Raw genomic sequence first — 144,179 nt, forward strand, 5'->3', positions numbered from 1 at the left:
AGATCTTTACCTTTGAGGTCCTACTTTTCAACTTACTTAACTCCCTATACTCTGCTTTTAGGACCTCATCCCTTTTTGTTACCTTGGTCATTTATACCAATGTGTACTATGACCACTGACTATTCACCCTCCCTCTCCAGAATATCCTGTATTCACTCTGGGTTATCCTTGGCCCTAGCAGCAGGGAGGCTGATGCGACCATCAATTCACTCAGAGACACGAGTTGAAGTAAACTGTGGCTTTAATCGGCTGACAACTGAGGTTGCCTGCGACTGTACTGAACTGAGGGCGGACTCGCAGGACCGCAGCCCTTATACTTCCTGATGGGGGCGGAGCCCTGTACATGCTCCTCATCTCCCCCTGTGGGCAGAGCCACGCAACGGCTCACAGATGGAGCCCACAGGGACATAGTAATGTACAGTGTGAATTATAGTGGTTACACATTCACCACATTCACCCCCTGTTAAAAAAATCAAGTCCGGCGGGGGTGACGGGTCTGCAAGTTCAGTCGGTCCAGCCCCGAATCGTGCGTTGCGACCGACGAAGCACTGGTGTTGCAGCCGTTTCGGATGGCTGTGGAAGGATGTTCGGTGCGAGTCCAAGGGTGGACTCCGGGAGTGGTTCTTCCTGCGGACCTGTGTGTCGGGTGGAAGGGAGCGCTGGAAGCAAATAGGTGCAGGGCGCAGGGCATGGGTGGGGTGTAGTGTGGGAGGTACATCGGCTTTAGTGGTAGTGGATCCAGCGGGTGCCAGGTCCCGGAGGGAAACGGTGTCCTGTCGGCAATCGGGGTGTTCGGCACGACAAACGTGTAGTGGGGGTTCGAGTGCAGGAGCTGGACGCTCTCTACCAGGGGGTCTGTCTTATGTGTCCGGACGTGCTTCCGAAGGAGGACAGGGCCCGGTGTCCTCAACCAGGATGGAAGCGAGGCCCCTGTGGTAGTTCCCCTAGGGAAGACAAATAAGCGATCATGAGGAGTCTGGTTTGTGGCCGTACAAAGGAGGGACCTAATAGCATCGAGCACATCGGGGAGGAACTCCTGCCAGTGGGAGATCGGGAGATTCCTGGACCGTAGGATCAGTAGGACTGTTGAGAAAGTAGATGTTACGGTTGTTCGAAGGGAGTGGCCCTTTGAAATCAATACTCAGGCGTTCAAAGGGCCGGGATGCCTTTACCAGGTGGGCCTTGTCTGGTCTATAGAAGTGCGGTTTACACTCCGCGCAGATCGGGCAATTCCTGGTGACGGCTTTAAACTCCTCGGTGGAGAAGGGCAGGTTGCGGACCTTGATGTAGTGGGCGAGCCGGGTGACCCCCGGATGGCAGAGGTCATTGTGGATAGCCGGTCGTCTTGCGCGCTGGCGCATGTGCCGTGGGAAAGGGCATCTGGGGGCTCATTGAGCTTCCCAGGACGATATACTATATCGTAATTATAGGTGGAGAGTTCAATCCTCCACCGCATGATTTTGTCATTCTTGATTTTGCCCCGCTGCGAGTTGTCAAACATTTTTTTAAAAAAATAATTTTTATTCAGATTTTCCAACAACAAATTTTATCCCAACAAAGAAAAAAGAAAAAACAGAAACCCCTCCCCCAATACAAAGCAATAAATGAACGACAAGAGAAAGTAATAAACATAGAATCGGAAGAACCCCCATAACTGACCCATAGTCCCCTCCCCCACCCCAACCCCCCCCCCCCCCCCCACCCCCCACCCCACCCCTCCCCCCCTCCCCCCCAGCCATGTAACTGGTCCAGGATTCCGGGTTCGGTGGCCTCGCATCCCTCCATTGTAGATGTATCCTGCGCCGGGCTACTAGGGACGCAAAGGCCAGGATACCGGCCTCTTTCGCCTCCTACACTCCTGGCTCCGATGCCACCCCAAAAATAGCGAGCCCCCAGCCCGGTTCCACCCGGAACCAACCACTCTGGACAAGGTCCCCGCCACCGCCTTCCAGAAACCCTCCAGCGCCGGACAAGCCCAAAACATGTGGGTGTGATTCGCTCGGCTTCCCGAACACCTCCCACACCTGTCCTCACCCACAAAGAACCGGCTCAGCCTGGTCCCAGTCATATGCGCCCTATGCAGCACCTTTAGCTGAATTAAACTAAGCTGTGCGCAAGAGGAGGAGGAATTCACTTTCCCCAGGGCGTCCGCCCACGTTACCTCGTCAATCGCCTCCCCCAGCTCCTCCTCCCACTTCGCTTTCAGCTCCTCCACCGAGGCCTCCTCCCCCTCCTGCATCACCTGATAAATTGCAGAGATCCTACCCTCGCCTACCCACGTTCCCGAGAGCACCCTATCCTGAACCCCCCTTGGCGGCAATAGCGGAAACTCCGCCACCTGCCGCCTAACAAACGCCCTAATCTGCATATACCTGAAGGTATTCCCTGGGGGGAGGCTCCACTTCCACTTCCACTTCCCCTCCAACTCCTCTAGGGTCGCAAACATCCTGTCGAGGAAGAGGTCCTGTATCCGCCTGATACCTGCCCTATGCCAGCTCAAAAACCCTCCATCTATCCTCCCTGGTACAAACCGGTGATTTTCCCGTATCGGGGACCAAATTGAGGCCTTCACTTCCCCTCTATGACGCCTCCACTGCCCCCAGATTTTGAGGGTAGCTACCATTACTGGACTCATAGAGTACCTTGCTGGGGGGAGTGGCAGCAGGACCGTCACCAGTGCCTCCAAACTCGTGCCCACACAGAACGCTGCCTCCATCCTCTTCCATGCGGCTCCCTCCCCCTCCATCACCCACCTACAAATCATTGCCACATTTGCGGCCCAATAATACCCACACAGGTTGGGCAACACCAGTCCACCCACCTCCCTGCCTTGCTCCAAGAATATCCTCCTCACTCTCGGGGCCTTCCACACCTACACAAACCCCAAAATGCTCCTATTAACCCTTCTAAAGAAAGCCTTCGGAAGCATGATGGGTAAACACTGGAAGAGAAACAAAAACCTCGGGAGCACCGTCGTTTTAACCCACTGGACCCTGCCCACTAGGGAGAGTGGCAACACATCCCACCTCCTAAACTCCTCCTCCATCTGCTCCACCAGCCTCGTAAAGTTTAACTTATGCAGGGCCCCCCAGCTCCTGGCTATCTGGACTCCCAAATATATGAAGCTCCTCTCTGCCCTCTTCAATGGAAGCTCCCCTATCTCTTTCTCCTGGTCCCCCATATGCACCACAAACAATTCACGCTTCCCCACGTTGAGCTTATAGCCAGAGAAGTCCCCCCAGGATCCACATCACCTCTGGCATCCCCCCCGCCGGATCCGCAATGTACAGCAGTAAATCGTCCGCGTACAACGACAGCCGGTCCTCCTCCTCCCCCCCCCCCCACCTGCACAATCCCCCTCCAGTTCCTCGATTCCTTCAGTGCCATGGCCAGGGGTTTAATCGCTAACGCGAAGAGCAGGGGAGACAAGGGACACCCCTGCCTTGTCCCCCGGGACAGCCGAAAGTCCTCCGACCTCCTCCCATTTGTCACCACGCTCGCCACCGGAGCACTATACAACAGCCTCACCCAACTAATGAATCCCTCACCAAACCCAAATCTTCTCAACACTTCCCACAGGTAACTCCACTCCACCCTATCAAAAGCTTTCTCCGCATCCATCGATGCCAATATTTGCGCCTCCCCATCCACCGCCGACGTCATTATGACATTAAGAAGCCGCCACACGTTGACATTGAGCTGCCTCCCCTTCACAAAACCCGTTTGGTCCTCGTGAATGACCTGCGGGACCACATCCTCCACCCCCTGACCAGTATTTTGGCCAGCAGCTTCGCTTCCACATTGAGGAGCGAGATCGGCCTGTAAGACCCACACTGAAGGGGGTCCTTATAACGCTTCAAGATAAGAGAAATTAGTGCTCTGGACATCGTCGGGGCAAAGCCCCCCCCTCCCTTGCCTCGTTCAGGGTCCTCGCTAACAGCGGGCCTAGCGGGTCTGAGAACTTCTTGTAAAACTCCACTGGGAACCCGTCAGGCCCTGGTGCCTTCCCTGACTGCATACTCCCCAACACCACGCTCAGCTCCTCCAACTCAATTGGGGCCCCCAGGCCCTCCACCCGCTCCTCCCCCACTCTCAGGAACTCCAACTTATCCAAAACGTGGTCCAATCCACCCTCCTCCCCAGGGGGCACGGACCGGTACAGCTCCTCATAAAAGGACCTGAACACCCCATTGATGCCCCTTGCACTCCGCACCAGATTCCCTCCTACATCTCTAACTCCCCCTATCTCTCTCGCTGCCTCCCGCTTCCGGAGCTGGTGGGCCAGCATAGATTTTATAGAATTTACAGTGCAGAAGGAGGCCATTCGGCCCATCGAGTCTGCACCGGCTCTTGGAAAGAGCACCCTATGCAAGCCCATACCTCCACCCTATCTCCATTACCCAGTAACCCCACCCAACACTAAGGATAATTTGGACCCTGAGGGCAATTTAGCCTGGCGAATTCACCTAACCTGCACATCTTTGGACTGTGGGAGGAAACTGGAGCACCCGGAGGAAACCCACGCACACACGGGGAGGATGTGCAGACTCCACAGAAGCCCCACATCTAACCTCCACAGCGGGCGTTGATCCTTCCCCTCCCCCAGCTCCAGATCCACCGAATGCGGAGCATGGTCTGATATGGCTATCGCCGAGTACTCCGCCCCACCACCCTCGGAATAAGCGCCCTGCTGATGACAAAAAAGTCGATCCAGGATTTCATCCTCGTTCTCCGAGGCCTTCTGCCGTAACACGCGGATCTCTGCGCCCTGAGCTGTCTGAGTCGCCATGAGCTTGTCCATTGAGGCCTTAAGCGGTTCCAGGAGCTCAGCTTTCAGCTCTCTGAAGCAACGCTGAAGCAGTCCCTGCTGCTCCTGCGCCCACTGCTGCCACACTGCCAGTTCCCTGCCCACCGCCATCTTGTTTTTCCTGCCTCACACCTTTCTCTGCTCCAAAGCCGATTTTTTGACCGCTCCGCTCCTGGTCCAGTCCATCCACCGGCAGATGATCGCAGCAGATGTGTCCTCCCACCGGGAAAAGTCCATCCAGCATCGCAACGGGCCCTTAAAAGAGCCCAAAAGACCGAAAAAAGCGGGAGCCACCGAACGTGCAGCTTAGTTCCGTATCGCCGCAACCGGAAGTCCGAGTTGTCAAACATAAAGGCAACCGATCTCTGGTCGGTGATTGAGGTAAACCTCCTACCAGCGAGGTAGTGCCTCCAGTGCCGTACAGCTTCCACAATGGCTTGGGCTTCCTTTTCCTTGGGCCTGCCTGGTTCAGAGTGGCAGTGAGAGCGACTTCTGAGGCGTCGCTCTCCACCTAGAATGGGACGGACTCATCTACCGCCCGCATGACGGCTTTGGCGATGAACGCCTTAATGCAGTGGAAGGCCTGGCGAGCCTCGTCTGACAGTGGGAAGAGTGGGGCCTTAAATAGTGGGCGGGCTTTGTCCACATACTGGGGGACCCACTGGGCATAGTATGAAAAAGTTCCGAGGCACCTCTTGAGGGCCTTGGGACAGTGAGGGAGAGGGAGTTGTAAGAGGGGGCGCATACGGTCAGGGTCGGGTCCTAGGACCCAGTTTTCCATGATGTAGCTGAGGATGGCTCGTCTGGTAGTGCGGAAAACCCATTTCTCCTTATTATAGGTGAGATTGAGTTTTTGGGCGGTTTGGAGAAATCGGTGAAGGTTGGCGTCGTGGTCCTGCTGGTCATGGCTGCAGATGGTGGCGTTATCCAAGTACGGAAAAGTGGCCCGCAGCCCGTACTGGTCCACCATTCGGTCCATTGCTCGTTGGAACACCGAAACCCCGTTCGTGACGCCAAAGGGAACCCGGAGGAAATGGAAAAGGCGGCTGTCTGCCTCGAACGCCGTGTACTGGCGGTCCTCCGGGCGGATTGGGAGCTGGTGGTATGCAGACCTCAGATTCACCGTGGAGAAAATGCGGTACTGGGCGATCTGATTTACCATGTCTGCAATCCGGGGGAGGGGGTACTCATCAAGGTGCGTGAACCGGTTAATGGTCTGGCTGTAATCAACCACCATCCGGAGCTTTTCCCCGGTTTTGACGACCACCACCTGAGCTCTCCAGGGGCTATTACTGGGCTCTATGACTCCTTCACGCAAAAGACAGCGGACTTCAGATCTGATAAACACCCTGTCCAGCAGGCTATACCTCCTGCTGCGAGTGGCCACTGGTTTGCAGTTGGCGGTGAGATTAGTGAAGAGTAGAGGGGGGTCGATATTCAGAGTTGCTAGCCTACATATAGTGAGTGGGGGAAGGGGTTCGCCAAAGCTGAGTGTTAGGCTCCTGAGGTTGCACTGGAAATCCAGTCCTAGGAGGAGGGGGGCACAGAGGTCTGGGAGCACATACAATTGGAAATTGGTGTAGTCGGCGCCCTGTATTGTTAGCGTTGCAGTAGTATTCCCATGTATTTGAACTGAGTGCGACCCCGAGGCGAGGGAGATTGTTTGCTGTGTCGGGAATATCGGGAGCGAGCAGCGCCTTACCAGAGCTGGGTGAACGAAGCTCTCAGTGCTCCGGGAGTCGAACAGGCACGGAGTCTCGTATCCGTTGATCTGGACGGACATCATGGAGCTCTTGAGGTGCTTTGGCCGCGACTGATCCAAAGTGACTGCACTGAGCTGCGGGTAGTCGGTGGCGTGGTCGGCGATGCTGGAGCGGCCCCATGATGACTGTCCGCGGAGGTCGTAATCTTCGAGCGGCGTAGCGGGTGATGGCCAAGATGGCGGCCCCCATTGATCGCACGTGGCGAGCAAGATGGTGCCCAAGATGGCGGCCCCCATGAATCGCACATGGCCGGCCACGTGGGGGAGGATTGCCAAGATGGCGGCCCCCGTGAGTCACACATGTTGTGCGGAGGCAGAGTCGGCAGACACGCTGCCACATTGCGGGGTCTGCAGGCCTGGGCGTCGGAGGAGCGAGTGTTCGGGTTAGGGTTCGAGTTTTTAGCTTTGGCCAGGCATACCTTAGCAAAGTGCCCTTTTCGCCCGCAGCTGCTGCAGGTCGCGTTGCGGGCCGGGCATTGCTGCCGGGGGTGTTGGGACAGTCTTTGGTCGGGGGTCCACGATGGGGTCGCGTGATCGGCCGGGAACGCAGTTAGGCTTTGGAAAGCGACCTCTAATGAGGTCGCTTGTTTTACCGTGTCCTCCAGGTCCTGGGCCCCTTTCTCGAGAAGACGCTGCCGCACATAATTGGATCGGACCTCTGCAACATACACGTCTCGGATGGCAAGTTCCATGTGCTGGGAGGCTGTCACGGCCTGGAAGTTACAGTCGCGTGCTAGGGCTTTAAGGTTGCGCAGATAGTCTTCTAGCGACTCCCCAGGGCGCTGGCGGCGAGTTGTAAAGATGTGTCGCGCGTACAGGCGGTCGAGTATCGCGAGGGCCTCAGTATAAGAGTCAGTTTCATCAAGTTGAGTAGAAATACGATTGCTCACCCGTGCGTGGAGAAGACTTAGTTTCTGTTCTTCAGTAACAAAGGAGGTAGTTGATGCAGCCAGGTAGGCCTTGAAGCACCGAAGCCAATGCAAAAAAGTTTCCTTTGCCTCTGCGGCCTGTGGATCGAGTTCCAGTCGGTCAGGTTTGAGAGCTAATTCCATAGTAGTTTTAAAGTCGATTAATTGATGCGACCATCAATTCACTCAGAGACACGAGTTAAAGTAAACTGTGGCTTTAATCGGCTTACAACTGAGCCTGCCTGCGACTGTACTGAACTGAGGGCGGACTCGCAGGACCGCAGCACTTATACTTACGGATGGGGGTGGAGCCAAGGGCGGAGCCCTGTACAGGCTCCTCATCTCCCCCTGTGGGCAGAGCCGCCACACGGCTCACAGATGGATCCCACAGGGACACAGTAATGTACAGTGTGAATTATAGTGGTTACACATTCACCACAGAGGCAACATATCATCCTGGACTCTCACTTGCAGCCACAGAATCCTCTATCTATTCCCCTTACGACTGAGCAGGTGTGAGGAGGTGGAGGTGTGCGATGAGGGGGAACGGGGGAAGGAGAGGGGCTTGAGGAGAGGGGTTTGAGGAGGAGAGGGATTTGAGGAAGAGATGAGGAGGTGAGATGTGAGGAGAGTGAGGAGGGGAGGTGTGAGATGAGGTGGAGGAGGGGAGGTGTGAGAGGAGGTGGGGAAGTGGGTGAGGAGGGGAAGAGGGTGTAAGGAGGGGATGAAGGTGTGTGGAGGGGAGGGGGTGTGAATAGGAGATGCAGTGTGACGATGCAAGGGGGCAATGATGGGGAGGAGGGTGGATAATGAGGGGGTGTGAGGGGAGGAGAGGTGTGATGTGGAGAGGAAGGTGTGAGGGTGGATGAGGAGGGGGTGAGGGTGGATGCGGAGGGGGTGAGGGTGGATGCGGAGGGGGGTGAGGGGTGGATGAGGAGGGGTTGTGAGGGGAGGAGGGGTGGATGGGGAGGAGGGGGGCTGAGCGAAGGAGGGGGAGGAGAGGGAATGAGGGAGTGTGAGGGTAGATGGGGAGGAGGGTATGAGGGAGTAAGGGTGGGAGGGGAGGACTGAGGGTGGGAGGAGAGGAGCGATGTCAGTGTTCAGGAGGAGGTGTGGAGCGCACGGGGGACGCGCACCACTGCGCACGGGGACGCGCACCAACCGCCGCGCCTGCTCAGTGGGGGCGTGGTCACGGCGCGCGCTCCCCCTGGTTATATCCAGCCAATCGGCGCGGCCCTTCTTCCTTTAGCGCCATCAGAGGGAGAGCAGCCGGAGCGGAGCCCGCGGTAAGGAACCGAGGGGGAAAGCGGGGAGGGATAGCCCGCCGGAGACGCCAACCAGGCGGAGCTAGACCCCGGAGGAGAGGAGGCCGGGCTGAGGGGAAAATCCTCGTGTTCCAGCGGGCCTGGGGTAGCCGGGAGGGAGGGTCTCTGCCCGGGGTCAGCGGCCTTGTTCCCCGCCGCAGCCTCCAGCCGGGGCCTCGAGTTACCGCTTGTGTCGCATTTTCACCCACTCCCCCCTACCCGGCCATTGTTGTGCTGCAGCCGCCTGGAGGGTTCGGCCCGCGGAGCCGGGGCTTTGTCAGTCTGCAGCCCCGGGCCCAGGCTCGGCCTCTCCGGCTGCACGTGGCGGTGGCTCTGGGCATTGGGGTTAGATGGAGGGAGCGGTCGGAGAGGGCAAGAGAGTGAAAGGGAGGGGTGGGTGTTTGGTGGGAGAGAAGCAGAGGTGATGGGAAGATGATGGAGGGTGACTGGGAGTGGAGGGGGTCAAAATGTTGGAGGTGACTGGGGGAGGGTGGTGGCAAGATGGTGGAGGGGGGCAAGATGATGGAGGGTGTCTGGGAGTGGAGGGGAGCAAGATGATGGAGGGTGTCTGGGAGTGGAGGGGAGCAAGATGATGGAGGGTGTCTGGGAGTGGAGGGGGGCAAGATGATGGAGGGTGTCTGGGAGTGGAGGGGGGCAAGATGATGGAGGGTGACTGGGAGTGGAGGGGAGCAAGATGATGGAGGGTGACTGGGAGTGGAGGGGAGCAAGATGATGGAGGGTGACTGGGAAGGGGATAAGATGATGGAGGGAGGGCAGCACTGTGGCACAGTGGTTAGTACTGCTGCCTCACAGCGCTGAGGTCCCAGGTTCGATCAAAGCTCTGGGTCACAGTCCGTGTGGAGTTTTGCACATTCTCCCTGTGTTTGTGTGGGTTTCGCCCCCATAACCCAAACGATGTGCCGGTAAGGTGGATTGGCTATGCTAATTGGAAAATATTAATTGGGCACACTTTAAAAAAAAAATTTAAAAGCTGATGGAGGGTGACTAGGTGGGGGGCAAGATGATGGATGGTGACTAGGAGAGGCAAGATGGGGGAGGGGGGAAGATGATGGAGGGCAACTGGAAGGGGGCAAGATGATGGAGGGTGATAGTGTGGGGAGAAGATGAGTAGAGGATGGGTGTTGCACGGGAAAGGGGTATTGGGCAAAGGGGTGGGGGTGGGAAAGAAGGGGTTGGTTTGGCAGCTTTGCAGAATGGTGGAAAGGCTTGATTATTTGAAATGTTTCCCTGTAGTAGTATTCCAGCTGATAGGGGAGAGCAAACTTATTATAAATGATTCATGATTTCTACGATGAGTGGGTTGGAGTGTAGTGTAGTTGATTCTATCTTGCAATGAATGCAGTTGTATATTTGTTTTCCACACGCCCTGCTGTGGCAAACTCTGTAAATAGTTTGATTAGAATCTTGTCATTTGCAATAAAGCAATATAAACCTGCCTAATTATAATGGCCAACAGCTAATTCTTGTCTAGTTGGGTGGAGAGCTACTGATATTAAGTATGAAATTCTCAAGCTTGAAGATTAATACGCAATGCTTTATTTCTTTGCAGGTGTGTGTACTTTTATACTCTTAAGTTGGAAGTATATCTGATTGATCATCTAGTAATAAGATCACCCTGGGCACTTGGGTTTCTTAACCAGACTGGAATGATTTCTAAAACATTTCTAGAAACAAGTAGTTGCCAGTCAACTTAGCCATGGATCAGTTTGGTCTTCTGGAAATTACCATGTGAAAATGAATAAAAAGCTGAGCCTTGTACATGTCCTACCAACTCTAGCGTATTCCAGATTTGAGTATGCAAACAAACTGAAGCTATTGCTGTGTTGATTTGGCTGCCAGTCGGTTCCTTCGGTTTAGTTCAGTTGGCTGAACACATGGTTCATGATGCAGAGTGAGGCCAACAGAGTGGGTTCAATTCCTATGAATTAAGCTTGCCCCCTGCCTGAGGTTTGCTGATCTTCAGGTTAAATCCCCACCAGTCAGCACTCTCCCTTCTCCTATTGTAATCTGGGACTATTGGGACTTTACTTACTCGCCATATAACTTAATCAATGGCACAGCTGCATTTTTGGTGGCTGAAGTTTGCATGTGTTGTGAAGAGTAGAAAATTTTGGTCTCTTCGTCAACATATCTTGAGCTCAACAGCTGTCAGCAACAAGCTAAGCAGTGGTTCATTGCATTAATGATTTGGAGTTGTGCTGTGTGCAAAATGGATTCATTTTGGAATAATTATTTGGAGCTGAGTTTCTAGGTCAATGCAAGTCTACCGTGATCTAATAATTGCTGTGGATGAGCATCTATTGTGAGAGTCGACTGTTCAGGTGGATGAGCAGCCGAAGATGCCTGTAAAGAATCAGGCTACCTTAGGATAGCGAGTGCGCAAGTTATTAGGTATAGGAAGACTTAAGATGGGATCCAAAAATTGCCTTTTCAGGCATCAAGCCTGTAATGAGCTTTGTGAATGTTTTGTTTTGGATGATAGAGTCCAAATGCTGACTGGGATTGGAGATGAGCAGGGGGCGGGGCTCCATGCTTCAGTGAGCATCACAAGTCCATTGAGCTGTGCTTCCATGGGGACTAAAATTGATATCCATGATTGAAAGATCTTCAGTGATATGGAACTGCCTGGGAGCCTGCACAACTAGGTTTCTTGGCTAAAATAAAAGCAAAGTACTGCGAACGCTGGAAATCTGTTTTGAAGAAGAGTCATATAGGCTCAATGTTAACTCTGTTTCTCTCCACAGATGCTGCCAGACTGCTGAGTTTATCCAGCATTTTCACTTTTTGTTTCAAGCTTCTTGGCTAAAAGGTTCATTTTCCTACCCTGCCTGAATTGCTGCCTTGTCATGTCCATTGATGTGTTTTCTGTTGTCAGGGAAATTATTTTTGCTGAGTTGCCGAGAGTATGATGGTGTGTCTGTGCATAATTGATAACCTGATTTTGGTATGGCTGGTCCACATTTTAATCGTAAACAGATTTTCATTAATTACTTTTGTGACTATTATATTCCTTAATTCATGTATGATTAGAGATATAACTTAGTTTTAGAGAGATAATATTTTACATTTAACAATCCAAAAGCAAATTACACAAGCTCAAGTCATGTAGCAAAGGTGACTTGAGAAAAACTATTCACTCAAGGCATTGAAGGCTATGCGGAGAGCATGGTATGGTGTTGTGATAGATGTCAGCCATGATATTGAACGTTGGAACAGGCTTGAGAGGCCCATATATTATTTTTGATGTTTCGCTGCATGGTTAAGATTTGGGATGCTCGAAATGGTGGAAGAAGGTTCCCTTGAGGCTTTCAAGGGGGATTTGGGTTATCTGAAAGGAAGAATGTTTAGAGCTATGGGGAATGAGACTAGGTATATTGGTTCTACAGAAAACTGCCGTTGATGCAGTAGGCTGAACGGCCTCTTGTGCTGTAACCAATCGGATTCTGGATCTCCCAATCGATGGTGATGTTACTTTCATTTGTTTGGAACATTTCAAAGCATGTCATGGTGACGGGTTATAGGAATTAAAAAGTTCTTTTGTTTAATTTATCTGTGTGTATTTGCTCATAGAAGCAAGCAGTCAGCAGTTTAGTTCAGGAACAGATGTAGACAACTGCATCTAACTGAGTCAACGAAACAAATGTTAGTCAGGCCAGCACCTTGAACAGGGAGCACGAAAATTATGGGGAGCTTGTGCTCAGTTTGAAGGTCATGAGGGGAAAAGAGGCTGGAAAGATTTGCCCAGCTTGGATCTAGAGGAAGAAGTCTACATCTGTCCTTAATTGAAAGGTAATTGGCCTTAGTGCAGTTACTGTGAGCTGTGAATGCATGAAACTAAAGTTTGGGTTGAGAAGTCCACTGATCTCAGGTCGATTTGTCTTGCTGGAAGCTCATGGAAGGATCTCCATGAAATTTCATAGAATAGATGGATCACAGAGGATACTTCTGGAGGGCTGTGAAACACCTTGTCCTGGGAAAATATAGGAACTCTTGGCAGGGGGTGATCTTGTGGCCTGGTTCTTTTAGTTACTTCCTGGATATTTAGATTTTTCTTTAAGTGTTAACGGCCCTGAATAGGATCATATCTTTCTGAATTATAGACGGCTTCAGTATATCTCATTTGATGTAACCTTTTAGTGATTTCTTTCCTCCTATTCTTTGACTTTTTTGTAAGCTTGAAGAAAGCAGGTTAAGCATTTTTTTTCTTTCCCTTACTTGCTATTCTAGAAAAGGTGAAATATTTGTCATCAATCTAAGGAATATTTTCTGTTGACTGATTTGAATGGCACTTTTTTTTGCTCGCATCCTTATTGCTGAAATAATTCTGCGTGTTTCACGATAAATGCTTTTTCATGTGTATGTAACTTTTCTCTGTTCTGTTCTCTAGTGAGATTGGGGTGTGGGGAGAAAATTGGTCATTCCTTTTTTTGCTCATTAACGCAGCTGTGCTGGAATATATATATATTTATATGTGTGTATATATTTTTATATGTGTATATATATTTATATGTGTGTTTTGTTTGAGAGTACCAATCAAATCTAATGGTGCTTTCCCAATGGAGAAGTAATTGACTCAACAAATGGACTGACTTAGAACCTGTGATACTACTTCTGCAAAGAGTATTGGTGTGTATTGTATCGGTTATTTTTTATGTTTGAAAAGTATGAAGGAGATGGCAGCGTATTGGTAATATTACTATACCAACAATCCAGAGGCCCAGGCTAATGCTGTGGGGACAAATTGTAACCCTACTAAGCAGCTGTGGAATTTGAATTCAATTGATAGATCTGGACTATATTTTTAAAAAGCTAGTGTCGGAAATGGTGACAGATATCATAGATGTAAAAATCCATCAGGTCCACTAATGTTCTTTAGGGAAGGAAATCTGCCACCCTTCCCTGGTGAGCCATTTGCAATGTGGCTCAGTTCGTGAACTTAAATGTGTTGATGTCACTGTTGCTTACATTCTGTTAGCTGAGTGGTCCATGTTGGTGTCCAATACTTGAGTCTGAATATTATGAAGTGAAATCTACTTTGGTAATCCATCACAAGACACTAGTTCCAGTTTGCCAACTTTGGACAGATGAATGTTATTTCTCCCAATTCCAGTCAGCGCTTTGCGAAGGGCAGAAAATTGGCGAGAGAAGAAAAGGCTTGAGGAAATCTTGCAGTACAGTTCTGGTTTGTTCAAACCTGTTTGAATTTGAAGAGTATTAGAACATAGAACAGCACAGTACAGGCTATCACAGTACAGTATATCACCTTCAAATCACCTTAAAGTATGCACCCTCGTGACAGCCATTCCCACCCTGGGGTAAAGTCTCTGACTATCCACTCTATTCATGCCTCTCATCACCTTGTACACCTCTATCCAGTCACCTCCCTTCTTCGCTCCAGTGAGAAAAGCCCTAGCTCCATCAACCTTTCTTCATAAGACATGCCCTCCAGTCCTGGTAAATCTCCTCTGCAACCTCTCCAAAGCATCCACATCCTTCCTATAATGAGCACAGTATCGAAGTATGTGAAGCATAGTATGTAAACTGCAGTGTTTATTTTTTTCTTGGTCCCAGTATATGCTGAAGAGTATTTCTCAAATAAGAGATTAGAAAATGTACAAAGTGACCTGCGTGTCCTTGTCAGTAAGTCGCTGAAAGCTAACATGCAAGTGCAGCAGGTATTTAGGAAGGCTATGTTGACCTTAACACAAGAAGATCCTAGTATTGCCGTTCTAGGGAGTGCAGCAAAGGTTCAAACTTGTTCCTGATGGAACTATCCTGTGAAGAGCGGTTGGGCAAACTAGCCTGTATCCTCTTAAGAGTTTCGAAGAATGAGAGATTATCTAATTGAAAATACTTAAGAGTAGATGGGGTGTAGATGCAGGTAAAATGTTTCATCTGGTTGGGGAGCCTAGAACCAGGGGACACTTTCAAATCTAGGACTGAGATGAAAATTTATTTTTACCAAGGGTTGTGAATTTTTGGAATTCTCTAACAAAAGGACTGTGGAACCGCCTGTCATTGAGGATGTTTGAAACGGATTGGTATTTAGATATCTGTCAGTGACGCAATAGAATATGGGGTAAGATGGGGAAAAGGGCACTAAAGTGGATGATCAGCATGATTTTGAATGGTGGTGCAGGATCAATGGGCTGAATTGTTTACTCCTGTGTTCTGGTGCCTTATTCTGATCCCTGCCCAATGAGGAACTAAAAATAAAGGCTGCGTTTGCTGCTAGCACATGTGCACTGTTCCGCTTTGTTCCATGCCGCATTGTGAGTGACTGAGATCAGAACTCAACTCATTGACCGACCCTCCGTATAATACTCCGCCTCTCCATTTGGTTTCTCGGGTTTTTTTGGACTTTGGAACCAGAAAGGACTATTTTGTTCAGAACAAAATGCAATAACCATTTTTGCCCAGGTAATTTCCTTTAGCTTTGTTTGCAGTGAGTACATAATGTGCATTGAGGTTGGAGACTTTAAACTCCTTGTAAAATGTAATGGAGCAGATTTGATGCTGCTTCTGGAGTTGCTGAAACACTTGGACGCAGGCACAAAGATTGAAAATGGGATGGGACATTGGCGGGTGCCCTTACGGGTATGTCATCCTCATATTTTTCTCTCTGCTCTGTACTTCGATCAGTCAATATGCCCAAGTTATGAACACAAAATCTACATCAATTTAAAAAAAAAAAATTGAACGAGAATATATGGATCATGTTCACCACATGGTTCACACATAAGTCATATGTAGCATAACGACTGCAGCTGTTCCAGTAGGCAGCTCCCCACCACCTTCTTAAGGGCAATTCCAGATGGACAATGAATGCTGGCCTGGCCAACGATACCCAGATCCCATAAATGATTTAAAATCTGAGTGGCAATTTCAATTTGTGCGTTATTTTCCATTATCAACAAGATTTGGGTCTTCTGCGGACAAGTGCACGTGTGTGGATGGGTGTCAGTGGCCATCTTGCATTGGCAGGAGATGGTGGAAAATATATTGTAATTGGGTGTGTTTTATCACACTTCATTTCTTTTATAAAGACCTATCTAGTACTTGAACTCTTGGGGCACAATGCCATAAAGATCTTTTCATCCAAGTCAAAATATTGCAGGTGTTCTGATTTAAAACAATGCTGGAAATGCTCAGCAGAGAAGGCATCATGTGTGGAAAGAAACAGATTTGTGAAATGCTAACTGCATTTAGTATTTAGTATAACTCCCTTTTAGTATTCTAGTTATATCCTGTAAACTTAATTACCTGGCAGGAAGCAATGATTGACACACCTTGGGCTGCAAAAAAATCAATTTGCACCAAACCAGAGGATTAATTAGAGCTGGTACAGGCGCAATAGATCATGGCCAACCCGGCATGCCAAAATGAATGTATAGGCCAATACACAAAGTACACGTCCAATTTGTTTCAGCTAATAAATGCATGTCTTGGGCTATACTCATATTAGGAGCCACCTATGGGATCAAGGAAATGACAAAGGCCACAATATCAAGAAGATGCATAGGAGTTTAAAACATACATTCAGTGACATAAACAGAAATGGGCCAGTCTGCAAAAAATATGGAGTTAGTTTCAAGCTAAAAATCATTACGTTTGTTAACTCATCAAATAACCTCAGTGAAAAACTGGTGTGGGAATGGAAGGAAGAGGAATATGCATCAAGATTATGCTCAAGACCAAATGCACCATGAAACCAAGACCAGCAAGTAGCCTGATTGAGCAGCATGCATTGGAATGGGTCCTCAAATCAGTGTTTACATTAGAAATGCAATTTCCGGCAATTCATCAACAAAACAGCAAAAGCACAGTGCTTGGGTCACACCAGCAACATGGATGAAATGCCCCAGAATTTGTCCACTGCAACAGCTGATGGAATTTTAATGGTGTGAGGTTATTCAATTTGGAAGCAAAAACAGGAAGACCGATTGCTACCTGAATGGTTGTAAATTGGGAGAGGGGAGTGCAGGGGGACCTGGTGTGTCCTTATGCACCATTCGCTGAAGGTAAGCATGCAGGTGCAGCAGGCGATAAAGAAGGCGAATGGTTTGTTGGCCTTCATTGCGAGAGGTTTCGAGTATAGAAGCAGGGATGTGTTGCTGCTATTAGACAGGGCCTTGGTGAGGCCACACATGGAGTACTTTGTGCAGTTTTGGTGGTCTCTGAGGATGGATGTTCTTGCTCTCGAGGGACTGCAACCAAGGTTTACCAGACTGATTCCAGGGATGGCGGGACTGTCATACGAGGAGAGATTGAATAGGTTGGGATTGTTCTTGCTGGAGTACAGAAGAATGAGGAGGATCTCCTAGAGACTCAACAAAATTCTAACAAGACTAGACAGGGTAGATGCAGGGAATATGTTGCCAATGATGGGTGTGTCCAGAACCAGGGGGTCACAGCCTGAGGATTCAGGGTAGACCATCTCGGACAAAGATAAGGAGACATTTCTTCACACAAAGAGTGGTGAGCCTGTGGAATTTATTGCCACAGGAAGTAGTTGATGCTAAAACTTTGAATATATGCAAGAGGCGGCTGGATATAGCACTTGGGGAGAATGGGATCAAAGACTATGGGGAGAAAGCAGGATGAGGCTATTGAGTTGGACGATCAGCCATGATCGTGATGAATGGGCAGCACGGTAGCACAAGTGGATAGCACTGTGGCTTCATAGCGCCAGGGTCCCAGGCTCGATTTTCTGCTGGGGGGTCACAGTCTGTGCGGAGTCTGCATATTCTCCCGTGTCTGCGTGGACTTCCTCAGGGTTGTCCGGTTTCCTCCCACAGTCCAAAGACATGCAGGTTAGGTGGATTGGCCCTTAGTGACCAAAAAGGTTAGGAAGGGTTATTGGGTTACGGGAATAGGGTGGAAGTGGGGGCTTAAGAGGGTCGGGGCAGACTCGATGGGCCGAATGGCCTCTTTCTGCACTGTATGTTCCTATGTATGAATGGCTGAGCAGGCTCGAAGGGCCAAAAGGCTTCTTGCTCCTATCTTCTATGTAAGTGGTGGTGGAGGAGAGGGAATGTCACCAGTACATTGGAAGAACCTGAACTGTCGCTTTTTGCACTAGATTTCTTTGCCCACCCTTTGAGAGGACAACCAGTTACTTAGTTTAACATCATATCTGAAAGACAGCATCTCCAATGTATATGATATAATAGACCAGGAATCGTCCAAACTCCGTTAAGTAATCTTTGCAAAATTGTCTAGATTTGTTTTTTGGAGAAATTTTGGAACCCAGATTTCTGAATGCGACAATCAATTTGCTATTTTGAAGAATTGGAAGTTGAAGACCAGTGATATATAGGGAGGAGGAAGAACAACATTTGTATCAAGAGATTGACTTGAAGAAAAGTTGAGATTACAGGAGGATGAAGTTTAGAGGTGATGGGACGACCTGATCAGAAGCTTTTGTTATCTTCTGGAGGAATGACGTGCGAGAATTTTAATTGGAGTATTCAAGATTGTGCATCCAACAGTTAAGTCGGGAGCTGAGGATTTGGAGGTTGCTTCAGCAGTGAGAAGATGACCGGACTTTCGTTTGATGTCAAGAATGAATAGTGAGCTGTTGGCTTACAAAACCTATTGCATTGGTAGAAATTTTATTGCTCTGTTGAACAGCATGGGGGAAGAGAGATTTAGTAGTTAAAATTAGATTCAAGTCCTATTTTCAGAAGTACATAATGGGGGTTCTGCCTGGCATGTAACATGCCGTGGACCTGTGCAAATGGTGAATCATCAGTGTTCAAAGGGAAAATTCCAGAGCCAAGTAACCTAGGTGACCAGATCACTAGTGAACTGGCTATTCAAATAACCTACTGATGAGCTTGGTTTAGGCAGGCAGAACGTCTAGGTGGTGTGTAATTTAAAAGTAGCTTTTAGGGAAGTTGTCATTGCAAGGATTTGAGGTTGTAGTTGATGCAGAACAAAGGCTAATCAGTCCCAAGTTATTGCAGAGTGATGCATGCGAACTGCCAATTTCTGAGACACATGTCTTGGAAGTTTCCTGGAGGAATGTCATTTAGGATTTGAGGTTGTATTGGAATACATCAGAATTTCTGTTCCGTGGTGAGGAAATATTTTGTTTAACACAGAACATAGTGCACAAGGAGGCCATTCAGCCTATCGAGTCTGCACCGACCCACTTTAGCCCTCACTTCCACCCTATCCCTGTAACTCAATAACCCCACTTAACCTTTTTTGGACACTTAAGGGCAATTTAGTATGCCCAGTCCACCTAACCTGCACGTCTTTGGACTGTGGGAGGAAACCGGAGAACCCGGAGGAAACCCACGCAGACACGGGGAGACTGTGCAGATGCCGCACAGTCACCCAGCAGGAAATCGAACCCGAGACCCTGGAGCTGTGAAGCCACAGTGCTATCCACTTGTGCTAACATGCTGCCCTAAAGCATATTGAAAGCTATGTCCTAGTGAGCTAATCACTTCAGACTGATGTAATCACAAGTGTATTAGATCGAAAATTAGGGTTGCAATACTGTTGGATTTACTTCAGGGAATGAAATCTTGCATGCAAGCTGGAGTAACAAGTTGTGCACATTGATGTAAATATGCAAGTAGTAGTTAGAAAAGACATAAAAAATTCTCAGGTCATCTTAGTTAGTTGACCTTCTAATACCAAACCAGGTGGGATCAGCTTGCTGAGTTTATTGTTATCAGAGGATCCCAGTAGTAAAGGGAGAAATATTGTAAGTTGGGAGTTACAACTACAGAAGAACTAGTTTTTACTTGTGGCAAAGGGTGATTCATGTATGATATCAGGAAACCTCATGATTTAAGCTCGACTACTAATAAAACAGCAGTACTGCCCAATTTACTGAGGCAAATCATTCTTGGAAGGCAGAGTTGATAATTAACTACTCTTGATAAGTAGTTCAATCTTTTTCATCAAGCTTAGAAGTGAGAGAATTAAGTTAATATTTAGGGTCATGGACAAAGTGGCTGTAATTAATTGTGGATATTAAAACATGTATACTCCCATCTAATGAGTTTAAAAGTGAAAGGAAATTTGAAAGAGAGGGAACTTATTTGCTTATGGGGTGTGAATGTCACTTGCACAGTCAGTTGAAGATGGTGGGGGTTGTCATGTGAAAGTACCTTAAGAACTGGGTGTTGATCAAATAGATGTAGTGGATGTACCTTTAAGAAATGGGTGTTTATCAAATATCTGCAATGATGTCAGAGTGTGGGTGGCACTGGGCTGGCTGTCTTTCACTTTTTTGTTTTTGAGCAGGCGGCTACAGTGTTTAATTTCGTTTTCAGAGCTGGATAGCTGCAGGCAAAGCAAGCAGCTGTATAAAGATCTCTGCAATCTAAAGACTCTCCAGATCATTTGAGGATTTATAAGTAATACCTGTTTCTGTAGAGAATTTAAACCTGCTGTCTTTCTGTAAAAAGGGTATTTTGGTCTTATAGATGTTGTTAGGAAAGTTATGAAGGGTTACTTTTAGAATATTGTATCTGTGGGGATTATTGGTGTTGATCGTTGTTAAGATGTTTACTGTGAGTTTATAAAGTGTTAACTGGATTTATAAATAAACATGGTTTTGCTTTAAAAGTACTTTAGATCTCTGTTGCATCACATCTGTAAAGTAGGCCCTTGTGCTCCCCATAACCACAATCTATTAAAAATCGTGGGTCAGGTGAACTCCATGATAGACTTTGGTGTTCTCTAAACCCTAGCCCATAAAAGGGTGAACTGTTGGTCATGGTTTAAAAGTTGCTGCTGAAAGAACCTTGGTGAGATCCTGCAGTACACCTTATGGATGGTACACATGCTTGTCATACTTTGTCAGTGGTGGCGGGAGTGAAATTTTGTGGAGGGTGTGCCAATCAAACTAGTTGCATTGTCCTGGATGGTGTAAAACTTGTGTTGTTGGAGCTGCTCTCAAATTGGTAACTGGAGAATATTCCTTCAGGCTCATGACTTGTGCATTGTAGATGGGGAATCGGGAGGTGAGTTATTTGCTGCAGGAATCCAAGTCACCGTATTTATTTATATGGCTCTTTCAGGCCAGTTTATAGTCAATGGTAGTCCCCTGGATGTTGATGGTGGAGGATTTGACAGTCACTCTTCTCTTCACTCTGGAATTCAGCTGTTTAGTTCATATGAGTCCAGGAACTTTGTGATCCTGCAGAACCCACACCGAGCATCAGTGAGCAGGTTATTACTATGCAAGTGCTGCTTGCGCTGTTGATGACCCCTTCTATCTCTTGACTGATAATCTAGAATAGACTGATCGGGTGGTAATTGGCTGGGTTGGATTTGTCCAGTTTCTGGTGTACAGGACATACCTGAGCAATTTTCCACATTGCCAGATAAATGCCAGTACTACAGCGGGCCTGGAACAACTTGGCCTGGGGTGTGGCAGATTGTGGAGCACATGTCTTCAGTACCATTACTAGGATATTGTCAGGGCCCATATCCTTTCCAGTGCCTTCAACTGTTTCTTCAATTTGAATGAATCAAATTGGCTGAAGACTGACATTTGTGATGCTAGGACCTACAGAGGAGGCCACGATGGATCACCCACTTGGCACTTCTGGCTGAAGATTATGCCTCCGCCTTTTCTTTTGCACTGATCTGCCGGGCTTCTCCATCATTAAGGGCTTCCTTTAGTTCCTTTGGAAAATTAGCCTGATCCTATCCAGCTCCTCCTGGGTCCAGCTTAAAACTAAAACTCCAGTTCCTTCTAACCTAGAGTAGTCGTGGTTGCTAAGCTACAGGCTATTCGTTCTTTAAAGCCTTTTTTCCCCATTGGAAATGCTCATTACCATACATGCGTCCAAACCAAGTGATTGGTTACAGTGCGAAACAAGGGGCCAAACAAGGCGAATACATGAGCAGGAGCAGCATAGGGCGTTGTGAATCGTATTCTTACAGGGAACAGATCTGTCTGAGGGGGGAGTCATTGAGGAGCCTTGTAGCTGTGAGGAAGAAGTTATTCCCATGTCTGGATCTGCGGGTCTTCAGGCTTTTGTACCATCTGCTTGATGGAAGGGTCTGGAAGAAGGCAATGCCTGGGTGGGAGGGGTCTCTGATCATGCAGTCTGCCTTCCTGAGGCAGCGGGAGGTGTTTACAGAATCAATGTGGGGGTGGCAAGCTTGTGCGATGCATTGGGCTGAGTTCACCACACTCTGCAGTTTCTTGCGATCTTGGACCGAGCAGTTGCCATACCAGGCTGCAATGCAGCCGGATAGGATGCTCTCTATCACACATCTGTAGAAGTTTGTGAGAAGTCAATGCAGACATGCCAAATTTCTTTTGCTTCCGTAGGAAGTAGAGACGTTGTTGGGCTTTCTTGACTGTTGCATCAATGTGAGTGGACCAGGACAGTCTGTTGCTGAAGGAACTTAAAGCTATCGACCATCTCCACTTCGGAGCCATTGATGCAGACAGGAGTGTGTCGTGCCCATGCTTCCTGAATTAACCTTTCAAAAGCTCAAAATTAAACTTAAAGCTATGCCTTTTTTGAAAACCCACAAATACAAATATAGATTACTTAAAACTACTGTTGTTTATTTCCAGACAATGGGGTGACTAGGGTATTTGCAGTTGATGTTCCCATGTGCCTTTTTTCCTATTCTTCTATGTAGTACAAATTGTAGGTTCAGCTGTTGAAGTTGTTGCAGTATCTTGTAGATGGTGCATACTGCTGCTGTGCTTGGAATGTGGTGCAAATAAGTGAACTGCTTTGCCCTGGATGGCTTGTAATCTTTGATCCTCTACTGTCATTGGAGCCACATTCATCCAGGCCTGTAGAGGGTATTCTACTGTACTCCTGACTTGTGTGTTCTGAATGGTGTACAGGTTTTAAGGAGTTAGCATACGAGTGACTTGCCACCAAATTCCTAGCCTCCCACCCCAGTTAACTGATCTCCCATGGTATTTGGTTGAAGTTCAGTGATGGTAAGTAATTCCATTCCATGTCCGAGGAGGTAGTTTGCTTTTCTTCTGTAGAAGGATCTGAAACATCTGTTTCTCTCCACCGATGCTGTTAGACCTGCTGAGTTTATCCAGTGTTTTCTGCTTTTATTTCAGATTTCTGGCATCTACAGTATTTTGCTTTTATTAGGTTCTGTTTTGGAGGATGGTCAGTTTGTGTGGAATGAATGTCTCTTGGGTTTGCACTGCAGTGCTGCTTTGGGCTGCATTTGAGTGCTCATTTGAGTGGAATATGGTGAGGGAATTTCAAATTGAGGGTTAATTTTTTATCTAAAGTCTAGTCTTTAATTTGGCTAGAAATCCCTTCTACAAAATGATTGGGGCTGAGTTTATAGCAGATTTTGGAAATTTTCGGATTTTGGAATATACTGCGCATGTGCAGGTCTGCGCATCACCCGGGATTCAGGTGCGATTTGGCACTCGACACGTGTGGGGGGGTGCAGATTTCAGATAAGGGTTGCTCAACTTGGCTCTCTGGGGTGGTATTAAAACATAGGTTATACAGGCTCTGCTTACAGCTGCAACAATTAGTCACTTTTATAATGTAGAAAATGCAGCAGCCAGTTTGTGCTCAGAACTCTCTCGAACAATAACGTGATGGTGGCCAAATCTCTCTTTTTCAACCATAGCAAAATACTGTGTATGCTGGAAATCTGGAATGAAAACGCTCACGCTGGGAAATAAAACTCAGTCTGGCATCATCTTGCAGAGAGAGAAACAGTTAATGTTTCGAGTCCAGTTCTTCCAAAGAACGTATTTCTGATAATACAGTACTGCATTGGAGTGTCATCTTGGAGTGGGATATGAACCTGGAGCCTTGTGGTTCAGAGGTGACAGTGCTACCAACTCTGGTATGGCTGATACATTAAAATGAGTAGACTGTGCCAAGCAGGTGGTTGCAGATGGTGTAAAATCCCTCCCCTTTATTGAAGAACTTTGAATTTGTTGCTGATGCTAATTGCCTCTTTTACCCATCCTGCTCCACATCCACTTTCATTTGCCTCAATTTGTAATGTCTGCATGTGAAGGTAAAGGCAGAGATATAGAAATGAATGTTTTGACACATTCGTCTTGATTATCATCAGTCACTTTTTCACCTACCATTTGTATTCAGCCATTTGGAAAGTTGCAGAAGTATTGGCTCTTTCAGTCCTTTCGACCTGGTGTCGTTTCTGGTTTCTGGTGCTAAGGGCATGTTCCAAAAGAATGTAATAATAGTGCCCTCCAGTTGTGAAAAACATTACTGCATCCGTTGTGATGTTAGCTAATGTTTTCTTGCTTGCCCATGCGCTACTACCTCAGTGCCCTGCTTCCTTGGAGCATTTTAATAGTTTTGTTTTGTACAACAACCTTAATTGGGATATATCTGACTTCATGCTGCAACTGCATAAAACTGAAATAATATCCTATTGTGCAGCATCATTTCCATTAAGAGGCATTTAATGGGTGTTGAATATTCTGGTTTGTAATGCACTGTTGAAACTGTTTTAGTGCTGTAATTTAATTTCCTGTTTAACATAAAGGAAGATATATCAGAAAGCACAATTCTATTTTTTAAAACTACATTAAAACTTTTTTTTTGTCTCCCCAGAAATATATCCTTGGGGGGAAAAAAATGGCAGACCTTAACAAGTAAGTGCCTGACAGCAGAATGCACTTGTGAATGGTAATTTGTTATCTATAATGTTTTGTGGTATTGACCATAGTTAATGTATGTACAAGAAGCACAAGTTTGAAATCCCACAAAAGAAACAAATAAGATTGTTATGCTTGGGTTCAATGGTTTATGCAATTTCCAAGTGTCAAAACTGTCTGACAGCCGCAGGTATAACTTTAAAGTTTTTTTTTAAAACTATAAAATTTGAAATCTGCTTTGGTGGACTGAATGATGTGGATACTTAACCAAAGCTCCTAATTGGAAAATTTTGTTCTCCTTTGAGTAAGATGAGGTTGAGGATTTAACATAGAGCTGTTAGAAGATTGACAGTTCTGGAAAATGTAGGCAGAACGTGAGCTGTTCACAATCACTGCTGAAATAAGGACTAAGGGATACTGATTTGGGTTTTTGGCAAGAAATGCATGGGAAGGTCAGGAAGATTGAGAATTACCTGGAACTCTGCCCTTGGTGGTGGTAATGGAGACAATTAATGATTTTTGAAGGGAAATTAACTTACAGGGCCGCAAGGACAGAGTGGGGAATGGGGCTGACTGGATTGCTTGACTGAGAGCTGAGAGTCTGCATGGACTCAATGGACAGAACAATCTCCTGTGTAAAAGTTGATTGTTATTTACAGAACAGAAGGAGGCCATTCGGCCCATTGTGTCTGCACCGGCTCACAAAAAAGTAACCTAGCTTGTCCCATTCTCCCTCCCTATCTCTGTAGCCTTCTTGAGTTCATCACTTTCAAATAAATATCCCACTATCGTTTGAAACCTCCAATGGAATCCACCTCCACCACTCTCCCAGGCAACATTCAAAACCCCAACAACTGAGTAGGAAGTTTCTCCTCATATCACTCCCAGCTCTCTTGCTGACCATCTTGAAATCGTGACCCCATGTCACTGACATACCAACTAGAACATAGAACAGTACAGCACAGAACAGGCCCTTCAGCCCTCGATGTTGTGCTGAGCAATGATCACCCTACTCAAATCCACGTATCCACCCTATACCCGTAACGCTACGGGCAATTTAGCATGGCCAATCCACCTAACCCGCACATCTTTGGACTGTGGGAGGAAACCAGAGCACCCGGAGGAAACCCACGCACACACGGGGAGGACATGCAGACTCCACACAGACAGTGACCCAGCCGGGAATTGAACCTGGGACCCTGGAGCTGTGAAGCATTTATGCTAACCACAATGCTACCGTGCTGCCCTAGTAGAAACTAGTAGAAACAGAATTTCCTCCTTCACCCTGTCAAAATTGTTCAGAATTTTGCACACCTCAATAAGGTCACCTCTTAATCTTCTCTGTTCCAAGTAATACAAGTTCAATCCTCCAATCTTTCCTTGTATCTAAAATGCCTAATTCCTGGTATAATTTCTAGTAAATCTCCTCTGCACACTCTCCAGGGCTTTAATATCCTTCCTTAAATAAGGTGCCCAGAACTGAGCACACTACTCCAAAATGTGGTCTGACCAATGGTTTGTAAAGGTGTAGCATCACTTTCTTTTATACTCAATGTCTCTATTTATAAATCCAAGGATGCTATGAGCCTTCTTTTTTTTAAAATAATTTTTATTGAAATTTTTTTTACATGAAAATATTTACCCCAACTAACTATAGAATATTACAAAACATTCCCTCTTAACAAATATCCCCCCCCGCCCGAACTCGCGCGCGCGTTGTCCCTCCCCCCTCCCCAAAAACAAACAAAGCAACAATCAACATCAAACATGAACTGCGAACAGATTTGCCCGCATTACAACCGTAAATAACCCACCACACCCGTTGTTGCCACCACCCCCCCCCCCCCCCGGGTTGCTGCTGCTGCGACCTCTGTACCCTATCTCTGAGCCAAAAAGTCGAGGAAAGGCTGCCACCGCCTGAAGAACCCTTGTGCCGACCCTCTCGGGGCGAATTTGACCCTTTCCAACTGAATAAAGCTTGCCATGTCATTAATCCAAGTTTCCACGCTTGGAGGCCTCGCGTCCTTCCACTGTATTAGTATCCTTCTTTGCGCAACTAGGGACGCAAAGGCCAGTACTCCGGCCTCTCTCGCCTCCTGTACCCCCGGCTCCACCCCAACCCCAAAGATCGCTAGTCCCCATCCTGGTTTGACCCTGGATCCCACCACCCTCGACACCGTCCTTGCCACCCCCTTCCAGAACTCCTCCAGTGCCGGACATGCCCAAAACATATGGACATGGTTCGCTGGACTTCCCGAACACCTGACACATCTGTCCTCACCCCCAAAGAACCGACTCATCCTTGTCCCCGTCATATGGGCTCTATGTAGCACCTTAAATTGAATGAGGCTAAGCCTCGCACACGAGGAGAAAGAATTAACCCTCTCCAGGGCATCAGCCCATGTCCCATCCTCTATCTGCTCTCCCAGCTCCCCCTCCCACTTGGCTTTCAGCTCCTCTACTGATGCCTCCTCCGCCTCCTGCATTACTTTGTATATGTCCGATATCCTCCCCCCTCCGACCCAGACCCCCGAGAGCACCCTATCGCTCGCCCCCCTATTGGGGAGCAAGGGAAACCCTTCCACCTGGCGTCTAGCAAATGCCTTCACCTGCAAATGTCTAAACATGTTTCCCGGGGGGAGCCCGAATTTCTCCTCCAGCTCTCTCAGGCTCGCAAACCTCCCATCTACAAACAGATCCTTCAGCTGCCTGATGCCCACCCTGTGCCAGCTCTGGAATCCCCCATCCATGTTCCCCGGGATGAATCTATGGTTCCCTCTTAACGGTGCCTCCATCAGACCTCTCACTTCCCCCCTGTGTCGCCTCCACTGCCCCCAGATCTTGAGGGTGGCCGCCACCACCGGGCCCGTGGTGTACCTCGTGGGAGGGAGCGGCCATGGCGCCGTTACTAGGGCCCCCAGGCCTATGTTGCCACAGGACGCCCTCTCCATTCGTTTCCAAGCTGCCCCCTCCCCTTCCATCATCCACTTGCGCACCATCGATACATTAGCCGCCCAGTAATACACCAAAAGATTGGGTAATGCCAGCCCTCCACTATCCCTACTCCGCTCCAAGAAGACCCTCCTCACCCTTGGGGTGCCGTGCGCCCACACGTAGCTCATGATGCTGCTCGTCACCTTTTTGAAGAAGGCCCTAGGGAGGAAGATGGGCAAGCACTGAAATAAAAACAAAAACCTCGGGAGGACCGTCATTTTAACGGACTGCACTCTGCCCGCCAGCGACAGCGGCACCATGTCCCACCTTTTAAATTCTTCCTCCATCTGTTCCACCAGCCTGGAGAAGTTCAACTTGTGGAGAGTCCCCCAGTTCCTTGCCACCTGCACCCCTAAATATCTAAAACTCTTTCCTGCTCTCTTCAACGGGAGTCTCCCGATTCCCTCTTCCTGGTCCCCTGGGTGTATCACAAATACCTCACTCTTGCCCAAGTTTAGCTTGTACCCCGAAAAGTCCCCGAATTCTGCTAGCAGTTCCATCACCTCCGGCATTCCCCCTTCTGGGTCTGCCACGTATAGCAGCAGGTCGTCCGCGTATAGCGATACCCGGTGCTCCTCCCCGCCCCTTGTCAGCCCTCTCCACCCCCCTGAGCCCCTCAGTGCCATCGCCAACGGTTCAATTGCCAGTGCGAAGAGCAGGGGGGACAAGGGGCACCCCTGTCTGGTCCCCCGGTGGAGCCCAAAATACTCCGATCTCCTACCATTCGTCACTACACTTGCCGTCGGGGCCGAATAGAGCAGCTTCACCCATTTAATAAATCCCTCCCCAAATCCAAACCGTTCCGGCGTCTCCCACAGGTACTTCCACTCCACCCTATCAAATGCTTTCTCCGCGTCCAATGCCACCACTATCTCCGCCTCCCCCTCCACTGCCGGCATCATGATGACGTTTAGCAGTCTCCGCACGTTCGTATTAAGCTGCCGCCCTTTCACAAAACCCGTCTGGTCCTCGTGTATCACCCCTGGCACACAATCCTCTATCCTGGTAGCCAGGATCTTTGCCAGCAGCTTGGCGTCCACATTCAGGAGCGAGATAGGCCTATACGACCCACACTGCACGGGGTCCTTGTCCCGCTTCAAGATCAGAGAGATCAGTGCCTGCGACATTGTCGAGGGCAGAGCCCCCCCCTCCCATGCCTCGTTGAAGGCTCGTACCAGCACGGGGCCCACCAAATCCGCATATTTTTTGTAAAATTCCACCGGGAACCCGTCTGGCCCCGGCGCCTTCCCCGACTGCATATGCCCAATCCCTTTGACTAGCTCCTCTAACCCTATCGGCGCCCCCAGCCCCTCTACCAGCTCCTCTTGGACCTTGGGGAACCTCAATTTGTTCAAAAAGCCCTCCATCCCCCCTCCCCTCGTCGGCGGCTCTGACCGATACAGCTCCTTATAGAAGTCTCTGAAAACCCCATTTACTTCTGGCCCCTTCTGCACTGCATTCCCACCCCTCTCCCTCACTCCCCCAATTTCTCTAGCCGCATCCCGCTTGCGGAGCTGATGCGCCAACATCCTACTCGCCTTCTCCCCATACTCATAAATCGCGCCCTTCGCCCTTCTCCACTGTGACTCCGCCTTTCTGGTGGTCAACAGGTCAAACTTAGCCTGCAAACTGCGCCGTTCCCCCAACAGCCCCTCCTCTGGTGCCTCCGCATATTTCCTATTCACGTCCAGGAGCTCCCCCACCAGCCTCTCCCTCTCCTGTCTCTCCCTCCTTTCCCTATGTGCCCGTATGGAGATCAGCTCCCCCCGAATCACCGCCTTCAGGGCCTCCCATACCATCCCCACCTGCACCTCCCCCGTGTCATTAATGTCCAGATACCTTTCAATGCTCTTCCGGACCCTCTTACACACCTCCTCATCCGCCAGCAACCCCACATCCAGGCGCCACAGCGGACGCTGGTCTCTCGCCTCCCCCATTTCCAAATCTACCCAGTGTGGCGCGTGGTCTGAGACCGCTATGGCCGAGTACTCCACTTCCCGTACTTTCGGGATCAGTCCCCTGCTCAATACAAAAAAGTCAATTCTAGAATAGACTCTGTGGACATGGGAGAAAAAGGAATACTCCCTCGCCCTCGGCCTCCCAAACCTCCAGGGGTCCACCCCTCCCATCTGCTCCATAAACCCCATTAACACTTCTGCCGCTGCCGGCCTCCTACTCGTCCTTGAACTCGATCTGTCCAGCACAGGGTCCATCACTGTGTTGAAGTCCCCCCCCATGATCAGGCCCCCTGCCTCCAGGTCCGGAATGAGGCCCAGTAGGCACCTCATGAAGCCAGCGTCGTCCCAATTCGGGGCATACACATTAACCATCACCACTTTCTCCCCCTGTAGCCTACCCTTCACCATGACATATCTACCCTCTTTATCCGCCACCACCTCCGCCGCCACGAACGACACCCTCTTCCCTACCAGGATCGCCACCACCCGGTTCTTTGCGTCCAATCCTGAGTGGAACACCTGTCCCACCCACCCCCTTCTCAGGCGGACCTGGTCCGCCACCTTCAAATGGGTCTCTTGTAGCATTGCTACATCCGCCTTCAGTCCCTTCAAATGCGAGATTACTCTCGTTCTCTTGACCGGCCCATTCAGCCCCCTCACATTCCAAGTGATCAGCCGGGTCGAAGGGCAGCCCGCCCCTTTCCCCTGCCGACTAGCCATATCCTGTCACCTGCTCGCCCCGAGTCAGCCCTCCCTTTCTGACCCGCTCCCCATGGCGATGGCGCCCCCCCCCCCCCCCCCCCCCCCCCCCCACCCCTCCGGTCCTCAACTTCTCCTCCCTGGCCTTTTCAGCAGCAACCCGGTAGCCCCCCCCCCCACCACCACCACCCAGGCTAGGACCCTTCCTAGCCGCGATGCACCCTCCATAGTACTTCCGTAAGTCAGCTGGTTTACGCTGACCCGGCTGCCCCTGCCACACTCCGACTCCTCCCGGCATGGGGGACATCCCCCCCCCCCTTACCACCTCTCCTTGACCCCGCTCCAGCGCGGGAAAGGGAGCCATTGCTGACCACGCCCCTTTCTCCCACCCCCCTCCCTCCTCTGCCCCGTGCGCGGGAAACCAGAGGAAAGCCCGCGCTTTCGCCCTGCCCCTCCCCGCCCCTCCATCTTCAGTTCCACCCCCGTCCCCGATCTCACACTGATAAATACAAAACAACCAAAAACCCCACAAGAAACACATACCCCCCCCCCCCCCAACATAACATTATAAATAACAGAAAAAAGAAAGAAAAAACTGGTAGAGAGAAAAAAAAGGGTCCAAAAATACGGCCAAGTGAAAATCCAACCAAAAGAAAGCCACGTGTCCAGCTTAAAGTACCAGAGCGGCAACGACCGCCAAGTATCCCCTGGTTCTAGTTCGAGTCCAGCTTTTCTTCCTGGACAAAGGCCCACGCCTCCTCCGGGGACTCGAAATAGTGGTGCTGGTCCTTATAGGTCACCCACAAGCCGCTGGCTGCAGCATCCCGAATCTGATTCTCTTGGCATGCAGCACCGCCTTCGTCCGGTTGAACCGGGCCCGCCGCTTTGCCACCTCCGCACTCCAGTCCTGAAAGATCCTCACCGTCGAGTTCTCCCATTTGCTGCTCCTCTCTCTCTTGGCCCACCTCAGCACCCTCTCCCGGTCACTGAATCGCTGGAACCGAACCAGCACCGCCCTCGGGGGTTCGTTTGCTCTTGGCTTCCTGGCCATTACTCTGTAGGCCTCCTCCAGTTCCAGGGGCGAAGGGACGGCCCCTGCCCCCATCAGTGAGCCCAGCATTTCTGCCACATACCTCGGGAGGTCCGACCCCTCCAGCCCTTCTGCCAGGCCCAGGATCCTCAGGTTTTTCCGCCTCATGCGGGTATCCATCTCCTCCAGTCGGTTTTGCCATCTCAGGTGGAGTGCCTCGTGCACCTCCACCTTTCCCACGAGGACCGTGGCCTCCTCCTCCCTCACAGCCATCTCCTGCTTCAGGGTTCTCCTCTGGGAACCTTCCCCCACCGGGAATCGCCGTTCCAGCGCCGTTAGGGGCCCTCCAATCGGCCCGAAAACACCTTCCTCGCAGGAGCAGCCAAACGTGCAACTTAGCTGGTCATAGCCGCAACCGGAAGTCCGCTTGAGCCTTCTTAACAACTGTTTCAACTTGCCTGGCCACCTTCAGAGAATTATGCACTTGAACCCCGAAGTCCCTCTGCTCCTGTACTCCCCTCAAAGTTATACCATTGAGCCTATGCTGTCACCACATTTCTTCTGCCAAAATGCATTACTTCATTTTATTGCACTGAAGTTCATCTGCCAGGTTTCTGCCCATTTGGCCAACTTATCAATGTCCCTCTGAAGTCGCTCAGCATCATCCTCACAATTCACTATTCTCCCTAATTTTGTATAATCTGCAAATTTAAAGATTTTGCCCTCAACACCCACTTCTAAATCATTTGTATAAATCAGAAAAAGCAAGGATCCTGAGCCCTGGGGAACACCACTTTCAACTCATCTTCAGTCTGTGAAATGCCCATCTATACCTATCCTCTGTTTCCTATCTCTTAGGCAAAGTCTAGTCCATGCTGCCAAGGACCCATCAATCCCAAATATTTTTAATTTGCTACCCAACCTGCCATGTGCCACTGTATCCAATGCTTTCTGAAAGTCCAAATATACAACATCCATGGCACTACCTTCGTCAAAGAACTCAATTAAAATGATCAGACATGACCTGCCCTTGACAAAGCTATGTTGACTGTCTAGTATTAACTTATTTTTCTCGAAGTGTATATATATTTATCTCGCCCCATATTATGGCCTCTAGCAGTTTCCCCACGATTGATGTCAAGCTGACATGTCTGTAGTTTCCTGGATTATCCTTTTTCCCTTTCTTAAACAACAGTGTCACATTTGCGATCTTTTAGTCTCCCAGTGGTGTCCTTTTTGTAATTCTCATGTAATTTTCCTGAATTCCAAACAATTCCTTGCATTTTTTTATCTGATGGTCTAATTTTCATTTAAACTGAAAGCTGCAAAATGTCCCTTGCCCAGTTTGTATTCTGATTCGAAAACGTTTGGGTTAGATCTAAATTTCTGCCTTGAGCTGTTGCTGCAAGTTGAATTTTGTTTCAGATAGTTCCCTGGCCCTTTAAATCCATGCACCGAGAGAGAATTCTAGAATGAATGAATGCCTTCTGCTCAAGGCTGTTTACCAATGGAACTGGGTACTTTCTATCTCACTAATTGAGTTTCAAAGAACACCGTCTTTAAAGCTGCTGCTGCTGTTGAACTTTAATATTTTTATTCAAGGCATTTTCAAATTATTTACAAAATACAACACATGTAACCATCATCCATAAACCAGAGTTACAGTACAGAACCTCTCCCATGTCCCAACCCAATCTACTTTTCAATTATTAAAACCAGACATGCAAAAGAAAAAAAACACCCCATCTGACGTTTACCATCAGCCTCCCTCTCTAAATGAACCCCATTGATTCCCAATGGCAAATTTAATTCTCCAAATTAAGGAATTCTGCCAAGTCACTCACCCACCCCAGAGGCTTTGGGTTCCCCCGCCCCGCCACCCTAACCTGATTTGCCTCCGTGCTATCAGGGAGGCAAAGGCCAACAGGTCAGCTTCATTCGCCACCTGCGCTCCTCGATCCTCTGACACTCCAAATATCACCACTGCCAGAATCTCCGTCACAGTCCCCAAAAGGACTTCCGGAGCTCCAACTTGAGGCAGTCCCAGAACATATGAATGTGATTGGCCGGTCCCTTTGAGCATCGTCCGCATCCATCCTCTACCCCGGGGTTAAACAGTGCCACTGTCATGTGTGTTCTGTACATCACTGTAAACTGAATACGGATTAGCCTAATAATACAGCCCTGCCGGGATAAACCTATGTTTGCCACAGATTAGCAGCCACAAGTCATACCCTCCATCTTGAAACGTTGCCTGCACTGATTCCACGCTCTGAGCGATGAAATCACTACCTGGTTCTTACCTAGTCGGTGAGAACAGAAGAGGTGCCAGCAATGGTGCCCTCAAGCTTGACCTTATTCACGAGGTCTTCTCCATTTATCACCACACTGACTTCTCCTCCACTGCCCACTTCCTGACCGTTTCAATATTCGCTGGTGAATAATAATTCAGCAAACTCGGCAGTACCAAACAACTCCTCTCTACCTGTCCCTCTCCAAATGCCCCCATCTAATCCGGGGTATCTTACCCACCCATATAAACTCAGAAATCATCCTCTTCATCCTTCCAAAGAAAGACCTGGTCACAAAAAATGGGAGATACTGAAAAATAAACTTTGGCAACATCGTCATCACATCACATCCACAGAAGGGGCTCTTCATCCCATCAAGTCTGCGCCGATCAAAAACAACCAACTATTCTAATCCCATTTTCCAGCACTTGACATGTAGCCATGTATGCCTTGGAATCGCAACTGCAAATCTAAATACTTAAATGATATGAGGGTCTCTGCCTCCACCATTCTTTCAGGCAGCAAGTTTCACACCCACCACCCTCTGGATAAAAAGGTTTGCCCTCCCATCCCCTCTATACCGCCTGCTCCTTCCTTAAATCTATGCTCCTTCATCATTGATCCCTCCACCAAAGGGAAATGTCGTCTCTGTCTGGAGCATCCCACCTCTTAAAATCCTCAGTCACCCCCTTCACCAAGTTTGCAAAATTCAACTTATGTAATTGGGCCCAAATATGCCCTCATACCCAAATATAGAAAATTTGACTTGACCAGGCGAAACAACAACTTCACCAAGCCTCTCCCCTGCACCCAAGCATTGACTGGGAACATCTCACTCTTTCCTACATTGAGCTTATCATAGAATACCTCCAGTGCAGACGGAGTCATTCGGTCCATCGAGTCTGCGCTGGCCCTTGCTCCAATAGAGCACCCTACCAAGGCCCAATTCCCCCACACCTATCTCTGTAACCCCACCTAACTTTTGAGCAATATTAGCATGGTCAATTTGTCTAATCTGCACGTCCTTGGACTGAGAAGGGAAACCGGAGCACCCGGAGGAAACTCTAGACATGAGGAGAATGTACAAACTTCACATAGACCCAAGGTCAGAATAGAACCACAGTGATAACCATCGTGCCGCTCATATATCCTGAGAATGAACCAAACTCTCAATATCCCCATGACCATAAGACATAGGAGCGGAAGTAAGGCCATTCGGCCCATCGAGTCCACTCCACCATTCAATCATGGTTGATTTCAACTCCATTTACCCGCTCTCTCCCCATAGCCCTTAATTCCTCGAGAAATCAAGAATTTATCAATTTCTGTCTTAAAGACACTCAACGTCCCGGCCTCCACCGCCCTCTGTGGCAATGAATTCCACAGACCTACCACTCTCTGGCTGAAGAAATTTCTCCTCATCTCTGTTCTAAAGTGACTCCCTTTTATTCTAAGGCTGTGCCCCCGCGTACTTGTCTCCCCTGCTAATGGAAACAACTTCCCTACGTCCATCCTATCCAAGCCATTCATTATCTTGTAAGTTTCTATTAGATCTCCCCTCAACCTCCTAAACTCCAATGAATATAATCCCACGATCCTCAGACGTTCATCGTATGTTAGGCCTACCATTCCTGGGATCATCCGTGTGAATCTCCGCTGGACCCGCTCCAGTGCCAGTATGTCCTTCCTGAGGTGTGGGGCCCAAAATTGCTCACAGTATTCTAAATGGGGCCTAACTAGTGCTTTATAAAGCCTCAGAAGTACATCCCTGCTTTTATATTCCAAGCCTCTTGAGATAAATGACAACATTACATTTGCTTTCTTAATTACAGACTCAACCTGCAAGTTTACCTTTAGAGAATCCTGGACTAGGACTCCCAAGTCCCTTTGCACTTTAGCATTATGAATTTTGTCAACGTTTAGAAAATAGTCCATGCCTCTATTCTTTTTTCCAAAGTGCAAGACCTCGCACTTGCCCACGTTGAATTTCATCAGCCACTTCTTGGACCATTCTCCTAAACTGTCTAAATCTTTCTGCAGCCTCCCCACCTCCTCAATACTACCTGCCCCTCCACCTATCTTTGTATCATCGGCAAACTTGGCCAGAATGCCCCCAGTCCCATCATCTAGATCGTTAATATATAAAGAGAACAGCTGTGGCCCCAACACTGAACCCTGCGGGACACCACTTGTCACCGGTTGCCATTCCGAAAAAGAACCTTTTATCCCAACTTTCTGTCTGACAGCCAATCGTCAATCCATGTTAGTACCTTGCCTCGAATACCATGGGCCCTTATTTTACTCGGCAGTCTCCCGTGAGGCACCTTGTCAAAGGCCTTTTGGAAGTCAAGATAGATAACATCCATTGGCTCTCCTTGGTCTAACCTATTTGTTATCTCTTCAAAGAACTCTAACAGGTTTGTCAGGCACGACCTCCCCTTACTAAATCCATGCTGACTTGTCCTAATCCGACCCTGCACTTCCAAGAATTTAGAAATCTCATCCTTAACGATGGATTCTAGAATTTTGCCAACAACCGAGGTTAGGCTAATTGGCCTATAATTTTCCATCTTTTTTCTTGTTCCCTTCTTGAAGAGGGGGGTTACAACAGCGATTTTCCAATCCTCTGGGACTTTCCCTGATTCCAGTGACTTTTGAAAGATCATAACTAACGCCTCCACTATTTCTTCAGCTATCTCCTTTAGAACTCTAGGATGTAGCCCATCTGGGCCCGGAGATTTATCAATTTTCAGACCTTTTAGTTTCTCTAGCACCTTCTCCTTTGTGATGGCAACCATATTCAACTCTGCCCCCTGACTTTCCTGAATTGTTGGGATATTACTCATGTCTTCTACTGTGAAGACTGACGCAAAGTACTTATTAAGTTCCTCAGCTATTTCCTTGTCTCCCATCACTAGATTACCAGCGTCATTTTGGAGCGGCCCAATGTCTACTTTTGCCTCCCGTTTGTTTTTAATGTATTTAAAGAAACTTTTACTATCATTCCTAATGTTACTGGCTAGCCTACCTTCATATTTGATCCTCTCCTTCCTTATTTCTCTCTTTGTTATCCTCTGTTTGATTTTGTAGCCTTCCCAATCTTCTGACTTCCCACTACTCTTTGCCACATTATAGGCTCTCTCTTTTGCCTTGATGCATTCCCTGACTTCCTTTGTCAGCCATGGCTGCCTAATCCTCCCTCTGATAACCTTTCTTTTCTTTGGGATGAACCTCTGCACTGTGTCCTCAATTACCCCCAGAAACTCCTGCCATTGCTGTTCTACTGTCTTTCCCACTAGGCTCTGCTTCCAGTCGATTTTCATCAGTTCCTCCCTCATGCGCCTGTAATTACCTTTATTTAACTGTAAAACCTTTACATCTGATTCTACCTTCTTGCAAATTGCAGACTGAATTCTACCATATTATGATCACTGCTTCCTAAGTGTTCCCTTACTTTAAGATCTTTTATCAATTCTGGCTCATTACATAACACTAAGTCCAGAATAGCCTGTTCCCTCGTGGGCTCCATCACAAGCTGTTCCAAAAAGCCATCCTGTAAACATTCAATGAATTCCCTTTCTTTGGATCCACTGGCAACATTATTTACCCAGTCCACCTGCATATTGAAGTCCCCCATGATCACTGTGACCTTGCCTTTCTGACATGCCCTTTCTATTTCGAGGTGCATTTTGTGCCCCTGGTCCTGACCACTGTCAGGAGGCCTGTACATAACTCCCATTATGGTTTTTTTGCCTTTGTGGTTCCTCAACTCTACCCACACAGACTCCACATCGTCTGACCCTATGTTGTTTAGTGCTATTGATTTAATTTCATTTCTAATTAACAAGGCAACCCCGCCCCCTCTACCCACCTCTCTGTCTTTTCGATAGGTTGTAAATCCCTGGATGTTTAACTGCCAGTCCTGAACCCCCTGCAACCATGTCTCTGTGATGCCTACCACATCATACCTGCCAGTCACAATCTGGGCCACAAGCTCATCTACCTTGTTCCGTACACTGCGGGCATTTAAATATAGCACCTTTAATTCCCTATTGACTGTCCCTTTTTGTTTTCTTAGTGTGGTGGACCTTGGTTTACTGAGCCTTTCCATACACTGTGTCATATTTTGTGAGATGGGGACTATCGTAACCTCTCCTGAGCTCTGTCTTTTTATGATTTTTTGTAATCCTAAGCAGCTACGCTTCCCACTGATTCCTTCACCTCTTGGTTCCCTGACTTTCCCTTCCCCCCCAACCCTACTCGTACTCTTCACCGGATCCATGATGTACAACAACTGATTGTCTCTCCTCTCTCTCTCTCTCTCTCTTCTCCTTCCCCCACCCCCCCCCCCACCCCAATCTTCCACCACTCCCTGAAGCCCTAAGTGCCATTGCTAAAGGCTCAATTGCCATGCAAAAAAACAGCAGAGCCAGGGGACATCTATTTTGTTCCCCGATGCAGACGGAAATACCCCAAATTAGTATTCATGCGAACACTCAACCTAATCCAAACCACCCCAGCACCTCAAACAAATACTCCTCCTCAACCCGGTTAGATGTATTCTCTGTGTCCATGAACACTATCACTTCTGTTTACTTTTGAAATAAATATTTTTATTAAAGCAAATAGTAATAATCCTAAAACAGATAAAGAGAGTGAACATTAACATAGTGCAGGAAGAGAATATACAATAGCAGTTAACTAGACGTTACCCCACGCGCCTCAGTCTTCCCACACCCTCCCAACGGAGCACTCGCCCTCCCCCTATGGATCGCTGCTGCCCTCTCATGCTTTGGCTACTTTCCCCTGTTTCTTGGCTACCTGGCTATTCTTCTGCTTGTTTGTTGGCCGCAAACAGGTCCCGGAACAATTGGGTGAATGGCTCCCACGTTCTGTGGAAGCCGTCGTCTGACCCTCGGATGGCGAGTTTGATTTTCTGCATTTGAAGAGATTCAGAGAGGTTGGACAGCCAGTCTGCAGCTTTGGGTGGTGCTGCTGACCTCCAGCCAAACAGGATTCTACAGCGGGCGATCAGGGAGGCAAGGGCGTCCGCCCTCCTCCCCAGGAATAGATCTGGCTGGTCTGAAACCCTGAAGACCCCCACTTTTGGGCATGGCTCCACCCTCACCACTTTGGACATTGCCTCGAAGAAGGCTGCCCAGTACCGTGCAAGTCTGGGGCAAGACCAGAACATGTGGGCGTGGTTGGCCGGGCCTCCTTGGCACCGTTCACATCTGTCCTCCATCTACAGGAAGAACTTACTCACACGGGTTCTTGTTAAGTGGGCTCTATGTACCACTTTGAGTTGCGCCAGGCTGAGCCTTGCGCATGTGGAGGTGGAGTTGACCCTATGCAGTGCTTCGCTCCCTATTTCGATCCCCAGATCCTCCCAGTTCATTCTTGTTGCGTCCAGTGCGGTGTCGGCCCTTTCTACCAGTCAGTCATACATGTCGCTGCAGTTTCCTTTATCTAGTATGCTTGTGTCCAGTAACTCTTCCAGTAGTGTCTGTTGTGGTGGTTGTGGGTATGTCCTTGTCTCCTTTCGTAGGAAGTTTTTTAGTTGCAGGTACCTTAGCTCGTTCCCCCTGGCTAGCTGGAATTTCTCTGTCAGTTCGCCCAGTGTTGTGATCCTGCCGTCCGTGTATAGGACGCTGACTGTCGGTGTCCCCCCGTCCTGCCTCCACCTTTTGAAGGTGGCGTCAGTCAGCGCTGGCATGAACCTATGGTTGTTGCAGATGGGAGCTTTACACGATATTTTGGTCAGGCCAAATTGCTGCTGTAGTTGGTTCCAGGACTGGAGGGTGGCTATTACCACCGGGCTGCAGGAATGTTTTTTGGGTGGGGATGGGGTGATTAGTTTGTCTAGTCACTCTAGTGCTTTGAAAAAGGCCTTGGGGATGTAGATCGGGATGGATCTGAATAGGAAGAGGTACCTGGGCAGCATGTTCATTTTGATCATCTGGACACTCTCCGCGAGTGGGAGTGTGTTCCATCTTTGCAGGTCCTTTTTTACTTCTTGTGTCAGACAGGTGAGGTTCCATTTGTGGATCCCTTTCCAGTCATGGGTTATTTGGATCCCCAGGGAGCGGAATTTGTGTCGGGCTTGTTTAAACGGCAGTCCCGTTAGTGCTGCCCCACCTACTTGTGGGTGTACCGGGACGATCTCGCTTTTGCTCATGTTGAGTTTGTAGCCCGAGAAGGCGTCAAACTCTTTCAGGAGCGTGATGATTCCGTCCATGCTGCTTTGTGGGTCCGAAATATAGAGGAGCAGGTCATCTGCATAGAGTGAGACTTTGCAGCCCCTTTGGATCCCCCGCCAGCTTTTTGTTGCTAGTGGCTCAATCGCTAGAGCGAACAGCAGCGGGGACAGTGGGCATCCTTGCCTGGTGCCCCTGTGCAGCTGGAAGTATCGGGAGTTGGTGTTTTGTCCGTATATTCAACAGTTATATCGAACAGGGCAGCACGGTGGCTCAGTGGGTTAGCCCTGCTGCCTCACAGCGACGAGGTCCCAGGTTCGATCTCGGCTCTGGGTCACTGTCTGTGTGGAATTTGCACATTCTCCCAGTGTTTGCGTGGGTTTCGTCGCCACAACCCAAAGATGTGCAAGGTAGGTGGATTGAACACACTAAATTGCCCCTTAATTGGAAAAAAATGAATTGGGTACACTAAATTTATTTTTAAAAACTTGTATCGAACGATGTGATTCACTCCTGGATCCTTATCCTTCTTTGAAAGAGGTGAAAGAGGGAGCTCCGCCTTTCCAGCTGGTACGTAAAACATCTCCTAAAAGAGATCCCCAATTATGTAACGTTTATTTTTTTTTAAATTCAGCTGGGAACCCATCCAGACCCGGGGCTATCCCAGATTGCATTTATCCCCACACCCTATCGCTTTCCGAGGCCCAGTGGGGCACCCAACCCCCAAATCTTCCCCTTGTACAGCCACACCCCCTAAAAAAAACTGCAACTGCCCCACCGTCTTTCCTGTAGACATCTGAAGCTTTTACCCCTCTTTCAATAAGCCCTCGGGTGGGGCTGCCGGACACCTCCAAATTGCCGAATGGCCTCTACAATCTCTGCCCCTCCAACCATTCCACCTTCTCCCAATGCGTCCAAATCGAAATAAACTCTCCCCTAATTACTGCCTTCAGTGCCTCCCACGGCACGGAAATAGAGACCTCCTGACTTCTATTGAGCTTTACATAAGTACATATGGCCACCCCTATCTTCTCAAATCTCCTTATTGGGCAACAACCCTACATCCTGCCTCCACTGTGGCTGCTGGGACACCTCCTCTCCACACACAGGTTCACATGAAGCAGCGCATGATTCAACACCATGTACTCTGTCCCAACCACCCCTGCCAACAATCTCTTGTCCATGAGACAAAAATCGATCGAGGAATATACCTGATGTACATGGAAAAAGAACAAAAATTCCGTTGCCCTCGGCATGCCATCTCCAACACCATCAAGGTTTTGGGGCACGACCCAACCAAGTTTACGATCAAGAAGAGTCTTAAAATCCCCTCCCATAATCAAATTCCTTCACATTCGGCTGACCAAACCACCACGTGCGTGTTCAGGTCTGGAACCTTCACCAGCGCCCGTTTCATAAAATCTATGTCATCCCAGTTGGGGACAGAATGTTCATCAACACCATGGGCATAACTTCCAACCTCCCACTCACCATCAATGACCTACTCCCTGGAACCCCAATATACTGATAGCCTGAAAGGCAACCTTCTTACTAATCAGTACCACAACCCTTCATATCTTTTTACAAAAATATATTTTATTCCGAACACAGTCAAGTACAAACAGCAAATAACACCTCAAAATAAACATGTCACCCACGGTTTGTCAAATTCCCCCCCCCAAAAAACTGGTGACTAATAAATCTGCACTGTGCATAAAACCCATCTTCTGACCAGGTAGAGGCTTCAGGCATGCATGCTTTAATAATTGTAGCTGTAGGGCAGCACGGTAGCATTGTGGATAGCACAATCGCTTCACAGCTCCAGGGTCCCAGGTTTGATTCCGGCTTGGGTCACCGTCTGTGCGGAGTCTGCACATCCTCGTCGTTTGTGCGTGGGTTTCCTCCGGGTGCTCTGGTTTCCTCCCACAGTCCAAAGATGTGCAAGTTAGGTTGATTGGACATGATAAATTGCCCTTGGGGTTCAGGATTGCCCTTGGTGTTGGGTGGGGTTGCTGGGTTGTGGGGATGGGGTGGAGGTGTTGGCCTTGGGTGGGGTGCTCTTTCCGGGAGCCGGAACTCGATGGGCCGGGTGGCCTCCTTCTGCACTGTAAATTCTATGAATAATTCTTGTAAAGTTTGTGCTGCCCAACACTTTCCCATTCCGTTTTCATTCCAGCTTTAGATGGCTATGTCATCTCTCCAGTTGTTGAACCTTTATCTGCAAGTAAAATTATGCCATGTTGCTTCAAGGAAATCGGCATGGGGAGACATTCTGCGAAGCTTTTTTGATAGCTGTATGTTATTGAAAACTGGGAAATTTGGTTGAAAGATTTCCTGTGGAGTTTGAGTGAAGACCCAGCTCTATCTAATTGAAACATTTATCTCGGTCCAAGTGAGACAAATCGATTGGTTCTATTGGGTGGTAAATGAAAGGGATCTTTGGGGCTCTATTTGTGCCACAGGAGCTGGAGGGAAGATTTGATAGAGGTGTACAAGGTTATGACATATTTGTATTGGGTAGAATAAACAAAAAGCTGTTCAATAGCTGATTGTTCCCTCGGCTTTGAGGAAGAGATGTGTGGGAAATCTGGAATCTATGTATAGAGCTTCCTGCGTTGCTATGAATCTGACTCCATATACTTGTTGTTGTGCCAGCTGATCCTAGGATTAAGAAAGTGGTATTATTTTTAGCATGTTGAAATAAAAATGACATTGTTTATATTTAAATGTTTTTGTAGGTGTTTTGGGAAATATTTAGAATTAAAATATATCGCAAATCAAAATGTGCAATTTTGGGCATACGAATATACTTAATGTTTGAAACTTCTTACAGCAAAGAGCAGACTGAATGTGATCTGAAAGATGACATGGAGGATGTCGAGGATATTGAGGAGGATGAAGCATCTGAAGATGCAGATAACAAAGGTAAGCTCTGTGTAAATAGTGGAAGTGAAAGGACAGAAAATCTAAGGTTTGGGGAAGATCAGATGGAAAACACTTTCACAAATCGAAACCTATTTAATTGTGGGAAGATTTATAAATAAACTTCAAAGAAACTACTTTACTGTGAAAAGTTGTGGGAAAATTGTTTGAGTTTCGACTCACTGCTGCTACCACGGTAAGTGGTTGAGATATAGTATAGATGCATTTTTGGGAAAGCTAGATAAGTACATGAGGGGAGAAAAGGTGCAAGTTCCACTGATAAGGTAATAAGAGATTTCTGTAGAACATTAACCTGTCTTAGACCTATTGGGTCAAATGATGTTTCTGTACTCTGCATGCTCTATATCTAAATTGCAACAGGGAAGCTGCACTTAAAAAATGTAGTTGAAAGAACCCTGCGAAGAAGGCGCATGGAGATGAGTTTATATCACTGACTAATCACTCTCATTGTGATGATGGAAGGTTCTCCACCTCAAATGTTAATTAGTCTCCCCGCACTCCTTAGTTTCCTTAGTTCCGTACTTTCTGGGCTTCTATTGATGCATTATTGATGTCTGGTGTCCTGGTCAGGTAAGGAATGGTAGAATGGCTCTTCCCTGTCCACTACTCTGACCATCAAGTGTTTTTGAAAGAATGTGGACAGATGAGGTTTATCGAAAGAGACAAAGGAAGAGAGGAATGTATTAATATGGAAAATGATGGACCATGATTGGAATGGGCTGAGAGCACACATCTAAATCTGATAAGGTTGCCGTTATAATAATAAAAGACTAAATGCTAGGCTCTGAATTCGATTGCATGCAACATTCAAAACAACAGATGAACTGATGGTGCAGATAGAAATTAATAAGTACGACCTAATAGCTATTGCAGAGACATGACTACAGGATGGCATAGATTGGAGCCTGAATATTGAAGGGCATATGACTTTTATGAAGGATAGGAAATTAGGAAAAGGTGGGGGGGTAGTTCCGAGCACAATAAAGAGGGATGATGCGAGTTCAGGAAACCGGGATATAGAAGTTGTTTGGATGAGGAATGATGAATGCAAGAAGTCAATTGTGGGAGTGGTGCAGAGGTCCCAGAACAGTAATCACATGGTAGGGCTGTGCATCAAAGAAGAAATACTGGGAGCTTGTCAGAAAGGTACTGTGATTGTCATGGGAGATTTTAATCTAAATAAGGTAGTGTAGATGACAAATTCTTAGAATGCTTTTGGGATGATTCCTTGAGTCATGTTCTGAGGCCAACCAGGGAGCAGGCCACACTAAACCGTGATCTGTGCAATGCAATAGGCTTAATTGATGACCACCTAGTGAAGATGCCCCATGGTAGCAGTGACCATAATGACTGAATTTGACATTCCATTTGAGGGAAGAGGAGTGGTGTAAGACGAGTGTTTTCATCTTGAATAAGGACAATTATGAGAACATGAAAGCAGAGCTAGCCAAAGTGAACTAGCAATTTGGTTTACGGGATAGGTCAGTAGAGATGCAGTGGCAGCCATTTGAGCGGATATTCCAGAAGGGATACATTCCAACAGGACCCTCCATCTGTGGTTAACCAAAAAAGTGAAAGATAGTATCAAATGTAAAGAAAAAGCATACAATTTGTGCAAAGGTGGGTGACAGGACAGAAGATTCGAAAGAATATGAAGAACAGTAAATAACTTAAATGATTAATAAGGAGGGAGAAATTAGAGTAGAAGGGAAAGCTGGCTAGACATATAAAGACACTAAGAGTTTCTACAGATATAAAAGTTCACAAAGTGAGCTTTAGCTCTGTAGAAAGTGAGTCTGGGAATTAAAGGTGAATAGATGAATAGGTATTTAGGTGGCGGCTTGGCTGGGGAACTTGTACAATTTTCTCTGGTTGGAGAAGATTAAGTTTTAGTTTTGGAGGTCAGTGGAGGGGAGATGCGGTGGGGGTTGTTAATAATTTAATAATTGCTTATTGTCACAAGTAGGCTTCAATGAAGTTACTGTGAAAAGCAACTAGTCATCACATTCTGACGCCTGTTCGGGGAGGCCGGTACAGGAATTGAACCTGTGCTGCTGGCCCTGTTCGACATTTCAAGTCAGCTGTTTAGCCCACTGTGCTACACCAGGCCCTGGTAATAATACTGTTTGAGGAATTGTTCACCGGGGAGAGGATTAAAGGAGGGAAACTGTACAGACTGAGATTGTATGGAGTGTGTATTTTGTATGGAGTGTGTATTTTGTATGGAGTGTGTATTTTGTATGGAGTGTGTATTTTGTATGGAGTGTGTATTTTGTATGGAGTGTGTATTTTGTATGGAGTGTGTATTTTGTATGGAGTGTGTATTTTGTATGGAGTGTGTATTTTGTATGGAGTGTGTATTTTGTATGGAGTGTATTTTGTATGTTGCTGTTTTTACACATGTTTGGAATAATGTACATTTATTTTAAAAAAGCACTGAACGCTAGAAGTACAAGGGCAGCAGATACATTGGAACGCCACTACTGCAGGTTCCCCATCTTGACTTCGAAATACATCTCTCTTCCTTCACTGTTGTTGGGTCAAAAATCTTGGCACTCCCTCCCCAACAGCACTGTGGCTGTACCTATATCACCGATACTGCAATAATTCAAGAAGGCAGCTCAGCACCACCTTTTTTAAATAAATTTAGATTACCCAATTATTTTTTCTATTAAGGGGCAATTTAGCGTGGCCAATCCACCTACTCTGCACATTTTTGGGATGTGGGGGCGAAACCCACGCAGACACTGGGAGAATGTGCAAACTCCACACGGACAGTGATCCAGAGCCGGGATCGAACCTGGGACCTCAGCGCCGTGAGGCGGTTGTGCTAACCACTAGGCCACCGTGCTGCCCGAGCTCAGCACCACCTTGAGGGCACTCCAGGATGGGTAATAAATGCTGGCCCTGCCAGCGAGGTCCATATCCTGTAAAAGAATAAAGTTACCATTTCCATATATTTTTGAAAAACCCCTCCAAACTCCCAACTCTCAGTCGAAATTTTCACACTAGTAAGTTACATCGAGGGAAGGTAGGTTAGATTTCTCTACGTTTCCAAAAGTGAGTCAAATACCATTATTGTAGATTTGCGCATTGCTGAAAGAAGACATTTTGTCGAAGCTTTTCATTTTACACTCGGCAGGGCAATCACAAGAATCAATGTTGGGGAAACAAATTTATATTGTTTGAGAAGAGGATGCTGATTGGTTCGCAAGTGAACCCTGGAAAACGCATTGCCATGGCTAATGACAATAGAGGATGGTTACTGACAGTTAACTGTCGGCATTGTTTGACATTCAAACCAGGCAGCTTAATCAAGGCATTGTCCTGTGGAATTAACCAGTGAATGGCTATCACTTATTTTGTTCAGCAGAAACTGGTACATTTTCTTTGACTGCAAACCAACCATGGTCCTGTGTATTGATGTATGTAGCTTCTGCTACACTCAAATCTGTCACATTTGGTCATGCTCTGTGATTTTTCTGATTCTGCGTCGAGATGATTTTAAAATCTTGAATGATCTTGGTGGCTGTTTGGTTTCTGTTGAAGATGCTGCCTGCAGTGTTTGGTCAGACAGAGCACACTTGCAGAATGGCTGGAGCACAAGTGGGACTGAGTTATCTCCCCTTTGTTACCCACACATAATCGTTTCTTCTTCTGTTTGACTCTGGATGCCCCCAACCCCACAAAATTCACAAACTGGACACTTATTAAATATAGTCGCAGCATGCTGGGGAACTGTCATTCCAAGTCCCTAGTAAAACTGATTGGATTTCATATCTATTGAAGTCCCCATCTTAGCTGGAGTCCATTGTCCAAAATGATAGTCTAATGGTATGGACCATACCCTGAATAACAGATCACGCCTCAATGTCTGAGGGTGGTTCAGGGATCAACCATTTGCTTTACACTTATTCAAGTTGATTGTTTCTTCTGGTCAGTAGCTACCTTGAGACAAGCTGGCTCCTTGGCTTTGTGATTTGCAGTCATGCAAATGTTTGGGCATCTTAAGAGCTGGTATTTGAGTCCATTGAACATAATGGACTGAAATACCAGGATAAAACGCATCTTGATATAAAACATGGTTTCATAACTGTCCACTACCGTACTCTCTCGCTTCTTACCATTCTACTTCTAGAATGATTCAGTTCCATTTCTACATTTACCCTTCCTCTAAAGGCTCTATTTTCACATTAGGATTTCCTCCCTCTTTGCTTGAGCTGAAGTTCCAACTCTGGCGAGTTCAGCTTTTGGGGAGAACTGAACTAGTCGGTCATTTGGCCCTTCAAGCCTGCCTTGTCATTCTTTAAGATCGTGACAGACCTACTTCAACTCGTCCTCCTCTCACTAATTCCATATCCCTTAATTCCTGTAGTGCCCAAAGACCTGTCTATCTCTGTCATGAATATACTTTTTAAAATAAATTTAGATTATCCAATTTTTTCTAATTGAGGGACAATTTAGCATGGCTAATCCACCTACCCTGCACACTTTTGGGTTCTGGGGTGAAACCCACGTAAACATGGGGAGAATGAAGGCAGATTTTAATACAGTAAATAAGGTAAAGCCATTTGTAGTGGCAAAAAAGGCCTCTTCTCTGGGGACACATTTAAGGTAATTGGCAAAAGGAGAAGAGAGATTCGATCTTTTTTCATGTAGCAAATTCTGACCTGGAATTAGACTGTCTGAAAAAGGTGGAATCAGATTCGGTGGTAACTTTCAAAATGGAATTGCTGATATACTTTTAAGGGGAAACGTTTGCTGGGCTACAGAGAGAAAGAGAATGGGATCAGGGTGGGGCATTGGGACTTTAATCTTTTGAAGGGTCAACACAGGCACAATGGGCTGAATGGCCTCCTGTGCAGTGCAGTATGATTCTATTTTAACTTTGTCTTCTATTCTGATGTGGAGGGAGATGTGTAGATTTACAACCTACCGTGTTCCTTTACAACTGCTGGCATGTGTTTTTAACTGAACTTTCACTGAGAATTTGTAGTTTTTTTTTTTCCTATTTTGACTAAGTTTGCAATTCATTAGGTTTAAACTTAGAACTTTAAGAATCAAAAACATTGTTTAATTGTCATTATTAGCCATAAACTGATTTTTTTTGGTGATCATTTTCACCCCCTCCCGATACAGCTCGGCAGCTTACAGTTCAGATGATGCAGAATCCACGGATTTTGGCAGCACTACAGGAGCGGCTTGATGGACTTGTAGGAAACCCATCTGGTTATATAGAAAGGTAAGTAATATTAACATTGCACCTCGTTGTCATGGATCTATTGTTCCACATTGCTAAATGTTCATTCTGATTCTTATTAGTTGTGCCAGATGCATTATTTCAAAGTTGACACAGCAGAGAATAAAGTTTGGGGCTAGAATACTCTCTCAAAATGGTCCTCAAGAATTCAGTTAACAACTGGTGAAAACTTACTTGTAAGGGGTAACTGAACTTGGATGCCAGTCAAGCCTGAAATTTGTGACCTGCTGCACTGGGATTTGAATAGAATAAAGAACTGTTGAACAGTTTCTGTGATTGTTTTCACAATTGGCTTATCATGATTTAAACGTTCTAAATACAGGTGGTAGCAATGCGTTGCTCCGGTTTTTGCTGTACATCCAAACAATCAAGCTGGCTACCGTTGCCATTTATCCAGACCCCAGTATTGCTCATCTGGACTTTTTGGACTTTACTTAATCTTGGCACCTTGTACCAGTTCTTTTAGGACCAGATAGAGTCTACTGACTGGGAATGAAGTGCTCCTTGAGGGTGCAAATTTGTTGGTGGTACACACAAAGTGAAGGGATTAGTGAAGAATTAGTTAATACTGCAATCTTGATTTTTCTGTATGTGCTCATGACAAACTTCCTTAACCATGCAATGCTAGTGCTGAAATGGGTGGCTCTACCAAGTTGCATGGAGCTTGGTATCCAGCAGATGCTCAATTGTGGTACATTGTTTAATACCCAGTTCTTTAAGAGGCAAAGGATACACGTGGATTTGTAATCACTTTTTTTTTTGTTTGCTTAAATTGCTGGCATGAGGAGTCTTAATATTTTAATGCTGAAAGTTACTTGGTGCTCCTCTTCACCATGTCCCTATGAATTACATATAGCTATTGGGGCTTAAAGATTCAAGAGATATGGGAGGCGAAGGGTGTGATCGAGTATCATGTCACTATACCTGTGCTCTTATTATAATTTGATTTTAGTTACAACATCGGAAACTATTTGACCCATATGTGCCTGTAGTTTTTCCTCCTGTCACCATTGCTTCTTGTCCGTTAACCTTAAATATGTGCCCTCTGGTTCTTGGACGGTTTCTACCTATATCCTCAAGAAAGATGTCACATGATTTTGATACCTCTATCAAAACTCTTTCCCACCTTCGCCTTTCCAAGAAGATCAGCCCCAGTTCTTCCAATATCTCCACGTAACTGGTTCTCATAATGAGGAAGCTCATTCTTGTGTGAATCCTCCTGCACCCCCCTCTCGTGTCTCCATATCTTTCCTTGGTACCCAGAACTGAACACTACCCCAGTTTGAGGCCGACGAAACATTGCCACTTTTGGATGAACCCTGACAGTTACCCTCTCGAGACGAACTTGATTTTCTCCAAACAGAGAAAGCTAGCCATGTCTGATAGCCAGGTCTCCGACTTCGGGGGCTTTAAACCCCTCCATGCTCATAGTATCCCTCTGCGGGCTACCAGGGAAGCAAAGGCCAGAACGTCTGCTTCTTTCTCCTCCTGGATTCCCGAGTCTTCCGACACCCCAAAAATCGCCACCTCTGGACTCAGTGCCACCCTTGTATTTAACACCGTGGACATGACATCCGCAAACCCCTGCCAAAATCCCTTGAGCTTTGGACATGTCCAAAACATGTGGACATGGTTCGCCTGTCCTCCCACACATTTTGCTTGCCTGTCCTCCACCCCAAAGAATCTGCTCATCCAGGCCACTGTCATGTGAGCCCGGTGAACAACCTTAAATTGTATCCGGCTGAGCCTGGCACATGTTGCGGACATGGTGACTTTACTCAACGCGTCTGCCCATAGACCATCCTCTATCTAGCCTCCCAGCTCCTCCCCGCACTTGCGCTTCAGCTTCTCGGTCCGCGTCTTCTCCGACCCCACAAGTTTATAAATGTCTGAGATGCTCCCTTCTCCTACCCATCCTCTGGAAACTGCCTTGTCCTGAATCCCCCTTAGCGGTAGGAGCAGGAAAGTTGACACCTGTTTACGAAGAAAGTCCCGCACCTGCAGATACCTGAATTTGTTTCCCCTCGTCAACCCAAACTTTTCCTCCAATGCCCTCATACTTGGACAGCTCCCCTCTATGAACATATCCCCCATCCTCTCAATCCCCGTTCTCCGCCATAACCAGAACCCCCTGTCCATACTCCCTGGGGCAAACCGGTGATTATCACAGATTGGGGCCCAGACCGATGCTCCGACATGCCTCCTTCATTGGCCCCAAACTCTCGGGGCCGCCACCACCACTGGACTGGTGGAGTACCGTGCCGGTGGGAACAGCAGAGGCGCAGTTACCAACGCCCCCCGACTGGTGCCCTTAATGAAGCCGCCTCCATATGCACCCATGCTGACCCCTCCCCCACCATCCACTTCCTGATCATGGCTATATTAGCTGCCCAGTAATAGTTGCTAAAATTTTGCAGCGCCAGTCCGCCCTCTCCCCCACTCTGCTCAAGCATTAATGTGGTTGACTCCAAGTGTCCTCTGGGATTGGTAATAAATACTAGCTCTGCCAGCGGTGCCTCATTCCATGAACAAATTAAAAAAAAAAAAAGCCTGCTTCACCTATTAATACAATCATGACTGATATAATTGCTTTTCCTCTGGATTGTCCTGTCTTTCCAATTGCAAAAGTAGATCTTTTATGATGCAGTGATTACTGCTCCCTAAATGTTCTCCTACTGACACTACTTCATTCCTGGAAACCAGGTCTAGAAACGCCGCCTTCCTCGGACTGAAAACATACTGCTTAGAAAATTCTCCTGAGCATACATTAGGAATCCTGCCCCCACCACCTTTTTATACAACTACTATCTGTCTGTGTATTTCCCCATTTGTTGCATTTCTGTAATTTCCTTCCAAATATGTTCCTCTGCATCTTTCCCACTAATGGACGGCTTCTAGACTGCACCAAGTAGTATAATAGTACCTCCATTGTTCCTTGGTTCTACTGAAATACATTCTGCTTTTGGCCCCTCTGGGACACGTACTCCATCATTGCGTGCCCCCACCCCCTCCCCCATCTTTAATTTCTACCCTTCATTCATACCCTTGAAGCAAATAGTTTATAGTTCCTACTTGCTATCCTATCCAAGAGAACATGGACATCAAATAAAGCAGTAAAGTTGGCTCAACTATTGGGCCCTTGATGGTTGTTCTTTAAAATATTTATGAATGAAAAATGGCAGTTTGGAGCAGGTAGCAAAGGCTAGGCTGCTGGATCTTGAAAGAGTGCCATGCTTGAAGTTATTCTGTTGGCGCAAGAACAGAAGAATTTCCAGCTTGAGGTTTGGGTTTTACTATGGTGGAGAGCATCATCTGATTGTTGCATCGTGTGAAAGCTTTATGCTCTGAGATTTGGTAAGCTTGTTGGCTGTAGCGAAGGTCCCCAAACATAGTTGAAACAGCAGTGCAATGAAATGGTTTATTGTAAATAAAACTGTTAATTATAGTTATTTTTCACATTGGTAGATGACAGACAGTGGTGTTCCCAAGGTGCCGATTTCAGGACCACTGTTGTGTTTAATAAGACTGTGATGTTGGAATAAGTAAAATTTCAAAATTTGTCAAATATACCAAGCTTGGGGATATGGCAGACAACGAGGATAATATCAGTTGACTGCAAATAGTATTTAACAACGGGTGAAGTATCTTGGCGTTTGTAAATAGAGGCATTGACTACAAAGGAGCAGAGGTTATGTTGAACTTTTATAAACCTCTGGTAAGGCCCCAACTAACTATTACGTTGGAAGAAAGTTGGGGTCTTTTACTGGAGACAGGAGATTTACCAGAATGGTTCCAGAGATGGGCGAGTTTAGCTGACAGGTTAGGTTGGACAAACTGGGCTTTCCTTTGAACTAAGGAAATTAAGAGAATATCTGAAGACAGGCTGAAGAAATTTTTTGTTCTCATTAGCTGATGGTACAACTGAACACAAGGTTTTGGGCAAATGATATGCGGATGTGTGGAAAAACTACTTTAGTGAGTGGTAATGACCTGCAATTCCATCAGTTAGAGGGTTAATAAAAATTAGTGATTTCAAAAGGAAATTGAATGGGCACTTGGAAATGCAGTGGGGGCAATGGACTGACTGGATTGATCCGTGGAGAGCCAGAATGGACTCTGAGCCAAATGTCTGCTGTTTGGACTCCATCATGCTCCTGTTCTGTACTTATGGGTAGCAGCGCACCATTGCTGAAGTTCTGTTGTCCTGCTTTTTAAACTCCAGTTGCCCTGAGAACCCTAATTGTATTCCACCCTGCACCTTTTTTATTCATTCGTTGGATGTGGGCATCACTGGCTAGCCCAGCATTTATTACCCATCTGTAATTGCCCTTGAGAAGGTGTCCTGAACAGCTGCCATCCATGTGGTGTAAGTATAACAACCATGCTGTTACGGAGAAAGTTCCAGGATTTTGACACTGTAACAGTGAAGGAGCAGCGATATATTTCCAAGTCTGGATGGTGTGTGGCTTGGAGGGAATTTCCAGGTGGTGGTGTTCATGTGCATCCTCTGCCCTTGTTCTTATGGATGGTAGTGGTCATAGGTTTGGAAGGTGCTGTCTGAGGAGCCTTGGTGAGTTCCTGCAGTGTATCTTTAGGTGCTACACACTGCTGTCACTGTTTGTCAGTGGTGGAGGAGGGAGTAAATGTTTGTGGATTGGGTGCCAGTCAAGCCGACTGCTTGATTCTGGATGGTGTCAAGCTTTTTGTGTTGTCTGAGCTGAACTCATCCAGACAAGTGAAGAATATTCCATCCACACTCTTGATCTGCCTTATAAATGGTGGACAGGTTTTGGGGAGTCGAGAGGCAAGTTATTTGCTGCAGAATTCCTAGCCTCTGAACTGCTCTTGTTGCCCTGTATTTATGTGACTAGTCCAGTTCAGTTTCTGGTCAATGGTAACCCGCCCAGGATGCTTTGTCCTTGTTCTCATCTCATGTGCTTGATTGTGTTGCAGGCTGAAATAAAGAATGATGATTCTGGCCATGGTGATTGGAAATGCAAAATTGTATCTCATTTGGAGATTTAAGAGAATACAACTCTGGCTTGTGCTTGTTAAAACTACTAGGGAAGACCAGATTAGTTACATTTGTGTTAAGTGGATGTTGACTGCATAGTAGGAGCACGTTAATTTGGAATTTGTTCTGATTTTCAGCTTGCCTAAAATTGTGAAGAAGCGTGTGAATGCTTTGAAGAATCTCCAAGTGAAATGTGCTCATATAGAAGCTAAGTTTTATGCAGAAGTTCATGAACTGCAACGAAAGTACGCTGCTCTCTATCAGCCCCTTTTTGACAAGGTGAGATTTCATTCTGCGTCTTTCCCAATGGAATTTTGCACAGGCCACCAGGAATAGTCACCAATTCCCAGTTCCTCTTGCATCCAGTATTTGCCACAATAGCAACTAATCCAAAATAATAATCGAAGATGCCCAACTATGGAAGCATAAGGAAACAGTTTTGGCTTAATTCATGCAGATTCCATTACTGAGTCCTCATAATTCCACAGACCAATTGATTTTTGCTGTTCAGCTGTTTCAGAGGATACAACAACTTGTGGCTTTTTAAACTAGTAGGTATCATGCTCATTGCATCAAAGAATGCTCTTAATTTCCTTTGGCACTTTTGAAAGCTATTTTTGGCATTTCCAATGAAATTCTCTCAGGATGTTCCTACCTGTATTTGGTAACATTTTATATCCTGAAAATTCAAAGGTTTTTAAAAGCAATGCTTTAATCTTTAGTTTTAAGAAAAGCTCGCAAGTTATTGTTTAGCTTAATCCCTATTAGTAGCTGCTAATTAACAACCAAATTCTTTGCAGTTATTTGGGTATGAAGTGGTAGTTGAGCATAAAATAATCAACCCAAAGTGGGCCCACCTGAATTGTATCAATTGATTTTCTCCTCATTGTCAATCCACACAATACTTTGAAATTAAAATTCAAATCAACAATCCTCTCTGGGATTTTGAGATTATCCTTGACCACACCCAAACTAACATTATCAAATACAACGAAGTAGACTCTTGGAGTTTTTTTTTATAGCTATATAGGATTTGTAATGATTCTGACATGACACTGGTGTATCATTTATGCTACAGCAACAGTTAGCAATAATTTCAGTTTTAAATACCTTGATTGTTTTGCAGAACTGCTCAGAAAACCAAATGCACCATGTTTGGAGTGTGTAAGGTTAATTATTATTTTTTTTAAAAATAATTTTTATAGAAAAATTTTGAATTTATACAACAATAACGCACCATAGTAAAATACCAAAAATAACAATAATATTAACAATCATAAACATTCGCCCCACCTCCATGAACAACACAGCATTTTAACAACAACGCAAATTAACACAATATAAAGTTACAGAATAGACACAACAACCCCTCTCCCCGGTTGCTACTGCTATTGACCAAGTTACCTATCTTTGAACCAGGAAGTCCAGAAAAGGCTGCCATCGTTTATAGAACGCCTTGTATTGATCCTCTCAGGGCAAATTTGACCCTTTTCAATTTTATAAATCCCGCCATGTCACTGATCCAGGTCTCCACACTTGGGGGCCTTGCATCCTTCCACTGTAGCAGAATCCTTCGTCGGGCTACTAGGGACGCAAAGGCCAGGACACCGGCCTCTTTCGCCTCCTGCACTCCCGGCTCTACCGCAACTCTAAAAATCGCGAGTCCCCACCCTGGTTTGACCCTGGATCCAACCACCCTCGACACCGTCCCCGCCACCCCCTTCCAGAATTCTTCCAGTGCTGGGCATGCCCAGAACATATGGGCGTGGTTCGCTGGACTCCCCGAACATCTGGTGCACCTGTCCTCACCCCCAAAGAACCTACTCATCCTAGTCCCGGACATGTGGGCCCGGTGCAGCACCTTAAATTGGATGAGACTAAGCCTCGCACATGAGGAGGAAGAGTTGACTCTCTCCAAGGCATCTGCCCAAGTCCTGTCCTCTATCTGCTCCTAAGTTCCTCCTCCAATTTAGCCTTCAGCTCCTCCACTGACGACTCCTCCACCTCCTGCATTACCTTATTGATGTCAGACACCTTCCCCTCTCCGACCCACACCCCCGAAAGCACTCTGTCCATCGTCCCCCGTGACGGCAGCAGAGGGAATCCCTCTACCTGTCGCCTAGCAAACGCCTTTACCTGCAAGTATCGGAACATGTTCCCTTGGGGAAGGTCAAATTTATCTTCCAGTTCCCCCAGGCCCGCAAACCTCCCGCCAATAAACAGGTCCCTCAATTTGCTGATGCCCGCCCTTTGCCACCCCCTAAATCCCCCATCCTTGTTCCCCGGGATGAACCGATGGTTGCCACCCAGTGGAGCCTCCATCGAGCCCCCTGTTTCCCACCGATGCCGTCTCCACTGTCCCCAGATTCTTAGGATTGCCGCCACCACCGGACTCGTGGTAAGCCTCTTAGGGGAGAGCGGCAACGGTGCCGTTACCATGGCACCCAGGCTTGTACCTCTACATGACGCCATCTCCATTCTTTTCCACGCCGCCCCTCCCCCCTCCATCACCCATTTACGCACCATTGACACATTGGCTGCCCAATAGTACCTCAGAAGGTTGGGCAACGCCAGCCCGCCTCTATCCCTCCCTCGCTCCAGGAACTCCCTCTTCACTCTCGGAGTCCCATGTACCCACACAAAGCTCAAAATACCGCTAGTCACTCTCCTAAAGAAGGCCCTGGGGATAAAGATGGGCAGGCACTGAAAGAGGAACAAGAACCTCGGAAGCACCGTCATTTTGACGGACTGTACCCTCCCCGCCAACGATAATGGCAGCATGTCCCACCTCTTGAACTCCTCTATCTGATCTACAAGTCTGGTGAAATTATGCTTGTGAAGAGTCCCCCAGTCCCTGGCCACCTGCACCCCCAGGTACCTAAAGCTCTCCCCTGCCCGCCTAAGCGGGAGCCTACCAATTCCTGCCTCTTGGTCTCCAGGGTGCACCACAAACACCTCGCTCTTGCCTAAATTTAATTTATAACCTGAAAAGGCAACTCCATCACTCCCGGCATCCCTCCCACCGGGTCCGCCACATACAGTAACAGGTCATCGGCATACAACAACACCCTATGTTCCTCTCCACCTCTAAATCCCTCAACGCCATCGCCAGCGGCTCGATTGCCAGTGCAAACAACAAGGGGGACGGGGCAACCCTGCCTAGTCCCTCGGTAAAGCCGGAAGTACTCCGACCTCCTCCTATTCGTGGCCACGCACGCCATTGGGGCCTCATATAGCAGCCTTACCCATCTAATGAACCCTTCACCAAATCCAAACCTCCCCAACACCTCCCATAGGTACCCCCACTCCACTCTATCAAAGGCCTTCTCCGCATCCAGTGCCACCACTATCTCTGCCTCCCCCTCAATCGCCGGCATCATGATGACATTCAACAATCTCTGCACATTCGTGTTCAGCTGCCTTCCCTTCACGAAACCTGTCTGGTCCTCGTGCACAACCCCTGGCACACAGTCCTCTATCCTGGTGACCAGGATTTTTGCCAGGACCTTAGCATCTACGTTGAGAGATATGGGCCTATATGAACCACACTGCTGGAGGTCCTTGTCCCTCTTTAAAATTAATGAGATCAGCGCCCGCGACATTGTCGGGAGCAAAGTCCCCCCTTCCCACGCTTCATTGAGTGTCCGCACCAGCAAGGGGCCCACTAGGTCCACAAACTTTTTATAAAATTCCACCGGGAACCCATCCGGCCCCGGTGCCTTCCCTGACTGCATCTGCCCGATCCCCTTAACTAGCTCCTCCAGCTCAATCGGCGTACCCAACCCCTCCACCTTCTCCTCCTGCACCTTCGGGAAAGAAAGCCCGTCAAGAAACCTCTCCATTCCCGTCCTCTTCCCCCGTTGGCTCCGACCGGTACAGTTCCCCGTAAAAGTCCTTGAAGACCTCATTCACCTCTATCCCCTTCCACACCACATTCCCACTCTTGTCTCTCCCTCCAGCAATATTCTTAGCCGCATCCCGCTTGCGGAGCTGATGAGCCAGCATCCTACTCGCCTTTTCACCATGTTCGTACACTGCCCCTTGTGCCTTCCTCCACTGTGCCTCCGCCTTTCTAGTGGTCAGAAAATCAAATTCAGCCTGCAGGCTGCGCCTCTCCCCCAACAGTCCCTCCTCTGGTGCCTCTGCATACCTCCTGTCCACCTCCAGCATCTTTCCCACCAGTCTATCTCTCTCACTCCTCTCGCTCCTCTCCCTCTGTGCCCGGATGGATATCAGCTCCCCACGAATCACTGCCTTCAGGGCTTCCCAGACCATCCCCACCTGAACCTCCCCCGTATCAATCACCTCGAGGTACCCCTCAATACTTGCCCGGACCCTCCTTCACACCACCTCCTCCGCCAACAACCCCACATCCAACCGCCACAACGGACGTTGGTCCCGCACCTCCCCATCTCCAACTCTATCCAATGCGGAGCGTGGTCGGAGATTGCAATGGCCGAATACTCGGCCTCCTCCACTCTCGGAATCAGTCCCCTACTCACCACGAAGAAATCTATCCGAGAGTAGACCCTATGTACGTGGGCGAAGAAAGAGTACTCGCGTGCCCGTGGCCTCACAAACCTCCATGGATCCACCCCACCCATCTGATCCATAAACCCTCTCAGTACCTTGGCCGCCGCCAGCCTCCTACCAGTCCTAGAGCTGGACCGATCCAGTGAAAAATCCAACACCATATTAAAGTCTCTCTCTCTCTCTCTCTCTCTCTCTCTCTCTCTCTCTCTCTCTCTCTCTCTCTCTCTCTCTCTCTCTCTCTCTCTCTCTCTCTCTCTCTCTCTCTTCCCCCCCCCCCCCCCCCCCCCCCCCCCCCCCCCCCCAAATGATCAGACCTCCTGCCTCCAGATCCGGGATCCGTCCCAACATACGCCTCATAAAACCCGCATCGTCCCAATTTGGGGCATACACACTAGCCAGTACCACCGTCTCTCCTTGTAGCCTGCCCCTAACCATAACATACCTACCCCCCTTATCCGCCACCACCTCCGATGCCTCAAACAACACATTTTTCCCCACCAGAATCGCCACTCCCCAGTTCTTCGCATCCAACCCAGAGTGGAAAACCTGCCCCACCCATCCCTTTCTCAGGCGGACCTGGTCCGCCACCTTGAGGTGGGTCTCCTGAAGCATTGCCACATCTGCCTTTAGCCCCTTCAGGTGAACCAGTACCCTCGACCGCTTCACCGGCCCATTCAACCCTCTCGCATTCCAGGTGACCAACCGGATCAGAGGGCGTCCCGCCCCCCTCCCCCATTGCCTAGCCATAGCCCGTCGACTGCCCGCCCCAGGCCAGCACCCCCTGCCCAACCCAGTTCCCACAGCGACAACACCTCTCCTCTGTCCGCCCACCAGCTCCTTCCTGACCCTACCAGCAGCAACCCGGTATCCCCCCCCCCCCTTTCCCTTCCCCAGGCTAGGAACCCTCCCAGCCGCGAACCGTCCTCCATTGTACTTCCGTGGGTCAGTTAACTTCTGCTGACCCCGGAAACTCCCGCCAATAACCCGACCCCTCCCAAAGTGGGATCATCCTCCAATCTATCCCTCCTCCAGACACCGCTCCTGCGCGGGGAAGAACCAGTTAGGGCCCCGCCTCCCCCGTCACCGTCTCCGCCCCCCCAGCTCCACAGCGTGGGAAACCAGAGGAAAGCCCACACCTTCGCACTGCTCCACCACACCCTTCTGACGCAGCTCTCCCAAATAACAGCCCCACTCCATACCCCCAACCCGACATAGAATACAACAAACCCCCCCGACCCTCCCCGCAAGATACACAACTCAACCAATGCCCCACAGCAGAAAAAAAACATAGCAGAACAACACCCCCATAAATAACCATATAAAAATTGCTAAATTACAAAAAAAAAATGAACATAGCAACAGCAGAATCCAGCGCTAAGATATTTCAACCGACCCCACAACCCCAAACCCCTAGTTCAAGTCCAGTTTCTCCGTCCGCACGAAGGCCCACGCCTCTTCCGGGAATCGAAATAATAATGCCGGTCCGAATAAGTTACCCACAGGCGACATTCCGAACTTTATCTTTTGCCTGTAAAGCACCTCCTTCGTCCGATTAAATCCGGACCGCCGCTTAACCACCTCCGCATTCCAACCCTGGTAGATCCGTACTACCCCATTCTCCCACTTGCTGCTCTTCACCTTCTTGGCCCAGCGCAGCACACACTCCCGATCACTGAACCGGTGGAACCTCACCAGCACCGCACGCGGGGGTTCATTGTCCTTAGGCCTCCTGGCCAGTACTCTGTGTGCTCCCTCCAGCTCCAAGGGCAGATGGAAAGACCCGGCCCCCACTAGCGAGTTCAGCATTGTAGCCACGTAGGTTGTCAGGTCCGACCCCTCCAGCCCCTCCGCTAGGCCCAAGATCCGCAGTTTTTTCCGCCTCATGCGGTGATCAAGCTCCTCTAAGCGTTCCTGCCACTTCTTGTGGAGTGCCTCGTGCCCCTACACCTTACTCACGAGGATCCCGGCCTCCTCCTCTCGTTCAGTGGCCTGCGTCTGCAACTCCTTGATGGCAGCACCCTGGGTGGTCTGAATCTCTGACAGCCTTCTGTTTGTTTCCTGCAGAGAGCTCAGTACCTCAGCCTTGAAGCCTGTGAAGCAGCAGAGGAGAGCAGCTAGTTGCTCCTGGGCCCACTGTTTCCACTCCTCTGGAGCTCTGCCGGTGGCCATCTTGGATGCTTCCCCCGTTTTTTCTGGGGAGCTGCTGCTGCTTTTTCACCCTTTCCACTCCAAGTTCGAGTCATGGACTGCGGGGAAAGTCGTTCAGCACACCTTCCCCCACCGGGAGACGTCGAAAAATTTCCGTTTTGGGCTCTAAAAAGAGCCGCAAAGTCCTTTTAAAATGGGAGCTCCCAAATGTGTGGCTTCCTACTTCATCACAGCCACCGGAAGTCTGTAAGGTTAATTATGACTGAAAGGCCCCCCATCCCTAATTCTTTTACGTTTAGCTATGTCTCCTGCAGCACCTTTTTGGGGTGCTACCTGAATAGTGAAGCCAGTTGATCATGGAGCAGAGATGGTGAAGTTCCACTTGACATTGTAGCAGTAGGTGAATTGAAGTCAATTAGATGGTACATTTTTATTGGACATTACTTTCTGCACAAAACTGCTTCACAAAAAATGTTATTTTACAGAATCTACACTTGTGACAACAATTGCGCTAGTCATGCTTGAATGTGATGAACCTTTCTTAAACCGTTTGAGGCTCCTTGAGAGTTAATATACTTCATTTTGTTTCCTCTTCCTACTTGGTCTTGCATAGAAGCTTGAAGTAATGGGCATATATTTGTAACTTATTCGGGGAAAAACAAATAGTTTTTTAAAAAACTTGCAGTTTTGTATTACAATGAATAGATAAGTTTTAAAAACCTCAATTGTCAAGATTTGTCAATGCTTTCAAGGGCTTAGAAACCAGTAGTTGGATAATCTTTCGGGTGGAGAGAAGTCAACTGGTAATTGGGTTTGAAAGAATTTTTATGTGGGCCAAGACGAGAACTTTTGAACTTTATTTAAATGCACTCTTTTCATGCTTTTAAGACTTGAATAGGGAAACTCTCCAGATTGGTGGTACAGCATGAATAATTAATGTCATGCAGGTAGCTCAGTGGGGTTTATTGTAGCCTCTTGTTAACTCATTAAATGATTTGAAAATAATTTGCAAGGTATTGTCTTAATGTTTCAGCATATTTTCCTTGGAGAAGTGATGTGGGTTATGGGGTTTCCAATAAATAATACCTATCTGTCTTTCCTTCAGAGAAGTGATATTATCAATGCTATCTTTGAGCCAACAGAGGATGAATGCAAATGGCAAGGAGATGATGAGGAGGAATTATCAGTAAGTATCCTAGAGTCTAGATGCTGAGAGCTTTTTTGCAGATGGCAAGATCAGTTATTGGAATGTAATCCGGACTGTGCTGCTCATAACTGCCTGTAGTGTAAGCTAACTGTTGTAAAATTTGCCACAATATTAATTAAATGCATTTGATATCTGTGATGTTCTTTGAATTAATGTAGGTAGTTATTGTGAGTAACATCACTTCTCAGATTTGCTTCATGGCCTCAATCAGTCAGGATTCATGCGATAACTGTGATATCAAAATTTTTCTTAATTTTCCTAATAAAATCTTAGTGTCACAAGTAGGCTTGCAGTAACACTACAATGATGTTGCTGTGAAAATCCCCTGGTCGCCACTATGGTGCCTGTTGGGGTACTCTGAGGGAGAATTCAGAATGTCCAATTCCTCTAACAAGCACGTCGTGTGGGACTTGTGGGAGGAAACGCGGGCACCTCAAGGAAACCCACACAGACATGGGGGCAACTTGCAAATTCTGCATAGTGACCCAGTATATGGGCAAATGTAAAATGGTCCACTTTGGCAGGAAGAATAAAAAAGATACTTTATCTAAATGGTGAGAGATGACAGAGCTTTGAATTTCAGAAATATCTGAATGTCCTCATCAGTGATTCTCAGAGTGCAGGTACAGCAAGTAATGTGGAAAGTGAATAGACTATCGTTTGGTGAGGAGAATTGATACAAGAACGGGGAGATAATGCTTCAGTTAAGACCACATCTGGAATACTGTGTACAGTATTGGTCTCCTTATTTAAGAAAATATGTAAATGTGTTAGCGGTTGCGCGAAGGTTTATTAGACCAGAAATGGGTGATTGTCTGGGGAAAGATCGAACCGGTTAGATGGTTCAGAAGAGTAAAAGGCAACTTGATTTCAACCTTTAAGATCCTGAGTAGTCTTGATGGGATGGATGTGGAAAGGAGGTTTTCTCTCTTGTGGGAGAATCTAGAACTTGGGGTCACTGTTTAAAAATAACAGACCACTCATTTAAGACAATAACGAGGAAAGGTTTTTGAGAGTCATGAGTCTTAGCATGCTTCCTCAAAAGGTGCAAGCCAAGTCTTCGTTTTTACGGCTGAGCTAGGTAGATCTTGATTTACTAAGGTTATCGGGGTAGGTGGGAATGTGGTGTTTAGGTTATGATCGTGTTGAAATGATTGAGCACTCCCGAGAGTTTGAGTGGCCTACTCTTAATGCACATGTTCATAAAACATCGAGGGCCGAAGGGCCTGTTCTGTGCTGTACTGTTCTATTTATTAATGCCCTTTAAGAAAGGAAAGCTGCCATCCTTCATGTGTTGCCCTCTGAAATGGCCTACCAAGCCACTCATTTGTACAAACCTCTACACTTGCAGTGGTTCAAGCACAATGTTTTCAAGGTCAATTAGGGATAGGCAATAAATGTTAGCATATCTAAATGATTTTGTCACCCCCACCCCCTCCAGACATAGTGCTCAGGGCTATATTGGGTTGATCATTGGATGACTACCCAAATGGCTTTATCGATCAGATTTGAAACAAGCCATGAGTATGCTGTTTAAAAATTGGTGAACTTTGCTTCAGACCAAAAATTGGATTCATTTTGCAATCCTTGTAATTTTGTTTCACCTCTCTCGTTTCTCTCTCTCTTCTCTCTCCTCCCCCCCCCCCCCCCCCCCCAATCCTCCTCTCCTTCCCCCTCCCCCACACACAACAATCACAGGATGAAGTGAAAGAAAAGGTTAAAGTGGAGGAAGAGAAAAAAGATGAAGAAAAGGAGGAGCCAAAGGGAATTCCAGAGTTTTGGTTGACGGTCTTCAAAAATGTTGATTTGCTCAGTGACATGATACAGGTGGACTTGTGTTCCATAAATATAAATGTCTGTCTGTATATTGGAAAACTCTACTGAGGTCCTTGGGCCCATCTTAACCAAACTTGGTACCATGGACCAAGGGGCAAGTTGTAAGGGTTGTAGTGGAGTTGACATCTAACAGTCCCCACAAAGGGGGCTTTGGCAACCACACGGGGATCCAATGGTCCTACTACCTAAACTGTCCCCACTGACACTAACTCGAGTTGGACACGTTTTTATTTAAGATGGAGTTTGTCAGATTTTTGTTAGGCAAAGGAGTCTTGTTTATAGTGGAGCTGAGACCATAACCCCATTGAATAGTGGAGCAGGCTCAAAAGGCAAAATGGCTGACTTATTTGTTAAAACATTTTCTGAAGAAGACGCTTTGAATCAAAATGCTAATTCTCAACCCCTCCCTTGGATGCTGCCAGATTGGAGTTTTTCGAGCATTTTCTGTTTTTATTTTGTATCTTAGTTTTATCTTGAATTTAGCCTGTTGCTAGAATTGGGTGAAACCTTAAGTGTGCAAGGGTAGCTCAATTTCCCCAATTACCTGTGAGTAGGTGGTGGTGAGTGTCTGCCTTAAGCTGCTGCAGGTACAGTGCGGTTAGGGAATTCCAGGATTTTGACCCAGTGATGGTGAAGGAACGGTGATATATTTCCAAGTCAGGATGGTGAGTGACTTGGGAAGAGACTTTCAGGCGGGTCTGAGCCCTTATTCATCTAGATGATAGGCTGCCCTTGTCCTTCTAGATGGTAGTGCTCTTGGATTTGCCGATATAGTTTAGTGATTGACTATTATAAATTAGATGCTACACCGATGAACCTTACAAATCCTGTTTTTTTTTAACAGGAGCATGATGAGCCTATCTTAAAGCATTTAAAAGACTTGAAGGTGAAATTTTCAGACCCCGGACAGCCAATGGTAAGAATTACTTCATATATTGCAATCCAGTTTTCAATGCTTTTTGATTTGTGGTAGTGGAAGAAGGGATCTAAATGCAGATGTTCTGTCGTTCCTTCATATTATGTGATAAAGAATAGAGATACAGTCGCAAGTAAAATAATTGCAAGGTAGGGGCCTCACGGTAGCATGGTGGTTAGCATCAATGCTTCACAGCTCCAGGGTCCCAGGTTTGATTCCTGGCTGGGTCACTGTCTGTGTGGAGTCTGCACGTCCTCCCCTTGTGTGCGTGGGTTTCCTCCGGGTGCTCCGGTTTCCTCCCACAGTCCAAAGATGTGCGGGTTAGGTGGATTGGCCATGCTAAATTGCCCGTAGTGTAAGGTTAATGGGGGAATTGTTGGGTTACGGGTATACGGGTTACGTGGGTTTAAGTAGGGTGATCATTGCTCGGCACAACATCAAGGGCCGAAGGGCCTGTTCTGTGCTGTACTGTTCTATGTTCTATGTATGAGAGCTGCTCGGACATAACTCATTGAAATGAGAAAGGGTCTTAATTTATCCACCTGAAGGAGCTGAGCCATATGGATCCGGAAACTCCTAGGTTTAATCGCGACCAGGGTAGCAGTATAACGGTTCTTCATCCCGACTAAAAATGCACATATTACATGTCTAGTAAGAAAAACCGCGGCAATATAAATGTTGTTCACATTGTTTCTGCCCTGCTTGGTGCATTAATGTTGGGTGCTGATTATTTATTGGTTTTCGGGATGCCTACCTAGAATCTGCCCGTGAAAACTGAATTTCCATCTTGAGGATGGATTTTACATCACTGCTTAATAAAATTCTTAGTTTATAACCATCGCATCCCAATCCTGGAGGGAATGAACCATTCCTTTGACAGTGAGGCTTAGTGGCTCAGAGCTTATTCATTGATGGCGCGTAGAACGAAAGATCATTGTTTTTTGAACAAAACCTGTAACTCTTCCTAGAAAGCTGTGCACACGAGGTGACTGTGAACCTTCCATGTGCACTTTTGTATTCAAGATGCATAGCTGCAGGGAATTCATCAGATGACAGTGGCACATGAGCCATTGTATTGTGGAGCATTGGATAGACTGTATAATTGTCATTGGGACGAGGATAATTTTCAGATTAAACTTTATCCCGCATTGGACACTTTGCATAGAACATTATATATTGCAGAACATTGGTCCCCCTGAATTCAAGTGTCTAATTAATAGAATCCTATAGTAATCAAGCAGAGGTCAAAAGCACAAATGGGATTATTATTTAAATGATAAAATATTAAAGCATGCTGCTGTGCAGAGAGACCGGGGTGTGCTAGTGCATAAGTCTCACAAAGTTGGTTTACAGGTGATTAAGAAGACAAATGGAATTTTGTCCTTCATTGCTAGAGGGATGGAGTTTTAAGACGAGGGAGGTTATGCTGCAATTGTATAAGGTGTTAGTGAGGCCACACCTGGAATATTGTGTTCAGTTTTGGTCTCCTTACATGAGAAAGGACGTACTGGCACTGGAGGATGTGCATAGGAGATTCACTAGGTTAATCCCAGAGCTGAAGGGGTTGGATTACGAGGAGAGGAAGGGAATAGATAGGATAGATGCGGGCAGGTTGTTTCTACTGGCGGATGAAAGCAGAACTAGGGGGCATAGCCTCAAAATAAGGGGAAGTAGATTTAGGACTGAGTTTAGAAGGAACTTCTTCACCAAAGGGTTGTGAATCTATGGAATCCTTGCCTAGTGAAGCAGTAGAGGCTCCTTCATTGAATGTTTTAAAGATAAAGATAGTTTTTTGAAGAATAAAGGGATTAAGGGTTATGGTGTTCGGGCCGGAAAGTGGAGCTGAGTCCACAAAAGATCAGCCATGATCTCATTGAATGGCGGAGCGGGCTCGAGGGGTCAGATGGCCTACTCCTGCTCCTAGTTCTTGTGTAAGTTGAAACAGTCGGGCAGACGGTGGTGTAGTGGTAATGTTGCTGGACTAGTAATCCAGAGGGCCAAACTAATGTTCTGGAGACCAAGAACAATACCGCACAGGAACAGGCCCTCCAGTCATGATGCCAACCATTGCCAAAACCCTCAGCACTTCCTTGTGCCGTATCCCTCTGACCCATCCTATCCATGTTTGTCAAGGTGCCTTTTGAATGCCGTAAAGTGTAAATATGGGATCAAATCCCACCATGGCAGGTGGTGGAATTTAAATTAAATTAATAAATCTGGGATGTAAAGCTACTCTCAGTAATGGTGACCATGAAACTATCATTTTTTTGGTCTTAAAGACCCAAAGGTTCACTGATGTCCTTTTAGGGGAAGGAATCAGCCATCCTCGCCTGATCTTGCCTACATGTGACTCAATATCCACAATGGCATAGCAAGTCAATCAATGGCAATTAACGATGAGCAACAAATGCTGCCTTCGTCAATGATGCCAACATCCCATGAAAGAATATAGTAGACATATGGCCTGTTGAGCCAGCTCTGCATTCAATACGATCCTGGCTCACCTTGGGCTTTCCTGCACTACTGCCTGTTTCCCATATCTCTTGATTCCCTGAGTCCCCAAAATGTCTGTCCCAGCCTTGAATATATTCAACGATGAAGCATCCGTAACCCTCTGGCAAAAAATTCACAAGTAAACTAATTTTTCTGCATCTTGGTCCTAAATCATTGTCCCCATATCTTGAATATTTGTTTCTGCTGATTGAGGAATCTATTTCTCGGCGTTTACCCTCTCAAGCCTCATCAGAATCTTGTATGTTTCATTCAAGTCATGCAGCCCATCACATCTACTGAAAAGCAGTCCAGTTAATGCCTTGCTCAGATCCATGTCTCTGCATTTATTATTCAGTTTCTTTATGAAGGCTGCTGTTGAAACTGTACCTCTCCCAGGCAGTGCATTCCAAACTACAGCTTCTAGTTTGGGGAACAAAAACATTTCTCTTGCATTATCTTATTATTTTACCAATCACTTTAAATCTATGCCTCCTTATTATCAACCCATCAACCATTAGAAATTAATATTTTTGCTCTATCCAAACCATTCATAATTTTTTTTTTCAATTTAGAGGACCCAATTATTATTTTTTTTCCAATTTAAGGGGCAATTTAGCATGGCCAATCCACCTAACCTGCACATATTTGGGTTGTGGGGGTGAAACCCACGCAGACACGAGGAGAATGTGCAAACTCCACACGGACAGTGACCCAGGGCTGGGATTTGAACCCGGGTCCTCAGTGCCGTAGGCAGCAGTGGTAACCACTATGCCACATGCCACACTCATTCGTGAGTTTAAACGTTTCTATCAAATCTCTTTTATAACCATCTCAAATCTAAGGAAAACAATCCCATCGTCTGTCTTATGCATGGCACAGTAATCCTTCATTATTGGACAGTTCGAATCCTTGCCTAGTGAATTGTTCTGCTTCCAGTAGTTTTATCACCCTTTGTAGTCAAATATTTGTTGCACCTATCAGGTTTACATGAAAATAACTGAGACAACAGTCGAAGAAAACAAATTATAACCCTTTTTTTGGGAAGGCCAATGCATCTATCTTGCTGAAAATCCCAGATTTATTTCACAGCTGAAATAACAGCTGATGTGCGAATGCTTCTGTACCATGGCTGGTTCTCGTTCATTGCAGTTTATTTCAGTGGATTAGCACCGATGATTCCAAAAACTTGAGCACTGTTTGGTAAATTATTATTAGTGGTAATTGTTTCCACCTATCAGTTATGAGTCCAGTTTCTTCATTCAGTATCGATGCAGAACAGCTTGATGGTATCCCAGCACGTCAGTTTTAAGTAATTGTACCTATTATATTAACACCTACACATGAAACAATTTTAATCACTTTTTAAAGCTCGGAACAATAAATATTGCACTTCCAAGTTATGTTGGGGAATGTTTGCTTGGGGAATTCTTAAGCTGCTTGTCAAATGTGACTGCTATAACACTGCAAGCTATTTATGGCAGTGTAGCTAATGAATCCCATAGCGATGCAAAATGGTAAGCAATCCATTTTTCAATTTGACTCCGCTTGAGGGTGAGCTCATAGCTGTGTACAACATAAAATGCTTCAATTTAAAAAAAAAAAACGAATTTCTCCCTAATAGTAAGTATATTGATGTTCTTTGTCTTGTTTGTGTATATTTTACCTAGAGTTTTACCTTGGAGTTTAAGTTTGAGCCAAATGAGTATTTCACCAATGACGCAGTGACAAAAACATACAAGATGAGGTCGCAGCCTGATGAGTCAGACCCTTTCTCATTTGATGGGCCAGAAATTATGGGATGCACAGGGTAAGAAAGCTTCTTCAATTTAACAGAAGAAATTGAAGATGATTTTTTAAAAAAATGTTGCTTTTGAATTTAAAACATTCCGAATGGCTGCAGTGAAAGGTGCACTGGGTTGTCAAACTTGTGTCCCTACTTCTGGGTGAATGCAATGACTTTAGTTATACTGAATTTGTGTTGGAACAGTTAGTGGAAATTTCATTTTTATTTTGTTTGAAGCAAGCTCCACTTTTTTGTAGCACAGACTCCATCTATTTTCAGCTATCTACTTGGACAGGAATGATATAGTTCAGTGCCAGCGTGAGTTTGAATGTATAACTCGGGCTTGTCCAACACACGGTCTGCAATTTGGTCCGCAAAGTCCCTTTGTGGCCTGTAGAGTGATCGTTGAAAATGCTGGTAAGATGGGTCAGTGAGATTGAAGATTTCTGCAGGGACTGCTCCTCCATTGGTGGTCTATTTCATTCCTGTGTTTGATGCTGATAAGCTTGAATGTCGTTTCACAAAATGTGAAGAAAATTTGAAATGGCCCCCCGCTAAACGATTGGACAAGTCTGGGATAACTGTTGGGAGCTTCACCTACAGTTCATCGATTTGCTAGATCGCTAAAGAGCAATAAGGGCATAGAGCAAATGTTGTTGCAGTCTCTCATAATACAGCAAAATCTGGACAATGCTCAGGCTTGCACTGATAAGTTGTAACCAGTACAAGTGCTAGGCAATGACATTAGCGAGAGAATCTAACCATTCCCGTATCATTCCATGGTGTTTTCATCACTGTTTTCCTTGCCATCAATACCCTGGGGATCACCATTGGCCAGAAACTTAACTGAACCAGCTGTATAAATGCTATGGAAACATATGCAGGTCAAAGGTTGGGAATTCTACAGTAAGTATTTCACCACCCGAGAGCCCAAAGCCTGTCTACCATTTACAAGGGCCAAGTCAGCAGTATGATGGTATACTCCCCACTTACCTGAATGAATGCAGACCCAATAATACTTGAGCTCAGCTCAATCACGGATACCCCATCCACCACCTGAAATATTCACTGCGTCCACCAACAGCACACAATGGCAGCAGTATGTACCATCTACAAGATGCACTGCATTAACTAGCCAAGGCACCTTCCAAACCAGTGAACTTTACCGCCCCAAAAGACAATGACCATAGGCACATGGAACACACCTGCAAATTCTCTTCCAAGCCCCTCAATCCTGACTTGAATCATCATTTCTGTACTGTCACTGGGTTAAAATCCTGGAACCTTCCAACTGAGCTGTGTTCTGACACCATATGGACTACAGCAGTTCAAGACAGCTCACCATCACCTTGAGGGCAATCAGCGATGGCAATGAATGCTAGTCTAGACAGCAATGCCCACATCCCAAAAATGAACAAGAAATTTGGATGGATACAGTACTTATCTATTCCAAATGGATGAAGAGACCAAAAGTGTGGTGTTAAATTTGCTGATTACACAAAGATAGGTAAAATGTGAATAGGACATGGAGGCTACAATAGGATTCTGGATAGGTTGAGGGTGTGGATAAAGGTCTGGTAAATGGAATATCATGTGGGAAGGTGTGAAATTGTCCATTTATGCAGGAGAAGTAAAATTTAATCTTAAACTCTATAATCTCCACTTCGATAATGTACTGAGTTTCTACTTGTCTAGTGCGTGAACTGCAAATTACAAGTATGCACTACAGCAATTGGGAAAGCTAGTAGAATGTTTATTGTGAGGGCATTTGAATACAAAAGTAGGTTGGTTATGCTCCAGTTATTCAGGACATTGGTGAAACTACATCTGAAGTAGTGTGCAGTATTGTGGTCTCCTTATTCAAGGAAGCATGCAAGTGCATTGGGAAGCAGTTCAGAAGATTTGCCAGACTGTTGTCTTGTGAGGAAAGGTTGGACAGGTTAGGTTTGTATCCGCTCAAAGTGTGAAACATCCAAGATCCTAAGGGGTGAATGGAAGAGGGTGTTTCCTCTTGTGGGAGAATCTAGTACTAGTGGTTACTGTTTTTAAAAATAAGACGTTGCCCATTTAGGTCAGAGATGAGAAATCTTTGCGGGTTTTGAAATATTTACAAGAGATCATCCCCAAAAGAAAATACCGGGAGGATGTTTCTACTTGTGGGAGAGGCTAGAACCTGGGGAAACACTGAAGTATGAAGTCTACTGTTTTTTCTGAGGGTTGTTGATGTGTGATGTTCTCTTCCCTAGAAAGAGGCTGGATCATTGAATTTATTTAAGGCAGAATTGGGGCATCTTTTTGATAAACAAGTTAATGAAAGGTTATGGGGGAAAACAGGAAGCAGAGTTGAGACTGAAACTGGATCAAGCATGATCTCATTGAAAGATGGAGCTAGCTTGAAGGGCTGAAATAGTCTACTCCTCCTCCTAAGTCCTATGTTTAAGTTAAAGGCTTTTGTGCAAGTTAAAGGCTGGGAACTGAATATTCAAAGGTATCTGACATTTTGGAAGGACAGGAAACTAGGAAAGGGTGGTGAGGTAGCATTATTAAGGATGACTATACAATAGTGAGATGAATTCTAAAGATCAATATGCAGGGTGAATTTGGATAGAACCAGCAACTGTTTCGTCGCTTGTGGGAGCAATTTCTAGGCCCCCTAACGGTAACTATATTGTAGGATGGGTTATATAGAAAGAAATAATAGTGGCTTGTGAGAATGGTACTGCAATAATCATGGGTGATTTTAATCTACATCTTGATTGGTCAAATGGGGTAGCCTGGAAGGTGAGTTCAAAGGTGTTTTTGTGACAATTTTTGTAGAACCAACCAGAGAGCACACTGTTCTAAACCTGATCATGTACAATGAGACCAGATCATTTAATGACGTAGTAAAGGAACCCCAAGATAGTAACAGTGGTCATAACACGATTGAACGTGTCTAAGATTTGAACTTAAAGAAAGGCAATTACAAAGGTATTAAAACGGAGCTTGCCAAAGAGTTTTAGAAAGATATTTCTTAACACAATAAAAATACTTCCAGTGAGATTGCAGAAGGATGCATCAATTGTTCATAACTTAAGGAAGTTAAAGATAGCATCAAATTGAAAGAAAAAGTACAAAATTCCACAGATAGATGGCAGATCAGAAGTTTGGACAGCATAGTTTATTTTTTTAAAATCCGAACAGTGACAAAATTAATAAGGAGGGAGAAATTGGAGTGTGAAGTATGAGTAATCTCGTTAGAAATATAAAAATAGATGGCAAGAATTTCTGCAAATGTTTAAAGGGAAAACTCTAAAGTGAACATGGGTCCTCTAGTGAGTCTAGGCAATTAATAACGGTAAATGTGGAAGTGTTGAAAAAATATTTTCTGTCTTCACTGTAGAAAACGCGCACAACCGCCTGGTTATATTCGACCAAAATATGCACCTTAGTTGAGGAAATGGAAAGGAGGGGATGGAAACTAATTCTAAGTTGCCTTGACTTTTGACAAAAGAGATTTTAAAACCTAAATGCTTGGAAAACTAAAATCTAAATTTAAAAACTGCAGTAATCTAGTAAGAACATTTAAATGAACACAGCCTTGCGCTGCTCTCTTGTTCCTGTCATGGTGGCTGCACCTCAGGAATGCCCACCTCGGACCAATCATAAACTTAACTCGCCTTGAACTACTTCCATTGGAACCCCTGTTGTGGTTGTGAGCCAGATCAGAAGCTCCTGGGTGCTGGAGATGGACCAAGGACTGGATGTTTTCCTGAATGTGGCCTGCGAGCCATAATTTTTCCAGCCCTGCTGTATGGTAATATTGAATGAATTCTTTAATGGAAGTAACTTAGTGATGCAAGAGATGTTAACTTTAGTAGTTTTTGAGTTGCATCGCGCCACTGGTGTAAAATAGATCCTTTAAATGAGGTGAGTGACAAGTTGATCTTTGAACTACTAGCAAGGAATGCAAAATGTTTGCCATGGAACAGAAGTGGTGGTAAACTGAACTGCATAATGTTGATAGCAATATTGGAGAACTGTTTATTTCCAACAACAGTACATCTGTAATGTTAGGTTGAAAAGCTCAACTAGTCACAGAATATATATTTTTTTAAATCTGCAAATTCCAATGCAGGTGCCAGATCGACTGGAAGAAGGGGAAAAACATCACAATGAAAACCATTAAAAAGAAGCAGAAGCATAAGGGTCGGGGTACTGTTAGAACAGTCACGAAGACTGTACCAAATGACTCTTTCTTCAATTTTTTTTGTCCTCCTGAAGGTGAGTGCGAACAGAGTTAATGATTTGAATAACTTGGAATACTTTGTAAATTTTCTAATTTACTTACTTTTCCTCTTGCAGTTCCAGAGAATGGAGAGCTGGTAAGTCAACTCTTCAACTAACATGTTTGCAATCTCTTCAGTATGTTGTAATTTTAAAAAGTAATGTTTTTTTTTAATAAACAATTTTATTGAGGTAGTTTTTGGCTTTATAAACCGTTACAGACGTCATCAGAAAGGAAGCAAAAAAGGCAAAAATGTGCAAACATCCACGTTCTTTCAATACTTCCACCGTAACATATTGCACAAGCCCGCTCCCCTCCCACCGGTACTACCCGCCATATTTTCCCTCCTACTCTACTCTAACCCCCCCCCCCCCCCCCCCCTCCCCCCCTGCTGACGCTCACTCTCCCGCAAAGAAGTCAATAAATGGGTGCCACCTCCGGGTGAACCCCTGCACAGAACCCCTCAAGGCGAACTTGATTTTTTCCATCCCCAGGAAACTCGACATGTCCGCCAGCCACCACTCCGTCTTCGGGGGCTTTGAGTCCCTCCACGCCAATAATATTCGTCGCCGGGCTATCAGGGAAGCAAAGGCCAGCACATCGGCCTCTTTCTCCCCCTGGACGCCCGGGTCTTCCGAAACCCCAAAAATTGCCACCCCTGGGCTCATCACCACCCTTGTTTTTAGCACCTGGGACATGACCCCCGCAAATCCCTCCCAGTACCCCCTCAGCTCAGGGCATGCCCAAAACATGTGAACATGGTTCGCTGGTCCTCCCGCGCACCTAGCGCATTTGTCCTCTATCCCGAAAAATTTGCTCATCCGAGCCACCGTCATATGGGCCCGGTGAACGACCTTAAATTGGATCAGCCCGAGCCTAGCACATGTCGCGGTCGAGTTTACCCTACTCAGGGCCTCTGCCCACAGCCCATCCTCCATTTCCCCGCCTAGCTCCTCCTCCCATTTAAGTTTCAGTTCCTCTGTCTGGGACCCTTCCTCCCTCATGAGCACCTTATAAATACCCGAGACTCTACCCTCCCCTTCATCCCTCCCAGAGACTATTCTGTCTAGGATCCCCATTGGCGGGAGGCGCGAGAAAGATCGGACCTGTCTACGAACAAAGTACCGCAACTGTAGGTATCTAAAATCATTTCCCCTTACCACCCCAAATTTCTCCTCCAAGCTCCTCAAACTCGCGAAGCTCCCTTCCAGGAACATATCATAGAACATAGAACATAGAACATAGAACAGTACAGCACAGAACAGGCCCTTCGGCCCTCGATGTTGTGCCGAACAATGATCACCCCACTTAAACCCACGTAACCCGTATACCCGTAACCCAACAATCCCCCCATTAACCTTACACTACGGGCAATTTAGCATGGCCAATCCACCTAACCCGCACATCTTTGGACTGTGGGAGGAAACCGGAGCACCCGGAGGAAACCCACGCGCACACGGGGAGGACGTGCAGACTCCACACAGACAGTGACCCAGCCGGGAATCGAACCTGGGACCCTGGAGCTGTGAAGCATTGATGCTAACCACCATGCTACCGTGAGGCCCCTACCTTGCAATTATTTTACTTGCGACTGTATCTCTATTCTTTATCACCCACCCTTCCCGCCCCTGCTCGCTGCCATACTCTGAACCCCCCATCCATACTGCCGGGGGCAAACCGATGGTTGTCGCAGATTGGCGCCCAGACAGACGCCCCCATCTCCCCCACATGCCTCCTCCACTGGCCCCATATCCGCAGGGTCGCCACCACTACCGGGCTGGTGGTGTACTTGGCCGGCGGCAGCGGTAGAGGAGCCGTGACCAGGGCTTCCAAACTGGAGCCCCTGCACGAAGCCGCCTCCACCCGCTCCCAAATAGACCCCGTACCCACCATCCACTTCCTTATCATAGCGATGTTGGCCGCCCAGTAATAGTTGACCAGACTCGGCAAAGCCAGCCCTCCCTCGCTGCGGTTCCTCTCCAACATCGCCTTCTTTACCCGCGGAGACTTTCCCGCCCAGACAAAGCTCATGATCAGCCCGTTAACTCTTTTGAAGAAGGACTGTGGGATAAAGATCGGGAGGCACTGAAAAATAAACAAAAATCGAGGGAGGATTGTCATCTTTACAGTCTGCACCCTCCCTGCCAGCGACAGCGGGAGTGCATCCCATCTCCGAAACTCTCCCTTCATTTGCTCCACCACCCTGTCCAAATTTAACTTATGCAGCCTGCCCCAGTCTCGTGCCACCTGGATTCCCAAATACCGGAAATTTTCCTCAACCAGCCTAAACGGTAGCCCTCTCAATCTGTTCTCCTGGCCCCTTGCCTGGACCACAAACATTTCACTCTTGACCGTATTTAATTTGTATCCTGAGAACTGGCCGAACTCCCTCAGCATTCCCAGTATAGTTCCCATCCCGGCCACTGGGTCCGACACGTACAGGAGCAGGTCGTCTGCATAAAGAGAAACCCTGTGTTCAACCCCGCCCCTCACCATCCCCTTCCAACCCTCTGCGGCTCTCAGCGCCATCGCCAGCGGCTCTATGGCCAGCGCAAACAGCAGCGGGGAGAGCGGGCAGCCCTGCCTGGTCCCTCGGTACAACCTAAAGTACTCCGACACTTCTCTGTTAGTCCTGACGCTGGCCCTCGGGGCCTGATATAATAATTTGATCCAATCCACCAATCCCTCCCCGAACCCAAACCGTCCGAGCACCTCCCATAGATAGTCCCACTCTACCCGGTCAAAGGCCTTCTCGGCGTCCATTGCCACCACTACCTCCACCTCTCTACCCGCCGGGGGCATCATTATCACGTTGAGCAATCTCCTCAGATTGGCCGCCAGCTGCCGACCTTTAACAAACCCAGTTTGATCCTCCCCAATCACCTCCGGTACACAGTCCTCCATTCTCCCCGCCAGTACCTTTGCCAGGAGCTTGGCGTCTACATTAATCAGGGAGATTGGCCTGTAGGACCCGCACACCTCCGGGTCTTTACCCCGCTTCAATATCAGAGATATGGTGGCTTGTGACATTGTCGGCGGCAGGGTCCCTCTGTCCCTTGCCTCATTGAAAACCCTCGCCAAGACCGGGCCCACCAGCTCAGAGAACTTCCTATAAAACTCTACTGGGTATCCATCCGGCCCCGGGGACTTCCCCGACTGCATGGCCTTTAGGCCCCCCAATACCTCCTCTACTCTAATCGGGGCGCCCAGCTCTTCCACTTGCCCCCCCCCCAACTGTTGGGAATGTTAACCCGTCCAGAAACCTTTTCATCCCCTCCGGTTCTTCCGGCGGCTCCGAAGTATACAGCTTACGATAGAAGTCCCGGAATACCCTATTCAATTCTGCCGGATCCTCCACTTTGCGCCCCCCCTCGTCCCTCACTCTACCTATTTCCCTGGCCGCCTCCCTCCTCCTGAGTTGCTGCGCTAACAGTCTGCTAGCCTTTTCCCCATACTCGTACACCACTCCCCTCGCCTTCCTAAGCTGTTCCACGGCCCTGCTCGTGGATAGTGCCCCCAGTTCCGCCTGTAGCCTCCGCCTTTCCCTGAGTAAAACCTCCCCCGGGGACTCCGCGTGCTCTTCATCTATCCGGCCCATTTCCCTGACCAATCTATCCATCTCTGCCCGGTCTGCCTTGGCTTTGTGGGCCCCAATTGAAATCAGCTCCCCCCGAACTACTGCCTTTAGCGCCTCCCACACGGTCGCCGCTGAGACCTCCCCAGTGTCATTCACCTGCAGGTAATTTTTTATACATTTCCGAAGCCTCTCGCAGATCCCCTCCTCCGACAGCAGTCCCACATCTAGCCTCCATTGCGGGCGTTGATAACTCGCTCCCCCGAACTGCAGGTCCACCCAATGCGGGGCATGGTCTGAAATGGTAATTGCTGAGTATTCCGTGTTCTTTACCTCCCCCATACAGTCCCTGCTTATTACAAAGAAATCTATCCTGGAATATACTTTATGGACGTGCGAGTAAAACGAGTAGCCCCTTCCTGTTGGCTGTCCCTCTCTCCAGGGGTCCACTGCCCCCATTTGCCCCATAAACCCTTTCAGCTCCCTTGCCATTGCTGAGAGTCTACCCGTTCTGGGACCCGACCGATCCAAAGTCGGGTCAAGGACCATGTTAAAGTCCCCTCCCATTATTAGCTTGCGAGAATCCAAGTCCGGGATCTTCCCCAGCACTCTTTTAATAAAGTCCACGTCATCCCAGTTCGGGGCATATATATTCACCAGCACCACCCTTCTCCCCTCCAGTCTGCCCCGTACCATCAGGTATCTGCCCCCCCTGTCTGCAGATATGCCCTCTGCCTCAAATTGCACGCGCTTGTTGATCATGATTGCCACCCCTCTGGACTTCGAGTCCAAGTCCGAGTGGAAGACCTGGCTAATCCAGCCCTTCCTTAGCCTGGTCTGGTCTGACACTTTCAGATGTGTCTCCTGCAACATAATTACGTCCGCCCTCAGGGCCCGCAAGTGCGCGAACACCCGCGCCCTCTTAACCGGCCCATTCAGTCCCTTGACGTTCCAGGTGATCAGCCTGGTCGGGGGGCACATCCCACCCCCCCCACCCCGCCGGTCAGCCATAGCCTTTCTCGGGCCGGCCCCTGACCCGTGCGTCGCGCCATTCCTGGCCCGCCCTTTGGCTGCCTCCACCCTCGACCTCCTTTCCAGTGCCTATTTCAAGTCCCTCTCCCGTCAGCAGAACAACCCCCCCCTCCCCTAACCCCATCCCCCGATACCCCCACCCCCGCCATCTACTGGCTGTTACTTCCCCCCCCCCATCTGACTTCCTTGACTAGCCAATCTGCTAGCCCGGTGACTCAACACTCCGGCGCCTTCCTGTCCCATTCCCCTTGTTCCCCCGTCCTCCTCCCCCCCCCCCCCACTGGGGCAAGCCGGCTCCAGTGTCCTCCACGAGCCGCACAAAAAGCCCAAACAGGAAAAAAAAAAAAAACCATAAAAAGGGAAAAAACCACAGAAAAAAGAGAAAAAGCACATAAATGTCCATGAACAAAGGAAAGAGTCTCAAATGTTCCGCCTGGCCCCTTTGGCCCAGCAAACCGTTGAGCAGCGGTCCAGGCACATTCGGCGCTCCTTCCCACAAAAATCCTCGGGCCCTAACTCGCGTCCTTGGGGCCTCCTTTCGGGACCAGCCCCAGGCCCCTCACAAAATCCATCGCTTCTTCGGGCTCGAAGAAGCAGCGGTGCCGACCCTGGTGCGCGACCCACAGCCGGGCTGGGAACAGCAGACCAAACCTCACGTGCCTCCTGAACAGCACCTCCCTGACATTCTTAAAGGCTGCTCGCCGCCGAGCCACCTCCTGGCTCAGATCCCGACAAATGCGGAGAACACTGCCGTTCCACGTTCCACGAGTCCCGGCGCCCTCCGCCCACCGCAGCACCCGCTCCCCGTCCACGAACCTGTGGAACCTAATCACCATCGGGCGGGGGGGTCCGCCCGGCCGCCCCCGCCTTGCCTGCACTCTGTGTGCCCCCTCCAGCTCCAACGGTCGTGGAAAGGCTTCGGCTCCCATCAGCCGCCCCAGCAGGCCCGCTACAAACGCTGCAGCATCAGCTCCCTCCGCCCCCTCCGGGAGGCCGACCACCCCCAGATTGTTCCTGCGGATTCCACTCTCCAGCTCCTCCACTCCGTCCAGCAGTCCTCCCCGCCGCTCCCCCAGGCCGCCCACCCCTACCGCTGCAACCGTTTGCGCATCCGCCTGCTCCTCCACCGCCTCTCCCAGCTCCTTAACTTTAACATCCTTGGGCGTCCATCCTCTGGTTCAGTTGATCCACCGCTTTCTGGACCGGGTCCAAGCTGTCCCGCCCCAGCGCCTCAAAACCGGACCCCACCACCCGGAGCATGTTATCCAGCGCCAACTGGACTGCCGAGTCCGGGGTCCGCGTGTCCGCCATCTTAGGTCCCAGGTAATTTTCTTCAGGTCCTTGTCTCTGTCCCTTTTTCTCCTTCTTCTTCTGCCCTCTGGAATCCCGCTGTTCCATATGCCGCAGCCCGCTCCCCAGCGCCCTCGCTGCCGCTTTCCTTTGCCCAGCACCTTAAATTTTTACCCCCTCCTGGGCATCTGAAGTGGGTCCAAGCTGTCCCTCCTCAGCAACCCCAAACCTTTTTTTCCCCCTGTCCCGGAGGAAGGAAGGTCCGTGGGTCCGCCATCCCACCCTTCAGGTCAGCTTCCTCCTTGCCTCCGTCTCTCTCTCTTTCTTCCTCACCTGCTGGCCTCCCACACCTCCATTTTCTGCAGCCCGCTCTCCTCTTCTGTTCCCGGCAGCCTTTCTGCCGCCTCCGCGGTCCCGCCATCGCGGGGAAACAGCCGTTCAGTCCAGCCGGAGTGAGAGCCCACCGAATGTGCGGCTCACTCGGACATCGCCGCCACCGGAAGTCGTCAAAAAGTAATGTTTTTAACTGTAACATATAATGCTTCCTTATAATGCAGGTTTCTCAATTGCTATGGTTACATTGTTACATGGAGTAAACCTATTACTGGTTAACTATTTGGGGATAACATTTTAGAATGACCCCTTTGTCAGAGGATGGGGTTAGTGGAGAAGAGGCAGATGCTTGCCTGATCTAGTTTAAAGCTCTTAAAGGAACAGCATCTTCAGGTGAATAACAAAGAAAATTACAGCACAGGAACAGGCCCTTCGGCCCTCCCAACCTGCGCCGATCCAGATCCTTTATCTAAACTGTTACCTATTTTCCAAGGTCTACTTTTCTCTGTTCCCCACCCGTTCATATATCTGTCCAGATGCATCTTAAATGATACTATCGTGCCCGCCTCTACCACCTCCGCTGGCAAAGCATTCCAGGCACCCACCACCCTCTGCGTAAAAAACTTTCCACGCACATCTCCCTTAAACTTTTCCCCTCTCACCTTGAAATCGTGACCCCTTGTAATTGACACCCCCACTCTTGGAAAAAGCTTGTTGCTATCCACCCTGTCCATACCTCTCATAATTTTGTAGACCTCAATCAGGTCTCCCCGCAACCTCCGTCTTTCCAATGAAAACAATCCTAATCTACTCAACCTTTCTTCATAGCTAGCACCCTCCATACCAGGCAACATCCTGGTGAACCTCTAAAGCATCCACATCCTTCTGGTAATGTGACGACCAGAACTGCACGCAGTATTCCAAATGTGGCCGAACCAAAGTCCGATACAACTGTAACATGACCTGCCGACTCTTGTACTCAATACCCCGTCCGATGAAGGCAAGCATGCTGTATGCCTTCTTGACCAGTCTAAAATTAAAATGAAAATCGCTTATTGTCACAAGTAGGCTTCAAATGAAGTTACTGTGAAAAGTCCCTAGTCGCCACATTCCAGCGCCTGTTTGGGGAAGCTGGTACGGGAATTGAACCTGTGCTGCTGACCTTGTTCTGCTTTACAAGCCAGCTAATTAGCCCACTGTGCTAAACCTGCCCCTAGGCTCTATCGACCTGCGTTGCCACCTTCAGGGTACAATGGACCTGAACTCCCAGATCTCTCTGTACATCAATTTTCCCCAAGACTCATCCATTGACCATAAAGTCTGCTCTTGAGTTAGATCTTCCAAAATGCATCACCTCGCATTTGCCTGGATTGAACTCCATCTGCCATTTCTCTGCCCAACTCTCCAATCTATCTATATTTTGCTGTATTCTCTGACAGTCTGCCTCACTATCTGCAACTCCACCAATCTTAGTATTATCTGCAAACTTGCTCATCAGACCACTTATACCATCGTCCAGATCATTTATGTATATCACAAACAACGGTGGTCCGAGCACTGATCCCTGTGGAACACCACTAGTCACCTTTCTCCATTTTGAGACACTCCCTTCCACTACTATTCTCTGTCTCCTGTTGCCCAGCCAGTTCTTTATCCATCTAGCTAGTACACCCTGAACCCCATACGACTTCACTTTTTCCATCAACCTGCCATGGGAAACTTTATCAAATGCTTTACTGAAGTCCATGTATACGACATCTACAGCCCTTCCCTCATCAATTAACTTTGTCACTTCCTCAAAGAATTCTATTAGGTTTGTAAGACATGACCTTCCCTGCACAAAACCATGCTGCCTATCACTGATAAGCCTTTTCTTCCAAATGTGAATAGATCCTATCACACAGTATCTTCTCCAACAGTTTGCCTACCACTGACGTCAAGCTCACGGGTCTATAATTCCCTGGATTATCCCTGCTACCCTTCTTAAAGAAAGGGACAACATTAGCAATTCTCCAGTCCTCCGGGACCTCACCTGTGCTCAAGGATGCTGCAAAGATATCTGTTAAGGCCCCAGCTATTTCGTCCCTCGCTTCCCTCAGTAACCTGGGATAGATCCCATCCGGTCCTGGGGACTTGTCCACCTTAATGCCTTTTAGAATACCCAAAACCTCCCCCTTCCTTATGCTGACATGACCTAGAGTATTTAAACATCCATCCCTAGCCTCAACATCCTTCATCCATAACATACAGCAATTAACAGTGGAACAAAGATGTTAACATTTTGTTGCATTAAAACAAAATTTATTGAAACCTTGGATCGGGGTTGCCTTTAGATTTAAGTCATTTCTAGAACTTGAGGTTTTGTGTTTCTACTGTTGTAGGATGAAGATTCTGAGGCAATACTCGCTACTGACTTTGAAATTGGCCATTTCTTGCATGAACGCATAATTCCACGAGCAGTGTTATACTTCACAGGAGAAGCTGTTGAAGACGATGATGATGACGTAAGTCCTGGGTGTTTAAATAGAAGCAATTAAGGTGCTGTGTGCTGCTATTTTGGTGCAGCCTAAATTTTGATAACTGCATTCTTGGCAGCCCAGGAATAACTCGGCATTAGAAGGAAAAATGTGAAGCATGAGTGCAGTCCATCTATTATGGAAATGGTTACGTTATATCAACTAAGCGATTAGCCATAGGTGTGGTGGTTACTGTGACTACCTTAAACCGATGTCAATTCTAGTAGTGTTAGCGCACACAATACAGGTGCAATACCCCATCCATATATTTACTTAAATGTGTACCACTATTTGAAAAGCAAAGTGGTAAGGCAGTGAGGGGAGGGGGAAAAAAAAAGAGCTTGCCTATGGACCAAAAGATCCAAGTAAACTTGCCGATGCAGTGTAAATTAGTATTATTCACGGTCCCAACAATGGGTATGTCACTCATTATTAATAAAGACATGGTCTGCAATGGTTCAAGAAGACATCTTGCCACCATCCATTCAAGGGTAATTAGGAATGAGCAATAAATTCTGGCCCAGCCAGCGCTGCTCACATCCCATTATGATTTTTTAAAAAACTACATTTTGTTCATGATTAGTGTGGCCAGTAGATAACATGCTGTGGAAAATGATTATAGCATTCAGTCAATTAACTTTAACAAAAGTGGAGCTTGTACTAATTTGTGGTAATTCAAAAATGCTGCTTCAGTTGAATATAAATATATTTGTAATATTAGTATATTATCTATTTAACACCGTGGGAGGGAACATATATCAAACATGTTACCAAAGCATAACCGGAAGGAGTGGAAACATTGGAATGGCTTGCAATCTTCTTCACCCTGGGATAAAACAGATGGGCCGTAGAATTGGAAAATGGCAAATGTTGCACCTTTCAAAAAAGGGCATCTGGACATTCTAGTAACTACAGACCGGCCAATTCAGCATGAGCCGTGAGTAAGGTTTTAGAAAAGATAATCGCAGGGTGGCGCAGTGGTTAGTACTGCTACCTCATGGCACCGAGGACTCTATTTCGATCCTGGCCCCAGGTCATTGTCCGTGTGAAGTTTGGACATTCTCTCCATATCTGCATGGATCTCACCCCCACAACCCAAAGATGTGCAGTGTAGGTGGATTGGTCATGCTAAATTGCCCCTTAATTGGAAAAAAATTTTATTTAAAAAAAAAAAGTTTATAAATGGTTATCGCCCGGGATGGGTATCCACAGGAAAGGTTTGCGTAATTGAGTAGAGCCAGCACAGAGCACCGGTTTGTAACATGCAGATTGTGTTTCGCCAATTTAATTTAAGATTTTAATGAAGGAATAGAATAGGTTGATTAAGGGACTGCAGTGAACATAGAACATAGAAGAACATAGAACACTACAGCGCAGTACGGGCCCTTCGGCCCTCGATGTTGCGCCGACCTGTGAAACCATTTGAAGCCTATCTGACCTACACTATTCCATTTTCATCCATATGTCTATCCAGTGACCACTTAAATGCCCTTAAAGTTGGCGAGTCTACTACTATTGCAGGCAGGGCGTTCCACACCCCTACTACTCTCTGAGTAAAGAAACTGCCTCTGACATCTGTCCTATATCTATCACCCCTCAATTTAAAGCTATGTCCCCTCGTGTTGGTCATCACCATCCGAGGAAAAAGACTCTCACTGTCCACCCTATCTAACCCTCTGACTATCTTATATGTCTCTATTAAGTCACCTCTCAGCCTTCTCTCTAACGAAAACAACCTCAATTCCCTGAGGCTTTCCTCGTAAGACCTTCCCTCCATACCAGGCAACATCCTAGTAAATCTCCTCTGAACCCTTTCCAAAGCTTCCACATCCTTCCTATAATGTGGTGACCAGAACTGCATGCAGTACTCCAGGTGCGGCCGCACCAGAGTTATGTACAGCTGCAGCATGACCCTGTGGTTCCGAAACTCAATCCCCCTGCTTATAAAGGCGAGCAGACCATATGCCTCCTTAACAGCCCTATTAACCTGGGTGGCAACTTTCAGGGATTTATGTACCTGGATGCCGAGATCTCTCTGTTCATCTACACTACCAAGAATCTTGCCATTAGCCCAGTACTCTGCATTCCTGTTACTCCTTCCAAAGTGAACCACCTCACACTTTTCCGCATTAAACTCCATCTGCCACCTCTCAGCCCAGCTCTGCAGCTTATCTATGTCCCTCTGTATCCTATAACATCCTTCAGCACTATCCACAACTCCACCGACCTTCGTGTCATCTGCAAATTTACTAACCCATCCTTCTACACCCTCTTCCAGGTCATTTATAAAAATGACAAACAGCAGTAGCCCCAAAACAGATCCTTGCGGTACACCACTAGTAACTGAACTCCAGGATGAACATTTGCCATCAACCACCACCCTCTGTCTTCTTTCAGCTAGCCAATTACTGATCCAAACCGCTAAATCACCTTCAATTTCATACTTCCTTATTTTCTGCAATAGCCTACCGTGGGGAACCTTATCAAACGCCTTACTGAAATCCATATACACCACATCAACAGCTTTACCCTGATCCACCTGTTTGGTCACCTTCTCAAAAAACTCAATAAGGTTTGTGAGACATGACCTACCCTTCACAAAACCGTGTTGAGTATCGCTAATCAACTTGTTCTTTTCAAGATGATTATAAACCCTATCTCTTATAACCTTTTCCAACATTTTACCCACAACCGAAGTAAGGCTCACAGGTCTATAATTACCAGGGTTGTCTCTACTCCCCTTCTTGAACAAGGGGACAACATTTGCTATCCTCCAGTCTTCCGGCACTATTCCTGTCGACAAAGACGACATAAAGATCAAGGACAAAGGCTCTGCAATCTCCTCCCTGGCTTCCCAGAGAATCCTAGGATAAATCCCATCTGGCCCAGGGGACTTATCTATTTTGACATTTTCTAAAATTGCTAACACCTCCTCCTTTTGAACTTCAATTCCATCTAGCCTGGTCGACTGAACCTGAGTGTTCTCCTCGACAGCATTGTCTTTCTCCAGTGTAAACACTGACGAAAAATATCCATTTAATGCTTCCCCTATCTCCTCTGATTCCACACACAACTTTCCACTACTATCCTTGATTGGCCCTAATCTTACTCTAGTCATTCTTTTGTTCCTGATATACCTATAGAAAGCCTTAGGGTTTTCCTTGATCCTATCCGCCAACGACTTTTCGTGTCCTCTCCTCGCTCTTCTTAACTCTCCCTTTAGGTCCTTCCTGGCTAACTTGTAACTCTCAAGTGCCCTAACTGAGCCTTCATGTCTCATCCTAACATAAGCCGCCTTCTTCCTCTTGACAAGTGCTTCAACTTCCTTAGTAAACCACGGTTCCCTTGCTCGACAACCTCCTCCCTGCCTGACAGGTACATACTTATCAAGGACTTATCAAGTGAATTTTGTCTATATGGATCTTTCAACGTGTTTGACACGTGAAAGGCTGATCATCATCAAAATTTAGTCCTGCCAGCTCGAATTTTGAAATCAAGGGCCCAAGAGCAGATTTGTGGTAAGTGGTTATTTTTCAGACTGTAGGATGGTAGGCAGATATTTCCCACGGGTCAGTGCTCTGACTGCTGTGATGGTAGTGGCAGAGGGCAATGTCTCTGGACTGGTACACAGGGGCAAGGTAGCACAATAGTTAGTACAGCTGCTTCACAGCTCCAGGTTTGATTCCCGGCTTGGGTCACTATCTGCGGAGTTTGCACTTTCTCCCCATGTCTGTGTGGGTTTTCTCCGGGTGCTCCTTTTTCCTCCCACAGTCCAAAAGATGTGCAGGTTAGTGGATTGGCCATGCTAAAATTCCCTTGTCCAAAAAAGGTTGGGTGGGGTTACTGGGTTATGGTGTGGGGGTGTGGGCTTGGGTAGGGTGCTCTTTCCAAGGGCCGGTGCAGACTTGATGGGCCGATTGGCCTCCTTCTGCACTGTAAATTCTATGTGATACACGCAAAATCCTGTCACGACAACTGGTAGAACTAAAATACCATCTGGTTCACTTTCGGCTTGCCTTGTCTGGTCTGATGCAAGTGTGACTCCGGACTCTCAACAACGTGGTTGGCTCTTAACTGCCACGTGGTTGCGCCAAAGCACTATAGAAAGGTCAAAGGAATAAACAGACCAACTGACATCGACCTTGACGCACCTAACCTGTCTACCTGTCCACAAATATCTGAGCCAAAAAAGTGATCTGACAGACTTGTCAACAACAGCTTGACATAGTCTTACTTGAGAACCATACATTGAAATGTACTAGGCAATGCCATCACCATCCCTGAGTATGTCCCGTCCCACTGGCAGTAGATGTCCACCAGAGGTGGCAGCTCAGTGGCATATGGTCCGGATGCAGTTGGCTGGACATGAAGTCTCATAACAATGTTAAACATGGCCAAGGAAACCTTTTACTAGTCACGTACTGCCCCCACTCAGCTGATTGAGTCAGGTACTCCATGTTGAACACCAATTGGGATGAGCAAAGTGGCAAGGACAAAATGTGCTCTGGGTAGGGGACTTGGATGTCCATCACCTAAGAGTGGCTTGGTTGTATAAATACTGTCCATGTTGGCTGAGTCCAAAAGGACATGGCTGCTAGACTGGACCTGTGACAGGTGGTGAAGGAACCAACAATATGGAAAAACCTATTTGACCTTGTATTCCTTAACTTTCTTGACGCTGGTGCAGTTAGCAACTCCAAGCTGTGCAACGATGAGGCATTGTGGGGCAACAGCACAATCATGTTTCACCACAATCTCTAACCACATGGCCTGGTATACAAGAATATAGGCCTTCAGGACAGGTGGAGGCCATTCGGTCCTTAGTCTGCTATTTGATGAGATCATGTCTAATCTGGTTGCATAGAACCAATCTGTTCAAACTTCCTCAGTTTGCTCATTCACTCGCCTATCTACGTCCCCTGAAATTACGTCCCAATTATCTCTATACTCTGTTTCCTGTTAGCCAAACAATCTATATCCATGCTAATATGTTGCTACTACATCATGAGCTCTTATTGATGTAATAACCTTTGATGTGACAGATTATCAAATGCATTTTGGAAACCCAATTACTCCACATCTACAGGTTCCGCCTTATCCATCTTGCTTGTTTTTTAATTCATTATTTTACTGGGTGTCGGTGTCTCTGGCTAGGCCAGCATTTATTGTCCATTCCTAAATGTCCTTGAGAAGGTGAGAAACTACCTTGATCCGCCCTGTCTACTTTGTCCAGCCCCGTCATAATTTTGAATGTCTCCGTCAAATCTCCTGTTAACCACCTTCTCTCCAAGGCGAACAGTCCCAACTCCAATCTATCCTCCAAATTGAAGTTTCTCCTTGGAAGAATTCTTGCAAATCCCTTCTGCACTCTGTCCAATGTGTTCACACCCTTCCTATAGTGAGGCACCCAGTACTGTACACAGTCTTCCAGCTGAGGTCTAACTGTCTTATACAAGTTCAGCACAACCTCCTTGCTCTTGTACTTGTCCTTATTAATAAAGCCCAGAATACTGTATACTGCTCTCCACCTGTCCTGCCACATTCAATGACTTTTGCAGCTATATAGTCTCTGCTCTTGCACCCGCTTCAGAATTTTATCCCTTATCATGCCTCTTCCCGCCAAAATGAATCTCCTCCTACTTCTCCACATTGAACTTCAGGTTTTGAGTAATTTGCAAACTTCAAATTTGTCCCCTGCACACCATGCCGCCTGTATCACTAATATGAAATGATATGAAAATCGCTTATTGTCACGAGTAGGCTTCAATGAAGTTACTGTGAAAAGCCCCTAGTTGCCACATTACATTCCGGCGCCTGTCCGGGGAGGCTGGTACGGGAATCGAACCGTGCTGCTGGCCTGCTTGGTCTGCTTTAAAAGCCAGCGATTTAGCCCAGTGAGCTAAACCAGCCCCTAAAAAATATAGGCAGCACGGTAGCACCGTGGTTAGCACTGTTGCTTCACAGCTCCACGGTCCCAAGTCCATTCTAGCTTGGGTCACAGTCTGTGTGGAGTCTGCATGTTCTCCCCGTGTCTGTGTGGGTTTCCACCGGGTGCTCCGGTTTCCTCCCACAAGTTCTGAAAGACTTACTGTTGGGTAATTTGGACATTCTGAATTATCTCGGTCTACCCGAACAGGTGCCGGAATGTGGTGATAAGGGAAGATAGTTATTATTGTATCTGGAAAAGCAAAGTCCCAATACCAGCCCCTGGGGAACTCTACTACAAGCCTTCCTCCAGGCTGAAAAATATCCATTATCCATTACTCTGCTTCCCATTATTCAGCCAATTTTGTATCCACATTGCTGCCGTCCCTTTTATTCAATGAGCTATAACTTTTCTCAAGTCTATTGTATGGCACTGAATCGAATGCCTTCTGAAAGTTCATGTAAACCATGTCAACAACATTTCCCTCAGGCCCTTTGTTACCTCTTTAAAAAAAACTTCAGTTCCTAAGTCTTATGGTCTCCTTAAATGTCTGCTACTGTCCTACATTTAACTTTTCCCTGTTCACTTATTTTTTTGCCTTTATACCTTTATTAGGAATATAACCCTAGCCATAGTCCCACCAAGTGTTAGGAACAAAGCGTTATATTTTTATGTTAAGGCAGGTGGAACAGTTTTTTTATTTTCCAGTTTTTTGTGAGCTTGATGTGGGGAGCCCTGTAGGGCCTCCGAGCAGTGAGGTCAGGTTTTATGGATTTGTCTGTATGCATGCAATTTAAATTAGTTTTAACAGTGACGAAATGGGTTGCAATGGAGTCAGTTGTTTAGTGATTTTAGGGGGTAGAAAGTACAAAGTAGAAAAAACTGCTGTTGCTCAGCAGCAAGGGTCCAGTAACACAGACACCAGGAAATACAAAAGATGTTCAGAGAGAGCTCTCTGATAAGGAATGCTGCTGGGGGACTGCGTTTAGGGAACTGTTTGGTGTCTCTGGGAGAGATACCAGCTGGGAAAAAGCATCCAAGTGAATGCTTCAAAATTAATCAGAAAGAAAAAGAGCCAGCCCAAACATGAAGCCTTGCTGATAGGATGGTGGCAAATCTTCACTGGGTTTTGCATCTGTAAGGATATTGCTGGGATTCAAGGAATGGCGTGCGCTTGAATCATTTTTTGTTTGTATGAAGATCTTTCCAACCGTTATCTGGTATAATCTAGTAAATGTTTTCACATTAAAAATTCATCAGTAAATTTCTGTGAATTTGTTCAGTAACTTCCCTCAAGTTTCTTTTTTTAAAAAAAAAGTTAGGATCTATCAAGTCAGATTTCACTCTGGGAACTGACTTATCCAGAATCAACATAAACTGAGATCTTAACAGATGTTCTGATCACTGTGCCCTGCAGGCTGTTCTACCATTAATTAATTGATTAATCCTGTCTCATAACACATTGCCAGGTCTAGAATAATCTGTTACTGATTGGCTCAAATTGCTCTAAAGAATACACTCTTATGAATTCAAATATCCCCAGTTACCTTGCCAATCTGGATATAGATGAAAGTCACCCGGGATTGTTGCAGTATCTTTCTTGCATGCCTCTTCCTGTATAGTACAGTGTAACTACTCCCACAAGTCACATTTTACCCATCTTATTCTTTGTGCCTAACCAAACTGATTTTACATCTTGCCCTTCCAAGCCCAGGTCATCTCTCACTGCTATACTAATGGCATCCTTGGTTAACAGAGCTACGCTGCCATATCTTCCTAGCTTCCCGTATTTTCAAAATGTCAAGTACCCGTCAAAATTCGGATCCCTGCCTTGGATCCCCCAGTAACCATGTCTCTGTACTGGCTATCAGGTCATGCGTATTTATTTTTATCTGCTAAAAAATTCCTCTGTTTTGTTACCGATGTGTGTGCGCGCATTGAGAGCCTTTAACTTTGTATTTTTACCCGTCTTGCAATCTTTGAACTTATCTGCAGATGCACTCTTGTTTGTACATGGAACAAGTATCCAGGTAACTTTCCCATCATAGTGTCCTTAGCTCTGCCTCCAGATCATTGAGTGCCAAAACTCCTCATGCTACATATACTTACTGAAATTGTGGTTTCTCTGGAGCGCACTGACGTCCATCAGATCCCACGTACTGCAGCTGCTGGATGGCAGGGAGTAAAATAAGGCTTATGAAATTGACTTGGAATTTATACACACTGACTTGAGTGGCATGTACTCTTCCTGATATAGCAATGATTCTCGTTGATTGAATATGGAATGCAAAACTCAGCCTGATTGTTCCTTTTTTTCAATGCAGTACGATGAAGAGGGTGAAGAAGCAGATGATGAGGTAATTTTTTCCATTCTGATGGGAAGAAAAAAGTTCTGTTCCTGATTGCAATATGTTCTTGTACACTGTTGTCACTTTAATACTCTTGGATTGTCTTATTGCTCTGACTGGAAAGACTACCTTCATCATTGTGTTTCCTTTAAACAGGAGGGGGAAGAAGAAGCCGATGAAGAGAACGACCCTGATTATGATCCTAAGGTGGGAGTTTTAAGTTGTTTACTTTCCAGAACATGTTTTACTTTTGCAGGAGAAGTATCAGTTCTATTCTAAAACTGTGTACGTACATGTGTAATATGTGAATTTCTGAAGGTTAACATTACTATGATTTGCTCCAATAATCTTTGGGATTGTGGTGTATATGTGTGAAACTGGTTCCTATTTTCAGATGAAAGAGTACCAAACAACACTAGAGAGGTGAGAAATTGCCAAAAGATAGTGTGACTTGAATTCAATGGAGAGACTAGAGAATTGTTCTATTCTTCATCAGAGAAGTTTAATGGTGGTATTCAAAGTCTTTAAGGGCTTTGATGGGTTTGATAATGAAGGTTATTGACAAATGAATGGTTTGGGGGGGGGGGGGGGGGGGGGGCGCAGTTTACCTGGCATTGTGATCAATTCGACGAATACTTGAAGGAGAAAAGGTGCATAGTTACGGGGAAAGAGCAGGGGAATGAGACTAATAGGATACCCCTACCAGAGGGCCTGTACAGGCATGAATGTCTTTATTTGGTGCTGTTGTGTCCTGGTTCCGGGAAGGTGGAAGATGTGCCCTTCAGCTTTAAGAGGATTGCTGGAAAACACAAAAGAGAATTCTTGAAGAGAGAACCGAGGTTGGCTGCTACAGAGGAGGTTAATCTCCTGTCAGATGTCCCACTTGAGTCCAAGAATTTGAGATACCAGCAGTATTGAAGCCTTGGAAATGCCTGAGATATTGAGGGGAAGAATGTGCTCATCATGGGAAGAGAACGCTGCTTGACGCTGGATTTCAGAACTTGAGATCAAAACAAAAATGCTGAAATACTCAGCCGGTCAGACAGCATCTACCGACCAAAACTTAGTCAATGTCCTGCTGAGTATTTCGGTGCTTTTTTGGTTTTTAATTCCAATTTCCAGTGTTCTGTGGTGTTTCGCTTTTGTTTCAGAATTGAGATGTTGAGTTTCATTTGAGTTCGAGATGGTGAGGCAAAGAAATTAGATGAGGACAACCAACCAACTGAACCATCAAACATGAGTTGTTAGCCAAACAGCCACAGATGTTGGAAAAACGAATACAATGCTGGGGACAATCTGGTCAGTGAGCAATGCCCCTTTGAGCAACTGAGAGCTATTGATTCAATTCTGTGCCTCTCAACTAAACAAACTTTGCTTATTGTACCAAGGTAAATGTCTTTAAGCAGGGTGGAGTTGATGTAGAATAAAATCAAAAGCGCGCATGAGCAATCAGTGTGAAAGTTAGAGGAAATGTCTTGTTTAAGCTGATTAGAAAGTCTAAATAGTGCACAGTTATGAGATGGTACTTTGCCACAAAGATGAAAAATTTAATCTTTTCACTCATTTGAACTATTTGTGTCCTGCATGTCCATTGTTATTGCTAATGCATTACTCAGCCAGATGGTGCTTTATCTGAAGTGAAACTAACTTTTGTGCTATAAAGCACTCGAGATTATAGAGTGAGAGAAAAGTCATGCTAAAGAAGAGTGAAATGGAGAATGCAGCCTAGATAAAAACAGTGGTGTAAGGTTTGAGTTGGTGAAGGGGTAAAAGAAAATAACTATTATACAAGGCACTTCTTTGGATGGTGTAAGATTGAGAGGTTGGATAAAATACAATCCAAGACAAAACAACCTGCTTGATGGCTACCCCTTCCACAAACATTCCCCCCCCCCCCCTCTCCCCACCACCGCCAAACGACTGACGAACAGAAATATGCAACATCTACTAGATAAGGAACTCACTGAGGCAGCATCTTCTAAACCCATGACTGCTACCATCTAGGAGGACAAGAGCAGCAAATACCTGGGAACGCTAACACCTGGATGTTCCCTTTCAAAGTTGCTCACCATCCTGATTTGGAAATATATCACTGCTCCTTCATTGTCACCGAGTTGAAATTCTGGAATTTCCTCCTTAACAGCACAGTGGTGTACCTATACTTCTGACTGCAGTGGTTCAAGAAGGTAGCTCACCACCACCTTCTGAAGGGCAATTAGGAATGGGCAATAAATGCCGGCCTAACCAGCTAATGCGCACATCCCGTAACCAAATTTTAAAAAATAATCCTTGCCAATGGGATTCTTCCAGGATCTTCTCTGGGTCTGAATGAATGGGAAAGGTTTTTTCTAAGATATTATCAGCCTTTGTAATGGGTTTCTTGCTGGACTTGTTTTGAAGTGGTTGATGGCCCAGATGTTTTTTGGACAGGATTAGATTTACAAATGGATGGGACTGTTTTATGGTTAACCTGGGGTGCAAGATTGAGGGATGGCAGGAACAAGTGGGTTTTGAGCTCAGTGGGCCAATGACTCAGTCATCTGGAAATTAGCTGTCCAGATTGAGTCTTTTTGTGTCAAACGTTTGTGACAAAATAAATCACCCGGATGACTACTGGAGCATGCATCTTTTGCACAATTTTTCAAACCAAAGATTAAAATAGAACTCCATGGGTCTGTTTGGCTCTGCTCCTCACCGAAGAGACTTAACTGAGCCGAGAAAGGTTCATATCGATTTCTAGTTGACACCACACATTGGTGTAAATTTAAATTCTTTCTCTTTAATCATTTCCCTGATTCCTATTAGTTAATGAGGTTGCATTGCCGAATGATCTGGGTGAGCATTAATTGCCTGATAGCACATTCCTACATATAACTTGATGCACGTTACCCAACTGCTGGAAACTGAACTTGTCAAGTGGAGGGTGTAGTTTGTAGTTTATTTTGAATTTTATGTAATGTTCCACAGAGTCCAAATTTAACTTTGCTTTTCACATTTAATTGCGCTAAGATGCCTACTTCAAATAAATGTTTTTACAATATAAAATAGCATAGTATTGAGTTTAGCTTTTACAGTTGAGAAATTATATATGGATTTGGGTATATTTATACTGGTTTTAATTCCTTTTGGAATTTCAAAATCTTTACTGGCTTCAAATCTTGTACTGTCATGTCAGCTGCTCTCTGAATTTTTCCTTACTAGGTTTAAATGATGGCTAGAAATAACCCTACCCCTGGTAGGTAAGGCTTGCTGATCTTTATAATACTTTTCATTTAACTAACTTGCTCTACATGTTTTTGAGTTTTGTTAAGTACTAATTAGTGAGTGGCACCTTAATCTGGCTCTTTTTGCAGTAATTACCAAAGTTTTGACAGGTTCTTTGTTTTGAAAAACAGCTATGCAAAATCATTCGGTTATTACTGCAGAGACAGAATAATTTGTAAATCGAGTTTAAATCCAGCTGAGCGTTTAGTGTGTGCTGTACAATTTGCATATGGAATTGATTTGAATGTGTTTCTCTTGGAGCTACTTTGGGAGCTGCAGGATTTGAGTACCTAACTGAAAAAGTGACGTGATTGGGTTTCAGGATTGAATGGGTTTCAGAATTGTTCGTTTTCTTACTGGCTCTGTTAAGCACTAGCTCAAGTGCTTTATGATGGTTCTAAATTCCCCAACTTGTGCATTAGCTATCTTATGAAATTAATATGCCATCTCCTGCATCATGTATATCTGAAGTCCAAAATGAAGAATGCTTCCTGTATTGACCATTGAGTCCCATCCACATTGGTTGAAAAGTAGGACGGCATGGAAATTGCTGTTGGAACTACTTACAAAATGTTTAATCACATCTATAAACACTTCAGATAGTGCCAGAAAGTAAGCCATTCTAGACCCAGTGCTAAAATCCCAAAGATTGCTGACTCCTAGCTCGTTGGGTTTGAGTAATTAAAAACATGCTGCAAATAGGTCAGTAGCTCTAGCAAAACTATGGTGAGAGAAACAGTGCATGTTCAAAGTTGCTAAAAGTTAGAGATGCAATTATGAGCAAGTGCAAGTTGGGGGAGAGGGGGTGGGCCGGGTGGTGGAAATGAGAGCAGGCTGTTTGGCCCTTTGAGCCTGCTCTGCCATTCATTACGACCATGGTCGATCACCCACGTCTGATCTGTTCCGACTCCCCTCTTCCCGTCCCCCCCCCCCCCCCCCCCCCCCCCCGCAAAAAATCCTTTTAGCCCCAAGAGCTATATCTAGCTCCTTCTTGAAAACATACTACAATTTGGATTCCACGTCTTTCGGTGGTAGTGAATTCCACAGGGCCACCACTTTCTGGGTGAAGAAATTTCTCCCCTGTTCTAAATGGCTTACCCTATATCCTAATACTGTGACACCCCCCCCACCACCACCACCACTACCAAAGTTCTGGACTCACTCGGCCAACGGGAACATCCTTCCTGCATCTACCTTGTCTAGTCCTGTTAGAATTTTATAGGTTTCTATGAGGTCTCCCCTTGTTCTTCTAAGGAGACCAAAACTGTGCACACTATTCCACATGTGGTCTCACGCTGTGTAATTGCAGCACAATATCCCTGCTCATGTGCTCTATTCTTCTCTCTCTATGAAGGATAATATACCATTTGCCATCTTTACTGTCTGCTGCACCTGTATGGCTTGCTTTCGGCGACTGGTAGACAAGGCCCCAGGTCTCGTTGCACGTTCTCCCCTCCATTCTGATAACCTGCCAACCTGTTTTTGCTACCACATTTTTATCCACATTATACTGCATCTGCCTTGCATTTTCCCACTTGCTCAACTTGCCCAAATCACACTGAAGCAACTCTCCATCCTCCTCCCAGCTCATCCTCCCATCCAGCTTAGTGTCATCTGCAAATTTTGAGAGATTGCATTTAGTTCCATCTAAATCATCAATATGTTGTGAACATCTGGGGTCCTGGCACTGATCCCTGTAGTAGACGACTAGTCACTGCTTGCCATTTGGAAAACATAAATGTTTAATCCTACTTTTTCCTGTTTGCCAATCAGTTTTCTATCCATCTCAATACATTACCAATGTGATAGGGGGTAGGGCAGGAGAGATTAAATTTCAACGCTTTTGCCTAAAAAAAAATTTGTGGGATGGGGAAATCCTTGGGTGAAGAACAATTTAATTGAAGAGCTAGTATGGGAGGTTGTATCATCCGTACAGATGCCATGGAGAAACTGGCAGAATGGGATGGAGTCCTTGCAGATGTGTAGTCAAGGTAACTGGAGGTTGGTGGGTTTATAATGAATGATGATTAATGCCCTATCCCCGGAAATGGAGTCTTTGAAGTCGAGGAAAGTCCAAGAGAGACCACGTGAAAGCGAGAAATTACTTATCCAGGGCAACGTCGGTGAAAGGCACCAATAGTCATTTTATCGGAAAGAGGTGAATGTGGGGTGTGAATAGTAAGAATTGGAACAAAACTTTCTGCTATCCCACAAGAAGGCAGACGGTGAGGATCCATGTGGGTGCTGACAACAACTTATTTGAAGGAAGTGAGTGGAGTTGAAGAGAAGTTGTTTCCGAGATGGAAGATGGTCAGTGGAGACTAGATGAGTCTCCATTCAAGGAAGAAGCAGAGAACTCTGACATTTCCCGGGGAGGCGGAGTTGTACAGTGGTTAGAATGGTGAAAAGGAGAAGTATAAAACTGGAAGCTGTTAAATGATGGAGAGCATCAGAAGAGCCACATGTGTAGATGGGAAGAGATTGAAAAAGGGGAGAAAATAATTGATTAGCTCAGTTGGGTAGGAATAGGTTGAAACAATGAGTCTACCAGCCCTTGGGGAATTAGGTAGAAACAGTCTGCACATGATTGTGGGGTGAGAGATTGTTGGTTATGGTGATAGTGATCTGCAGAGATGAAGTTGATGACAGTCCTAGAAACAATGGCTTGATCATGATAGTGTCATGGTCTGGGCTGTGGGGAAGCACATAAATGACTTTAGACGTCTGCGAGCTATCAGAGTGAAGGCTCATGGTTATCCTGATTGCACAGCAAATGATTGGATTAGAAGACAGGATTGTGTTGGGCAGTTTTGGTGTAAATGCCAGGATCCTGAATAGTTGCCATCTGCAAACAAAACCGATCTGCAAAGAATAAGAAACCAGTAATATTTATTTATGTATATTAATACTAGCAACATGGTTCATCTACTTGGAGACTGCATAAGTATATTTGGGGTAGTTGCTGAGTCTTGACAGTTTGGGGCTTTGCTGATGCCCCTAGGTATTTTTGCACTAAACTGGTGATGTATCAGCAGTTTACCACTTGCTCCAGGGATAATATGAGCCTGGAATATGCATAACATGAATATGAGTAGGGCATACAGGCGGTGGAAAATGCTTTGCCGTTCCGTATGATGTTTGGCCTTGCTCCACTTTCCTGCCCACCATATCTTGATTCCTGAGACCAAAAAAATCCATATCTCTACCTTTTTAATATTCAACAATGAATCATCCTCAAACCTCCTGTGTAGAGAATTCCAAAGATTCACAACCCTTTGAGTGAAGAAATTTCTAATTTCCGACCTAAATGATCGGCCCATTATCCTAAGACTAGACCCTGATGTTCTAGATTTTACAACCAGGGAAACGCAATACTGAAGGGACTTAAGAGGGTATGTTTCAATTAGTTCATCTCTCAATCTTTTAGATTTCAGAGAGTAAAGGATCAGTTTACACTCTCATCTTAAGACAGCCCTCTCATTCCTGGAACCACCCGTCTCATCCCTAGAACCAATCTAAAGAACTTTAACTATACTGCCTCCAAAGCACGTATATCCTTCCTTAAATGTGGAGAGTAAAACTGCACGCCATTCTCCAGTTGTGGCCTCGATCAAGCCCTATAATCGCAGGACTTCATTATTCTTTGACTTCAATCTCCTTGCAATAAAAGCCAGCAATTGCAGACGGCTACACCCTTTTTTCAAAAAGAAAATAAGCCCGGCAACTATAGACCAGTGAGTAGGAAAGTTTCTGGAAGCAATCTGGACACAATTAATAGTCACTTGGACAAATGAGGATTAATTAAGGAAAACCAACACAGATTTATTGGCAAATCGAATTTTATGATCTTGCTTGAAATTTTTTTTAAGAGGTAACAAAGGGTTGATATGGGAAATGCGGATGTGTGCGTGGATTTAAACATTTGCTAAAGTGTCGCACAACAGTCTTGAGGAAAGTTGGTGCTCATTTGATAAAAAGAACAGCAGGAACATGAAAATAGAATTGGTTGAGTGACAGGAAACAGAATAATAGTTGATAGATATTTTTCGGACTGATTGGTTTCTAATGGGTTTCCCTTCCTGATGTACATTAATAATGACTTTGACCTTGGTGCACAGGATACAATTTCAAAATTTTTATACAGTATAAAACTTGGAAGCATGAATGGTAGTACTTCAAAAAGACAGGTCGGGGAAACGGGCAAACAAGTGGCAGATGAAATTTGATGCTGAGAAGTGTGAAGTGATTAATTTGGTTGGAAGAATGTGGAGAGGCAAATTGAGATGGTATAATTCTAAACGGGGTGCAGGAACAGAGCGTTTTGGGTTTATATGTGTATAAATCATTGAAGGTGGCAGGACAGGTTGACTAGAGTGTTAAAAGTATGTAGTATCCTAGGCTTTGTTGATAGGAGCATAAAGTGCAAGAGCAACAAAGTTATGGTGAACACATACTCCCGTGGAGGCTGAATTGTGTTTTATTGTGTCCAGTTCTGGGTGTCTGCTTGAGGGATGTGGAGGCATTGCAAATTTGACACACCTGTTCAAAGTTATGAGGGGTCTGGACAGAGTAGATGGGAAGAAACTTCTCATTGGTAGAAGGATGGAGAACCAGAGGGCATTAATTTAAGGTAATTTCAAAAGAAGCAGTGATAACATAAAGAGAAACTTCACACTGCAAGTGGTTAGGATATGGAATACACTAAGTATGATGGTGGAGGTGCATTCAATCAAGGAATTGAAGAGGGAATTGGATCATTAACTGAGAAAAGCAGAGCCTTCGGGAGAAGGTGGGGAAGTGGCTCTGGATGTTCCTTTGGAGAGACACCACAAGAGATGGTGGGCTGAATGACCATTGTACTGCGACCATTGTGTTTTTTGCTTTCTACCATGCTAACCTATGATTACAAACCACTCCCTTTGAACATAAAAGCAAAATCCTGTGAATGCTGGAATTCTGAAATTAAAAACAGCAAATGCCAAAACTCCTTGGGTCAGGCAGCATCTATGGAGAGAAGTTTCAGATTGATGACCTTTTTTGGTTCTTGTGACAGGCCATCAACCTGAAAAATTAGCTCCCTTTGTAAGAGCTCCTTTCATACCCATGTAAAAGATTCTTGTCAGGTACAAAGTACTGTCGATGTTGGTGGATAAGTCTACGTTTGATGCCTTAAAATCCCTCAAAGAATTGGGGTTAACTTGTGTGCTGAGTATAAAAGTAGTCGCCATTTTGAAATGTAATTGCCATCCAGTGCAGCGTGATGGTGCCTTGACTCTCGCATCTTTGCAATGCCTGTTTGATCCTTTGCATTCAGTTATACGGTACTGGTAAGTGAAACCTGTATTTGTGGAGTGAAAAACTAACTACTAAAAGGAGTATAGCATTTTGTGGCTGTGTGCCAAGTTTATGTAAAAACATGAATTTTGAGGTGTGGGCAGTGGGTTCATTTATGTATCAGATTCACTTCTACACCAGTTTATAGTATGCCGCTTTCAAATTAAATTATATTATTATTTTTCTCCCAATGGATGCAATGAAATTGCTAATTAATTGCGCCATTGCAGAATATTTGGTTTCACAAAGTATTATTCCAGGAAACTGTCGCAAAAGCATTGTACAAACTCGTATACCCCAGGCTATCATAGCCAATTTGTTTTGTTCAATCCATGTGAATATTAAACCCCCCACCCAAACAATCGTTACGTTGACTTTGTTGCCAGCTCCACTGCTTTGGTTGCCAGCTCCACTGCTTTGGTTAATGTTCTGTCCAGTGGTATAGAATCACTACAGTGCAGAAGGTAGCCATGGCCCACGGGGGGGGGGGGGGTCATCTGTGCCGACACTCAAGAGCACCCTACCTAACCTTTTGATACTAAGGGGCAATTTAGCATGACCAATCCACCTAACCTGCACATCTTTGGACTTTGGGAGGAAATATGAGGAAACGCAGGCAGATATAGTGAGAACGTGCAAACTCCCCACAGTCAGCCGAGGTTAGAATCAAACCCAGGTCCCTGGCGCTGAGAGCCAGCAGTGCTCGTCACTGTGCCACCGTACCACCCACTTTCACTACTGTCAGGGCGCCTCTAAGCTACTTGTGTTTTCTGACCCTTGTTATTCCTAAGACTGCAGTTGTTTGTGCTATAACTGAAGAGGAAGCCATTACTCCACATGCATAGATACAGCTGGTGTCAGACTGAATTAAAGTGAGATGCTTTAGTGCAGCTCTGCTTTAACTGTTACTGAGCTTTTTTTACAAGTTGATGTTTTATACATGTCTCCTTTACAACAAAATAAGTTAAGGGGGAGAAAAATTGCAGCTACTGATCTGCTAATGGTAGAAATGTTTGTAAACTTCTTTTTATGGCTTATTTCAACATTGTTTTATCGTGGTATTTTATCATCAGGTTTTTAGACAATTGAGTTCCCATGCCAGTCTAATTTGACTGATTTTGATTGACCTTATTTTGGAACTTTATTTATGCTGGAGAGTGTTATTTTTTTTAACTTTTAGAGTACCCAATTATCTTTTCCCAATTAAGGGGCAATTTAGTGTGGCCAATCCACCTATCCTGCATATCTTTTGGGTTGTGGGGGTGAAACCCACACAGACACGGGGAGAATGTGCAAACTCCTCACGGACAGTGACCCAGAGCCGGGATTCGAACCCGGGTCCATAGCGCCGTAGGCAGCAATGCTAACCACTGTGCCACCGTGCTGTCCTGGAGAGTGTTATTTAACGTAAAGGTTTGCAATACTATTTTTCAAATGTTCAGTCTGGTGGAAAAAGATGCCTGGGGAATACTTTTTTATTTTTACGATAACTATTTAAGAAAAAAAGTGAAATTTAAAGTGGGCTTGAAACCATGATGCTAAGATTAAGGTTCTCATTATTTACCATCTGAGCAAGACAGACTCTGTGGGGAAAATCTCTGCACTTGCCCAAAGTTGTTTACTTGTAAACACACTTTCAGGTTGACACTGGGTCTAAAGACAGCGCCACATATTTTAAAATCATGAACTCTCCAACCCACCGACTGGAAAAGTGTTGGGACCATTGTGCATTCCCCAGCAGCTGCCGTATGAGCTGTGTGCACATGCGTATCTATTCCTGATGACTTCCAGGAAGTGGCAGGAGTTGCAGTGCATTTTTGATCTTCACGCATACTGATACAACTTCTTGATCTTCTGAACCAATATCCTTTTCTCATTGATGTTCTTGTGTCATCCTTTATCAGAGCAGATACCAAGGTTATGTGCTCTGGATCCAGATGCTCATCTTTACCAAAAGCTATTCAGTTCCTCCTTGAACCAAACATACCAAATTTCATTGAGATCTGCCATTAGCTTTGCGATATGATGATTAGAGGCAAATAAATGCGGCAAAACATTATTTTCCCACCCCACGACCCCCTATTAGCAGAAGTAATAATGAAATGCTAGCAAGTTCAAAAACATACTTTCAATCAAACAAATTTGAGGTAAAGGTAAATTTGTGTAGTCAATAACTATTGATCCTGGATAGAGTTGCTGAATTGAGCAATTTTTTGTAATCATGATCTTAAATTAATGGCTGCTCATGGGTGAACATGAAATTTGGTTTTGAAATAAAGGTCCTTCCTGAATTTTTTGGGAGCTGGACAATTAACCAGTTACCTTGCAGCCCACAAAGAGATTTTGATAGGACCTCTGCCTGTGTCTGTGCCAGCCAATTTAAAAACAAAAGGATAAAAAGAAACTAGCCGCTTATTTAAATCCCTCTTCCAGCAAGGATCTGTCGACTTGCAGGATGCAGTGGTTGAACATTTCTGCCTCAACCACTGATTTGGGCAATGAATCCCAGACACCAACCACCCTTTGGATGAAAAGGTTTTTCCTCATGACTCCTCTCATCCTTCTACCTTCAATCCATGCCCCCTAGTAATTGACCCTCCAGCTAAGGGAAACCAGTCCTTCCTGTCTACCCTATCTAGGTCACTCATAATTTTGCACTCCGCAATTAGGTCACTCCTCGGCTGCCTCTCTTCTAAGGAATACACCCTAGCCTATCCAATCTTTCTTCATAGTTGCAATTTTCAAGCCCTGGCAACATTTTGCCCAATCTCCTGCACACTCTCCAGCGAAATTATACCCTTCCTGCAATGTGGTGACTTAGACTGTGTATACCACTCCACCTATGGGCCAACCAGGGTTTTATGCAGTTGCATCATTACATCCCTGCTTTTGTTTTCAAATCTCGCCCAATAAAGAAGCGCATTCCATGTGCCCACTTTATCACCTTATCCACCAGTCCTGCCACCTTTGGGAACTGTGAACATGAACTCCCATTTACTGTGTAGTCAACAAAGAACAATACAGCACAGGAACAGGCCCTTTGGCCCTCCAAGCCTGTGCCGATCACGTGTCCTATCTAGATCAACCACCTGTATCCTTCTATATCCCGTCTGTTCATGAGCCTATCCAGTTAAAGGTCGCTAATGTATCTGCCTCGACCACCACCACCCTTTGTGTTTTTTTTTTTAAAAAACTTCCCCTGCTCATCTCTACTGAACCTTTCCTCCCTCACCTTGAATTTGTGCCACTTTGTAATTGTCATTTCTGCCCTGGGGGAATGCCTCCAACTTAACCCTATCTCTACCCCTAATAATTTTATAAACTTCTATCAGGTTGCCCCTCAGCCTCTGTCTCTCTACGGAGAACAATCTCAGTTTAGTCATCACTGCTGCCACAGAAAGGCCTGTCTTCTAACCAATGAGTCCCCTAGCACACCACGCCTTGTCTTTATTTCACTTATTTCCCGTACCAGCCTCCCTGAACAGGCATCGGAATGTGGCGACTAGGGGCTTTTCACAGTAACTTCATTTGAAGCCTACTTGTGACAATAAGCTATTTTCATTTCATTATGTTCACCTTTACTTCGGTTTGCTTGTTAATTTTGCTTAAATTAACTTTATTTTACTGTACTTTAAAAAACCTTACAACTATTGATAAACTTTGCTAGTACTGATGAATCTGATTAATACATAACAGTTATAAAGACCTTACTTATTGCCCCCATTTTCTCCTGTGCAGCAAATTCACTGTGAACCTAATTTGCTACTCGACCTCCATTTCACTCCTGTCTACTTGTATGTCCCTTACTGGTGGCAGGTTACTTTAAAAATACTTGTATTAACACTCTTGGCCTGTTGACTGCAATTCTAACCCCAAAATAGCCTTGTTGACTCGATCCTAAAATGTGGTTCAGGTAATAAGTCTTCAGCTGTATAATACTATCGGTGTCCTGCCCCTCCCACGAAATGTGTCATTTCCAAGATGGCGCCGGAGCGAGGCGACTCTCTGCAAGCTCTCTTCCCCCACATCACCCTAGCTCCCAAAGTGGTTAGTACTAAGAGGCATGCAGAGATGAATTGCAAGGATGTTGAATCTGAACTCCATTGTTACAGTGGTTTAATTGCCTGGTTGAATGCATTCCAACAACCAAAGTTTGATACCACCCAGAGCAAAGCAGCCCACTTGATTGACATCCCATCCCCCACATTAAACATTCACATCCTCCAGGACTGATGCACAGTGCCAAAATATACAAGATACACTGCAGATACCACCACCTTCCTGAGGGCAATTAGGATGGGCAACAAATGTTGGCTTCATCAGCAACGCTAATGAATGCATAAAAAACATTGGCATATTTTGAGAAGACTACTTGTTTCTACAATGTTAACAAAATTCTTGGTGGGATGCAATTGTCAGCAATACTCGGTGTGCAGAAAGCAAATTTTGAATTCAATTTGTGTCTGTCGCATAATAAAACATTGCAAAGTATTTCACAGATTTTCAGACAAAATTTGACACTGACCAAGCTATGGTTACTGTCTTAATGTTGTTTCATGTGGCTCAAATACTTAGATTTTAAGGAGCATCAAGGTGGGAATTCCCAGGTTTGGACAAGTGTTGCTGTAGAGGAGGTCATTGAGCACAGCGGTGATGGGTGACTGAGACTTGGGAGCCGGGATATGGCAGCAGGATTTGGGATGAGCTTAAACCAAACGGATCAGTTTCAAGCAACAAATTTTGGGCAGTGATGCATTCTTTGAATAATGGGAGCTGATATCTGACAGATTGATTTTTTTTTTCTCTATTTACCCAAGCTGTCTCCTGTTCCACGTTTTAAAAATCCTAATGCTGCTGTATCGGAGATAATGAAACAACTGTAAGGATGATGGTGATGTCCATGTACATTAGCATGAAAGTCTATAGTTTGCATTTTAACGAGCTTCAAGGTGTGCTGTAGAATATTGAGACTACTGTGCTTGCACTCCACGATGTTTGAAAATGTTGGTAACCTGTATGATTTTGGTAGTGTTGGCATGAATGCAGACGGTGGACCAGATTTGGACTTTTCGAAGGAAATCTGGGTGCATGAGGCTTAAAGATTGGAGGTGTGCACTTCCATCCAAAAATGCCTGCTTTCTATTGCCTTCAGTAGAACTGCTGGAGCTGAGCCAGTGTGAATGAAGTTTCATCAACTTCATGGCTATCCAAAGGTGACATGGTGGCACAATGGGTAGCACTGCTGCCTTGCAGCGCCGAGGACCGGGGTTCAATCCTGGCTCCGGGTCACTCTGGAATTTGCACATTGCCCTGTGTCTGCGTGGGTCTCACCCCCACAACCCAAGGATGTGCAGTTAGGTGGATTGGCCATGCTAAATTGCCCCTTAATTGGGGGTGGAGAAAAGAATTGGGGAATCTAAATTTATAAAAGAAAACAGCATGGCTGTCCAGACTCTCCGCTAAGTCAGAGGTTAGTTTATATATGGCTAGGGAATGTGACTGCGATAATCGCTATGTATATGGCACTGCATCTTGGGATGGTGCAGTCATTTTATTTTATTCTAATAACAGAATTGCTATGATCTAAAATGACAGGTTCTTTCACTTTGCTGTGTTTGGTCATAACTATATATCCAGTATTCTAAAACCAAAGTGCTGCAGCCGCTGTAAATTTGAAATATAAAAATGCTGAAAATATTCAGATTAGCTAGCATCTGTGGAGGAAGAAGCAGTTACTGTTGTAGGTTGTTTTGTCAGATCTGGGAAAAGTTAGTTTTAATGATGTGCGGAGACAGGTTGCAGTGGAGGAGAAACTAATTGGAAGGCCTGTGATAGGGTGGAAGGCAGAGATTAAATGATGAAGCATAATGTAGTAGGGTAAAAGGCAATGGTAATGGGGCAAGTAAAGAGACACGGTTGTTCTGGAGGCCTATTTTTTTTTATTTGAGCTTGACTCATTGGTATCTCCTTTTACCTTGTCATTTATTCCTTCCTGCCCATCACAGACCTTCCCTTTCATTCTGCCGTCCCACTTTCTGTCTCTTACTTGCTTAAAACTGCTTGCATCTTTTTCCCAGTTCTGACAAAAAAAAGCTCAAACCTGGAGCATTGAACGTTTGTCTTTCTACATGGTGCTGACCTGCTAAGTGTTTCCAGCATTTCTGTCTTTTTTCGCTGGGAGTATTTCATGGAGTCTTAAGTGTGTGAACTTAAATTAATGACCCACTTCTAGTATAAAAGTTTTTTTTTAATGCCTTTTGGTTTCTTGTGTACCTACTTATTCTTCTGTTCTCTCACCTGAAACTCAAACTAGTTGTATCCCTGCAACTTTCCAAAGAGCCAATAATTTGCAGTGGCTTTTGGTGAAGTGCCACTCTGGTGTGCAACTATTCCCAGCATTCCTCTAATTGGAAAACTTGTTTACTGTATATACAGGTAACTGCATTCAGTAAATCAAAGCATAACCAAGAATAATATTCTGTCATCAAGAATGTAATTTCTCTGAACAACTAGTACAGTAGATTACAGCAGAATAATGGAGGGATGCAAATTGCAATTCAACATTGATCCTTTATGGTCAACAGCTTTGGGTGTAGAGGAATGTTTGTAGCACCAGCTTTTTCAGGCTGTTTGTATGTGCTTCTGATTATTCTCACGTGCTTTTTTTTCTGTCATTAACAGAAGGACCCAAACCCACCATCTGAGTGCAAGCAGCAGTGAAGTCTGCTTATGTGGCCTTGAGGAACAACTGCACTGTACTGGCTCATTATAAACAACTAATAGTTACTTAACAGCCTTATAATGTTTTGTATTTTCTTGGTAGGACAAATTTCAATTAACATTTTTTTTTGATTAATCTTTGGTTAATCATGAATCCTTGAATCAGCCAGTTCAGAACATGGTTGCTACACCTACATTGTGTTTTTTAGTTGGTTATTGATGGAATGGAGTTTTTAAGTCGTGAATTTGTCATCCCACTGTTACAGAAATTGCATTCTTCAGAATAAATTCTTGTGTTGGAGGCAGCACCAATGGAAGGCTTCTGGAATGGGAAAATTCAGAGACCAATATTTGTTTAGAAATAATCTGCTGGAGAACAATCAACCAAAGTAATTATTCTTCACTTCAGCCCTGTTGTCTGAATATATAAAACTGTGGAAAGCTTCATTTTGTAGTTGGATGGGTGTAACGTAGACTTTATACAAAATGATAGAAATAAAATTGTGCAAAATGTCTGTGCTTACACTAGCTGTGCCTTCATTACTCACGTTCCTGTAAACATGCAGTTACAGAGTTACTTACCAGGAGACACTCATTGAAACTATGGCTGGCTCCGTGTATGGAGTTTCAGAATAGTGGGAGTTTTTCAAAATGTCCAACCATGTGTACTGTTCATACATTGTTTGCTTAATTATGCTATGGTTTTTGTCCATTTGTTTTAGCAAGGCTGTGAACAACAGGAAAGCTTAGCCATCACCTGAAGGTCATACTGTACCACTTGGTGTGAATAAAAACTAGTATTTTCATATTTTCTTAGTGAAGTTTCTTCCAACTGGTGTGATGCATCTTGTACATGCAACTGCAGAATTTGCATCTTTGACTACAGAGACCTAGGTTCCAGTGGATAGTCATCAGCTCACTGATTTTCTTTTAAAGTCCTGGTGTATACACAGGAAAGTCTAGAATAAATTGATTGCTTATTTCAGGGGGAAAAAACGCCCCTTTTTTATGCGTCTAAGACCCTAATACACAATCTAAGCCTGAATGACTTGTGTTAAATTCAGTTTGAAATGTCAGATTCTGTGTCTGCTGATGCCCAGCTCATATCTTCTCGCCACATATCTCAAGCCCTTTGTTCTGGTTTCACATTGCTTGTTAACTTCCAGTCTTGGGTCAGCAGCAGTTTCCTCCATTGAAATGGCCATCCAAGGCTGGAACCTGAATATTGAGAGGTGACATAGGCTCAAGAGCAAAATGTAGATCCGTTTTGGTAGAGATCAGAAATGGAAAAGGATTTGCAGGAGTAGTTTGTAGGCCCCCTAACACTTGCAAAATAGAAACATAGGGGCAGGCCATTTGGTCCCTCGAGCCTGCTCTGCCATTCAAGTGGATAATGACTGATCATTTACTTCATGCCATTTTCCTGCACTGTTTTCATATCACTTGATGCCTTCATATCTAGAAATTATCAATCTCAATCTTAAACCTGAGTCTCCATATCTCTTTGGGGTAGAGAATCCCAAAGATGTACCACCCCATTCCTCCTCATCTCAGTCCTAAATGGCCTGCCCCTCATTTTTGAGACACCTCCCGGTTCTAGACCCCACATGCAGACTAATGTCAAATTCTGTAAGATTTTTGTGTGTTTCAATGACACCAGCTCTCCTTTATCTGTACCATCAAATACAGGCACAAATTCCTCTCTATCTCTTCCTAGGCAAACACTGCCAACCCAGGAATCCATCTGGCGAATATTTGTTGTGCTCCCTCGATGGCACGCTGTATACAATGCAGCAAGATATCCTTACCCCTGTACTCCAATCCTTCCACAATAAAAGCTATCATACCATTGACCATCCTAATTTCTTTCTGCACCTGCATGCCGGTTTCCAGTGGCATGTGAATAAAGACATCCAGTTCCAACTCTTCCCAATCTCTCCCCATTTGAGAAATACCCTGCCTGCAATGGACTCCACATTTGTCTTTACTAACCTTTCTTGTTACCTACCGAAGCTTTTGCAATTTGTTTTTGTACCTTACTAGTTTAATTTTGTATTCTATTTTCTCTGCATCAATTTCTTGGTTCTCTTTGCATAATTTGAGCATGCTCCCAATCCTCAAGTTTCCTATTTTCTGGCAGCATTATATGCCTCTCTTTTGATCTGATAAAATCCCTATCAGCTGGGCATGGGTGAATCACTTTCTTACTGGCTTTTTGTACATTTAAAGTGAATATATATTTGCAAACATGCAATCAAATTATTTAAATGATGCCTATTGTTGTCTCCTCCAATCTACCTCAGCCAGCCCATCCATCCTTCATACCTTTGATTTAAACAAAGGAAATGACAAAGACTTCAGTTTTGGATTGAATTTTCATGTCAAATTCTATGATGTTATGGGCCACTCTACCATATAGGCACCTTTATGACGGATTATTATTTAGTCCTTCATTGCAAAATTCTAGATCTAAAATAGCCTGTTCTCTAGTTCATAAGATATAGGAGCAGAGTTAGGCCATTTGACCCATCCAAGTTCGTTCCGCCATTCAATCATGGCTGATTTCATCCTGGCCTTCTCTATAACCCTTCAACTCATTACCAATTTAACTGCTACTTAAATTTACTCACTGTCCCAGCATCCACTGCAGTCTGCCATAGCGAATTCCACAGATTTTGCCCCACACGAGTATGGTTGGTTCCTCCAGAAACTGTTCTGGAATATTGTGCATGCATTTCCAGAATTGTCTTTGGTGCTAATTAAGTTCATCCGGTCTGCTAATTGGGTTTACCGAGTCTAGATTTGAAGTCTCCTATGGCTACGATATTATCCTCGTTATATATGCACCTCTAATTTTCTGACTTTTTTTTTGCGCAAAGTCCTTCATTAACACCATTTGGTAGCCTATAAACAATTCCTATCAGAGTTTGCTACTTTTTGCTGTTTTCTTTTTTTTAGTTCCATCCAAACAGATTCTACATCTTGATCTTCTGATCTTAGTTCCTGTCTCACTATTGTACTGATGTGCAACCCTGCCCCCTTTCCCAATTTGCCAATCCTTCCTTAGAACATAGAACAGAATAGTACAGCACAGAACAGGCCTTTCGGCCCTCGATGTTGTGCCGAGCCATGATCACCCTACTCAAACCCACGTATCCACCCTATACCCGTAACCCAACAACCCCCCCCTTAACCTTGCTTTTTAGGACACTAAGGGCAATTTAGCATGGCCAATCCACCTAACCCGCACATCTTTTGACTGTGGGAGGAAACCGGAGCACCCGGAGGAAACTCACGCACACACGGGGAGGACGTGCAAACTCCGCACAGACAGTGACCCAGCCGGGAATCGAACCTGGGACCCTGGAGCTGTGAAGCATTTATGCTAACCACCCTGCTACCGTGCTGCCCCACTTAGTGACACATGGCCCATGAGCTTTCAGTTCCCAGCCTTGGTCATTTTGTAGGTATATGCCTGTCTGGCAATTATGTCTATTTACTAGTATTAGTAATGTCTCCTACATTGTTGCGAATGCCGCATTCCTTTAATTATGACATTTTTGCAAATCTAGTCTATTGCTGGTACACTTCTATGCTTGTCTGCTCTGTTCATTCCTGACATGTTTTGATAACCATTTCCCTTGTTGCTATCTGCTCTCTCACTTTTTAGTTTCACATCTCCCCCCCCCCAACACAACTATTTTAAAGTCAGCTCTACTGTCTACTGCTCTACTGTACAGCTCTACAGAACAAATGGGGCCCAAAATGATCACGGTGAAGATTGTCCCACAGTACAACTTCCACTTTCCTTAATATTGACGGCAGTGCTCCAAGAATTCAAACCCCTTTCTTCCATACATTTAACTCAATTATATTTGCCGTGCACCAATTTGCTCAAGTCAGGTATTAATCCATGGATGATTACCGTTAACCCCCAGTTCATACACTCTAAGCAGAGCTTCCTTCGTCTCTTACCGATGTAATTGGTACCAACGTGACCTGTGACAGCTTATCCTTCCCCTTCTACTGTAGGTTTATCACCAGCCCAGAACAGATAACTTGAACTCTGGTACCAGGTAGGTGACATAGCCATTTGGACTTGTGCTCTTGACTGCAGAGAGCTGTACCTATTCCTCTGACTAATCTCTTATCACTACCACATTCCACTAACCCTTCCCCATTAAATGGCATCCTTCACACTGGTGCTAGGGTCAGTCTGCTCATCCACCTTGCATCCTCCTCATCCACACAGGTAACATGCACCTTATTCCTGTTGTATAAAGTCAGGGGCTGAGGCTCCTCAATTCTATTTCATAGAATTTTACAGTGCAGAAGGAGGCCATTCGGCCCATCGTGTCTGCACCAACTCCTGGAAAGAGCACCCTACCCAAGGTTAACACTTCCACCCTATCCCCGTAACCCCACCCAACACTTGGGGCAATTTTGGACACTAAGGGCAATTTAGCCTGGCCAATCCACCTAACCTGCACATATTTGGACTGTGGGAGGAAACCGGAGCGCACACGGGGAGGGTGTGTAGACTCCGCACAGACAGTGACCCAAGCCGGAATCGAACCTGGGACCCTGGAGCGATTGTGCTATCCACAATGCTACCATTACTACCTGTTACTATATCCTGACATTCGGATTACATCCTTCTATCCCTCTCCATTAACTAAAGTTATGCCTAATCAAAGGGATATGACTGCGTCCCAGAACAAAACATACAGGCGAGTCTTCCCCTTCCTGCAATATTTGCAACTCCGCCTCCAGCAACTCTTGAGCTGAAGCTGTTTTCTGCAGATGTAGTTGTCTAGTTTGCAGTGCGGTCCATCCATTCCCACGTGCTATAGTCACTGCACACCACCAGCCCTGTCAATATTTAATTAGTCAAAAGTAATAAAGTTGCACTTGTGAAGCTTGGAGATGAGGAAGGAAACTCACCAATTACTTGAGGCTGAAAGTAAGTAGAACAAGGTCACTGCTGAATTGTGACCATCTCCAACAATGAATCTATAACTATTGCTCTTAACATTCAATAGCATTCGCTTAATCCCAACGATCAATATTCTGGGGTCTTGCATTGACCTGAACTGGGCTGACCATATAAATACTGTGGCTACAATCATGCAGTGAGTGGCTCATCTGACTCCCCAAAGTCTGGCCACGGCACAAGTGTGGTGAACGTAGCCCAACGCATCTCACAAACTTGCCACCCTTGCATTGTTTCTGCCTGTACCTACTGCTGCCTCAGGAAGGCAGACAGCATTGTCAGAGACCCCTCCCACCCAGGCTTTGCCACCTTTCAGATCCTTCCATCAGGCAGAAGTCTGAAGACCTGCACTTACCGACATAGGAACAGCTTCTTGCCCACAGCGATGAGACTCCTCAATAACTCCCTTGGACGGATCTGTTCCCTGCAAGAACACTATTTACGATGCCCTATGCTGCTCTTGCTCATGTATTTGCTTTGTTTGGCCCCTTGTTCCGCACTGTAACCAATTGCTGTTATCATTTGTCAATGTACTGTCTCAATTATTTTTTTTCTACTGTACAGTCTCTTGGTTGCAGAAAAATACTATTCACTTGTATTTTGGTACATGTGACAATGAATCAAGTCAGGAGCGTGATTGCATACTAGTCTGGATTATTGCAGCTCCAACAGCCTGATATCATCCAGGGCATAGCTGCATGCGTGATTGGCACCCCTTCTGTTTTGTATTTGAAGGACAAAAGAATGTAAATGCTGAAGCAGGTGGGTTGGTGCAATAATCAGGTTTATTAGATGGTTAACTGTATGAAGGCTTCGTCCAGACTGACTAAGCCAGTGGTGCACTCCCTGATGTCATTACCTATCACATGACTCAACAAGTGACCATGCAACAACACCACAACAGCCACATATATAGCATCTCTTCTCTCGTTCCCCCCACCCCCCCCCTCTTTTAAGCTCCAACGCAAATAACTAGTACTTTTACCTGACCGTTAAAACATCTACAATTAGTCTCTTGCACAAGGAAGACCAGTAGCAGCAGGGATTCTTCTGCTTCAGCGGATTTACCACAAGTCACAGCCCCACATGGTCTGGTTTTATTAATGTTTGGTCTTTAGGTAATTCTGTCACGCATTCCACTGCTACATCCATATGTGTAGATAACTGTATGTTGTCTCCACACTAACTCCAGTATGTACTGTGCAAGAGATTGGACCAGTTTGAACTAATAGAGTTGCAGGAACCCACTTCTCACTAGTGGTATGCCTGCGTGCCAACACTTGCTCTACTTATTTAGGCAATCATCTTTGTGAATTATTTTATGATCTGCAACTTTAGACGTATCCTGCAGTAAAGGTAGATCAAATGTTGTTCTTGGCTTTACTAGGGAAAATCTAGTTACAAGTGGTATGATACATCACCAAGAGCGTAAATAGCAATGTAATGAACCGTAGTCCCTGCAATCTTTCAGTGTGTGCTTCAACTAAACAAACCTTTTGCCTAGACCAGTGTTCTTCAAACTTTCTTTCTGGGGTCCCATTTTTTACCAACCGGCCAAACTTCGCGACCCAGGCTGACCTTAGCGACCCACCATTATCTCTTGCCTTGTTTGCTGCTGACAGAAATGGTTTTGGGTCCCTTTGGCTCTCGTACACGCTCCTCCATTGGAACCTGTTGGATGAAGGTGAAGCCTTTTGGTGTCGGAAAGTATGGAGTCTCCATCTGTCCAAAGTTCTGAATTTTTTCCCTGTCAAATAAACCCCCCCCCCCCCGAACTTGTAATAAAAAATAAAATTAGTAAAATAAATGAATAAAACCCCCCCCCCGAACTTGTAAAAAAAAAAAAATGAAAATAAAATTAACAAAAAAAATGAAAATTAAATTAATAGAATAAATGAATAAAAACCACTACAGAACTTGTAAAAAAAAGCTGGAACCGTTTTTAAAAATAGCGGCCACACTGTGCGCATGCTCAATGCGACCAAATTTTAAAACATGTTCGAGGCCGCTTGCAGCCAGCGTTATGAAAAGCCGGCTGCTGCGCGGGGATTTGCGCAATCAGGAGCGCTGCGGACAACGGCTATGCGACCTTCCCGACACCCGCCTGCGACCCACCCGCGGGTCGTGACCCCGACTTTGAAGAACACTGGGCTAGACCATTCCTGGATGCATGGTTTATGTTGAACACCACATCTTTAAGTAGTCCTGATTTCCTTGGGACCACCTCGGGCCACTTGGGGTATCGATCTACTACATGTGCCTCTTGTATGGACCAGTGATGTTAATGTGTAGGCACTGCCATAGCATTTCAGGCTATGCTAATGGATGCGATGGGCACAACGGTGGTAGGTTCCTTAGCCACACCTATTACTGGCACAGTCCTGCTTTTTCTCTACCTGGGCATCTTATTATTCCTGGCCACTAAAAGTTCTGTATGGGTTGCTTCATTCAAGCCATATCTGGGTGGCCTTCATGTAATTGTTTCAATATTCTTTATCGCAAATGTGGAGGAATTATTACACTCAACCCCACAACAGGCATCTGCTTTGTATTGTCAGCTTGAATTTCTTGGAAATGTATGACTTTAATTCAGGTTGCGCCTCCACTATCGTCCCCATTTCCAGTAACTTCTCCATTAAGGGGTCATTTCTGGTATGTTGGTGGACTTGAACTGCAGTCACTGGAACGTGTTCCATCTGCACAATGGAAGAAATTCTTACGACTACTATCTGACCAACAAGCACAGGTAAACGTGACAATGCATTAGCATTGGCATGACTTTGATGGTATTTGATCTCGTAGGAATGTGCAGATAATATCAAAGATCATCATTGGAGTCTACTTGGAATACCTTTATGTGGCCCAAAAATCACTGTCACGAGCCTGTGATCCGTCAACAAAATGAAGTGACTACCATAACGGTATTGGTGACATTTTCTCACACCAAAAATAATACACAGTGCCTCCTCCAACTGGGCAGAATTTGATTCAGCACTTCTGAAGGTAAATTACATGAAAGCTCTTGGTCTCTGTTCCCCGGAAGATAGCGTGTGTGACACACCACCGCTCCAACATCATACCGCAAAGCACCACGAGCAAGTTGTAATGGTAACTTCAGTTTGAAATATACCAATATTTCTAACTTCTTCAAAGTGCTTGTTTAGCTGACTGGTATGCTTTTTTAATATTCTGGTGTCCATTGCCATACCTGTTTCACACACTGCTGCAGCATTCATTTGCAGGTACGTCTGCAATGGATTGATCTTGCTGAATTTCTGTCCTGCTAGGCTGGCAAACAAACCTTCAATCAATGGTAGTGGGTATTGATCCGTGCATAGAACTGGATTGATGGTTGTTTTATAATCTCTGCAGATGCAAATTATTCTGTCTTGCTTCATTACAGGCACAATAAGAGTTGGGCAGTCACTAGCAGTGATGGGTTTTAAGATTCCTGTACTCACAAGTCTCATAGTGTGGGCTACCACTAGCCTTGCGACTCTTAGGCTGACTATTTTCCTTAATCTTTAATGTCACTCATACTCCTTTCATGGACCACATGTGTCCTCGAATACCCTGCTGTATTTTCCTAAAAAGATCTGTAAATTGGTCTTTGACTCAACTAAGCTGTTTACAGCACTCCAGTTTAATTTAATCTTTTACAGCCAAGAGTGGCCAAAGAGAGCTGGAAAAATTCCTCGGACAACATGGAGTGGCAGCTCTGGAGTTTGCCCACTTAATTGTATTTTGACTGATGCATCCTGTTGATGCATTCTGTCCTCAGAATGGCATCCTCGGGATGGTATCCCCTGGCTTCAATGGCATGTGATTCAATTTCTGTTCATAGATGGTCTCTGGAATTAAGGAGATGATAGCCCCATAATCAACTTCTATATTTACAGGTTGTCCATCCAGTTTTGGAACTACTGAGAACCAATGTGATTCATCTCGAACTGACCGTACATAGAATATACCGTGCAGAAGGAGGCCATTTGTCCCATCGAGTCTGCACCGACCCACTTAAGCCCCGACTTCCACCCTATCCCCGTAACCCAATAACCCCTCCTAACCTTTTTGGTCACTAAGGGCAATTTATCATTGCCAATCTACCTAACCTGCCCGTCTTTGGACTCTGAGAGGAAACCGGAGCACCCAGAGGAAACACACCCAGACACGGCGAGAACGTGCAGACTCCGCACAGACAGTGACCCAGTGAGGAACTCAAACCTGGGACCCTGGCGCTGTGAAGCCACAGTGCTACCCACTTGTGCTACCATGCTGCATTCAACTTCAATTCCTTGTCAAAATTGTGTGCTGTGTTTTCATTGTTCTTATTTTCGTCGACATTGTGAATTTTCTTAGTTGAATTTGTTTTCTTCCTTTAAAAGGGTTCTATGCTTTTCATTAAATATTCTTCGCTGGAGAGACTGTTTTATTGCAACAAGGTCGTGTGTGTGTGTCGTGGTATAACGGGGGACTACTGTATAAACTTACAGTGAATACGGCTTACCGACTCGACCGATATCCAATGCCTCGCATAGAGGATCTCTGCACGAAGATTGCAGGTGGACTCTCGTTCATAAAATTAGATATGAGTGACGCCTACCTACAGATGGAGCTGGACCCTGTCTTCCGGCCATATGTAACGATTAACACACACCGGGGCCTGTATGAATATGCACGTTTGCCCTTTGGAGTATCCTCTGCCTGCCCTATTATGGAGGGCGTGTTGCTGTCTACTTAGATGACGTTTTGATCACAGGGACGTCGGAGCAGGAACATTTGGAAAATTTGAAGGCTGTCCTTAGACGTTTTTTGGAGGCTGGAGTCCGTTTACATCACACAAAGTGCGTTTTTCAGGCAAAGGAAGTAGTCTACCTGGGTTATCGGGTGGACTGCAAAGGTTTGCACCCCGTTGCAGAGAAGGTGCGTGCGATTCTACAGGCCCCCGTCCCGACTGGCACTTCGCATCTTCGTTCGTTTCTCTGCCTCGTAAACTATTACGGAAAGTTCCTCCCCAATCTGGCAACTACGCTGGCCCCGTTGCACCTTCTGCTAAAGAATCACCTGGGTTTGGGGTCAGCCACAAGAAACCGCTTTCCGGCGGGTAAAACAACAATTGTCGTCATCTGGGTTACTAACCCACTATGATCCTGGAAAGCCTTTGCTCGTCACATGTGATGCATCCCCGTATGGTATTGGGGCTGTCCTGTCCCACAAGATGGAGAACGGGGCCGAGCGGCCGATAGCTTTCGCCTCCCGCACATTGACTGCAGCGGACAAAAAGTACGCGCAAATTGAGAAGGAGGGCCTGGCAGTGGTCTTTGCGGTGAAACGTTTCCACCAGTACGTATATGGCCGCCACTTCACTATCGTGACTGATCATAAGCCTCTGCTGGGACTTTTCAGAGAGGATAAGCCAATACCGCCCATTGATTCCGCACGGATCCAGCGCTGGGCTTTGTTGCTCGCTGCATACGAGTATTCTCTGGAGCACAAACCCGGAACCCAGATAGGGAATGCCGATGCACTGAGCCGATTGCCTTTATCGACCGGCCCCATGCCGACCCCCACGACTGGTGAGGTGGTTGCAACCCTAAATTTTATGGACACCTTGCCTGTCACAGCATCACAGATCCATGAGTGGACCCAGACGGAGCCAGTCCTGTCAAAAGTTCGGCACATAGTCCTGTATGGTGGGCAGCATAGACAGCTCCCAGGCGAGTTGCGGGCATTTTCCTCCAAGCTGTCCGAATTCAGCGAGGAAGACGGCATTCTTTTGTGGGGGACGCGTGTGATTGTCCCGGAAAAAGGACAGGAGCTGATACTGAGAGACTTGCACAATGGGCATCCAGGTGTGACCAAAATGAAAATGCTGGCCCGGAGTTATGTCTGGTGGCCAGGCCTCGACACCGACATTGAGAAGGTGGCCCAAAACTGCTCCATTTGCCAGGAGCATCAGAAGCTTCCACTGGCCGCGCCCCTACATCACTGGGAATGGCCAGGGCGGCTTTGGGCGCGCTTGCATGCGGATTTCGCCGGCCCTTTTCAAGGATTCATGTTCCTGCTATTAATCGACGCCCAGTCTAAATGGCTAGAGGTGCATAAGATGGGAGGCACAACGTCCTGCGCAACAATCGAGAAGGTACGTTTGTCTTTCAGTATGCATGGCCTCCCCGAGGTGCTGGTCACGGACAACGGCACTCCGTTCACAAGTGAGGAGTTTGCGAGGTTCATATCCGCACTGCCCCTTACCACCTGGCTTCAAATGGGTTGGCGGAGCGCGCAGTGTAGACATTCGAATGAGGCCTAAAGAAGCAGTCTTCCGGGTTGATGGACACGAGACTGGCTCGTTTTTTGTTTTCATATAGGACCACTCCCCATGCGCTGACTGGGGTAGCTCCCGCAGAACTCCTAATGGGCCGGAGACTTCGCACCCGCCTTAGCATGGTTTTCCCGGACATTGGCGCAAAAGTACGCTGTACACAACGACGGCAGGGACATGGTTTTTCTCGGCATCGACCGATTCGGCAGTTTACGTCTGGTGACCCAGTGTTCGTTCGGAATTTTGCTGGTTGTGCCCAGTCGGTCCCTGGCGTAGTCTTTCGCTAAACGGGCCCTATCTCTTACCAGGTGCAAGCCCAGGGTCATCTCCAGCGCAAACATGTAGACCATGTTCGGCAAGATGACGGAGGCAGCAGACTCTGACTGCGAGATGGAGACACAAGACACCTCAGAGGGGGAATCCTCGGACCCACGGGCCGTGGATGTACAACCGTTGCGCCGTTCATCACGGAAGCGCCGGTCTCCATCTCATTACACACCGCCCAATCCAGCGCCTCGTGCAAATGGTGTCCAGCCTGCGGCAAAACGAGTCCGACGCCCTCCTTCGCCAGGGTCTTCGGTGGATTCCTTGGACTTTGGTGGGGGAGGGATGTTATAACCTGCCTGCTTACCATTGGCTGGGGACTAATGACAATCCCACAATCCTGTGGGAGTATGAGCTTCCCCAATGAGGGGGGCGGAGAAATCATTAGCAGACTCCCTGCATAAATAGAGCTGGCCAGTTTGGAACCAGAGGGAGAGAGGAGTGAGCAGCAAGGGAAGTTGCTGCTGCTGTTGTATATATATTATTGTAAATAAATGTTATTTCTTTGTATCCTGAAAACTCGTGCTGGATTCTTCATGGCCCTCACAAAAGATATAATAATGGAATCTCTGCATATGATTTCCAGTTTTGAGTCTTCCTCAAATTGACCATCACCAAATTTTTTGCCATTTTTCAGTGAGATCGGAGTGCTCTCGCGACTTCCCTTATAATCAATGGTCTATTTTAATAATGGTAAATAAGCCAATTATAGCAGCTACCAATGCCATAATTTGTTTCTCTTTGGCCCCTCTACCTCCGTGACTTACTCTGCAGCACGTGGCGAGCTCTCAGTCTGAACGCCTCGGGGGTTCCAGATTAACTTTGAGGTATGCACCCTTTTCAATTTGTGCCCAGCAACCTTACTGTCCAATGCCAGTTTTGGGGTGTGTTTGCTGACCTACTGTTGATAGCATACGGTAGCATAGTTAGCACAATTGCTTCACAGCTCCAGGGTCCCAGGTTCGATTCCCGGCTTGGGTCACTGTCTGTGTCGAGACTGCACATCCTCCCCGTATGTGCGTGGGTTTCCTCCGGTTTCTTCCCACAGTACACAGATGTGCAGGTTAGGCGAATTGGCCATGCTAAATTGCCCTTAGTGTCTAAATTGTCCTTAGTGTTGGGTGGGGTTACTGGGTTATGGGGATAGGGTGGGGGGGTGGGCTTGGGTAGGGTGCTCTTTCCAAGAGCCAGTGCAGACTCGATGGGCCGAATGGCCTCCTTCTGCACTGTAAATTCTATGATCTGCTTCAATACCAACCGTTGAAAGCATCAATTTTTTTTTTCCACTTAAAAATAATTTTTCTTTGAATCATTCCTTGTCGCCAGTTTTCGTTTTATCCTGCTGTGTATTGTACTTGCAGGATAAAAAAATTAAAATACTGAGGCATGTTGGTTGAGGCAATAACCAACTGGTTTATTTGATGGTTGTTAACTGTACAAAGGCTTCATCTTGACTGATTCTAAGCCTACAGGTAGCCGTTAACGTCACAGACTATCATGTGACTCAACTCTTAAAGTGACCATGCAACACCACAATAACAACCCACATATATAATACCATCCTCAAACATTCACTCCTTCCACCACTGACAAACAGTGTGCACCATCTACAAGATGCCTTGCAGGAACTCACCAAGGCGCTTCGAAACCCATGATTGCTACCACCTAGAAGGACAAGGGCAGCAGACACATAGGAACACCACCACCTGGAAGTTCACCTCCAAGTCGCTCACATTCCTGACTTGGAAATATATCGCTGTTCCTTCATTGTCACTGGGTCAAAATCCTGGAACTCCCTCAGTAGGAACTACCTACACTACATCATTCATGGGACGTGGGTGCTGCTGGCTGAGCTAGCGTTTACTGTCCTCTAATTATCCTGGAACTGAGTCTCTTACCAGCCCATTTAAGAGTCAACCAGGGCCGGCCCAAGGCACCGGCAACTCGGGCAGTCGCCCGGGGCGCCATGTGCTAGGGGGCGCCAGACTCGGGTCCCGCGCATGCGCAGTTGGGCCGGTGCCAAATGCGCATGCGCGGTGGCCGCCCTCCCCCAGGGCGGCCCCCTCCGCCCCCCCCCCCCCCCGCCCCCCCCCCCCCCCCCCCCCCCCGCCTCGGGCTCGGCTCCCCCCCCCCTCGGGCTCGGCCCCCCCCCCCCCCCGCCTCGGGCTCGGCCCCCCCCCCCCCCGCCTCGGGCTCGGCCCCTCCCCCCCCCCGCCTCGGGCTCGGCCCCTCCCCCCCGCCTCGGCTCGGCCCCCCCCCGCCTCGGCTCGGCCCCCCCCCCCGCCCGCCTCGGGCTCGGCCCCCCCCCCGCCTCGGGCCCCCCCCCCGCCTCGGGCTCGGCCCCCCCCGCCTCAGGCTCGGCCCCCCCCCCCGCCTCGGGCTCGGCCCCCCGCGGCCTCGCCCCCCCGGCCCTGCACCCCCCTCGGCCCCCCGGCCCCGCCCTCCCTCAGCCCCCCGGCCCCCGCCCCCCCCCTCGCCCCCCGGCCCCGCCCCCTCTACCCCCCCCTGGCCCCGCCCCCCTACCCTCCCCTGGCCCCGCCCCCCCTAACCCCCCCGGCCCCGCCCCCCCTCCCCCCCCCGAAGGGCGCCGAAGTTCAGCTTGCCCGGGGCGCCAGCAACCCTAGGGCCGGCGCTGGAGTCAACCACATTGCATTCACATGCAGGCTAGGGCAGATAAGGATGGCATTTCCTTCCCTACAGGGCATTAATGAACCATATTGCTTTTTATGATAACAGAAAATGGTTTCAGGGTCATTATTAGACTTTAATTCTAGATTTGATTTCTATTATTATTGATTATTTCACAAATTCAAATGTCACCATCTGCCGAGATGGGATTCGAACCCAAGACCCCAGAGTATTACACTGGGTCTTTGAAATCTTAGTCCTGTGACAATACCTCTACGTGCCCACACCCACAACATGGCAGCTCACTGGCACCTTCTCAAAGGGAATTGGAGATGCGCAATAAACGCTGGCTTAATAACCCCATAATTGAATTTTATAAAAACATCTGGATACTGTCCATTTTTGGTCTATATTTAAAAAAAGGATATAATTGTATAGAAGCAGTTCAGAGACAATTCACTGGACTCATTGCAGGGACGAAAGGTTATCTTGTGAAGAAAGGTTGAACAGATTGGAGCTTTATGCAGTGAAATATAAGATCTTAAGGGGACAGAATAGGGTGGAAAGTAGGAGGATGTTTCCCCTTGTGGGAGACTAGAAGCAGGAGGCACAGTTTAAAAATAAAAGTCCCTCCTTTTAAGACCAAGATGAGAATTTTTTTTCTCATGAGGGTCGTTGGTTTTTGGAATTCTTTTCCCCAGGGCACAGTGAAGGATAGGTCATTGAATTTGTTCACGGTTGACTTAGACTTCTGATCGTCAGGGGTTATGGAGGACAAACCGGGAAATGCAGTTGAGAGCACAATCCGAGCAGCCATCACCTTATTGAATGGTGGAGTGGGCTCGAAGGGCCAAATGGCCTATTCCTGCTCCTATGTTCCTTCCTGAACAGACTAAAGCCATTGTTTGAGGCCATTGGCACAAACTCTGGCTTAACTACCAAATCCATTTTCCCTTCCTGACATCTGTCTCGGATTGACTAAGACTAATTGTAACCTTCTTGTCCCATATGACCCTAAGCTAAACTTCCCACTCCATATGCTCTCTGTCAGAGTGCAGCCTTTCACAATTCTATCATTTGTCTTTGCTGCAACCAGTCTGCTGAAAACCTTGTTTTCATTACCTTCAGACTCAACTATTTCAGTGCTTGCCTGGCTATCTTAAATTAGCCAAAATTCTGCCCCACGCCATAACGTGAATCATCCCATTCACTAACCTACATTTTTTTCTGACCCACAAATGTTTGAATTTTAAAAAATTTAATCCTTGTGTACGAATCCCTCCATTGTCTCCTCCAGGGACCTGGGTTCAATTCCTGGTTTGGGTCACTGTCTGTGAGGAGTCTGCACGTTCTCCCATGTCTGCATGGGTTTCCTCCGGGCTCTCCGGTTTCCTCCAGTAAGTCCCGAAAGACATGCTTGTTGGTGAATTGGACGTTCTGAATTCTCCCTCAGTGTACCCAAACAGGCGCCAGAGGATTGTCACAGTAATTTAATTGTAGCATTAATGTAAGCCTACCAGTGACACTAATAAAGTTTATTATTATTACTTTATTTTCAACTACTTACGACCCGCATCAGAACTCTGCATTCTTCAACCCTGTTCTACTGTGTATTCCTCCCCCCCCCCCCACCCCGCCCCTTACCTCAACCCCACAAAAATGGTCTGTGTGCCCATCTCCTCCACTATGTAATATTTCAGATTGATAATGAACTTTCATCAGATCTATTGCTTGTGTATATAATCCCCCGTTCCATCCTCCGACCGCACTTTGGGAAATCAGACCATAAGACGGTGCTCCTTCTCCCGGCATACAGGCAGAAACTCAAGTGGGAGAATCCAGCTAAGAAGGTTGGGCACTGCTGGTCCGAGGAAATGGAAGAGTTCCTCCATGACTGCTTAGAGACAGTGGACTGGTCCATATTTAAGAACTCAGCGACCAACTTAAATGAGTATGCCAGACTTCATCAGCAAATGTGTGGACTACTGCAGTACGTACGTTCCCCAACCGGAAACCATGACTCAGTCGCGAGATTGACTCCATACTGAAGGACAAGTCTGAGGCATTCAAGCCAGAAGATCCTGACCTGTACAAAAAATACAGGTACGACCTCCACAAAGCCATCCGAGATGCCAAGAGAGAATATTAGACTAAGCCAGAGTCACAGACTGGCGTTACAGACTCTCGGGGGTTGTGGCAAGGCCTAAACAACATAACGGGCTACAAAGCGAAGCCGAGCAGTATCTCTGGCAGCAGCGCACCCCTCCCTGATGAACTCAATGCATTCTATGTTCAGTTCGACCAGGAAACCAACGATCCACTGTCAAGTGCCCAAGCAGCCCATAAACACACCCATACCCACCATCACAGCTTCCAAAGTCAGATCGGCTTTCCTGAAAGTGAACTCTCGGAAGGCGACGGGTCCGGACGGGATCCCTGGTTGTGCACTCAGAGCTGCGCAGATCAGCTGGCAGATGTGTTCACCAACATCTTGAACCTGTCCCTACTCTGCTCCGAGGTCTCCACCTGCTTCAAGAAGACCAGTGCCAAAGAAGAACCAGGCAACGTGCCTCAATGACTACCGTCCGGCGGCCCTGACTTCAGTCGTAAGTACTTTGAGAGGTTGGTCGTGAAGCGCATCACCTCCATACTCCCAGAACGCCTTAATCCACTGCAATTCGCATACCACCACAACCAGTCCACAGCAGACGCCATCTCCCTGGCCCTACCCTCATTTCTAGAGCATCTCGACAGCAAGGACTCCTACATCAAGCTCCACCTTCAACACCATAATCCTAGCCAAGCTCATATAAAAGCTCCAAAACCTAGGACTTGGCTCCTCACTCTGCAACTGGCTCCTCGACTTTCTAACCCACAGACCACAATCAGTAAGAATAAACAACAACACCTCCTCCACAATAGTCCTCAATACCGAGGCCCCGTAAGGCTGCCTACTGCGCCCCCAACTGTGCTCCCTGTACGCACACGACTGCACGGCAAAATTTGGTTTTAACTCCATCTACAAGTTTGCTGACGATACAACCATAGTGGGCTAGATCTTGAATAATGACGAGTCAGAATACAGGAGGGAGATAGAGAACCTAGTGGAGTTGTGCAATAACAACAATCTAACCCTCAATGCCAGCAAAATTAAAGAGCTGGTCATTGACTTCAGGAAGCAAAGTACACATCCCTGTCAGCATTAATGGAGTAGTGGTGGAGATGGTTAGCAATTTCAAATTTCACGGGGTACACATCTCCAAAAATATGTCTTGGTCCACCCACGTCGACACGACCACCAAGAAAGCACAACAGCACCTATACTTCCTCAGGAAACTAAGGAAATTCATCATGTCCACATTAACTCTTACCAACTTTTACAGATGCACCGTAGAAAGCATCCTATCTGGCTGCATCACAGCCTGGTATGGCAACTATTCGGCCTGAAGACCGCAAGAAACTTCAGATAATCGTGAACACAGCCCAGTCCATCACACACACCTGCCTCCCATCCATTTACTCCATCTATACCTCCCGCTGCCTGGAGAAAGCGGGCAGCATAATCAAAGACCCCTGCCATCCGGCTTACTCACTCTTCCCACTTCCAACAGGCAGGAGATACAGAAGTCTGAAAACATGCATGAACAGACTCAAAAACAGCTTCTTTCCCACTGTTACCAGACTCCTAAACGACCCTCTTATGGACTGACCTCATTAACACTACACCCTTATATGCTTCACCCGATGCCAGTGTTATGTAGTTACATTGTGTACCTTGTGTTGCCCTATTATGTATTTTCTTTTATTTTGTTTTCTTTTCCAGTACTTATTGATCTGTTGAGCTGCTCGCAGAAAAATACTTTTCACTCTACCTTGGTACATGTGACAATGAACAAAATCCAATCCAATCAATAGTGCCAGCAGGCTGCATTTTCTTTTATGTAAGACTTTTATAACATTGAGTTTGAAGATGCTTCATATGAAAACTGATGCTGAACCAGCAGAGATTGAAAGGTGATCAGAAAGGGATTATATCACACCTTTCCATGTGTCCTACACCCACTTCTTTCCACACACAAAATAGTCACTCCACAGGATTTTTCTAGTGTCATAATTCTCTATTGGTCAAGTATTAAGAGAGATGAGTTGGGTTGTAAATACATGATGTGACACAGCCACACCCATCAAGCCATGCATGGATTGATCCTTAACATTTCTCAGCTGAAATAGCAGTCAAGCCATTGTAATTGGGTCTCTGGAGATTTGCAGGATAAGCGGCAAATGTTCCTGTGCATGAGTGCTATCTGGTGGAAGAAGGCATGCCATTGCTTATAGGAATGAAGCTGGAGTTGGTTGTGATGTTTAGCTGTTCAAAAACAGACAATCAGTTATGTCTTGACAGTAACCCGTAGGGATATTGCTTTGCAGGAGAGTCAAATCCACCCCCTTCAACAGATGATGTAAAATTAGCGGTCTTCTTACTTAATTCCTGAAGGGATGTCTCAGTACATGTTACTTTTCCCACTCCATCCGCAATCCTTTTGATAAGTTATTGAGAGTAGATATTGATGCCTCCACCCTTTCCACCAAATTTAACTGATGTTGAGGGTGATGTTAGTCTATATTTTCAAGTTGGTAAGGATATTGTGCTCTTGGATATCAGATTTAACGATGCTCTAAACCTAGGACATCTATTTATTCAGTTGTATTTGATGGGATTTAAGATTGTACCACATTCATTGAGGAATTCAATGATTATTTGAATAGAAACGCAATGCAGGGGTATGGGGAAAAGGCAGGTGAGCTTGTTTAGAGAGCCGGTGCAGATACGATGGGTCAACTGTCTTCCTTTTGTGCTGCAGTCATTCTGTGATTCATATTATTGGAAATCACACCTCAGCCCTTTTCCACTTCTAGCTGACACCTATGGTCATATGTGCTTGTTTCGTGTGAGTAATGTGCATATTATTTGTTATATTCTGTGCTGTTTCTCAGCTATCCATTTAAGTGATCAGGATCCCTTCAAATAATATCCTACTCAGCTAACTGTGGAGCTTGGTGCATCACATCTGATTTATAAATAGGCTTGGAGCTAATCCTTAAACCTCTTGGGTTTGCTATTAATTGCAATTTATCACAACATTCAGTTTTGTGTTACCAAGCTAATTCAGCTCAGTCAAGGGCAGCAGGGCCACAAAGAGCATGGAGAGAGTTCAGTCCAAGCGGTGAGGGCAGAAGGCCACAAGAGCATGGAGAGGGAAGGAGAGAGTTCAGTCCAAGCGGCGAGAGAAGCAGGTTTGGCCGTTTTCAATCAGAGCCCAGATTCAGAAAGAAAAATTGAGGTGTGAAAGCACAGGGACAAAGGTAGGCGATTAGCTGGTGAGTATTTCCAATCTAACCTAAGGAATAAGCTGATGAGTTATCTTTTTTTAAGTAGGGCTTGTTACTACAAATAAGGTGTATTAAAAATTAGTAGGAACTATAAATATTAGTAATGCTGATTAGCATTTGGTAAGTTTTATTAGTATTGATAAAGGTTTATTATTAATGAAGAAAGAAATGGCAGAGCGGCTCCAAATCTAAAATGCACCTCCTGTACTATGTGGGAACATCATGGCACTAAGTCCTGGATAACCACTTGTACACAAAATGCTGCCAGTTTAGCTCCAGGTTTTGGAACTTGAGCAAGTGGCATTACGTGGTGCATCTGTGAGATTGAAAGCTCCATGGATTGCACATTTGTAGATGTGATCATCTTGCAACTTAAAGAGTGTGTAGGGAGGGGAGGGGATGGGTGACCAACAGACAGTCAAAAAAAACAGGCAAATAGTGCAGGAATCCCTGAGTGCATCCCACTCAACAATATTGACGAGAGCGGTTGTTCCATCCAGGGAGTGCAGCCAGAGCTTGGCCCATGGCACCACAGATGGCTCAACTGCACAGAGGGGTACAGGAAGAGTGGGTGAACAATGGTGATAGTAGATTAAATAGTTAAAGGGAATAGATGAGTGTTTCTGTGGTCACAGATGTCAATCCAGGATGGTGTGTTGCTTCCCTGGCATCAGGGTCAAGGATGTCACTGACCAGCTGTAGGTCAGAATTTAGGGAGCTGGGTAGGAAATTAATAAACAGGGCATCAGGTGTAGGGATATTAGGACAAAGCAGATGAATGTCCTGTGGGACATCAGAGTCGGAACTCCATCCAAAAGGGGCGGGACCAAATGAACCTACTTAAGATATACCTGCCCAAAATCCACCAGCCTTCCTCGATTCTGCGGCCTCCCCGAGCCATCAGAGACCATGGTGGTCAGGGTAAGTGCTGAGTGGTTCCCTGGCCCTCATTCGGGAACATGGGCACCTTGGCACTGCCTAGCTGACACCTTGGCACTGCCAAACTGACATGAGCACTGCCTGGATGCCAGGGTGGCAATGCAAAGGTGCCCGAGTGCCAGGGTGGCACTGCCAAGGGTCGGGGCTGAGGGGGCCATGCCCATGAAATGAGGATGGGGGGGTTGAGGGTGTGCAGGGAAGGTAAGTAGAGGCCTCTGGGAGGTTGAAGGGTGACAGGTGAGGGTCCTGGAAGGGAGGGGGTGCTGTAAGGGGGCTTGGGGGGGCCTGAAGAGGGGCCTCCTCCCAGGAACCCCATAGTGGGTACGTCCTCACTTGGGGCATGTGGGGTAGTGCCCATGCGTGTGGGGGTGACATTGGAATGTGCGGGGCGTAACCACAAGCTCAATTAGAGATTGGGGCACCCTTTCAAAATGGTGGCCCCATCTCTAAGTTCCGCTCCCCAGTGCTAACGTGTGGACTAAATCAATGAGAAATTCCCCAGGGCCCAAACAAATGAATAGCGGTGGGGAACCTGCCGGCAGAGCCCAAGGGAAACTCCCGAAAAACCCTCCACAAATGAACTTATAAATTTTTTCTGAGATTCGTGGCAGTTGAATGTTGAACACTCTTCCCCGTGAGTGTTATTTTTAAGGCTCTAATTTAATTTTGGGTTTAAGAGCAGACTTTTCTTTCAAGAATCCACATGCTTCATCTAGCTGACCAGTGGGACAGCTCGTGAGAGAAGTGTTTATTTGAGTTGAAGAAAAAAACTGCTGTTGCTGAGCTGTAGTCTGGTGTGGACTGATTGAAAACACTTGGCTTGGGCAAATTCTCTCCGGATATTTTATTTTGACCTCAATCTGTGTGTATTGTGCTTGGAAAACAACTGTGAAGAAAGTGTCTCTCTCGACCCCTGTATTGCCTACAGTTCTGAGTGAATTAACCTCGAGTCAGAAAATTCTCATCTCAGAATAATCCATCTGCATGTTTAAAAAAACTGCAACGCTGTGACAAGAAAGTGCTATCATGTTTCACCAAAGGTCCCTGTGGAAGGACTTCCGGATTTATTGTGACCAGAACTCTGTCAGAACAGCAATATCAAAGACCTTTTCGAACGGTGTCCTTTTTCAAAGTGCCCCTTACACCAAACTGTGCAGAGACCCTTATTTGTCTTGTCCTTTGTTTTGTGTGTGTGGGGGATGAATGTGTGTTTGGATTTTTTTAAAGAGGGAGAAATTGTTACACTTTCAGGTTACCGATTGTATGTTATAATAATAATCTTTATTGTCAGGGCTTACATTAACACTGCAATGAAATTACTCTGAAAAGCCCCTAGTCATCGCATTCTGGCGCCTGTTCGGGTACACGGAGGAAGAATTCAGAATGTCCAAACTACTTAACAGCACGTCTTTCGGGACTTGTGGGAAGAAACCGGAGAACCCGGAGGAAACCCACGCAGACACGAGGAGAACGAGCAGACTCCACACAGACAGTGACCCAAGCCGTGAATCGAACCTGGAACCCTGGAGCTGTGAAGCAACGGTGCTAACCACTGTGCTACCGTGCCTTCCTTAACCAGTTTTGCAACTTAATTTCTTCATAATAAATCAATTACCTTTTGTTTATTGAAGGGCGCCTGATTAAAGTCTCTTTTATGCTGGAGATAGAAATGGCGAAGGTAAAAAGATTGGCCATTTTGGTATTAGTCATTTAGTAGTACAAAACTTGAATATTGCTGAAAAAAAGAAATGTTGAAGCTTTTCTTCTTGCACTCATCAGAACACTTAGCAAGGATACCAATACAGATGGAAACAACAATTTATACTGTATGAAAAGAGAATGCTGATTGGTTGACCAGTGGATTCTGATTGCCATGGAGAATGCACCTTTTGATGGTGACTGACAGATAACTGCCGAGTATTGCTTGAAATTTAAACCCGGCAGGTTGACCCTGTTTGGTCAAAACATTGCCCTGGGGTATTAATCAGTAGATAGCTGTCACTTACTTTGATTATCTGAAACAGACGCAATGTGTGTACATGTTCATTTTGTCTGTGTATTATGTACAGACACTCAGTTTGGGTTCTGCCAGAGTCACTCAGCTCCTGATTTCAGTGCAGCCTTGGTTCAAGTATCGGCAAAAGAGCTAAATTCCAGAGGTGAAGTGAGAGTGACTGCCCTTGACAACAACGCAACATTTGACCGAGTATGGTATCAAAGGGCCCTAGCTAAACTGGAGTCAATGGGAATCAAGAGGAAAACTCTCCACTGGTTGAAGTCATACTTGGCACAAAGGAAGATGGTTCTGATGGTTGGAGTTCAGTCATCTCAATTCGAGGACATCACTGCAGGAGTTCCTTAGGATAGTGCCCTAGGCCCAACCATCTTCAGCTGCTTCATCATAAGGTCAGAAGTGAAGATGCGTGTTGATGATAGCACAATGTTCAGAAATTCAGAAGATATAGGAGCAGAATTAGGCCACTTGGCCCATCGAGTCTGCTCTGCCATTCGATCATGGGTAATGTAATAACTACACTGTCCTGCCCGTTCTCCATAACCCTTTAGCCCATTAGCAATTAAAAATCTGTCTAACTCCTCCTTAAATTTACTCACTGTCCCAACATTCACCGCACTCTGGGGTAGCGAGTTCCACACGTTCACAACCCTTTAGGAGAATAAGGGCGGGATTCTTTGTCCCGCCAGACCAGTTTTCCAGGGCAGTGCCTCCCCACCAGCAGCAGGATCCTCCATTCCGCCAGCTGGCCAATGGGATTCCCCATTGTGACCATCCCATGCCATCGGGAAACCCGCTGCCGAAGAAGCGAAGGATCCCGCCGATTGAGAAACCTGCAGGTAGTTTCTCCTCAACTCCATTTTTAATTTGCTAACCCCTTAGCCTTGAACCTCTCATTCTAGAATGCCCCACAAGAGGAGCATCTGCTCCACGTCTACTTCATCCGTACCTTTTATCATCTTATATTCGTCAATTTGATCTTCCCTCATTCTTTTAAACTCTAGAGAGTATCGGCCTAAACTGTTCAATCTTTCCTCATACGACAAACCCCTCACCTCTGGAATCAACCTAGTGAACCTCCTCTGAACTGCCTCCCAATGCCACTACATCTTTCCTCAAATAAGGGGGCTGAAACTGTACACAATACTCCACAATGTTCAGCACCATTCACGACTCTTCAGATACTGGAACAGGCCATCTCCAAATTAAGCAAAATCTGGAGAATATCTTGGCTTGGCAAGTGGCAAGTAACATTTGAGCCACACAAGTGCCAGGCATTAAACAGCCCAGTCAAGGTTTACAATAAAAACAGGAAATATTGACAATACTCAGCAGGTCAGGCAACATCTGTATAGAGAAACAAAGTTAACGGGCGGTATTCTCCCCCCCCACGCCGGGTGGGAGAATCACCGGGTTCGCCGCGCGAATCGCACCACGCCGCCCCAATCCCCGCATGCGATTCTCCCACCCCCCTGAAATCAGCGGCGCGCTTATCGCGCCGGGCCACTTGGAGAATCACCGCAAACGGTGAGCAGCGATTCTCTGGCCCGGATGGGCCGAGTGGCCGCTCCAACACGACAGGGCCCCGCCGGCGCCGTCCACCCCTGGTCGCTGCCGGCGGGAACTCTGCGGGAACATTCGGGGGGTGGCCTGTGGGGGGAGGGGGGGTGGGGCAAGGGGGCCTCCTTCACCGGGGGGGCCTCCGAAAGGGGTCTGTCCCGCGATCGGGGCCCACCAGTCGGCGGGCCGGCCTCTCCCCCCCCCTCCCCGGGCCTACATTCCGCTGCAGCCGGCCCCTGAACACCCACACCATATTGCATCGGGGCCAGCCTGCATGAGACGTTCCCCGCACATTCGCAAGGTGGCGCGGCCCAACTACACATGCGCAGCATTGAGCTGCCCCAACTACACATGCGCAGCATTGAGCTGCCCCAACTACGCATGCGCAGCATTGAGCTGCCCCAACTGCGCATGCGTGTGTTGGCGCGCCGCCCATTTGGTGCTGCGTAGGGACGCATGGAGTGACAGAATAGGTCGTACCCGGGCCCTGTTCGCGCCATCGTGAAATGCGACGGCGTTCACGATGGCGCGGGCACTTGGCCGCGGAGTGGAGAATCGCCCCCCCCACATATGAATTGATCTGGAGACAGAACTGGAAACTTTAGAAATGTAAACGCAAATGCAAATGTGCGGTGGGAGGGAGCACTGGGGGAAAGAATATTGAAGGTCTGACAGGGTGAAGACAGAAGAGGTTAAATGTCCAAAGGGTGATTTGCAAGATAACATAGATAGTTATGGAACATGTAATGAAACAAAAGACGGATCTAGAGTAGCAAAAATTGAAATAGAATCATCATCAACAGAAGCTGAACCAAAAACCAGGGAAGAGGGTTATGATCTGAAGATGTTGAACTCATGTTGAGAATGGGAACCCCCATGTGAACGGAATGGAGGTGGTTCACAGAATGGTCACCCAATCTGCATTTGGTCTCAGATAGCATTGTAAGCCATGAATACTGAATGATAAAATGGTAGAAGGGCAAGTAAATCAATTTCACCAGGAAGGAGCTTTGGAACTTTGGACTGTAAGTAGGAAAGAGTTAAAGGATCAGGTTTTGCACCCCCCCCCCCTCCCCCCACTTGCATGGGAATGTGTGTGTCCGGGAGGGGATGAGGGGGATAATTGAATAATATTGCAAAGGAAGCAGTCCCTCTGTAAGGCCAAAAGGGAAAGGGAAGATTCGTCCAGCTGGAGGTGAAAATGGTCGAGAATGTGAAGGCTGGTGGGATATGGAAATCGAGGAAAGGGAAACCCTATTGTGGTCGAGGAGTGGAAGGGATGATATGGAATGAACATGACCAAGGACCCTGTCAACCATGTTCCTTACAATGGTGAGAGATATTTGGTTAAGATTTGATTGCCGAAGGGTGAGAAACATTTGCAGATTGTAAGGTGTTTGTAACTTTCTAGCTTCAAATAAATTAGTCAAAAAAATTAAATGGCTATTTTTATATTTTTGAGATTGATATGATGGACATTGAAAACTCTTTCTTACACCAAGCACAGTGTATTTTTCTAAAGTAGATTTTGAAACAAAAATGTCTGGGCACTTCATGTCCATGAATTTTATTTCTGATGTATTTGTTATTGGTATTTATAAATGGACAGACACCAATAGTTACAACCTAATCTTCATTCACCACCCGCATCCCATGTGCTGCTTCTGGCTGTAGACCTCAAGCTCTTGCGCTTTCTGAAAAAAATAATCAGATTTGAGAAAGCTTTTGCGCCTTTATTTCCCAGCCACAGGGGACAGGTTTTTAAATCGCTCAATCACTTAGTGTCTAGTATGATAAGTAGCTTCCACCCACAGAATCAATCATATTACAGAAGGAGGCAGCCTACCCAACAACTTAAACATTCACTCCCTCCACCACTGATGTACAGTGGCAGCTGTGTAGAAACACACAACTATCGAAAATAGGAGCAAACAGGAACAAAGAAAAGTACAGCACAGGAACAGGCCCTTCTGCCCTTCAAGCCTGTGCCAACCATGCTGTCCATCTGGCTTAAAATCTTCTACACTTCCGGGGTTTATATACTTCTATTCCCACCCTAGTCATGTATTTGTCAAGATGCCCCTAAATGTCTGTCGTACCTGCTTCCACCATCTCCTCCCGCAGTAAGTCCCAGGCACCCACTACCTTCTGTGTAAAAAACATTCCCTCGCAGATCTCCTCTAAACTTACCTCCTCGCAAAGTTTGAACCTATGTCCCCAAGTAAATGGCTCTTCCACCCTGGGAAAAGCTTCTGACTATCCACTCTGTCCATGCCCCTCATAATTTTGTTGACTTCTGTCAGGTTGCCCCTCAACCTCTGTTGTTCCAGTGAGAACAACGGAGTTTATTAAACCTCCCCTCACAGCTAATGCCCTCCACACCAGGCAACATCCTGTTAAACCTCTTCTGTACCCTCTCAAAAGCCTCCACATCTTTCTGGTAGTGTGGCGACCATAGTTGAACACTATATTCCAAGTGTGGCCTAACTAAGGTTTTATACAGCTACAACATGACTTGCCTATTTTTATATTCAATGCCCCAGCCAATGAAGGCAAGCATGCCTTATGCCTTCTTGACTATCTTCTCCACCTGTGTTGCTACTTTGTGACGTGTGGACCTATACTCCCAGAGCCCACTGTCTATCAATAATCTTAAAGGTTCTTCCATTTACTGTATATTCCACACTTGTATTAAACCTTCCAAAATGCATCACCTCACATTTGTCCAGATTAAACTCCATCTGCAATCTCTCTGCCCAATTCTCCAACCAATCTATATCCTGCTGTATCCTCTGACAGTCCTCATCACTTTTCAAAATTCCACTGATCTTTGTATCATCTGAAAACTTACTAATCAGACCAGTTACATTTTTCTCCAAATCATTTATACACACTACAAACAGCAACGGTCCCAGCACTGATCCCTGCGGAACACCACTAGTCGCAGCCCTCCATTCAGAAAAGGACCCTTCCACTGCTACCCTCTGTCTTCTATGATCAAGCCAGTTTTGCATTCATCTTGCCAGCTCAGCTCTGATCCCGTGTGACTTCACCTTCTGTACCAGTCTGCCATGAAGGACATTATCAAAGTCCATGTAGACAACATCCACAGCCCTACCTTTGTCAATCATCTTGGTCACTTCCTCGAAAAACCCGACCAAGTTAGTGAGATACAACCTCCCCTTCACAAAACCATGCTGCCTCGAGCTAATACATCCAATTGCTTCCATTCAGGAGTAAATGCTGTCTCTATGAATCCTCTACAATAATTTGGAGATTATTGGCTCACCGGCCTGCTATTTTCCAGTCCTCTGGGACGTCACCTGCAGCCAGTGAGGATATAAAGATTTCTGTCACGGCCTCAGCAATTTCCTCCCTTGCCTCCCTCAGTATTCTGGGGTAGATCCCATCAGGCCCTGGGGACTTATCTACCTTAATTTTTTTTCAAGACACCCCAACATCTCCTTTTTGATCTCAATGTGACCCAGACTATCTACACATCCTTCCCCAGACTCATCGTCCACCAAGTCCTCTTTGGTGAATACTGATCCAAAGTATTCATTCAGTATCTTGCCCATTTTCTGTGGTTCCATGCATGGATTTCTTCCCCTGCCCTTGAGTGGGCCAACCCTTTACCTGGCTACCCTCTTGCTCTTTATATACATGTAAAAAAGCCTTGGGATTTTCCTTAATCTTGTTTGCCAATGACTTTTTGTGACCCCTTTTAGCCCTCCTGACTCCTTGCTTAAATTCCTTCCTACGTTCTTTATATTCGTCACTTACCCTTCTTCCTCACAGAGACATGCCAGTCCTGAATTCCTATCAACTGACATTTGAAAGCCTCCCACATGCCAGATGTTGATTTACCCTCAAACACCCCCCCCCCCCCCCCCCCAATCTAGATTCTTCAGTTCCTTCCAAATATTGTTATAATTAGCCTTCCCCCAATTTAGCACCTCAACCTGTGGACTACTCTTATCTTTATCCAACAGTACCTTAAAACTTACTGAATTATGGTCACTGTTCCTGAAATGCTCCCTTACTGAAACCTCAACCACCTGGCTGGGCTCAGGGGCTGGTTTAGCTCACTGAGCTAAATCGCTGGCTTTTAAAGCAGGCCCGCAGCACAGTTCGATTCCCGTACCAGCCTCCCTGGACAGGCGTCGGAATGTGGCAACTAGGGGCTTTTCACAGTAACTTCATTGAAGCCTACTCGTGACAATAAGCGATTTTCATTTTCATTTCATTTCACAATACCAAATCCAGTACGGCCCCTTCCCTAGTTGGACTATTTACGTATTATTTCAAGAAGCCCTCCTGGATGCTGCTTATAAACTCTGCCCCATCCAAGCCCCTAGCAGTAATTGAGTCCCAGTCAATGTAGGGGAAGTTAAAATCACCCATCACAACAATCCTGTTGCTTTTACACCTTTCCAAAAGCAGTAGTAGACCAAAAAGGCAGTAGGAAACCATTCAAGCCTGCTTCACCATTCAATGCGATAGGCTGATCCTCTATCTCAACATGCCTATTGCCAAGAAAATTCTGTTCAAGAGCTCTTTTTTCCAGCTTACTAAATAACATAATGTAAATTGAACTTGCTGTTTTTATTTATTTAAACTGCAGTAAGTGCTTCAATAGCAGAGTGTGCAATGTGTTATGTTTGTATGCTATGGATGTATGTTATATATGCACAAATATATGAATGTAGGTGTACATGAAATATTTACTGTTTTTAACTTTATGATTATGTTATACTGGAAGTGAAGCCAAAGACAAATTCCCACTTCTGCGTGGACAATAAAGTTCTGTTCTATTCCAGTATATACTACATGTTCTCCCCAGACCCTTTGACACCTTAGAATTTAATTCCTTCCTAAATATATTCAATTACCAAGTCACTGAATATATCAGCTGTGGGTATCTCCGTCGGTGGGATCCTCCTCTTCGCCGGCAGTGCACCCACATCCGCAGATTTTCCGATGGCGTGGGATGGTCACAACGGGTAACCCCATTGGCCGGCTGCCGGAACGGAGGATCCCACTGCCAGCGGGAGCGTCGCTGCGCCGGAAAACAGGGCTAGCGGGACGGAGGATCCTGCCCCAGATTTTTAATATCTTAACACTATTTACAGAGTAACAATGCTAAAAATAAGAATGAGCAGTTGGTTGAGGTACACAAATTGTAAAGAGGCACTGTCATGTGTTTATATCATTCACACTTTGTAATGTGACCTTGACATTGCCGGTGCTGCATATAAATATATACTATTAATCTGCTGATGTTAACTGTTGCCATACACCTTTACATTGGGCAGCAGGTGATGACATCATACAGATGCACTTGGCTACCGCATCATAAAGCTCCCATTGTGTAATCTCTGATCTGGGACTTAGAAAGGTTGAAGTTATTGATGTTTGGAAATATATGAATTTACAGGCTAGCTTTACTCCATCTATCCTTACATGAGTCTTACAAATGAGCTGTTTGTGTTTGAGCGATCCCAGGATATTGAAGGAAACCCAGGTCCAGGACAAAGACACATCAGCGGAAAATCAGAGGCCAGGCCATTCAGGAGAGAAGTTAGGAAACACTTCATCACACAAAGGGTGTGATCCCACAATGCAAGCATAGATACTAGCTCAATTCAACATTTCAAATCAGAGATTAATGGATTTTTCTACAAGATGGGAGAATGGTTAGGGACATGGTGGCATAATGGTAATTTTAGTGGACTAGTAATCCCAAGACACAGTCTGATGTTCTGGAGGCATGGGTTCAAATCCCACCATGGCAGCTCATGGATTTGAAACTCAATTAATAAGATGTTGAATTAAAACAGCTAGTGCCCATTATTATTGTAAAAGCCCATCTGGTTCACTAATGAAATCTGCCTTCTTTACCCGATTTGGCCTACATGTGATTCCAGATCAACAGCAAAGTGGTTGACTTGTCTCTGCTCTCCGAAGTGGCCAAGGGCAATTAGTGGTGAGCAATAAATGCTGGTCTTTCCAGCAATGCCCACATCCCATGATGCATGGAAATTCATACATTTCCAAGCATACATCAATAACTTCAACCTTTCTAAGTCCCAGATCAGAGATTACACAATGGGAGCTTTATGATGCAATAGCCAAGTGCATCTGTATGATGTCATCACCTGCTGCCCAATGTAAAGATTACATAGAATTTACAGTGCAGAAGGAGGCCATTCGGCCCATCGAGTCTGCACCAGCTCTTGGAAAGAGCACCCTACCCCCTATCCAAGGTCAACACCTCCACCCTATCCCCATTACCCAGTAACCCCACCCAACACTAAGGGCAATTTTGGATACTAAGGGCAATTTATCATGGCCAATCCACCTAACCCGCACATCTTTGGACTGTGGGAGGAAACCGGAGCACCCGGAGGAAACCCACACACACACGGGGAGGATGTGCAGACTCCGCACAGACAGTGACCCAAGCCGGAATCGAACCTGGGACCCTGGAGCTGTGAAGCGATTGTGCTATCCACAAGGCTACCGTGCTGCACAGCAACAATTTACCATGGCTCCTTTGTGAGCACCTTCTAAACCCATGAACTCCAGGACCATAAAGGGAAAGGGCAGCAGATGCATGGGAGCACCACCACCTGCAAGTTCCCTTCCAAGACAATCACCATTCCGACGTGGAAATATATCGCCGTTCCTTCACTGTTGCTGGGTCTAAATTTTGGAACTCCCTCCCTAATAATGTTTTGGGTGAACCTACACCACATGGAACGGCAGCAGTTTAAGAAAATGGATCAGCACCGCTTTCTCAAGGGCAGTTAAGGATGGACAACAAATCCTGTCCTTGCCAGCGATGCTATGGCCCATGAATGAACTCCTCGTGTCACTGCAGGTTTTTGAAAGAACTGTCCAATTAGTTCCACTTCCTCTGTGCATCCCCAAAAATGTTTCCTTTTCAAGCATTTCTTCACTTCTCTGTCGGAAATTGCAATTGAATATACTGTTCTCAGACAGCACATTCCAGATTGCCAAACTGTGCCAATGTGGCTGGTTTTAAGTGTAAACCAATGCTGGTTTATCAGTCAGAAAACCCTTGATCTCTTAAAGGGAAAAATAAATCTCATCAACCAGTGTTTGGAAGACTAACAGCAATGCCTGGGTTGCAGCAGCAGTAGACTGCTGAGAGTCCTTCAAGGTCCTACTTATCCTCCATAATGCATTTGGACTTCTGATACTCTTGCAGATAGCCATCCAGATACTGACATTTTGTTTTTCATAGTAGGCAGACATGTTGCATCACAGAAGGTGCCCATTCTGCCCATCGTGTCTGGACTGGCTCTCTGAATAAGCAGTCCCATTCTCCCACCTTCTCCCCACAACACTGCACATTGTTCCTTTTCAAATAAGTCTAGTTCCCGTTTGAATGCCTAGATTGGACTCTCTACTCTGTAGAATGCAGCAAGCTCTTTCCTCAATGGATAAAGTACTCTTAATGTATCTGAACACTTTCACAATGCTATTCAGTTTAGAATTTAAAAAAAATCATTTATGGCTTCGGGGTATCAGACCAGCCAGAACTATTCCTGGGGAGGAGGGCGGATGCCCTTGCCTTTGCCTCCCTGATTGCCTGCCGTAGAATCCTGTTCAGCTGGCGGTCAGCAGCACCACCCAAAGCTGCAGACTGGCTGTCCGACCTCTCAGAATCTCTCCAAATGGAGAAAATCAAATTTGCCATCCGATGGTCAGACAACGGCTTCCACAGAACGTAGGAACCATTCACCCAATTATTCCGGGACCTGTTTGTGGCCAACGAGCAAGCAGAAGAATAGCCAAGTAGCCAAAATCAGGAGAAAGTAGCCGAGGCGGGGGAGGGAGGGATAGACCGGGGCGGGGCGATAGCAGCTAAACCTAAGAGAAAAGAAAGGCGAACCACAGGAGAAGGGGAGGGTCAGGGGAAAGGGGCAGAAGGGGAGGAGGGGGAAGAGGGAGGAGACAGGGAACAATAGAGGGGAACTAGTGAGGTGGGGAGGGGGGGGGGGGGGGGCAAGGGAATGACAGCCGGAAGGAGGGCATGGAAAATGATAACAAACTTGGCATCTACAGGAGCAGAGAACAAGGAAAATCTGGGCGAAAGACGAGGCGAACGGCTGAAACGGAGGTGATCGCGAGACGACAACGGCAGCGAAAAACGTCCGGGAGAAGCAAGCGACAACACCAACACCAGTTCTATTTGTGTATTGCCCTCTGTAATTGTTCTGTAATTGTTTCCCTAACGCCCAAATGTATATGTCTCCCCCCCGTTTTCCCCCTCCCCCACAAACAGATGCCTACTTATGTGCTAAAAACAATATTGCCAATTTTACAGAGCTGGTGATGTTGAGCTGGCACATAATACCCTACCAGTTATTTTATTATAACTTTTTTTTGTTGTTTGTTTTTTTTGTCCGTGTTTCCTTATATGTATTCTATTTTGTGTACATAACGGTAAATATACTTTGTTCAAAAACCCAATAAAAAATATTTATATTAAAAAAAAATCATTTATGGGCTGTGGGCATTGCTGGCTAGACCAGCATAGTTACTGCTCATTCCTAGTTTCCTTTAAGACGGTGGTGGTGAGGCGTAGGTACAACCACAGTGGTGGTGAGGAGGGAGTTCCAATGACCCAATGGCAATGAAGGAACGGTGATATATTTCCAAGTCAGGATGGCAAGCAATTTAGAGGCGACCTCCTGGTGATGGGGTTTCGAGGTGTCTGCTGCTCTTCTCCTTCCAGATGGTAGTGGTTATGAGTTTAGAAGGTAACCCCCAGGATTTTAACAGTGGGGGATTCATGATGGTACTGCAATTGAATGCCAAGGGACAATGGTTAAATTCTATCTTGCTGGAGATGGTCACTGCCTGGCATTTGTGTGGCACAAATGTTACTTGCCACTTGTCAACCCAAACCTGGATATTGTCCAGGTCTTGCTGCAGTTGGTATTGGACTTATTCAGTATCTGAGAAGTCACAAACATTATGCAGTTATCAGTAAACATCCTCACTTCTGACCATATGATGGAAGGAAGGTCGTTGATGAAGCAGCTGAAGATGGTTGGGCCTGAGGAACTCCTGCAGAGATGGCCTTGAGCTGAGGTCCAACCACCACAATCTTCCTTTGTGTCAGATATGACTCCACTCAGCAGAGGGTTTTCCCTCTGATTCGTATTGACTCCAGTTTTGCAGGAGCTTCTTCATGCCACACTCGGTCAAATGCCTAGAGCCTCTGTGGACACAGTGAGCGTTGGTAAGCTTATCAGGAGTTTAGGTACGGTTTTGGCCATTGGGAATTGGTCAGAGTTAGCCCGGGAATTGTGGGAACAGGACCTGTCTATTAGTTGTCTATTAGTTGTACTGTCTAGTGTATATAGTTTGTCTTAGTTCAATAAACCTCTTTTGTGTTTCAGCACTGCCTTGTCGATCACCTCGCAATATAACATCGACGACAAGAGTGAAACATGCCAGCCAAAGGAAACTGTCGAACATTTGTCCGGTGGAGGGGCAGAGTCTCTCAGAATCCTAAAAGGTAAAAGACAATCTGCAGTTGAATAGCAATGCCACTGCTTGGAAAAATTGATCAATTTGATCAGGCAATCGAAGATTGGGGCCAATATGTCGAAAGGCTTCAATACTTTCTTGCTGCCAATATAATAACGGCTAAGGAAAACAAAAAGTAATACTATTACTTAATGTTTGTGGCCCACAAACATACAACCTCATGCAACGTTTAACATTTACGGAGGCTCCAGACTCCCAAGTCCTTTAATCAATTGGTGCAGTTAGTGAGGGACCATTATAACCCCTGATTGTCCGTCATTATGCAGAGATAGAAGTTTGATACAGCCATCAGAGGCCCTTGTGAAACAATATCTGTTTTCGTGGCCAGACTTTGACATATGTTTGAACATTGTGAATTCAGTGGTTCTTTCAGCGACATGCTGCGTGCCAGGTTGGTCTGTGGGATCAATAACCTAAATATTCAGAAGAAGTTGCTGGCAGAAACCAAGTTGTTCTTGGACAAGGTGATTGAGTTGGCTCAATGGCTGAAAGCGTTGAGCAAAGCGCTTTCGAATAGCAAAATGTGCAAACCGAGACAAACCAATTATGATGGGAAGCGGCAGGCACTAGAGGTTTCTAAAGTGAGGGAGAAGCAGAGTCTGAAAAGAAGGAAAGCGACAGACAGTCACAAAGCTTAGAGGTTTGTTACCATTGTGGGGGAGAGCACTCAGGACAGATACTGGTATAAATAATTCAACTGTTTCAGATGTAACAAGAGAGGCCATTTGCAAGCTACGTGCAGAGGCAGACAGACTAATTCAAGTTCCTAAAGAAAATGACGGCCACTCCAGTTAACAAGCTTGAGGAAGACCCTGAAGACATATTAGTAGTAAACCATCTTAATATGGTGAGATTAAGCAAAACACCCTCCATTGAGATCACTCTCATCATCAATGGCCATCCACTCAAAATGGAGGTCAATACAGGGGCGGCTGCCATAGTAGTTGGTGAGTAGATATTTAAGTAACTGCAGGGAGGGTTGCAGCCTGGAGGCGGCATCCATGGCAGTATCATATCAACAGCATGCCCAGTTACCATTAATCATTCTAAAGGGAAAGAGGCCAAGCCCCATGGGGCATGATTGTCTGAAGAAAATCAAATTGAATTGGTTAGAAATATTCAGTATCACCGACGGGGTTTGCCAGGATCTTCTACAGAAATACCACAAGGTCTTCCAGAGAGAGTTAGGATGCATCAAAGGTGTGAAGGCAAAGATCTATGTAGAGCCTGAAGCAACACCTACATTTTTTCATGCCAGACCAGTGCCTTAAGCTTGACACCAGAAAGTGGAGATGGATTTGAAGCATCTGGAGGACTTGGGGGTGATTACTCCACTACAGTTCTCAGAATGGGCTGCATCCATTGTACCAGTGTTGAAGCTGGACCACACAGTCTGAATCTGTGGTGATTATAAGATGACGGTGAACAGGGTGACTAAAGTAGGAAAAGATCCTATTCCTAGAATAGAAGGTCTTAATACACAAAGTTAGATTTAAGCCATGTATACCAGCAGCTTGAACTGGAAGAGTCAAGAGAATTTGTTACTATAAATACCCATATAGTCTTGTTCCAATATACATGATTGCCTTCAGTATCTCATCAGCCTGTGATATTCCAGTGCCGTTGGACAGCCTATTGCAGGGAATTCTGAAGAACATCAGAGGAGCACAAAGCGAATTTGGAAGAAGTTCTTAAGAGGTTTAAAGAAGCTAGTATTTGATTAAAGTAGGAAAAATGCTGTTTTAGGTTGATGAAGTTGTGTATTTAGGTTTCAGAGTAGATGCAAAGGGGTTACGCCACTTGAAGATAAGATAAAGGCAATCAAAGAGGTTTCAGAACCAAAGAATGCATCAGAGTTGAAGTCTTTTCTCGGGATATTCAATTATTATTGCCGCTTTTTGCCCAACCTATCAACCTTTTTGTCACCTGAAGGTGCATACAGATGGTATGACTGTGAGAGCGATGATTTTGGTATCGCAAAAGTGTGGTAATTATTAATGTTTTACCAGATAAGGACCACCAAAAGAAATCCAATCAGATCAAAGATCACATTTTATGTTGAGGTTATTTAGGGAGGTTATGGATAGCTTAGGGGTAAAGCAATTCAAATCAACCGTGTATCATCCAGAATCATAGGGATTGTTAGAAAAGTGTCACCAAACTTTAAAGTCCATGTTGAGGGGAAAGTCAGGATTATCAAGAGGATTGGGATAAAGGGATTCCACTAGTACTATTTACAATTAAGGATGCAACTAATGAATCAACTAAATTGAGTCTGTTCGAATAGATTTTTGGTCATGAGGTAAGAGGACCACTTAAATTGATTAAGGAGAAATTGGTGAGTCAGAATTCTGAGGCTATGTTTTTAGATTATCTGTCAAACTTTAATATGGAGATGCCGGCGCTGCAACAACGAATGAACGGACATCGCAAAACAATCATCAGGCAGGAATGTTCCCTTCCAGTCGGGGAACACTTCAGCAGTCAAGGGCATTCAGCCTCTGATCCCCGGGTAAGCGTTCTCCAAGGCAGCCTTCAGGACACGCAACAATGCAGAATCGCCGAGCAGAAACTTATAGCTAAGTTCCGCACGCATGAGTGCGGCGTCAACTGGGACCTGGGATTCATGTCGCATTACATTCACCCCCCACCATCTGGCCTGGACTTGCAAAATCCTACCAACTGTCCTGGCTTGAGACAATTCACACCTCTTTAACCTGGGATTGCCGCTATCTCTGGATCTGTAAAGACTTAATTATCTGCTAATGCTCGCATTCTAAGCATTGTCTGGCATCTTTGAATTGTCTGGAACATACCTCTTCATTCACCTGAGGAAGGAGCAGTGCTCCGAAAGCTAGTGTTTGAAACAAACCTGTTGGACTTTAACCTGGTGTTGTAAGACTCCTTACTGTGTCAAACTTTAGAAAGAGATTAAATCGGACTGGTGAGTTGGCTGGTAAGCATTTAAAATTGTCACAACATGCGATGAAATAAGAGGCAGATATGAAATCAAAAACTCGTAGTTTTGTTAATGGGAAAAAATATTACATAGAACATAGAACATTACAGCGCAGTACGGGCCCTTCAGCCCTCGATGTTGCGCCGACCCGTGAACCCATCTTAAGCCTATCTGACCTACACTATTCTATTTTCATCCATATGTCTACCCAGTGACCACTTAAATGCCCTTAAATTTGGCGAGTCTACTACTGTTGCAGGCAGGGCATTCCACACCCCTACTACTCTCTGAGTAAAGAAACTGCCTCTGACATCTGTCCTATATCTACCACCCCTCAATTTAAAGCTATGTCCCCTTGTGTTGGTCATCACCATCCGAGGAAAAAGACTCTCACTGTCCACCCTATCTAACCCTCTGACTATCTTATATGTCTCTATTAAGTCACCTCTCAGCCTTCTCCTCTCTAACAAAAACAACCTCAAGTCCCTGAGCAATTCCTCGTAAGACCTTCCCTCCATACCAGGAAACATCCTAGTAAATCTCTTCTGAACCCTTTCCAAAGCTTCCACATCCTTCCTATAATGTGGTGACCAGAACTGCACGCAGTACTCCAGGTGCGGCCGCACCAGAGTTTTGTACAGCTGCAGCATGACCTTGTGGCTCCGAAACTCAATCCCCCTACTGATAACAGTGGTAGGTGAACCATTAAAAGCAAGATTTAGTGAGCCTTATTAAACTGAGAGGAAATTGAGTGAGATGAATTATTTGATAAGGAACATTGAGAGAGTGTGTCAGTTATGTTAATATGGTCAATAGGTATATTGATAGGGAAGGATAGGAGGAGGAGGTGTTAGTAGTTATAACAGTTATAACTTAGGGAGAAGGGATAACAGATAAATCCTTAAATATTCCTTGACACCCACATAGCAAGGTGGTTAGCACTGTTGCTTCATAGCGCCAGGGATCCGGGTTTGATTCCCAGCTTGGGTCACTGTCTGTGCAGAGTCTGCACGTTCTCCCCATTTCTGCATGGGTTTCCTCCGAGTGCTCCGGTTTCCTCCCAAAAGTCCCGAAAGATGTACTTGTTAGGTGAATCGGACATTCCGAATTCTCTCTGTTGTACCCGAACAGGCGCTGGAGTGTGGCAACTAGGGGATTTTCACAGTAACTTCATTGCAGTGTTAATGTAAACCTACCTGTGACACTAATAAAGATTATTATTAATAAATATTCTTATTATTAGATTGGATAATGCAGAAGTAATAGGAAACTTGGATAAATTACTGAGTTATCTTCTGGAGCAGAGTCAGAGTGACCCGAAAGAATTATTACAGACACATAGAGCCAGTGATGGGCAGAAGTCCTGTTTTCTGCCAATCAATGCTCACTTAAGCATGGAATACATTGGGCCTGCTGGAGTCGGTAGGAATGTGGCCATGCCCTTGCCATCCTGAAAATTCTGGCCATTGTTTTTTTAAATGCACATCAACATCTCCAGCAGCCAAGTCATCCTACTCCCCCCCCCCCCCCTCCTCCACACCAAAGTAAAGTACAGTACTGTAAGTGTAACACATTTTACATTGTTCTTGTTTTATTGCTGTATTAAACAATTTCTCATATAAGTTTCTTATTCATTTATTAAACATTGTTCTTGTTGCCTTTGATCCTTTATACATGTAAAATTATAGGATGGATGGATCCTATCTAATTGACCTCCATTGCAAAGTATGTTTGTCTTCACAATTTTGCACTTTTAACTCCCAAGAATAGCAGGACTTTACCATACAATTTTGCCTGCCAGCCTTTGCTTCCAGTATATCTGGGCCAGATCCAAGTTGGCTTTCCCCAGTTAATTATTCTTAATCTGGATTATTTTTTGTCCTTTTCCACAGCCTAAACCTTATGATACAATGATCATTGCCTCCTAAATGCTCACTTATTGACACTTGGTCCACCTCATTCCCAAGAACCAGCTCTCACAGTGCCTCCTTTCTTATTGGACTAAAAACATACTGCTGTAGAAAATGCTCCTGAATACAGTCTAGGAACTATTTCCCCTCTCTGCCCTTTGCACTACTTACCCAGTTCATATTTGGGTAATTAAAGTTCCCCCATTAGAATTACTCTACAATTCTTGAACCTCTCTGTAATTTCCTTGCAAATTTGTTTCTCTACACCCCGTCCGCTAGTTGGTGGCTTATCCACAGCTCCAAGGAGTGTAATGGTGCCTTTTGTATTCTTTAGCTGTAGCCAAGTAAAATGTGTTCTTGATCCCTCTGTGACATCCTTCCTCTCCAGCATTGCAATGTTCTCCGAAATCTATGCTGTCACCCTTCCCCCTTTTCTTCCTTTCCTACCTTTACTGAACACCTTGTGTCCAAGAATATTGAACACCCAGTCCCTGCTTTTCTTTGAGCCAGGTCTCTGTTATCACCATAACATCATATTTCTGCATGGCTAATTGCACCTGCAACTTACCAACCTTATTTACCACACTCCATGCATTCACATACATGCTCTATAATCCTGATTTTGATTTTATTATTTTCTCCTGTACTATGAACCAACCTAATAACTTATTAACTCCCCTTACTCTGCACTTAGCTAATATGGAACTATTCACTGCCTAGTATTCTAACCTTATGCACCTTATTTCTCTTCACTACTTCTATAAGCTACTGCCTGTCTCCATGCAAATTTCAACCCCCCCCCCCCCCCCCCCCCCCCCAAACCACACTAGTGGACATTGGTCCCAGTCCTATTGAGTGGCAACCCGTCCCTCTGGAATAGGTGCCTTCTGTCCCAGAACTGGTCCCAATGTGCCAAGAACCTGAAGCCCGCCCTCCTGCACCATTCTTCAAGCCACGCACTAATCCCCCCCTGTCTTCCTATTTCTACCCTAGCTAGTATGTGACGCGCGTGATCCAGAGATTACTACCTTCGAGCTCCTACTCTGTGATCAATAGGGACATGGAGTACAAAATAATTGTTAACCTGGTATAAAACATTGCCTCAGCCTCAGCTGGAGTATTGCGTCCAATTCTGGGCACCACATTTTATTAAGGAGGTGACGGCATTAGAGAATGGTCCTCGGGAAGAGGAACTTCAGTCAGGCGGATAGATTAGAGCAGCTGGGACTC

At 46.1% G+C, this 144,179-nt stretch overlaps 1 protein-coding gene across 4 annotated transcripts; it reads left to right on the plus strand.

Annotated features, from left to right (window-relative positions):
• Positions 1-8,630: 8,630 nt before the first annotated feature.
• On the plus strand, positions 8,631-105,129 carry nap1l1 (nucleosome assembly protein 1-like 1). 4 transcript variants are annotated; one of them, XR_005458277.1, is made up of 17 exons: positions 8,631-8,763; positions 24,372-24,412; positions 42,418-42,509; positions 47,667-47,769; positions 52,939-53,080; positions 60,588-60,668; positions 62,388-62,516; positions 63,370-63,441; positions 67,602-67,741; positions 71,835-71,980; positions 72,062-72,081; positions 80,595-80,717; positions 88,980-89,012; positions 89,160-89,210; positions 92,205-92,238; positions 102,419-102,480; positions 104,283-105,129. XR_005458277.1 is itself a non-coding variant. In XM_038779932.1 (16 exons), exons 2-15 carry the CDS (start codon positions 24,396-24,398, stop codon positions 92,208-92,210), a joined length of 1,155 nt encoding a protein of 384 aa, XP_038635860.1. In that variant the 5' UTR covers positions 8,631-8,763; positions 24,372-24,395; the 3' UTR covers positions 92,211-92,242; positions 104,283-105,129. The 4 variants fall into 4 exon arrangements, 3 of the variants coding, with proteins under 3 accessions (XP_038635860.1, XP_038635862.1, XP_038635859.1); XM_038779932.1 differs by lacking the exon at positions 102,419-102,480 and having other exon boundaries at positions 92,205-92,242; XM_038779934.1 differs by lacking the exon at positions 102,419-102,480.
• The last annotated feature ends 39,050 nt before the right edge of the window (positions 105,130-144,179 follow it).

The sequence above is a fragment of the Scyliorhinus canicula genome, chromosome 20 (assembly GCF_902713615.1).
Source record: "Scyliorhinus canicula chromosome 20, sScyCan1.1, whole genome shotgun sequence".
NCBI classification, from domain to species: Eukaryota; Metazoa; Chordata; class Chondrichthyes; order Carcharhiniformes; family Scyliorhinidae; genus Scyliorhinus; species Scyliorhinus canicula.

What these genes read in the sequence shown, in the direction of transcription:
- nap1l1 (XM_038779931.1), top strand. An exon ending in TTTTTTTTGTCCTCCTGAAG is followed by an intron (nt 71,981 to 72,061) that starts GTGAGTGCGAAC and finishes TTCCTCTTGCAG; the next exon opens with TTCCAGAGAATGGAGAGCTG. An exon ending in GTGAAGAAGCAGATGATGAG is followed by an intron (nt 89,013 to 89,159) that starts GTAATTTTTTCC and finishes TCCTTTAAACAG; the next exon opens with GAGGGGGAAGAAGAAGCCGA.